This window comes from Canis lupus, chromosome 9, assembly GCF_003254725.2.
Source record: "Canis lupus dingo isolate Sandy chromosome 9, ASM325472v2, whole genome shotgun sequence".
In the NCBI taxonomy this organism is placed as follows: domain Eukaryota; kingdom Metazoa; phylum Chordata; class Mammalia; order Carnivora; family Canidae; genus Canis; species Canis lupus.
This window is the reverse complement of record NC_064251.1, coordinates 31,979,533-32,123,711: the sequence shown is the minus strand read 5'-3', so window position 1 is coordinate 32,123,711 and position 144,179 is coordinate 31,979,533. Positions and strand designations below refer to the sequence as shown.

Sequence of the window (144,179 nt, the reverse complement as noted above, 5' to 3'; positions counted from 1 at the left end):
CATTTGGAGCAGCAACCTAAGATCAATCACTATCCTTGTTCTTGCCAAGTTACAAGAAGAGTTTTTGTTTCCCATCTGCCTGTCAGAAGAATATGATTCTCTCCTTAAACCTGCCCTTGGTCTAACATGATTGAAATGGAGATCAATAGGAAAGGCAGGAAAAATTAACAAGAAGGTAGTGGAAAATACATTCCCAAAATCTTCAGCTTAGGATAGAGCACACTAAAGTAGGAGTTTTAGGTTCAATCCAGTCTGTTCTTTAATTACTACTTAGCTAGTGTGTGATTTTGGGATAATTACTTAATCTTCCTAAACCTCTGCTACTTTATTCACAAAGGGTTGGATGGGATTAAATGAGGTAATGCATGTTTCAAAATAAAAAGCACTGAACAGCATCTAAAAAGATGTTCAGTAAGTATATATTTTACAAACATCATAAATCATCAGGTTGCCAGGAGGAATTACCCCACTGTATCATGTTGCATTTGTGGCTTAAGTCAGGTTCCCTGGAAGCAGACTCTGAGACAAGATTTGTGTGCAAGTAAATGATAAATGAAGTGCCCCCGGGAGGAACCAGTAAGGGACCAAAGAGGCAGAACAGGAAAGAGGCCATGCCAGCATGGGGTTTTAGTCAAAGCCTCAGCCTCATGTCCCTGGAACATGAATTACAGTTCAGAGGATGCCCCAACTCTGGATAAGGTGTCTAGGCTTTATACTTTCTCATCTGTAGTCATGGGTTAAGGTGGCTCCAGGGACATGCACACACTTCCAGGTACTCTGGTTCTTGAAACCTGAGCAAAGCAGCTACTAGAGCCACTTTCCCAAAGAGAGTAAGAAGAGGCCTTCATAACCGAAGAACACATGAACCAGCAGAGTAGCACCTGGAAGCATAAGAGGGGTCTGAGATTGGTCACTATCTTGTCCGTAGCACTTTGAAAGGCACTTTTAAGTACCTTCTCATTCCTTGTCCAGTTGATCCTCACTGCATCCCCAGTAAGGGCTTCCCGGGGAATGACCTGAAATGGAGCAGCTTTGTGATGGACCTATAAGAAGATCCCTGCTGTCTGTCCCTGCCCTTGTGCTTGGATACGCTTGAGAATCAGCAATGACTGCAAGAGGGGGAAACGACCCCAAGCAAGCCTGACCCTGGGCTTAGAGCAAGGCTGAGGAGGCCTCAAAATCCCCACACCCAGGCTGCAGCCAGACCAATTAATGAGGACATCTGGGCTGAAACCTAGGTGTTGGGAATTATTAAAGTTCTGAGGGATGCCAGTGTGCCAACAAGCTTGAAAATCTCTGTGCTAAAGGAAGCTAACCAGTCAATGCATCCATAGCTGTAGTGTAAGGACCATGTAATTATACCAACAATGTAAGACAGATTTTGAGCTAATCACTTGTCCAATATTTGCTGAGCACCTTCTAAGAACAAGGCACTACGGTTACGTGTGCTCAGGAACATGAAAATAAAACTCCTCTGTTCTTCACCCTGTCTGTCTCAGTCTTGGGGGTGGGGAATGTTATGTAAAAAAATAACTGCAAATAACTGTGGTCCCCTCGGTTATGAGCTGCAGGAGGGATATATATATATATATATATATATATATATCTCCGATGTACCCACTATGGACAGAATGAGCTCTACTGCCAGTATTCGGGAAGGGAGGATATGTGCTTAGGAAAGCTTCACAGTAGGAGAGATACTAGAGCCAGGCTTAAAGAATGAGGTGGGGGTGGGGGTGGGGAATGTGAAGGTGACTGGTAAGGAAATAGCATGTGTATGGTTCAGAGCAAGAACAAAAGACACTGAGTGCCAGGATACATCAATGACACGGTATGGCAATTCCAGTATGTGGGAGCATAGAGGGACATGAGGATGAGGGATGGTGGAGCTGTGGCATAGTCTGTGCATTGGGACCCTTCAGCCCCAGAGAGGGTACATCTCTGAGAGCACCAAGAACCTGGGAACCCAGCCCTCCTCCTTCCCCCAGGCCTCCATTCTGAAAAGGGAGGCAAGAAGTGGATGGGTTTGTTCATTCAGGTCAGTATAGCTTTGTTTCCTACACACACACACATCCCCTTTTATTAATATCAGTCCCAACGTAACATCCAGTTTCAACTTTCTTCAAATTCCCCGGGATATGTATACTCAATGTTCATATCTGTGTCCAAATTCCTCTTTCTGCTGAAACCAAAATCTCATTTCATCTCAGCCCCCTAAGTTGTTCTTTTTCTTTGGATTGGTACCAGTATAGATAAGGATTTAAATTTCTACCAGAATCTTTCATGCCAGACATTTGTGTGTTTAGCAGACTCCTTGAAAACTGAGATGAGGAAAGGCATTTATATAACAGGAAAACAAGTTAAAAATGAAAATTTAGAGAGTTTGTTCTAAGAGTTCTAAAGCTGTGCCTCTATAGAGAATTTCTTGCTGGTCACATCTCTCTAAAAATTACAGCCTCCTGCACTGTACCTCCATGTCCACCCCCCCCACACACACACACACACTTTTATGCTCCTTTCATCTTAATTCCCTAACTTAATTATGCAGAACAGTTCAGCTGTTCTGAACTCTCCCACCCTCTATTGGATTCCAGGCTTATTTTTAAAAATACTGCCTATTAATGTGCCTGCAAAGCAAAGATTCATCCACCCTCGGACTTATCCTTTATCTGCACAGAAGAAATGGAAGAAGCTTTGAAGTTTCCATCTTTTCTCTCTCTTTCTCCCACGAGCATCTGTAACTGGAAGAGGAGAGTATAGAGACTCATTTCCCCTGCTGATAAAAGCTATGCTCCCCTACTTATTAGAAGGCAGAGTACCTACAGTTTTTGTTTTAAATGACTTCTTTTGGTTCCATCCGATATCAAATACCTTATTGTCCACAGTGACAGGTTCAGTGACTTGCCCGCAAGTCTAATGTGACAGAGGAATGGGAGCACACATTGACCACCTATCAAGAGCTAGGCAACCTATGTAGATTAATTTGTTCTATCCCATGAGTTATGCACTTTTAAAAATTCTTGTTATTATGGGGCATCTGGATGGCTCAATTGTTCAAGTGTCTGACTCTTGGCTTCCGCTGAGGTCATGCATGATCTCAGGGTCATAAGATCAGGCCCTGCATTGAGCTCTGTGCTAAGCAAGGAGTCTGCCTTAGATTCTTTCCCCATCCTTCTCCCTTCCACTCTGTTCCTCCACCTGTTCATGCTCATGTGAGCTCTCTCTCGCTAAAAATAAAATAAAATCTTTAAAAAAATACAAATGGTTATTAAATGAATGAGGAGACAAAGAAATTCAAATGACTTGCTCGGAGTTATCCAATTCCATGCTGTGAATACATGTTTTACACTGTTCAGTATTTTTTCTGATTCTTCATATGGAAGTTGAATGCAAATACCCTTTCTCATTTCCTCACTAGGCATTCAGCAAAGTTGCCAAGATAGCATAAAGAGTTCCTATATATGCCACATCCAATTTTCCCTATTTTTTAAAGCTTTATTTAAATTCCAGTCAGCTAACATACAGTTTAATATTAGTTTCAAGTGTACATTCGTGATTCAGCACTTCCATACATTACCCACTGCTTATCACAACCAGTGCACCCCTTAATCACCATCACCCATTTAAACCATCCCCCACCCACATCCCTTATGGTAATGATCAGTTTGTTCTTTACAGTTAAGAGTCTATTTCTTGGTTTGCCTCTTTTTGTCCCTTTGCTCATTTGTTTTGTTTCTTAAATCCCATATATGAGGTAAATCATATGGTATTTGTCTTTCTCCGACTTATTTCGCTTAGTAATACTCTCTGGCTCCATCTACATCATTGCAAATGGCAAGATTCCATTCTTTATATGGCTGAGTAATATTCTATTGCATATATATGCCACATCCTCTTTGCCCATTCATCAATCCATGAAAACTTAGGCTATTTCTATCATTTGGCTATTACTGACAATGCTGTTATAAATATTGGGAAGCATGTATCCATTTGAATTAGTATTTTTGTATTCTTTGGGTAATATCTAGTAGTACAATTGCTGGATCTTAGATAGTTCTATTTTTAACTTTTTGAGGAACCTCCATACTGTTTTCCAGAATGCTGTACCAGTTTGTATTCCCAAAACAGTGCAAGAGGGTTCCCCTTTCTCTACATCCTTGCCAATGCCTGTTGTTTCTGGTGTTGTTGGTTTTAGCCATTCTGACAGGTGTGAGGTGATATCTCATTGTAGTTTTGATTTGCATTTCCCTGATGATAAGTGATGAGCATTTTCCCATATCTCCATAATCTAGCTGTATGCCTTCTTTGGAAAAATACCTATTCATGTTTTCTGTCCATTTTTTAACTGGATTATTCATTTTGGGGTGTTGAAATGTATAAGTTCTTTATATATTTTGGATAATAACCCTTTGTCAGATATCTCATTTGCAAATATCTTCTCCCATTCTGTAGGTTACCTTTTAGATTTGTTGTTTTATTCACTGTGCAGAAGCTTTTTATTTTGATGTGGTCCCAATAGTTTACTTTTAATTTTGTTTCCCTTGCCTCAGGAGATACATCTAGAAAGAAGTTGCTACAGCTAATGTCAGAGAAGTTACTGCCTGTGTTCTATGAACTTGATGGTTTTCCGTCTCACATTTAGGTCTTTAGTCCATTTTGAATTTATTTTTGTGTATGGTGTAAGAAACTGGTCCAGTTTTTCTTTTGCATGGTGTTCTCCAGTTTTCCCAATACCATTTGTTGCAGAGACTGTCTTTTTTCCCTTTGGATATTTATTCTTGCTTTGTCAAAGATTAATTGATCATGTAATTGTGGGTCCATTTCTGGGTTTTCTATTCTGTTCTATTGATTTATATGTCTATTTTTGTGCCAGTACCATACTGTCTTGATTATTACATGTTTATAATATAACTTTAAGTCTGGAATTGTGATGTGCCAGTACCATGCTGTCTTGATTATTACATGTTTATAATATAATTTTAAGTCTGGAATTGTGATGCCTCCAGCTTTTTCTTTTTCAAGCTTGCTTTGGCTACTAGGGGTCTTCTGTGGCTCCATATAAATTTTAGGATTGTTTGTTCTAGCTCTGTAAAAAATGCCGTTGGTATTCTGATAGGGATTGTATTAAATGTGTAGGTTGCTTTGGATAGTAGAGTCATTCTAACAATATTTGTTCTTCCAATCCATAGCATGGAATGTCTTTCAATTTCTTTGTGTCATCTTCAATTTCTTTCATCAGTGTTTCATAATTTTCAGAGTACAGGTCTTTCATCTCTTTGGTCAGGTTTATTCCTAGCTATCTTATTGTCTTGGGTACAATTGTAATGGGATTTATAATTTAATTTCTCTTTCTGCTGCTTCATTATTGGTGTATAGAAATGCAACAGATTTCTGTATGTTGATTTTTATATTCTGCAACTTTCCTGAATTTGTTTATCAGTTCTAGCAGTTTTCTGGTGGATTTTTTTTGGTTTTCTATACATAGTATCATATAATCTGCAAATAATGAAAGTTTTACTTCTTCCTCAATTTTCCCTATTATTAACATCACACATCAAAATGAATATTCATTACAACTAATAAACCAATATTGATATATTCATAATAAAATCTATATTTTATAGAGATTTCCTTGGTTTTCACCCTAATATCCTTTTTTTTTGTCCCAAGATCCCAAACAGGATATATTACATTTAGACTTGGGTCTCTCTAGACTGTAACAGTTTCTCAAGCTTTTATTGTTTTTTAATAATCTTGAGAGTTTTGAGGACTCCTGATCAGGCATTTTGTAGAATGTCCTTCAGTTTGGGTTTGTTTGATGTTTTCCAGGGATTATGGATTTTTGGAAGCAATAACAGAGAAATAAAGTTCCATTCTCATTGTATTATATCAAGAGTACACAACTTATCAACAGAACTTATCACTGTTGATGATGTTAGCCTTGATCACCTGGCTGACATAGTGTTTTCATATTTTACACTGCCAAGTTACTACCCCCCCCCCTTTTACAACCTCTTCTTTTCATATTATATTCTTTGGAAATTCAAAGTAGTACATTGAAATGGGAACTATATCAAATGTAAAGAAATTATACATGGTGCTTCAAATGACTTCAGGTTCTAGATGGAGAGAAATCATACTGCACACACACACCACAATCTGCTTATATTTCAAGAAAAACTATTTAATGGATAGATGGTATGATACACTGAATCTTTCAATCACATCTCATATCACACCCAGCTCCTAGCATGTATAAACATGAACTTCTGGTCTGGTTGTAGAGAAAATGAAATTTATTCTAATAATCCTTTTGGGGGATATTTTGGTAGGATAGAAGGATATACTTTTGGTAACAGAGATTCCTTTAAGAAATGAACCTCCTTGATGTTTTGAGGTTGATCCAACAGACACATTTGGAGTGATTCACCTGTGAAGATACTATTCCAGGTGCTGGGAGAGGGACAATGAGAGGCATCATAAAGATTCTAATGCCTATCCAGAGCTTCTTATTTCATAGAGTAAAGATGTGTACAAACTGCTATAATATCAGAGACAGAAAGCTAGGAGACCCTAAAATAAAGCCAGTAATGCTCCTAGGGCTTGAGAAATAAGATATATAGTCCAACTGAGAGGAAAAGTTAAGAAATATTTCCAAGAGGAAGATGAGATTTGACCTGAGTCTTGAAAACTGCATATGATTTCATTTTTAAAAATTGGTTCAAGCTAAGGGAACAGCAGGAGCAAAGACCTAAGGCATTAAAACCATAGGAATGTTTCAGGAATAGAAAAAAAAAAAAAAACCCTGGAAAAGGTATGACACAGAATTAACCTGTATGTAGGCATTGGCAAGCATTAAGAGTAGAACATCTGTGGAGACCAGATGGCCAAAGGCCTTGAACTCCTTGACAGTAGGTCTAGACTTTATTCTGTAGGCTACAGGAAGCAAATCTAAGTATAGGAATGGTTTATAAGCTTTATGCTTAAGTAGTCTGGAGTGTGCTCTAAGGACAATGATGGTGTGGGGGAAGATATTAGCAAGAATATTTAGGATACCATCCACTGGTATGGGTAAGTGTTGGTAAATAGTAAAGGTAATACAAAAATTAAGTAAACAATAAGTCATTTACTTAAGTGAGTTCTTCTCTAAATCAATACATAGTATAATGAATTTTGGGTCATCCTAGCTTTCTAAAGTAAGAGTCATCATAATCCCTTATCTCTTTTGTTTTTTTTTTCTCCATAACAACCTCTCGAGGTAGATCTTACCCATCTGCATTTTCCAAATTGCAAAAAAAAAAAAAAGAAAAAAATGAAGCTCATAAAAGCTGAATGTCTTGTGCAAGACCACATGGCAAGCAAGTCATGGTGCCTGGGTTTGAACTGCCATCCAGAGTGACTCAAGAGTCTGACCTCTCAGGACATTCTGCGTCAGAGCTAAGTTTATAGACTGGTCTCATATGTCCATGTGTGAACCATCTATTTATGGATCACCCAGAGAAAATGTGTAATATCAAGCTGACTTCACCCTGCCACCCAGCACGTTCCTGGAGTACCTCCCAGCTGGTGTCTACTCAGGGAACAAAAGCTCACTTCAATATTAGCCCAAGTCAAATCTAATTAGAAAGGCAAATCCACTCCCAGCCTTCCCAGTCCCAAATTGGTGGTACATGCCAAGCAGTAACTTTCCTGTGTTTTCTGCTCCTTTGGTTTCTCAGTTCCAGTTCTGATCACCCTGGTGATGCCCTATCCAAAACTGACTCATTTTCCCATTCTGTTTCAAGATAAAAATTCTCCAGGTATTTTCAAATAATAATTATATCTTTAAACTTGCACTGGAGCTACCATATCAGGTAACTCTATGTATTAATTTAAAAGATATTTAGTGAATGCATAACTTGTCTCAAGCTACAGGGAATAAAGGTGATGAAGGCAAAGTGCTATGCTCAAGGAGGTACAATCTAGAAGATGACATATACTTTAAATAACTAAAAAACTTAGTTATCCTGATACTAATGAAGGCAGGCTTTCTGATATCAACTTTATGTTGTTTAAGTCTTGCCAAAGTGCCTGGTGTATACCAGGGTTTTACAACCTTGGCACCATTCACATTTTGAGTTGATAATTCTTTGTTGTAGAAGGCTATCCTGTGCATTGTAGGAGGTACAGTAGCATCCCTAACCTGTACCCAATGGATGCCAATAGTAGCTCACACATACACACCCAAGTTGTAATAACTCGAAATCTCCAGACATTGTACAATGTCTCCCAGGGGTTCCCCTGAGACCCATGATTTAGACTATGCAATTCCTACTCTCAATTTCTGTCCTCAGAGGATGCCTATAACCATCATTTTGGCTATCACTTACTCGATTGGTTAGCAAAACACCGTGCTAAGTGTTTTTCATGCATTTTCTCACCTTTTGGTAAACAGTGAGATAAGTATTATTTTGATAACCTTTTCTATGATGGGAGAAATTGTGGTTTAATGAGATTAAGAAACTTACTAAATCATACAGCTAGTATAAGGGACAGCCAGGATTTACAGCCAGGCTGAGATTCTCTAAAACCATTGTATGCGGCTGACCTCCCTACATACAACCAGTCATCCAACATATGGAAAGATTATTTAGTACAAACTGATGAGGGCTAGGCATACTGAAGCCAACTTTTCATATGTAATACCAAATTTAACCCTCATCATATTTAATTTTTTTAAGATTTTATATATTCATTTGAGAGAAGAGAGAGAGAGGGGGCTTGAGCAAACAAGTATGGGGGAGGGGCAAAGAGAGGCAGAGAAGCAGACTCCCTTCTGAGCAGGGAGCCTGACATGGGGCTCTATCCTAGGACCCCCGAGATCACGATCTGAGCCAAAGGCAGACGCCCAACTGACTGAGCCACCCAGGAGCCCCTTAATCCATATTTTAATACCGTAATTTTATGCCCATTTGATTGATTAGGAAACTGAGGTTAAGATAAATTAACTGACTTTCCCCCAAGGTTCCAATGCTCATAAGTGGTGGAATCTCTATTCAAACCTAACTCTGTCTGGCTCTAGAGAAAAGACAGATCCCTACTTCCCATAAGTCTCTCATCTACCACCCACACTAGGTACAACCTACAGTTTCATCCCAAGTAAACCTGCAAAATGGGTTCTTTGGGCCAAGTATCCATAGTGCTGCCATGGGCATCCTCCATCCCAGCCCTTGCCCCAGCTTTCTATGGCTCTTCCAGCCCATTGAAGGGGGTCAGTCCTCTGTTTCAATAGCCTCTTAGGTACTGCATACCCTATTCCAACCCAAATAAGTATGTGGGTGTTTGGTGAGTGTTTTTTCTCACTGGGAGGCCCCGCACATCAGAGTGTGGATTTTGGTTTCAAGTCTTTCCTACCTTTTGGCCAACTCTTCTCTCACCTACTGCACTGGGCAGTCCTGCCTCCCTACAGCTCACACTCTTTGCCAAACCCTGATTCTGGCTGGGAAACAGAAGGCTGCATGCTGCCCTCCTTGGATGTCGCCCTCTTTGGGTTCCATGAATAAGCCAGCAGGAATGCTTCAAGAAAGCAAAGCCATCATTTTTCCACCAGAGGGGAAAAATATACACAACACTTTCATGGTTGTGCCCGAGTGAAAACACCCCAGGCCTCCTGCGTGGTTGGTCCCTGGGCTCAAAATGTGCACCAAATAGGACTTCAGAGGTGAAATCATTCTATCTTTCAATTCCTCTGTGTTTACCACTGGGACATTGGGGGAGAATGCTAGCCTCAGATATAGGAGTGGTATTTGACCAACAGTCAATCACCCACATCAATGGGAATTAAATTCACATAAAAATGAATACAAAAGCTAGCAAATGGCCCTAGTTAAGAAAAGACAATATCCCACCACAATATCCTTGTCATTTAATTACAAATGAGAGTCCATTAGGGGCTGTGTATCCTCTCTGGGCCTGAGGTCTTGCTAAGAGGTCCAGGAAATCAGTTTGTGTGGCTGTCAGCACATCTCCTAAACCTTTGATTGATTCTTCAAGCATAAAAATTCACAAGGACAGCCTGGGGAATCTCTGAGCAGCCAAAAAGGAGAGGAGTGTCTGTGTGTGAATACTGGCTCTTTATCATGTTAGCAAACATCACATATACCACCATCAGAGTGGAATGGAAGAAGGGAGATGACCAGACTCGGGATAATTTGATTATTATTTGATAATTTGATAAAAGTACTTTAAAAGTACTTTTAAAGTCACTGAAGTACATATGAAATAAACATTATCCTAAGCTTTAAAAAGAGTTAAAAACAACTAAGGAGAATAATAAAACACTGACTTTAAAAATCCATAAAGCTGATTAGAATGCAGTGTTCACCAGTTGACTAAACAGTGGTCTAAATGAAGAAAGCAGCTATAAAAATTTTATTCAGAATAAAGGAGATTTTAAAATCCGTCCAACTTAAAACAGTCCTGATAGCGCCAAAATTTTATTCATTTTTGAAAGCACTAAAATTATGATGTTATAAGCATTTAAGCGAATCTTACCTGATGAATTTATGGTAGCTTAGCCCAAACAAAAGGGCCATTTTCTGAAAAAGATAAAACTAAACTGCAGAAGTACTTGTTATTTATCCAAGGCACTTAACCAAGTGGCAAATCTAAATCAAGGATTTGAACCTAGTTCTGTTTGACCTTTATTCTTTCCCCCACTGCCAGGTGACTTCCCACATGGAGTCTTCATTACCTTCCTGAACTGTAAGAGACTCCCCTGGTTGTGCTAGCTCCAGTACTACTGGAGTTTACTACTCAAATGAGAATGCTAAGCAGTATTTGGGGTTGGTATCCTTACCTGAATGCTCAAATAGTTTAATATAAACCTGAAATCACCCCTTCCTTTTCTTAATTCATCAGGAACAAAAAGAGATGGCATCATGCTAGAAGTTAATCTCTGTGTAGACTAGAAGCATCCCTTAACTTGGGATGAGAAGAACTAGGTCCAGTTGCTGACTCTGTCACTATCTACTGGGTGACCCCCAGACCCACAGCTCTTCACAGCTCCAAGGATGACATTCTCTTTCTGTTCCATGTCCTAGAACACAAATCCAGGCAGTGCCATTTGCATGAACTATGGATGAATGGTGCCCTTATTTGTGCAATCCAGAGGCCCTGGTAACATTGATCAAGTCGGGAAATCTTTCTGAGTCTGAATTTCCTCCTTAGAGACCGATAATAGTTGTGTCTACTTTTTAAGGATTAAATGAGATACCGAGTGTAAACTTCCAAGCATAGTCTGTTTACATCATACCTGATGAAGCACCTGGACTTCTGCTGCTTTATGAATATAAAGTTGATCTGAATTTTTTTTATATATTTTTTTAATATTTTATTTATTTATTTAGGATAGTCACAGAGAGAGAGAGAGAGAGAGGCAGAGACACAGGCAGAGGGAGAAGCAGGCTCGATGCACCGGGAGCCCGATGTGGGATTCGATCCTGGGTCTCCAGGATCGCACCCTGGGCCAAAGGCAGGCGCCAAACCGCTGCGCCACCCGGGGATCCCAAGTTGATCTGAATTGAATTGAAATAACACATTATCATTTTTTAATAATAATAAATTAGTCCAATATATAATCTCTCACTCTGGGTTCTTGAGATCAAGACAAATACGTACAAAGAATGGCATGGGTAGGGTGCTGCAGTGGTAACTTTGGAAGCCAAGGCACAGAAGGAGAGCTCTGTCCTTGTGGACAAAACGTAAGGGTGTAGCTGGCAAAGGTGGTAGGAAGTGCTGTCAGGTGGTCAGAATGGGGCCAAAAGACAAAGTCTGAATTCTTCTCAAAGCCTGCTCCAGAGCTTGAAAGAGAAGAAGCTTTATAGTGAGAACACTATCCTATTAGTCTTTTGTGAAGGCAAGACTTACTGCAAAGTTGGATCTCAAAGCTGGGATGAGTGGAGCTCTAGAGCTGATGGAAGGGTTTTCAAAGATAGAAAAAGGAAATTATTAACAAAGAATGCATTGTTTAAGGTAAGATTGCTCTCCTAAAGTGAACAGAGGGGTCTATCAGGCAAATTATCTCACTAGTGCTAACCAAGTAATTCCAGGCTGACTGGTTAAAGGTAACATTCTGGGGAGGGGTTCAAGCTGCAATTACAATAGGTATGATGTCTTGGTTGGCTGATGTGGGGCTTAGCACAAGTGACTCCACTTTGGACCCATTGTCTCTCTCTCTCTCTCTCTCTTTTTTTTTTTTTTAACAATACTCACATTCCTGGGTACCATGCTTGATCTTACTCAATACACAAGTTGACTGCTCCTTATAGAGTTAAGGAGCCTGCTAGGAAAGGTTACAGAGATGGTCTGTGATTAAGATGAATCTTTACAAAAGCAAAGCCTCTCATCTGGGGCTGGTAATTTGGGAGATGGCCCTTGGGGAAGACAATCCTGTTATAATCCAATTAGGCTGTAGAAATGAATGCTAAAGAGGAATAAAAGCAAGCAAGATGCCTTTTGTATCACAAGAGGAAGACAAGTGGGTTCTCCACTGGGTCATGATCAAAGGCTTCCATTAACCAGCCCATTAACTTGTGAAGAAGTCCCAGCCACCCAACTGCAGTAACCAGCACCCTTGAAGAAGCCTTGCTGAGACACAGTCCAGCCTGCTTTGTCCTACAGCATTTCCCCATCTTTCACTAAGCTCTCTAAAGTAAGTCATCTCACTTACTTTGGCTATTACCCTTGTTACTGCATTGTCTTCTATTAAACACCATTTGAGAACAATGGTTTTCACATGATGACTGAAGGAAGGCGAGAAGGAAAGCATCTAGAATCTGTTGCATTACTACTCTGTGCTAGGGACCTTATTGGAAGATTCACAGATGTCTTGTTGGACCCAAATGATTCCAGGTGGAGGTATCATTGTAGCTCCCATTTTAAAGATGCAGAAATTGGGATGTCTGGATAGCTCAGTGGTTGAGCATCTAGCTCAGGGTGTGATCCCGGAGTCCTGAGATCGAGTCTCACATCGGGCTCCCTGCATGGAGCCTGCTTCTTCTCCCTCTGCCTGTGTCTCTGCCTCTGTGTGTGTGTGTGTGTGTGTGTGTCTCTCATGAATAAATAAATACAATCTTTAAAAAACAATAATAAATAAAATAAAACATAAAGGTGAAGAAATTGAGGAACAAAGTTTAGTAAATTGTCCTGATTCACACAGCTTTTTAGAGGCACATTCTGGATTTGAATGTAGGTCTCCTTCCATTTCAGTTCACTGCCATCCTTCTGCAGTATTATTAAATCCTTCAGCAGCCCTATAACATAGGGTTTGTTAGCTTCATTTTCCATTTGGGAGAGCTGAGACCCCAAAAGTTCTCCAGGTCACATAGCAGGTAAGAAACCTAGGATTTGAATCCAGGTTTTCTGACCCCAACTACTATGCTTTTTTCATCAAACCACAGCTGTTCTGACATATCACAAGACACCATGGTGTGTGTGGAACAGAGAGTTGCCCAATATTGCCCCATGAATGCATGAGTGTACAGACCCCTCCCCCAACACACATATACACACAGAAAAAAATATGCCACATCGAGACACCCAGAAAAAAAAAAAAAAAACTACCAGTAAAACTGATAGCTAGGCTCCAAAATTCTTTGGAATCCTTTGAAATCATAGGTTAGCAAGGCCATTCCCGAAAATGAAGTCAAGCTGGTGGCAGGAAATGTGGAGCTCTTGTCCAATGTACTTATTTCATTCTCGTGAAATGCAGTGCTTTCCATTTAGGTCAGCAGCTTGCGCAACTAGCTGCAGGCAAAGGAAGACAGGCAGGGACCAGCCTCTTTGAGAGTGCCAGGATCCCAGCGATAAACTCAGCACACAGGGATCCCCCCTGGCTGTGCTGTTAGCAAGACAGCCAGGCAACAGGGGAGATGATTAGTGGCCACAAAACCCCCAGATGTCACTCTCCATATCATCACTCTCTGTAGGGCAGAGAGGAGAGTCCATTCTGGGCCGTAGTCTACCTCTTGGAGAAGCCATCTACCCATATTCTATAAGCCTACACACAGAGCTTCTTTAAAGGACAGAAGTAGTTTAAAGCCTATGGAGTAATCTGCATTCAAGAAAAAAGAAGAAGACCTTTGTTATTATAAAAAGCCTTGGTTTTGTTGTCAGAGAGACCTAAATTCAAATCCTATCTCTTTTTCTTCCTACTATTGTATACACATATAACTTTGGGCAAACAAATATACCTTTCCTAGTCATAGATACTTTTCTATAAAATTGAGATACGATTTCAGAATCTATAGAATAGTATGAAATTTTTTTGAAATAATATTTAAAGAAACAGGAAAAATAATAAGGGCTTATGACATTCTCCTTTGTGATTAATTCATGACAACTCTGCCAAATCGATACCATACACATTTTACAGATGAGAAAATTGAGGGCCAGAAGTAACTCCATAAGCAACTAACCAATAGTGAAAAATCTGTTAAGTTCTAGAGCCAGGATTAAAATTAGTTCAGTGTCAAGATACTGTTTACTTTAAAACTGGACCCTCAGAAAGTATCACCTAAAAGTCCACATGTGTGCACATGCTCATGAGAGATGATATGGGTGACAAGGCCACTGCAGGCAAAAGGAAGAAGTAAGTAAAAGCCTGAAAGAAAAATGACATAAAAGGTTTATTGGGAGTGGTCTACAGTCCCAATATCGGCCAGATGCAGGGCCTGTAAAGAAGAGTCATTATTGTTAGTATTTATTTAAAAGAATGATTTAAGACCAAATCTTAGTGTGAAAGAGACACAGACCAGGTGCTTGGAGATGGAGAGGAGTGAGGAAAGGAGGGCAAATATTCACTGAGCATTTACTATGTAAAACACTGTGCTAGGCACTTTAGGTTTATTATCATATTTAATTCTATAATAATTCTATATGGGTAATGAGACTACTAATTGTTCCCTCATTATTCATATTCTTCTAATACTTTTTAAAATAAAACTTTCCTGATTTTTAGCATGCCATCAAAATTTTCAGCTTCCCTCTCTAGTTTACTGTTGCCACATGACCAAGTTTCACCAGAAGAAATATGATAGCTGGTACCTGCAACTTCTGTATCACTCTCTTAAAAAGAAATCACTTCCTTTCTGCTTTCTCTCCTTCCTTCATTTCATGAAGTGGAATGTGAATAAAGTCTTGGTGCACCAGCTTTATTATATGAACGAAGACCATACCCTCAAGTAAAAGATCTCAACTAGGGGTGATTCCCACCATCCACTGCCCAGAGACACGGACCGTGTCTAGAGACACTTTTGTTTGTCACATCTGGGGAGAGGATGCTCCTGGCATCTAGTAATAGAGACCAGGGATGCTGCTGAACATCTTACAATACATGAGAACATCTTCCCATGCCACCCTGCCTTTTCTGCATAGTAGATCTGTTCTGTGTACAAATAGCACCTTCCCATCTGGAAACATTCTCTGCAGCCAGCTATCATAGGCTTGTCTTTCCCCTCATATTGAGGAGTTCTTAATAGGCAGCACTAATATACAATTTTCAGCCTGACAGTGACATGTATCATTGCCTTTAGAGAGACAGCATCAACCCACGGCTTCCTTTTCACCTCCTGTAACTTATACGTGATCACAGGAAATAGGATGATTAATGTTGGCCAGGGTAGGGTCCTCCCACTCAGTGGCTATAACCACTGGAGTCCCAGAGCAACATGAAACCTGCAGAATCACAAAACTCTTCACTGTTCTCATGATGCCAACCTGTATCACACAGCACAGTGTGGGTCTATAAATGATTTTACATGAGTCAGTTCTCACAAGGGTTTAGGTAAGTTCAGATCCACATAAAGCCACATCTTTCATGATCCTTTTCCCACAAGGCCCCATTCCCATTTTTGACAACTCATCTCCCAAAATAGGTAGGGGAATATTATCCATAGGACACACACACACACAAAATCCAGTCTATAAATGTATGTCCATTCAATCAGGAGTTTCATCCAGTGATCTGATCTTTATTAGGGCTCTTAGTATTTTGTGATATATGACACCTTCCATTAGCAGTGGAAAAGTGCCCAGATGGATAACTCTACCCACTATCTGAGCTCGAAAATATTTCTCAGATTTTTATCAGCCCTTCCCAAGCCCCAAACTAACATTACATATATCCTAAGAATCCAAATCAGAATGTTTAACTCAACCACAATAGGAATCAGCTAAATGCTCTAAAATAAAACATGAGAGCAAGATGCCACGGGGTGGCCAGTTAAGCAAGCTGAAGCCATAGTGTAAGGGAACCAAAGGAGGAATGAAAGCAAGCAAATTGTAGAGATGTCTCTAGCATGTGCTGGAGGCTTCACAGGCAGGTGATTTGATAGTGGCATTAGGAACAAAGGAAAAGAGACTACCATCTGTGATTTAGGGGAACCTATACCATACATGGAAAAAAATAGAGCCACAAGAATGTGTAATGCTAAGACTACTAATAGTTTATAATTTTATGGCTTATAACACACTTTCATATTCTTTATCTCAATTCATCTTGACAACAACCCTATGAGGAAGGTATTCTTGTGATCCCCATTTTTAATGGAGTAAGTGAGAAGCTAAATATTATCTGTTGGTCAGTTACTGGGTATCATTGGCATAGCCCACATTCAGCCACTCACACTGTCCAGGTCACCTGGACAAGGACAGTGTCCTGTGTCCCATGCAGTGTCTGCTCCTCTGTGCCACTCTTAACTCCAGTCTCAGCTACCCTGTTCTTGGGTCACCACCTGGAACTTCAGGAACTGCACCCTCTTTCTGTGATGCTCATAACTGTGTATCTAGTGGGAAAGAGGCAGAGATGACCGTAATCCATGGAGAGCAGGTTACCACTTCATGTCCTTTATTCTATACTCCACACAAGGATAGATGGAACTTACCTGGCTTTGCTGAAGGTTTGGGGAAATAGTAGTGCGTCCTGCACCATTGTTAATGATTATATGTGATATGAGGCATAGTTTTTCCTGAAAGTTCTTAAGCTCCCAGTTACTAAGTATTTCTCATTGGTAACCTTTCTCCACTACTTCAATGCTCCTGATGTATTGGCTGGTCTCTTTTTTATGTTCTTATCTCTGTACCACACTGGGGACAATACACATGGATACCTGAAAAACCTACTCACCAGCTATGGCAAGGTACCATAGCACAAAGAGTTCTCATGAGCATCACAGAGATGCAGAGATTAGAAGTCCCAGGAAATAAAGTTAATGGAAAAAGTGAATTGGAAAACCCACTGCTTGAAAACTATCCAAGAGAAATTAATGAATCCCATTGCTATATATAGTGTCACTCTTTTATCCCAACTCAGGTAAAAATATTAAAGTGATTGAGTCACTGAGAAATGAGAAAGCTTCTTGGGGAGAGAAGCCCATATAGACAGCCAGAATCCACACGCAATGAAAGGTCCCTCTTGTCCATCTCTCCTCTTTTCAGGATGCATTTTCTTTTCATGAGCATGTTTATACTGCTTTCTCAAGACCTTTTAAGACCCTTGGTAAATAAAACTGTTAGATCTTATTCCTCAGATACCATTTTGGCAAAAGAGAAAATTTTAACCAAAACCGTGAAAAACACCTACTCTTCCTGCTTTTGTTAAAGGAGGAAAAACATTATCAGTAAGTAAGAGGGAGTCAATTTAATGAGTCAGCAATAATGAGCCAGAATTTGAACTCAACTCTGTTTTATTCAAAATCCCATGCTCCTTTTCATGAATTTTTGTTTCTCTATTATACCATAAAACACTTTGTACCTCCTCTGGCACCTGAGGCATCTCTGTTATTGATTCAACTTGGCAAAAGATAAAGTAATTGCTATTAGGAATTGGAAGAAAAATATTGGGCCAAGCTAGGGCATATTCAAACCATTAGAAATTCAGTTTAAAAATTCTTATGATTTTGTGTTGGTTGATTTCTGGCAAAATGAAACTTGTGTTCTAAGACTAAAGATGTGTACATGCACCTTAAAGAATATCTCAGCCATCAAAATATTATTATCTGTTACACATAGATAAATTAGAAACACATAAAATCCATTTCTCTCTAAGTAGCAGGTGTAGGAAGCAGAATCAGAGCCTAGGCATCCCAAAGAGCAACTCTGTCCCCAGCCTTTTAGTTTTCTGGGAAGCTTGTTTGCCTAAATGCTTTCAAATCATTTTTCAGTGTTGAATTATTAGGATAAGTTCTCAAGTATTTGTTGATAGACCCATGGTGGGTAATTAATAAACACTGTTCGTGTTGTGGTTTGTTGATTCAATCACATCCACAAATGAAGTTGTTACTACCTCGCTGCCGAGGCTGACAACATATTAAACTGTGCCTTTCCAAAGCAAATTGTTTATATTTAACAACTCCTTTAAAATGTTAATGGCTATCATTTATTGAATATATATTATGTGCCAAATACTGTGTTAAACACATTATATAAATTCACACATTTCCATAACAACCACAAGAGTTAGCTATTATTTGTCTCATTTTAATGATGAGAAGGTAAAAGGGTAGCAACGTTGGATAATACCCTGCTAAACCATTACCTTCATGAGTTGAGAATTTTTAAGAAGGGCTGCTGTATTTCAAGTAATTTAGGGTAAGAACAGAGAATCAATACAAATCCAAAGGTACACTCTCATAATTTTCTGAGTGGCAGAAGAAGTTAACTTTTTTTATGGACTTCAGCAATTACATATTCTTTTTGTCACAGAGTCTTCATTTCAAATGACTGAATTAATATTCATGGAAATTGTGTTATCCTTGTGTTTGAATGTTTTCATTTGGTGGAAATGGTTTAGAAGACTATCCCTAGAGATAACCCAAATGAGTTACTGGTGAGAAATGTAAATACCACTTATTTCCTGAGGAACAAATCTCTTTCAAACAGAAGCATCTAACTTTCTACTTGACATCTCCCCTTAGGTGCCTAATTGGCATATCACCCTTAGTTTGTCCAAAATGAAATGTTTATTTCCCTCCAATGCTGGTCCTTTCCCTTTCTTTCTCAAACATGAGATGCCACCACTCAGGTGCTCAATCTAGAAACTTGCAGTTACCTTTAATCCCACTCCTGCCCTCATGTTCCCATGTCCAATCAGCATGTCATGTAGGTTTGAACCTCAAAATTATTTCAAAACTGTCCATTTTCTCCATCTTATCTCTTTCCAAGACAGTGCCATTATTCTTATGAACTATGAAGAGTCACCTACCTGGTCTCCTTCTGGCCATCCCGTCCATTTATCCCACATTGGCCAAGGGGATCTTCTAAAAATGCAAATCAGGGCAGCCCGGGTGGCTCAGGGGTTTAGCGCTGCCTTTGGCCCAGGGCGTGATACTGGGGACCCGGGATCGAGTCCTATGTCAGGCTCCCTGCATGGAGCCTGCTACTCCCTCTGCCTGTGCCTCTGGCTCTCTCTCTCTCTCTCTCTCTCTCTCTCTCTCTCTGTGTCTCTCATGATTAAATAAATAAAATCTTAAAAAAAAACTTAAAAAAATGCAAATCAAAGCTTCTGATTCAAAATAGAGGATTGAACATATACTGTTACCCCTTTACCTTTCTAAGGCCATTTTGCAGTAGAAAATTAGAGAAAACATTGATTTGCCTTCATAGAGACAGACAATTGGGGTAAAGTCATCAGTAATAGGATGTTTTAACATATATCTGTAGACTTAAAGTTGATAGAGGAATATTGTCTGGTGTAGCAGATTAAAAGAGAAAGCTGAGCAACAGCAGAATATCACATGGACTCTAGACTCAGAAACATCTGCTATAATGGCAATGGGGGCATGGCCATAAAGACAGTTGTGAATATTCGAACACAGAAGTTAACTCCCCCACTCTCTTCTCTATCTCTATGTCCACCAAGAAAATAGGTTTTATCTGCCATGGCAGGGAATGGGGGAGGGAGAATAAAGTTTATTTCTACATAAAACATTTTGAATAAAATACTGGTTGACAAGGGAGAGTCTCTCCATGTGACAACAGGACCCCTGCCTGTGAAGCTTAAAATGAAGCCTGTTAAGGAACAAGCTCCACTCTCAAATACTAAGCCAGTTTTTCTATCACTTAATTCTTAAACATAAATAAAAAGTCCAGCATCACTTGACAATTGAGAAAAGTTTCCAATATGAAAAACAAATACCAAGAAAGAAATCAATACCAGAGATGATCCTGAAGGAAGCAGATAATTCAGAAACTGAAGAGAAAAAGAAAATTAGATCTAACTACAATTCTTAATCAGATGCAAAAACAATTTTAACTATTAAAGCAATATGCAGACAGAAAGGCACAACAAAAGAATGAGTTTTTGAAACTTAAAAATATGATTAGAAGAAATAATAGAAGAAAGAACGGAGGATAAAAAAATTAAGGCCATCTCACAGAACATAGCACAAAAGTCAGTTGCAGAAAATTTGAGACTAGAGAGGTCTGCCACTTGACTCATAAGATTTCTAGAAAGAATAGAAGCAACAGAAGGAAAGGAACTATCAAGTAGATGAGAGATGTAAGGTTCAAAAGTTAAAGAATATGAATCTTCAAATTAAATGGATCCTCTGGTTCTCTAGCTTAGTAAATTATAAAAGGAAATACCTTGTCATCATTATGAAATAACAAAACACTTTGGATAAAAAAAGATAGTTCCAAGTACCTAGATAGAGAAAAAGAGCAAAAGGCAAAAGCCCTCAAACAAACAAACAAAAACAATAGGTCATCTATAATGTCAGAAAAGCCAAGGTGGACTCAGACTTCTCTGTAATGCTGCACACCAGAAGAAGACGGGACATGGTTCAATATGCTGAGGGAATTCCAAGTCCAACCAAACTACCAATCAAGTGTAAAGATGAAGTAAAAGCAAGTCTCAGAACATTAGTTCCAATGCATTTTTTTTCTTCCCATAGAAAGTTCCTTGAAGGTGTAAATGACTATGGGACATAGCCCTGGTGAAGAAGAAGGAATGAGATCCGTAGAATAGGGAGTCCAACCCAGGAGAGTAATGAAGAAAAGTCCCAACAGGACAGCTGCTCACAAACCTTAGAAAACAAACATTTGTGGGCTGAACAATAGAAGTCCAGAAGGGATGGAATGAGGACAAAGGGAGACTTTGAAGATTTGACGGAATCCTTGAGATAGAGGTCAAAGTACTTTAGGAACACAATAAAGGCACATAGCGCAAGGGGTGGGGAGAATTAGAAACAAGATGAATGCAAAAGGTTAGGGAAGGAAATGTGGTCATAGCACATTACTTGGCCCTTCAGCAAATATTTAGATGGCCACAACAATGAGAACACTGATGATTCAATTTTATAATCAATCTATGGACAAGATATAGAGGGATCATTATACTTAGAGAACAGAACATGAATATGATTACTTTGACATTTTAAATGTAAATTTAGAGAAGACAGAACATGGGATGTGGAAGTAAGTTATAATAGAATGTAGAGGGGAATGGAAAGAAAGGGTGTTAACGTTCCAATCTTATAAAATGAAGAATCTAAAGAAATTTCTATATTTGATAGAACAAAGAAGTAAATATATTATTGAAACTTAAAAGTTACCTACTAGAAGAACTTAAAAAAGTAGTTAACTATTTTAGAAATTGAGATGGCATTGGGGATAGTATGAGTATCATTTATCATTTATCATAGCAAGAGTTTAAAAGATGAAGTCTAAATTTAATAACTCAACACAATGCTATAGGCATATTATTTAAAGATAGAGGAGTAACTATCATGAGAGCTAAAAACAAAAAACAGAAGGAATAAAAAGTGTTGCCTTTGAAAAATTGTATTAGGGCTAAGAAGAATAAGTCAGAGGATTCTAGCTTTTCAATGGAAGCACTTCCATATTTGGGGAAGAGATAAATCCAGTAATTTGAGTCAGAAAAGGTAGATTAACACACCAGAAATGTGTGCCACAAATGAAATGAAACATGGATATGCTCCATAAGTAGTAAACAAACACTAGATGGGGTGCCCACTGGGAGTAGAAACTGAAACAGGAAGAAGCAAGAGTCTCTAGTTAGCTATAATTTAGAATCAGCAAGAAGAAGTTAGGTATAGAAACAAAGGTATGCTCCATCAGGGTCATATGGGACATAGCCCTGGTGAAGAACTTAGAAGAGTTGGTGAAAAAAAAACAAGGACAGTAAAGACGGTATGATGGAGTAAAGGGAAAGGTATGCCCTTATCAGATTATAGTTTTAATCTTCTCTCCATCTCTTACAGGTTCTGTGACCTTGGACAAACTACTTAACCTAATCTCCTTGGGCCTCAGTTTCTTCATCTCTAAAACAGTGATGACAGTGCACATTTCACAGGGGGTTATGAAGATTAATGAGGTAAACAACATAGAGAACCCAGTATAATTCCAACAGATGGAGAGTTATGAATGTGCCTATTCCTTTCTTTATGCACCCTTCTCATAAAAGATTGCTAGGCTTTTGTTAAACAATAAACTAGTTAAAATGTGTCTTGCAAACCAAATAGATCCAAAATATGAACCAAGGTGAATACAAAAGACCTATACCCAGATAATGCCAACAGGTTCAAAGGGTGATGGGGGGGGGGGGGATTGTAAATCAGTTCAAGATGGTCTGAAGTCAAAGGAAGGAGCTTAAAACCAGATAGAGATCAGAGAGCAGGGCCTACAGGGGTAGGACAAGTGCTGGAAAGAAATAAATAAAATCCTGAGTCCCTACACCTGGGAATAATACCAGGAACACCAGATTTTAGGAGGAAACTGGCACTCCTTCCAAACCACATAGCAAAGTTAACCCAAACCTACCTAAGACAGTTCTGCTACACAGCATGGAAATGATTGAGAAGAGGAAGAGGGGGAGAGCTGAGAGCCTCGGGATCTTTAAAATGTAAGGTTTTCACATGGATAAGCATCTAGATGCAGGACTTGGCAAAGAATCAGAGGCATCTGCTGCATTGACTGCAAGAGCCAAGGGGAGTATGCATCAACAGGGATATGCCATTGGACCCAAAATGAATGGATCATAGGGTCACAACAAAAGATGCTCACAAAATGCACTGTGATGCGTCTAGACCAGTGCACTCCAAAGGAGAGAAGGTGGTAAGTATGTTCATCAAAATGACCAGACAAGGGACGCCTGGGTGGCTCAATGGTTGAGTGTCTGCCTTTGGCTCAGGGCATGATCCCGGAGTCCTGGGATGGAGTCCCACATCAGGCTCCCTGCATAGAGCCTGCTTCTCCCTCTGCCTGTGTCTCTGCTCTCTGTCTCTCTGTGTCTCTCATGAATAAATAAATAAAATATTTAAAAAAATTATCAGACAAGTTATAGGGGAAAAGGAACTATGTATCAAATTTACATCCAACCGTGGTGTGAGAACACATATCATCTTGCTCCAATGTCATTATCATCACTACCCTGGATGAACTACAAAGGGAAATTGTGTCCTAGAGAGAGAATCAGGCTTCTGTTAAGGACGATAACCATTGTAGAGGCTGAGGATATAGAATAAATCTGAACCATGGAATGAAGATGACAAAGAGCACCATGGGAAAATTCAGGCTTATATTTCAATAAAAAAACAGGAATAATGGAAGGTTTACTCCATTTTCAAATGTTCCCTAGAAGATGGTAGGAGAATGAAGTTCAGAGGTAATAGAAGGAAGGGATGTATCTCATGGTAGGTTGCTGGCACACTGGGTATACTGTTATTTCTGAGGGCAGGATTGGAATTCTGATCTCACTGGAGTCAGGTGAGGTCTGGGCTATTTGGTACTTGCCAGGCTACAATAATCTTTTTAAAATTTTGTTCTCAGCTTCACATTCATAGGGAAACCAATCCCAATCTCACAATCTGGATAAGGTTTCCATCCCAGGAGAACATAAGAGACTCAAGGGAAGTCTCTGTATCAATAAAGCCAAGTGTTGAATTCTTTCTCCTCACGGGGCATTCGAAAATCAACCACAGAAGGCTCCAGACTCCCAACTGTCTCTGCAGACACAAAACTGTTCTCCTTTACTGAGAGAAAAAGAGATAGCCATGCAGATTTTCCACAAAAGATAGAAGAGATGGGAAACCTATAATTACTCTTCCCTGAAGGTGGAATATTTTGATCGTTAAATTATGCTGTCTGGGATATTTTTAAATTTTTCAGTTAAAATGCTTTCTTAGTTAACTGTGCCATTCTGGAAGGACATAGAGGTGAGGTCACAAATAAAAAAGACAGACAAGTCTTCTTCTCTGGGATTCATCAGGCGTCATGAAGGAGTTGACTCTAGTACTAGGCGAATATCCTGTTGCTAAGTAGGCCTTGGCCCCTTCATAATTAAGAAAGGGATATTATGCAGAGTTGATGATCCAGGAACGTGGCTGGGGCTAGAGCTGTATTTGTTTGTATGACTCAGTACACCAAACATGTCTTAGCTGGACCCATCCAAAAGAAGAAAAGAAACACAGAGACAGAGACACAGACAGACAGACACACACACACAGACACACACACACCACATATCCCTCTCAAGAGGCCACCCACAGGCAAAGCTGAATTTCCAAGACCCAAAGTAACTGTGTTGGAATTCAATTAAAATGTCTTTTCTTGCTAAAAAACTCGGGATGTGTGACTTGGGCGTCGCTCTGCTTCCCAGAGTTATTGAGAGAGGAGGATATCCCCAAGGGCTAAGGGTACTCAGCCAAGTCCGGAAAAGGTCCAGGGTGGACACTGAAATAAAAGCTGTGTTATTCAAAAGTGGCTGCTTCTTAATCAAACTGGGATGCTCCCTAGAACACTGGGGAATCAAGATGTATAAAGGATGTCAAAACGATAGAAGATATAGAAAAAAAATAAGGATATTGAAATTATTCACAAAATAATAATAGACAGTAATTACTGACTTCAAATATTTAGAAGTCTTATGGCAGTTGAATACTGAATTATATGGCAGAGGTTCAAGTCATGGTGGGATGCCCTAGACTAGAAGACTGAGATTAAGAGGTATCTTCAGAAAAAAAAAAAAAAAAAAGTTTCTTCAGTATTGGGCAAAGGTCAAGAGTCAAAATATAGAACTGCCAAGAATCTGTTACTTGAAGCTTATAGTAATGTAAAATCAAAAATGAAATCCAAATGATGAAGTCAGTACAAACTGCAGAAGATAGTCAGGAACTAAGGTATATTTGTATGGTGGCCATAAGTCCCAATTCCCCAGAGATAATCCCACTGTATACCTATTTTCCCAACTCAGTTTAGCATTCTTCTAGAGTTTTCACTTTTATTATTAATATTTGCATAAAAATAAGTTGGCATGGATTTGAAGAGCCACACTTTATACTTACAGCTTCTGTAAGGTTCTCATTTATTAATGTAAGAGAAGCATGAGCACCAAACATAGCTCTCAATTTAACCCAGGATTATGTATGAAAAGCAATAATAGCCCATTTCTCCTTCCCCAATATCTTTGGTTCCCGAAAAGGAGATCCTGAGAAAATGACTTGCATGCAAGTAGCTTAGTTTAGAGGTGAAGGAAAATGCAAGCAGAGGAGTAGGTATGTGAACCAAGATTGGGAAAGCCAAATAAAGGGTGCACAATCAAGCCAGCTTACCTCTAAAGGCAACTAAAGCATAATCAAGCTGCACAAACCCTGGGATTCAGTATAAAATACCTGTCTCTTGGGTTTCCCATGTACAGTATGAGATAGTTGAGATGTTTTTACCCTGACTTTGATCAGGAATTGGTTGAGGGCTTCTTCCAAGGAATATTAATTCCCTAGCATTTATGCACTACACTGCAGACAGCAAACCAAGCTGTGGTGATTAAAAATAAAAATATACACACACATGCACACCTTCAAAAAAAGAAATGCAGGTAAGTGCTGCTATACACCAAAGTGATCAACACAAAATGTTATGGATTGGGCACAATAGCACCTGGTGTAGTCCTCTTTTTGTACTATTCATATGCAATTGACATCATCCTCTTTTTCTTATACCATCTGTTCTAGATCCCCCTTATCCTAAACCAGAACTTCTACTAGTCTAGATTATTTGCCTGGTAGGGTAACTGGACCTTCATCCCTGAGACTACCTTTATATACCTTCAGATCATGATTGTTACAATACATAAGCATAGTTTCCACTGGACACAAAAGCAGTGACAGGTATCCCAGTGAATCCCTTGATTTCCAGATATTAGTCTTCCTGACTCCGTCATGTATGTAGCAGCAATCCAATATCCTCATTGTAATTAGGTTCAGTTATCTCTGGCAGTATAGCAGCTCATCATTTATTGGTCCACTGGCATCAAAACAGTCAAGTAGGAGCTGTGAGTTTAATATTAGTGAAATGTTTATTTATTGTGTCCCCTTGCAGAAGCATCCACCCCTGGAAACCAGAAGTATAGGCCAATAGAGTCTAAAATTGTTGGGTCAGGGAGCACAAATTACCCAAGTGAATCACTAGGAGTAATGGTGAGAGGGGTCACTCCTACTTTTACCCTTTGTTTTCCAGACCCAAATCTATAAATTGCTCAGCACCACAAAATGACAATGGGTTCTATGTATATACCACATCTTAAAGGAAAATATCCCAAATCTGATGCCTAGAGGAGAAAATTTCAATACTTTCTCAGAATACTCTGAATCATACAATTTACAATAGGTTCAGTGGATGCTATGATCATAGGCCTTTGGGGGTCTCCTAACAAGGTCTTGATCAAAGTAAAAATTTGACTTGAGATAGACTAGAGTGGCCCTTGGTCCTGTTTGCTCGTGGCCTATAAGCTGAGGATGTTGTTTTGTTTTGTTATAGCTTCTGGCTCTTCCCAAAAATCTTTGTCAACCCTTGAAATGAATCACTAATTGACAATCTTGTTTTTTTATAAAACAAAAAAGCAGAAAAATACTAATTTCTACTAAAAGAAATCTTCTAGGGAACCCAATCCAAATACAAACAAATAAGCAGAACTGCTCTGGTTAAAGGGGTGAGAGATTTTAGTGAGTAACTCAGAACCCGCTTCCCTCAGCTTCCCTTATTCTCCTAATGCCTAAGTACTTTTTCAGAATCATTGGGTTCCACAGAATGTGGCTGAAAACATTGAGTTTAGAAAGTCTCTAAACTCTTCCAGTGTTAATATTCTGATATTGTTTTTCATATTGGCCAATGCTGCTAAAGAACACTCTGGCCTCCCAAGAGCTGAATTTTGTTCAATAATATAGTCCAGTAATTATTAACATGTCCCAAGGGCATGAACAACCACAGAGCTCCAACAGTCACAGAACTGTGAGCAAAGCAATTAGATCTTTGCCCTCTTCCCTCAAGAGTTTCTACTAACTTCCTGAAAGTGTCAATTTCACCCCTAAAATCAGCCTTCCTGAAGCTGGAACTATCCCCAGATGGGATCACTAACCCCTTGTTAGAGGCAGAGCTGTCCCACCTGAGGCCTAGCTTTGGGCTGGTCTTTTCAGTTTGGAACGCTTGCCATTTTAATATGAGAAATACAGTTGTGCTCATACTTTTTCTGGAGAACCTCAAAACACAGAAATTAAGTCAAATGGGCAATTCTTCCTGGCTGTGTGACATTTTGTTCCTTGCCAAAACCAGAGACAAACATAAATTCCCCAGTTCACTGGGGCCCTCTTCTTTCATTCTAAGGGGATACATTGTGCAACCTCTGAGAGTCATACAAAGGTTTAGTTCAACTGTCTTTCTGGCACATTGTTCATGTAGAATGTGCCTCCGAGGTAATGGCCTATATCTCAAAGCCATAATCTGCCCAATGAGCCAAAGCCTCTTTCCTGGAATCCAGAGGGAATGGGGTGGAACTGATCCTTCTTTCCCATGCCTGTTCCATATCCTGGAGATTCTACTGCTCTCTCAAGATTTTCACAAATTCCCAAGGGACTTAGATTTTCCTGCCTACCTTCTTTGACTGCTACCTCTAGTCAACTCTCATTCTTTACTCTGCCATGGAGCGTTGTCAAAGACAATAGAGCAGTAATCCTGCAGTAAGTGCAGCAATCCTGCAATGAGTGCAGCTAAACACGGATTTCTCTATCTCTCCTTTCAGGTCTATCAGTGTCTGCTTTTTAAATGTATGTTGAAGCTCTTCTGTGGGGTACATGCTTATTTAGGGTTTTTGTATTTTCTTGGAGAATAGAACCCTTTATCATATTTAATGCTTTTCTTCCTTGTTCTGGATTCTATTTGCATGTTTTTTATATTACTAGAGTTATAGTTACTAGAGTTACTATCAACACTATATACTATAGTTACTACAGTTATTTCCATTCTCTTTTGTTAGCGTCAGTATGGTGTGTCTTTTCTAGCTCTATTTTCAAACTACTTATGTCTTTATACTTGAATTGGGTCACTTGTAGACAGCCTAGAGTTGAGTATTGTTTCTTATCCATTCTGACAATCTATTTTAATTTGTGTGCTTAGACCATTCACATTTAGTATAATATAAATATGATTAAGATTAAATCTACCATCTTGTTAGCACTTCTCACTTGATCTGTTTTGTTGCTGCTATTTCTCTATTTTTATAGCTTCTCTTGGGTTAGTTGAAAAATTTTTTTATTCAATTGTACCTCCTCTCTTGACTTACTGTTTATATGCTTTCACTCAAAGTTTTTATGGTGACTCTAGTGTTTTTCAATATGTAACTTTAACTAGTCCACCTTCAAATCATATGCCACTACCAGATATAGCTTAAGGAACACAGAATATTCTGTATTCTTTTCTTTCATTCTTGCTCTACGGATGTCGTAATTTAATGTTTACATGTGCTGTAAATAAATAAATCATTGCTTCTATTTTTAACTTTAATTTTTTTTTTAATTTTTATTTATTTATGGTAGTCAGAGAGAGAGAGAGGCAGAGACACAGGCAGAGGGAGAAGCAGGCTCCATGCACCGGGAGCCCGACGTGGGATTCGATCCTGGGTCTCCAGGATCACGCCCTGGGCCAAAGGCAGGCGCCAAACCACTGCGCCACCCAGGGATCCCTATTTTTAACTTTAAATAGTTAATTTTGATATACAAAGAGAAATCAATTTCATTTTATCTTCATTTATTCTATTTTCAAGGCTCTTCACTTCTTTGTGTTTATCCAAGTTTCTGTCTCATATCATATTTCTTTTGCTTGCCGAAGAACTTCCTCAGCATTTTTTGTACAGTCTGCTGGCAGTGAATTCTCCCAGTTTGTCTGGTTAAGTCTTTACTATTTGAAGTCATGGTTCTGACAAGTAGTCTATCGTAATTCTTATCTTTTTAAATCTGTATATAATGTGTGATTTTCCTTTGGCTGTTTTCAAGATTTTCTCTTTGACTTTGTGTTCAGTGGATTGAATATATGAATGAATAGGTGTGTGTGTGTGTGTGTGTGTGTGTGTGTGTGTGTGTGGTATTTACCCTTCTTTGGTTTCTGAGCTTCTTGGATTTAGAGTTTGATATTTGTCATTAAGTCTGGAGTGTTACAATTAGAAATGCTGAGTCTGATGTTGCTATGTTCACTCTCAGCAGACTACAGGCTTCAAGGCTTCAAATTCCTCTAGTGATATCTTCTGTTTAGGGTATGGGCTAGTTTGTGAAAGGGTTTGTCTCAGTGTCTGCTCTGCCATCAGTTTGCAGTCTTCTTTTTGCACCATGTCTCAGAGAACTCCACTCTTGGATTCTTCTTCTATTCTTCTCCAGCAGTATTCCATTATTACTTGTTACTGGACACTTGTTAGCCTGGTAGTGGTGGGAGAGGGGTATTCTCTGTTTTTCTGATTAAGCCCCTGTCTTTTAATAGGAACTATATCCCAGGGTCTCAGAGATGTGACCATGTCCTCCTCCTCTAGTTATAGCCTGGACCTCATACTATTCCTGCTTTTCCTTTTGGTGTAGAAGTTTTTCTTTTTGTTCTCTTCCCTCAGCTGCAGTGGATCTTCACCAATGCCTTAAGGGCAATGACATTTGTTGTACTTTCTCTCACATAGTTAGGCTTTTGGTCTGTAGTGAGAGAAAAGAGGAGGGTCTCAGTAGAGTCTTATGATCCTCCTTCACTGGCTGTTCTTCCCTTCCCCCATATCAGTACCATAAGGAACATTTCCATGGGACTTCCTCCAATCTTTCTGTGAACACCCATTTCTGAAAGAAATGCAGAATTTCATAGTTTCTGTAGCCCTACAGGAATTTCACAATCTCTCTTTGGTGTCCAGTTGCATCTTCCCTAGGTCAAGCAGTGCTAGCATACTTCTATCACTGCTGACATATGTGTTTCCTTACATTTTTTTGGGTCAATTAGTTGACCTGCAGCCTCAATGCCCCTAAGATGTCAAGAAGTGTCATGAATTTGTCTGGCTTTTTTCATGGTAAGTTTGAGAGTGATTCTCTTTTCAGCTCTCTAGATCCTCCAGTAAAAACGTGAAGTCAAGTATATTTAATGCTTATCTATAAATTAATTCTTTGAGGTACAGAATAAATAGTACCCATATTTTATAATTAAGGAAATGGGTGCAGAATAGTCTCATGTCTCCAAGAGTGGCAAAGAGGCAGATGACACATAGTAGAACTTAAAGTGATCTTATGGTTTGGGATGACACAACAGTGACCTGCTTGGATTCAGGACTGAAGGGCAATCACAATTATATCCTTCCTAGTAGAAACCAGTGTAGATAGTTGATGACCTAATTAATGAGATATTCCAAAACATCTTCCTAAGGCACCACACAAGTCACTAAAAAGCAGATGCACCCTGAAGAAAGGGAGGTTGGATGGGAATTGAATTGACTTGTTTTCTGTCTAGTGGTAGAATATGTAGGCTAACAAGAAACTGAATGATACAAAAGTAGATAAATTAGGGGATCCCTGGGTGGCTCAGCAGTTTAGCGCCACCTCAGCCCAGGGCCTGATCCTGGAGACCCAGGATCGAGTCCCACGTCGGGCTCTCTGCATGGAGCCTGCTTCTCCCTCTGCCTGTGTCTCTGCCTCTCTCTCTCTCTCTGTGTCTCTCATGAATAAATAAATACAATCTTTAAAAAAAAAAAAAGTAGATAAATTACAGTGCTTCCCAGCTGATTCTCTCAACCAAGATTCTTGCCTGGTCAATCTTTGCTTATTGTAGTTCAACTATGTTTCAGGCATCCAGCTAAGTATATTACATATGTTATCCTATTTAATACTCTCAACCCTATAAGAAACCTATTACCATCTTTAATTCAAGGATGAAGAAATCATGGCTTAGTAAGGTTAAAAGAGTTACAAAATTTACAGCTAGTAAGTGGCAGAGCTGTAACTCAACCTAGGCACAAAGCTCATACTCTTAATCAGTAGAACTCAGTAACTATATGGGGCTGAAGATAGGTATTCTTTTCTTTCTGAGATCTAAAGTACAAAAATGTGTTCCCTAAGATACTATATTTCCTTGTGTAATGTTCCAACTCCTCTGGTCTGCTTGGAAACAAAATCATTACTCCAAATAGTATCCCTTTAGATTAAATTATTGAATTACAAGTAAATGCTGTAAGGATATCTATAATACTTATCACTGAATATCATAGCTAAAAGGATTTTTTAGATCATCTCACTCAGAAGTCCTCTAGACCAATGGACTCAGCATCATCTGGGAAATGGACAGAAATACAAAGTCTCTGGCCTAACTCCAGGTCTACTGAGTTACCAACTCTAGAAGTGAAATCCATGATTCTGGTTTTAATAAGTCCTGTAACTGATTCTGATGTACAATAAAGTTTGAGAACTACTGTTTTAGCTCAACGTTCTGCTTACAACATTTGAGATCTTATTGTGCACCAGAATCTGTGTGTAGCAAGGGATGAATTTGAAAGATACATAAGAGCCAGAACAATTAAAGGATTTGAGCTGTAACCTATACATCAAGAAGGGAGGGCATAATTTAATCAGGGACAGGCATAATTTGGCATGTTATTATTCATTCAATATATTTATCCATTTATTCACCCACCAAATATTTTTTGAGTTCCTATAAGGTATGAGGGTCTGAGCTACAAACTTGGAATATCATTCTATCAATAGGGTTGAGTGAGCAAGTATAACAGCCTAAGAGGGTAATAAGAAGGTTATTGTAATAAGAATGCCATCTACAGTGAAAGATAACAGAAGCCTGAAGGACATGGCAGTAGGGTAGTAAACTGACTAGTAGGTGATACTTGGAACATTTACATGAGTTTCTCTAAAGCTTCTATTTGTATCCATTTTGGTACAAGAAGGTGGATTAAGACCAAAATGACCCCCAGATTACCAATTTAAGCCAATGGGTAGAGTATGATGATAGCATTAGCTAGACTGGAAATATAGAAAGAGGAACACATGGTGAGGTTACTAAATGCTATATAATATTAGAGTTTCATCAACCCAACTGCAATGGTATGATCTCTGATCTGGGGCCATATAGTGATTTAAGCCATTAGTGCAAAATGTAACTAAATCCATTGAAAATATTTTTAATGGCCAGAAAAAGTTACCCTTACAATGAATTGAAATACTGACTTTTTTTTTTAATATTAACTCTTTGTTGCTTCTGCTCACTGGTCTTATTTTGATCAGCAACTCAGAAGAAATCTAATTTGGAGAGTCCCTGTAGCTGAATTCCCAAAGAAATGTCTATAAACAAGTGTTTACATATTGAATCCTATTGACTGCAACTGTCATTTGTCTTCATTTCTGAGGGTTTGCAGTTTGCCAATGATTCTTCACACCCTAACTGTTCCTGTTTCCATTAAATTCTTCTTGACAATCTTAATGATTAACAAGTGAACATTTATATATATCAATAAAGCTTGCTGTTAAGGAATTCTAGAAACATTCTCTTTTTGAAAAGTCAGTCATAATTCCCCTTTATACCATTTTATAAACTTTTTTTTAAATCATGCTTAAAAGGAACACACAGAAACAAAACCCTTATGCTTACCCTCATTGAATTGTAAGCTGTTTCTTCATCCTTTGACGTCCTCACATACATTTCTCTTAGGTTTTTATTCGCACCCAGAGGTCTATGTCTTATTGACTCAAAAATAGCATTACCACAATTTTTTCTTACAAAACAGCACAGTGCAGACCTCAAGGCACCAATTATCCTTCTACCCCTAACATCATTTTTACTGTACTAGTCCTCCCTCGCCTAGAGGAAAATCAACAGTTAAAGGTCTGGCCTTCACTTTTGCAGAGATCTATGGGTTGTTCTAAGTTTAAAGGCCAATTTTTGCTGTCTCATTGTTTTGGAAGCTACGGATAACATTCAATAAAATACACATCTGAAAACACTTTACCTCTATTGTTTTTCTTTTTAAAACAAGTATTATTTTCTGATATTAATATTGACATATATTAATAGGAGAAAATTTATAAAATGAAGAAAAGCATAAAGAAAAATGTCAAGATTTCCCATAACCCCACGACAAAGAGAAACAACGATTACATTTTCTTACATTTCTTTCCTGAATTTCTTCAATGCATATATTTTTACATTTAAGACCAGACACCTTTTTATTGCCTGCTTTTAAACTTTATATGACACCATATTTTTGCATGTTACTTAAAATTCGTTTCCAATAGGGACATTTGGGTGGCTTAGTCGGTTAAGTGGCCCACTTGATTTCTGCTTAGGTTATGATCTCAGAGTCTTGAGATGGAGCTCTGCATCAGGCTCTGCTCAGCACAGTCTGCTTCAGATTATCTCTCCCTCTATCTCTCAAATAAATAAATAAATCATTTAAAAAATACTTTCACGAGATTATTTTTAATAGCCAAAAGTAATCCATCATATAAATACATCACATTATAGCTTTAACAATTCCTAAATTTTTGGTCACTTGGTTAGCTTCCAGTGTTTTGGCTATCATGAATAACTGTAGCAAAAATCTGGGTACATGAAACTTGTCTACTTTCGAATGGGAAAGTACAGATTCTTAGGTATGGAATTTCTCATCTAAAGGAAATACACTTTTTAAAGCATATAATAATTTCTGTCTCTTTATTTTCTACACATTTTTACAAAGTTGGGATCATGCTACACATATATGTACCTGTTTTGCATTTTTCATTTCATAATATACTGATATTTTTCTATTTTACTTACAAGTTCCCCAAATGTTGGACATTTCCTTTTAATGACATTTTTACGAAAATCCCTGTGCATAAATTTAGTTACATAAAGATGTAGATTATTTCTGTAAGATAAAAATAACAAGGGTAGAATCATTTAGAAAAGGGGCCTGAACTTATTACACATATTGCTGTACTGTATTCTCATCATTTTTAGTCTCATGATCACTGAAAAACTGGACATTTTTTCATGAGTTTTTGATGTATCTTCTCTCTTTCTGATTTGACTCACTTCAATTAAAACATGGTTCCTTGTCAGAGCACATTAGAACATACATATTCTTTTTAATAGCTATGTAGCTATATAACTCTTTGTATGGATACACTTGATTCAACCATGTTGCTCTAGGTTACCTTTTGTTACTCTTGAGTACTGCAGCAATGAAATTGATGTATCTGTGTGTGTGTGTGTGTTTGTGTGTGTGTGTGTATGTGTATTTTAACATTCCTGCTAATTAATGTTCCTGGAAGTGGAATGGTTTATCAGAAGCAATCAGAAAGCTTATGTATTTGTAATTTTGATACATAACTGGGAAGTTATCCTCTAAAAGTGCAATAAAATGCACTCTGACCAAGAGTCCTTGAGAGTACCTATTTCCCCCCACACTCACTAAAACAGAACATTATAATTTTTTTAAAAGCTTCCCATCTAGGGGCACCTGGGTGGCTCAGTGGTTGAGCACCTCCTTTGGCTCAGGTTGTGATCCTGGGGTCCTGGGATCAAGTCCTCATCAGGCTTCTGGCAAGGAGTCTGCTTCTCCCTCTGCCTATGTCTTTGCCTCTCTTTGTCTCTCATGAAAAAAATAAATAAAATATTTAAAAATAATAATAAAAATAAAAATTCCCATCTAATAATAAATCTAATAAAAATAACAAGGTAAAATCTCTACTTCTGTAATCACTGATTTTTTTTTCTTTTCCCATGTCCACTGTATTTTTACATTTCTTTATCTGTAAATGGCCTGATTATGATTTTTGTCTATTTCTTGTGGCTTGTTACTTTACATTGATTTTTAAGAGCTCTAAAATACACACACACACACAGTCCCCAGTTTGATTGATTGATTGATTGATTCATTCATTTATTTATTATTTTGGAGAGAGAGAGTGGGGGAGTGGGGCAGAGGGAGAGAGAGAGTCTCAAGCAGACTCTGCACTGACTATGGAGCCCAGCACGAGGCTTGATCTCATAACTCTGAGATCATGATCTGAGCCAAAATCAAGAGTTGGAAGCTCAACTGACTCTGGCACCCAGGTGTCCCAGTCTGTTGCTTTAAAAAAAAAAATGTTTATAATATTAGTTCTAAACTTTGATGCAGTCATATCTGTCCATTTTTACATTGAAAGTTTCTAGTTGTAAATCACACTTAGTAGAGATCTCCCCTTCTAAGGTTATACAACTATTCTTCTTTATTCTAGCACATGTATAGATGTAATTTTATGTTCATATATTTGGCATATATATTTGTGCATACATAGAGATCTAATTTTATTTTCTTCCAAATGGTTAGCCAACTATCTCCACATAATTTACTGAATAACCTATTTCCCCTCACTGTTTATTATGTCTATGTTTGCATATGTATTTGAATCTTGTAATGGGTTCTCACTTCATATCCACTAATCTGTCAACTGATCTTCAACAAAGCAGGAAAGAATATCCAATGGAAAGGACAGTCTTTTCAACAAATGGTGTGGGAAAACTGAACAGCTACATACAACAGAATAAAATTGGACCACTTTGTTATACCAAACACAAAAATAAATTCAAAATGGATGAAAAACCTAAAATGTGAGATAAGAAACCATCAAAATCCTGGAGGAGGGGCAGCCTGGGTGGCTCAGTGGTTTGGCGCCGCCTTCTGCCCAGGGCCTGATCCTGGAGTCCCGGGATTGAGTCCCACGTCGGGCTCCCTGCATGGGGCCTGCCTCTCCCTCTGCCTGTGTCTCTGCTACTCTCGCTCTCTCTCTGTGTGTCTCTCATGAATAAATAAATAAAATCTTAAAAAAAAATTCCTGGAGGAGAACACAGGCAGTAACCTCTTTGACATCAGCTGTAGCAACCTTTTACTAGATATGTCTCCTGAGACAAACGAAACAAAAGCAAAAAGAAACTATTGAGAGAAACTATCATCTATTGGGTAAGTTTTGATATATAAATATTACATTTCAACATGTTTTGCCTAGATGCTTACACTAGTAGGCACAAATTTAAGTGAAAATAGTATATCTACATAGTCTCTAAGTATCCCTTTCCGAAATATTTAGTAATCACAAGGGGACAATAGTAAATTGACAGAGGAGAATCTTGGCAGATAGCACTTACTCAAGTGATCAAAATTAGTATCACCAGCAATACATATCAATATCACATATATCCAGTAAGATGTACAGAATATGGCAAATCACCTCTGAGGTACCCTTTCCAGGAATGTACCACCTCAGTCAAATCATGAAAAAAATGATAGACCAGTGCAAATTGAGGAACATTCTAGAAAATAACCGACCTGCACTCTACAAAAGTGTCAAGATCACAAAGGATAAAGAAAGACTGAGGACCTATCACATGTTGAAGGAGACTGGTGGGAGATGACAACTAAATGCAGTATGGAATCCTGTAAAAGCTAAAGGACATTAGTGGAAAAAACTATTGAAATCTGAATATATTCTGAAAGTTTAGTTAATAGTATTAAAGCAAGGCTAATTTCTTAGTTTTGGTAATGGTTGTATGGCTATAAGTTTTAACATAAGAGGAAACTAGGTGAAGGCTATATGGGGACTCTACTATTTTTGCAACTTGTCTGTAAGTTTAAAATTATTTCAATATGAAAAAAATTTAAGTTCTTGCCCATTTAAATGCATGCATTCTTTCCAGTGAAATTTTACCATCTTTTGTCAAGCTTTTCCTCCCACCAATGCAAAATAAAAATGTAAATCTTGGCATTCTGATTATAATTGTTGAATGTGTATGTTAATTTAGGAATAATTGGCATCTTTGTAATGTTTAGGCTTCCTATTCAAAATAAGCATTTATGCCCTCCTTTATTCAGATATTTTGTTCTTTAGTTAAATTGTCTTCTTCATGCTTCTTTCACTCTTTTTAAAAATTTATGTTTATGGGTGTTATAATTTTGATTAAGTTGAATAATAGTGGGGAATGTAGGTATTTCTGTGTTATTCCTGACTTTAATGAGAATTCTTACAGCATTAAGCCATTAAATAAAAAGTTTATTTCTTATAGTGAGACATTATCCTGTATAGGAAGTTTCTATTTTTATTTTACTAAGAGTTTTGACAAGAATTAATACCATATTTTAATAATCAGCTTCTGTAATGAAGTATGGGAATAGATTTTCTGACACTGAGTCAACTTTGCAACTCTGGGATAAAGCGCAGTTAATCAACTTAATCATAATGTACTGTTCTTTTCACATTTTATTTAGGATTTTGGGAATATCATTTATATGTGATATATATGTGTGATACCATACTCTTGAATAAGATTATCAGCTTTCGAGAGCAGGAATAATATTTGGCAAATAGACTCTAAATGAAAGTTTTGTTAACTATTAAAGAGTGGTCCAGTTCATAATCTTTTAGTTCCAGACATGTATGTTTGCTAATGGACATTGGTTCCAGAAACTTATTTTCTCACTTCTCAAAACATAATCTCCATATTTTCCTTGATTCTCTTTTTCTGAAGATTCAAACTCTCTTAGCCCATGAGCTAATTCTGTCTTACTGATATGTTATATGGTCACGTGGTGTTTTGAAAATGTTTGATTTCACTGACAACATTTTAAAATAAGATTTTACATATAAATATAGATCTCTGGCTTCTCTTGAAAAAATGTAGATGTGGAATGGGAGATCACTAGATTCCCACTACTCAGGAAATCATAATCCAGCTGAAATATCTAAGTATCATACACAGGGACCCTTAGTGGTACCCAATCAATCGTAAAGGTTTTCAAAAAAGGGAGATTGTCCTGGATATGAGAGGTGAGACAAGATTTCACAAAAGAAGTTAAATTATGTAATGAAAGTGGGCATGAATATAACCTTGTGAATAAATAACTTCTTTGTCACATGGCTGAAGAAGGTAACACATCCTTGCCAAGCTACAAATAAGACTTCTGATAATTTATAAAATTTGTGATAGAATGACCTTTAATATATTGGATAATAGTAGAATGCCAGATTAATCTTTACTTTAGTTTTAAATATTTTTAAACCACAGGACAGGACAACCAATTGGTTGGCTCTTGTTCTTATGCCACTGTATCCATAAAGGCATAAAACTTTAAAATTAGAAAAGGTTTATCTTATTTCACTGATACCCATTCTTCCCCATTTCATAGATGAGGAAACTAAGGGTCAGACTGGTAGAGTGACTCACTTAAGTTCATGCAGTTTTTATGTAATAGAACAAGACTAGTGATTTTATTGTCACCTGGTCATTATCCCCTCCATTCACACCATCACTGCTCTACAATGAGGGGGTAAAGTAAGTAGATTTCTAAGGTCTCTTTCATTTTAAGATATGGAAGGAGAAAATCAACTGAAACTGTGAGCTCAAGGCTTTATTAAAATCTTCAACATGAGAACAATTTAAGAAGACTGTTCTCCAGAAAACACTGGGCTTAAGGAGGTTATAGGGAGATCAGGCAAAGTTAATGAATATTCATTTTTGTTTCAATGCTATTTTCAATGTTGAAACTGAGATTGTTTAATCCTGTGACAAGATGCATGGAAGGCAAGGCTAGGGATGTAGTTTAGCAGTCTTTGTGAGTCAGTTTGGGTTTAGCAATGATAAGCATTCAGGATTGTATTATATTATATAGTCATTTATTTTATCTCTCCCCTACTAAAATGCAAGTAGTATGAGAAAAGGGTGTATTAGTTTCCTAGGACTGCTATAACAAATCACCACAAACTTGGTGGTTAAAACAAAATCTTTTCCTCTCATAAGTCTGGAAGCCAGAATTCTGTAATCAAAGTGTCAGCAGGCTGCTTCCCTCTGAAGGCTCTGAGGGAAAACCTGGTCCATAGTGGTTGCCAGTAATCTTTGGTGTTCCTTGGCTTATAGACACATCAACTCAAACTCAGCCTCCACTTCGCCTATGCCCTCTTTTCTTTGTGTCTGTGTGTCTCTTTCTTCTCTTATAAGGACACTCATTGGATTTAGGGCTTACCCTTGCCTCTTATGATCACATCTCAATCCTTACCTTAATTACATCTGCAAAGACCCTATATCCAAAAAAGTTCACCTTCTGAGATTCTGGGTGGACATGAAATTTTGGGGGGACACTATTCAATTCAAGACACAGCTTTGGGGGGGGGTGGTTAAACATGTTAGTACCAGTATCTATGAAATGGTCTAGCAAGTACTTGCTAAATATTGAACAAAACTTAATTGGGGTTGAATACTGGCTGCTCCCTATACACAGCATCCTGTCTATGGACCTCCTTTGATGGCCCACATTACTTGTTCATGTCATCTGCTGAGCTCTACAGGCTTATGGGTTCAGGACCCCTGTTCATCATGTTTAAAGTACTGCTCACTTTTCCCCCCAGCGAAATAGGGATAGAGGATGAGAAACAGTAGAGAGGGGAAAAGTACATTCAAGTTCCTAAAAGTGGCAATGTAAACCACAGCCAGCCAGCCAACCTAGATTTGGATCCTGGCTCTGCCAATAACTCACTGTGGGTCCCACGTACTTCAGTGTTTCCATCTGTAAATGAAGATAATAATAGTGCCTGGTGCTTTGTTGTGAGGATTAAATAAGTTGATACACATAAAGTGGCGCACAGTCTAAAGGCACAGAGTAAAGTGCTACAAAAATGTCAGCTCTTGGGGCACCTGGGTGGCTCAGTGGTTGAGCATTTGCCTTTGGCTCAGGGCGTGATCTCAGAGTCCCGGGATGGAGTCCCACATCGAGCTCCTCACAGGGAGTTTGCTTCTTTCTCTGCCTGTGTCTCTGCCTCTCTGTGTCTCTCATGAATAAATAAAATCTTTAAAAAAAGTCACCTCTTATCCAAATATCTTGTTGCCTAAAGTCAAAGTTCTTAACACTCCCAACCTCCACAAATACAATAGATTTCGTTTTCTTATTAGAGTTTGGGATAATCTCACATGCTTCAGGCAACATTTATATTTTAAATGGGGACCATACCAGCCTGCTTCCTTGTAATCACCTCCAAATGAGAAACAAATTTTCCTTTTACACTAAATATTTAATCATATTATGATCATATTTAATTACTCCAGGGAAAAGTTTTTATATAAAGAAACCAAAAAGCAAATTGCTTGGATAATGTATTTGTATCTCTAGTTTGAAATTTTCTCCAATTAGATACTGTAGCATCTAACTTTTTTTTTGCCACTCAATCCCAATTTGCCCATTATTAGCCTCAGAAGCAATTTGGTGGGAGCTGAAAGGAAGGAGAAGAGAATAATATTTGAGTACCAGGCATTCTGTTAAACAGCTTGTTAACATTTTTCATTTGATGCTATAAAATATGTATTATTAATCTCAATTTATAAATGAATAAATTAGGATTTAAAGACGCTCTGAGAATTTGCCCAAAGTCCAAATATTATGTGATGAAGCTGTTCTTTGTTATAATCTGCATGACTCCAAAATCTCCTATATTTATTATACAATTCAATGTCCAGCAATTATGATATCATTTATAGGTGCAATTAAACACACACACACACATCCCAGCATGAACTTTTCCCTAGGACTTTGACACATTTGAATGCAACTTGTTAATTGTTTTTTGTTTTTTTTTAAGGTTTTATTTATTTGAGAGAGAGAGAGAAAGTGAGCAGGGTAGGAGCAGAGGAAGAGGGACAAGCAAGCTCTGTGCTGAGCATGGAGCTCAACATGGGGCTTGATCCCAGGACCCTAGGATCATGACATGACCTGAGCCAAAATCAAGAGTCAGACACCCAACAGACTGAGCCACCCAGGCACCCTGCAACTTGTTTTTAAGCTGATTTCAACCAGCTGCCTTATATTTAAATAAAGATAAGAAAACACAGGAAAGGTTAGAATGCTAGCTTTGACAATATTTATTTTGCAAAGAAGATCATGTTCCTTTGGGATTAGCACTGTTTCTCAAGGTAAAAATAAGCTATGCTCCACGTTCCAAAAGCCTTATCACGTAAGCTGATTAATTATAATAGGACATATGGCACATATTGTTTATTATTTCACAAATGTTTTGAATCACCACTTTAAAAGGAAACAATCTAATTGTCTTCTCTCTAGCCTTCTTTTTAACTTTCTCCATGCTGGAAATAAATGAACTAATACTGAATATATGAATGAATCAGACAGAATCGAAAACCTAGAACCATGTCTTTTCCACCTTCCAATTAGAAGAACCAAACTCTGGGACCAAACATAGACAAATAATAAAACCAATGTAAAATACTGAAGACTTACAAGTGATGGTATGGCTTGTCTGTAAATTATGCCCTATGGAAAAGTTACTTATATTTATTCCCTGAAGCCTGCCAATGGGGGCAAACTAGGGATACTAGTTGAGCTTTACTGAGATGCAGAGTTCTATGATTTATAAATGTATATTTATATTTGATGAAAATGCCTCTGGAATAAGACAGGCTGACTTAGGAAGTTGTCAATGTCCTGCCACAGAAAGTGTTCAAATAGGGGCTATACCACCTGGTTGTGAATGTCTTGATGAGGAAGCAAATACTCTATGAAGGTTATCCAAGACTGCAAAGATCTCTGAGATTTCTTCCTAAAGATTCTATAATTCACAAATCCTTTGGCAGACAGCTGTCTATGCCAGTTTTATTTTGTCACTTCATTTTCAACACCAGCCAATTGATCCCAATTGATTTGATTTCCACTACTAAACCTCTAGATCAGAGACCTACAAACTATAGCCCACATGCCAAATCTGGCCAGCCACCTGTTTTGGTATCATCTACTAGCTAACAGTGTTTTTTCCATTTTCAAATGGAAAGAAATTTTTTAAAAATGACTATTTTGAAAAAGAAAGAAAATGACTATTTTGTAACATGCCAAAAGTATATCACATTCAGCATCCAGTGTCCATAAACAAAGTTGTACTGGAATATAGCCATACTCATTTGCTTATGTACTGTCTATGGCCGCCTTCATGCTGTAACAACTGGATAGTTGTAAAGCCTACAAAGTTGAAAATATTAATTATCAGGCTCTTTATTAAAACATGTTTGCTGACTCCTACTTAAGAAAGTAAAATTCTGAGAGCAGGGCCTATGGTCTTTATTGTTATTGCTGTAGCCCCAATATGTGGCACAGAGTAGTTTTGGTGTTATGGCTCTTGCATGAATAAATGAATGCAGGATGATCATGGTTACAATTGATGAAAAAAATCATTAAACCTACCTATACTTAATTTCTTTTGCTGGAGACCAAAAGAGATTTCTTTTCCCTCCTCCCCAAAAAGCAGAACTATATCATATATGAATAAAAGACTCAACTAGGTTTAATATTGACGCATCATGTACCTGAATGGCATAATGCCTACCTTCCACTCTGATTGGTTTGGGCCATACCTCTCCAGTCATTAACAGTTTTGGAAAGCACACTGCAGGTTATTACCTTAAACACTTGGGCCTTATTCAGACTTTGCTGAATTCCCAAAATACCTTTGTCTTTTCTTGTCTTAATCATTTGGCAAATTCAATGCTCTCTGGAGGAATAATTGTAGGGAATCATTCTCTCCTTTCAACACAGAAAGAAAGCCAGCTCAGCAGTTCAATGACCTTTATTGTAGATTAGATGAATGTCATCACCTTGCTCCTCCCTCCACGCAAAGCTAACATTAATACACATTTTTGCTTTTGTTTTTAAATCTCCCAAATATTTCATCAAGCAACAGTTTTGGAAACCCGGCTGAGAGTGCTAAAGTTTGTTAAAGATGCTTACATTGGTTCTCATCCCCTCCCACATTTAAAAAAAACTATTACCACACAGTACTAATTATCCAGCTGGCACTTCTTGCAGCAGAGGGTTTCCAAGTTGCCCCCCCCCCCCCAATTTGAATGTGTCAGGAGAAAGCCTAAAGATTTGCATTTCCTCCTACAGCTCCATGCTCTAATTAAAGCAATAAATACAGTTCTCTCCAAGGGAGAAGGAAGCAGGGAGGAAAGATCTCTTCCAATCCATTAGTCCTACAATGTGGTTGTGGGATTTAAATTCCAATTCACATAGGACAGTGGAAGAATCTGAACAGACAGAAGGAAGAAAAAGAGGTGCTGAGGGGGGAGGAGAGAACAGCCCCAGTCACAGGAACAGAATAGAAAGTAAATGGGATGCCCCCTGAGGGACAGGACAGACATCTCCTGTGTTTCCTCACTTCTCAATAGTTGGAACTGGCCTCATCAATTTTAGAATTACAGAAATCTGAGCAATCTTTTGGGTCACAGTTGTGGAATGAGCCACACAATTTTATTTATGTATTTGTTTCATCATTGGTTTATTTTAGTTTTAAAGAACAAGGAAAATGGTTTAACTTCTTGGAAAGTTATCATATGATCATTGTAAATCATTTTAGCCTTAGAGAACAGTACAAAGAAGGAAGTTCCTATGTCACTTTAAATCTTCCACCAAGAAATAGCCATAATTATTAGGGGAATACCATTTCAGATATCATTTTTTATATGTACACAGAATAAACAATAGTTCTGAACCTTACAAAAACAGGATCATACTGTGATATTTTTGCATAAAAGAATTCACTTTAATTTTTATTTAAGAGAAGAGGGAAAAGTAAAAAATGACTTTCTTATTTTCTCAAAATATCTCTGTAAGGCTGATGAAAGGTACCATGAAAACTATTTAGTGGTTGGAGTCATTATATCTTTGAGTTTTTAAGACATTTCAGTTTTGACCCTATTAATTGACTGTATCAAAGAACAATCTCATACCTTCTACCTCTTCTGTTTCTTTGCTTTTTAAAGTAATCATATTATCTTTATCATTATTTTTATTATATTGTCATGTAAGCAATTCACAAGCATAATTGCTCGTGAGTCTTAGACTGGAAAAGACTCTGTATATAACACTAATATTTTTATTATGAATCCTTCTTTTCAGATTTAACTTTTTTTGCTTCATGCTTTTATTAACTGATTTTGTTACCAGTTGTATGTGTGTGTTTGTGATAAGAAGGGCTGTTGGATGCTAAAATGCTTCATGTTTGAGTATATCTAATTGTCTTCATATGTGAAATACATCCTGGCTTTATTCATTATTCTTAGTCACAACCTCAGAACTCTGAGGAAGACTTTTACAATTGAATGCTTCCACGAAAAAGAATACTGTCAATCTTATTTCCCCTTCTTGGTTTCTGTAGGCATCTGAGTTTATGACAGTTGATTTAAGACTAGTTCCTTCCTTACACAAAAAATAACTGAAGACAAATAATTTGTGATACAGATTCCCTCCAGCAGCATATGAAAATATTTAATCTTTGCCATTCTGATAAATAAAGTCATATAACACTATGGGTTTAACTTGCTGTCTTTGATTCCTAGGATGCACTGAACATCTTTTACTAGGTTAATTGATAACTGACTGCATTGGCTTTTAACAAAATCTTGGCCATTCACACATAGATCATATATGTAAATTAATATGGTAATAATGTAACAGGATTGATTTAATGAAGCAACTGCATGAAGGTTAGGGTGCTGGGTTAACATGATAAGATCATTCTGGCCCTTGCAGGGAGATTTTGGGTTTTGCTAATAATAGATATAGAGAATAATGGTATTTTAAAGTTAGAAGGACAACAGAATTCTGTAATTCAGTAGTTTTAAAACAGCAAGAATTCTTTTTTAAGTAAAACATTTTTATATTAAAACCTAAGAGGGACACCTGGGTGGTTCAGTGGTTGAGTGTCTGCCCTAGGCTCAGGGTGTGATCTAAAAGTCCCGGGATTGAGTCCCGCAGCGGGCTTCCCACAGGGAGCCTGCTTCTCCCTCTGCCTGTGTCTCTGCCTCTCTCTGTGTCTTTCATGAATAAATAAATAAAATCTTTCCAAAAAAACCTAATAAATAAAACAGACAAAATGGGTCTGCTCCAGGGAGCAAAGGGAACGTAGAATTCAGCTTGGTTTTTTCTCCTTCTGACTCCCAGGTAACTCCGAAAATCACAAGACTCTAGAGCTCACAGTTTGAAAACTAACAAAGATGGTATGGTAGTTTTATACTCTGAACTGGTCCTCTGCTTTCTTGGAACACAGAACAAGGATAGATAAATCATTCACAACATATTTTCTGACCACAGTGGAATGAAGCAAAAAATTAAAAACAAACAGATCACTAGAAAATTCCCCCTCTTTGAAAAATAAGCAATACATGTCTAAATAAACTGAATGTCAAAGAAGAAACAACAAAGAATATTAGAAAGCATTTTGAACTGAATAATGATGAAAGTACAGCCATCAAGCTGTGTGAAATGCAGCTAAAACCCTACTAAGGTGGAAATTTACTGCCTGAAAGTGCATATATTAGAAAATATAATAGGCTGAAAATCAGTTACCTAGTATCCAAATCCCAGAAGCGGAAGAAAAAATATGAACAACAAAATGAAGGAAAGAAAAATGGAAAAACATAATATAAAGAAATTAATGGAAAATAAATTTGTGGGGGATCCCTGGGAGGCTCAGCGATTTAGCGCCTGTCTTCGGCCTAAAGCATGATCCTGGAGTCCTGGGATTGAGTCCCGCATCAGGCTCCCTGAGTGGAGCCTGCTTCTTCCTCTGCCTGTGTCTCTGCCTCTCTCTCTGTGTGTCTCTCATGAATAAATACATAAAGTCTCTCTTTTTTAAAAGAAATTTGTTAATACAAAAAATAAAAAAATAAAAAAGCAGTTCTTAGAGAAGACTGATCAAATTAATAGACTTCTAGGAAAAGTGACTCAAAAAAAGAGGAGATGAGAAAAAAATCTAACATCAAACATTAAAAATGAAGACATCAAAAAAATAAATAAATAAATAAAAATGAAGACATCACTGTAGATGTTGCAAATATTAATAGATAATAAAAGGATACTTCCTGTGAATAAAGTTGAGAACTTCAAATTGACACATTTCTAGAAATCCCTATCAAAAATGAAATAAGAAGAAATAAAAAAATAAATAATCCCATATATATTAAATAAATTGAGCCTAAAATTTAAATCCAGGAGCGCCAGGGTGGCTCAGCTAGTTGGGCATCTGCCTTCAGCTCAGGTCATGATCCCCGGGTCCTGGGATTGGGCCCTACATTGGCCTCCATGCTCAGTGGGGAGCCTGCTTCTCCCTCTCCCTTTGCCACTCTCATGCTCTCTCTCTCTTTCTCAAATAAATAAATAAAATCTTAAAAAATAAAATAAAATAAAATTTAAATCCATTCCATTGTATGATCTCAAGACCTAAAAGTCTTTACCAGTGAATTCTTCCTAACGTTTAAGGAAGAAGTAACATTGGTTTCTCACACTCTTTTCCAAAGATTCAGGGGGAAATGTTTGGGAGTGGAAGTGGGTGGGAAAATTTTCATCTCAATTTAGGAATCCAGCCTAACTTGACAAGGGTATTATTCCAAAAAATAGACTTCAAAGGCCAACATTTTAAATGAATATAGGGTGCAAAATTTTTATCTAAATATTAGCAATTTGAATTCAGTGATACATAAAAGGATAATGTATTATTACAAGCTGGATGTTTACTCTAAGAATACGAGTATACCAGTTAATATTTTGCAATGACAATGTTGTTTGACAAAATACCCTAAAACTCAATGGCTCAAACAATAATCATTTGTTTAACCTACAAGTCTGCAAGTGGGTCTTTGTAGTCCTAGTCATGGCTAGCTTCCTCAAATGTCTCTAAAAACTTCTGGTGGAAATGTAGGTTGGTAAGAACATTGAAAAAAAACTCTTTGGAATTATCTACCAATGCTGAACATATGCATATTCTATGAACTAACAATTCCACACTTAAGCATATACTGGAAGGAAATGCATATATATGTTCTCAAAAAACATAGAAGATTACTCATAGCCATACCATCTGTAATAGCAACAACATGGTAATTATCAAAATACCATCAAAAGTAGGATTAATACATAAATTATGGCACATTCATATAAGAGAATTCTATTTAACAATAAAATAATTGCTGTAAGCAACTATACCTATGATTGAACAAAGAGGGCCAGATTTCCTTCCTCCTCCCACAAAAAGGGAGAAAAGGAAAAAGTATAATTTCATTTATATTAAGTTCCAAGACATAAAAACTACTCCCTGGATTTAGAAGTCAGGTCAGTGGTTATGCTTTAGAATGCTATGATTGGAAAGAGGATTGTGACTTAACAAAATATTCTGTTTCCTCATCTGGGGGGACTCATTAATGGATGTGTTCAGTGTGTGCAAATTTGAGTTGTATACTTACATGTGATTTTCTGCATATATGTTATGCTTAATTTTTGAAAAGTAATTTTATAAAGTTCAAAATATATAGAAAAAGTAGAATATAGAAATATATTTTGCAGAAAACATAGAAAGGTCATATAGAGAAAAAAAGATGCTACTACAGATTAAAAATGGCAAAAAGCACCAAGTGAGGGAAGACATTTTACATATATTAGATATATATTGGTGTTAAAGGATTTATACTTAAAATAATTTCCACAAATCAAAAGGAAAATACAGACAAGCTCTTTCTCAACTGGGCAAAGACTTGAACAGGCCCTTTACAAAGAGGAAATTCAAATCCCAATAAACATAAAACTAACATAAACATAAACATAAATATGTTTAATAAACATAAAACAGTCATCAGGAAAATACATATCAAAACCACCATGAGAGTCTACTACACACATACACTGGAATGGCTAAAATGAAAACAATTGTCAATACCAATACCAAATACCAAAAGGTGGTAGAGCAATAGGAACTTTTATGCATTGCTAGTAGGAGTGTAAATTGGTACAGAAAATTTGAAAAACTGTGTAGCACTATCTAGTAAAGTATGATATGTATGATATGTATGATATATACATATGCTATGACCAATAATTCTACTTGTAGACATATGTCAAATAAAATGTTCTCCAAAAACATGCACAAAACTATTCATAGGAAAACTATCTGGATTAACCAAAAACTAAAAAAAAAAAAAAAAAAAAGTGTTCATTAATAATAGTAAAGATAAATAACCTGTAGAATAGTCAAATAGTAAAACGTGGCTGTGAGAAGGAACTAAATATTGCCTCAAGCAAAATTACAGCTACATTTTGCTAGCATGATATTGAGCAAAAGAAGCCAAAGGAAAAGAACACATTCTGCATTATTCCATTTATATGAATATCAGAAAATAGAAACAACTAATTAAAAGTGTTAGAAGTGTGAATAGTAGTTACCTTTCAGGGAAGGGCATGACTGAGAGAGAGAAAAATATAGACTATGTCTCAACAAGTTTTTTTGAAAGGTAAATACTTATAAAGGACAAAAAAATCCAAACCAACCACAAACAAAGTTAAAAGATAGACTCTGAACTGAGAGATAATATTAATACATATAATTGACCACAGTTTAATATCCACAACATATGAAGAATTCATAAAAACCAATGAAAACAATAACTCTTCTAAAAACATGTCAAATATGTAAACAGCTAATTCACAGAAGGTAAAAGAAAGGGCCAAAAACGTGTTAAAAAATATTCAATCTCCTGGTTATCAAGGAAATGTAAATTAATACAATATTAGATATCCTTTTATAGTCATCAGATTGGCAACAATCTGATAATGCCAAGTGAATGCTGAATGAAGACATGGAACAATGAAGAGTTTCATAAGCTGCCATAAATGCTCAGCCCATAACAGCTGGTTGAAGAATAAACTGATACAACTGCTTAGAAAAGCAATTTAGCAACATCTAGCAAATTTGGAAATGTACAGACCTGTTTATTCATCCAGCAGTTCTATTCTTAGATGAATACTCTAGAGAAATACTCACACATGAATAAAAGAAAACATAAAATTATGTTAAATACACCAGGAATGAGTTATTGGAAACAATCAAAAATTCATCAGTATGAGAAACCTGGTAAGTTGACTGTGGTATAGTAAGATTCCTCTATAACACAATAAATAGAGTCCAAACATACAGCCAGGTAAAATGAGAAGCTAAGTTATGAGGTCTTGCAGTTTCTAAGATCCACTGTCCAGTTTGGTAATGCATGGTGGAGTTGTCTAATCCAGTTTAAATATCAATGAGAGTGATTCCATGCCCGTGTTTGGAGAGGAATTCCAGAAGAGTGCTCAGAATACTGAAATTTTCCCAGTTAGTAGTCACCTTTTATAAGGGCCATATTCAAGGAAATAAGGCTGGAAGGGTACTGGGGATAAGAACACACATTCTGGGATTTATCCAAAGATAAATCCCACTATATCTGAATTTCACACTTACTCCAGGGTTTCAGCATATATTAATTTGACAGCATCCTACACAATAATTAAAATGCATGAACTAGAGCTATAAATGTCAACATGGAAATATTGCAAAAATAAGAAATTGAGTGAAAAATATAAATTACAAAATAAGGGGATCCCTGGGTGGCTCAGCGGCTGCCTTTGGCCCAGGGTGTGCGCCTGCCTTTGGCCCAGGGTGTGCGATCCTGGAGTCCCGGGATCCAGTTCCGCGTCAGGCTCCCGGCATGGATCCTGCTTCTCCCTCTGCCTGTGTCTCTGCCTCTCTCTCTCTCTATGTCTATCATGAATAAATAAATAAATAAATAAAAATCTTTAAAAAAATTACAAAATAATATGTAGGGTTTGATACAGTTCAACTCAAATTCCTAAATGGATAGATAATATATTTTGTTCACTGATCGTAAGTAAAAAAGCATAAAACAATAACAGAAAGACAGACATCAGCTTCTGATTGTGGTTACTTTTGGAAGGGAGGGAAATGAAATCAGGGTAATGACTAAAGGAATTTTCAATTATAGTTTACTATAATGTTATTTATTTTTAAAAATGTGACTTGTTTTATAACATTGTTATAAATGTTACTTATTTTAAAAAATCGTAAGTTGATATGACAAAATGTTCAAGTTTGTTGATGCAGACGGCAAATATTGTGGGTTCATTATACCCTTTTGTATGCTTAAGATATTTTGCAATTAAAAACTTAAGTAAAGAAATCTATTTCTTTGATCCAACATTCCCCTTCATTTCATCATGAAGGAAACTGAGAACCATAGAAATATATAGTTTTCTCACAACTTGTATTTTATTTTCTGTCATTCTTTGAGGAGAGAGGTATGCAATATCATTGGTAAGATAAGTAACAGAAATTTGGACATATATGTTATGTCCCCATGTTAAAAAATAATATTAAGGCAGCAGAATGCAGTGGGATAAACATTTCAGTGTGAATGAACTTCCCATATCAGGATCCAATGTAACCAGCTAAGAGCTTGAGTGGGTCATTTCACAGATGACCTCTGTGATCCATTTAAACCAGCCTGAAAATTGTTTTAGAAAAATTCTAAAAGATCTTTACTTAACTTTGAAGTCATATGAGAAATGTTCTGAATATCCGGGAGAAAGGATTCATCCATAGCACTGATAAGATTCTCAAAGATGTCTACAGCTTAGTTAACAAGATCTTATGCCAAACAAACATTTATTACTCCATAATCAGATTTTTAAGAAAAAGTAAAAAATAGTGTCAAGAGCTCATTTAATATAGGATGTTTGCAGCTCCTTTCCCAAACCCCAGGTCATTTTCATAAGGTAGCAAAGTTTTTTCACATCAACAGTGGTTTGGATAGTTGAGGAGATATTGGTTTCCCAATCTGGTCAATCACTAGAATCACCTGGAAAGCTTTTCAAAATAACTTTTTTATGTAATTCTGAATCAGCAGGGTCAGAGACCCTGCATATTAAAAACAGCACGCATTAAAAAAACAACAACACTTCACTTTTCTAACCAGGTTGTAGAATGACTAAATTAGAATATGATGCTAATCAGACTAGCTTATGTTTTTGATTCACTATGGTCAATGAATTTCATACAGAGAAAAACCTCTGATCAATAGTAACAAATTGTATCCTAAAGCTTTTCTGCCAATAAATGCTTTATATATGCAGGAGAAAAATGGACTAAGTATGAAGGGAAAGCATGTGAGTATAATTCATTACTCCCACTGGAAAAGTGCTTTGGGCTTATGTCCCACGAATGATACATGACAGGATCACCATCCCTAAGAACCCCACAGGACTTACATATCTGTTAGGTCTTTGCATACATGCTAGAATGGGAATTTGTATGCAAAATATAACTGCAGTTTTTAAATCTTTCTTTCAGGGATTCTCATGCAAACTTTGTATATTTATATGAAAGCACAAATGGGGGCACCTGGGTGGCTCAGTGGTTGAGTGTCTGCCTTTGGTTCAGGGTGTGATCCTGGAGTCCTGGGATCGAGTCCTGCATTTGGGCTCCCCGCCAGGAGCCTGCTTCTCTCTCTGCCTATGTCTCTGCCTCTCTCTCTAAGTCTCTCATGAGTACATAAATAAAGTCTAAAAAAATTATAGAAATTAAAATAATAAAAGACTACAACATATAAATCTATGCCCATAAATCCAACAACGTGCATTATGAAGTAGACCAGTTCCATGAAATACCCAAACTATTAAAAATCATTCAAGAAGGGATGCCTGGGTGGCTCAGTGGTTGAACATCTTGCCTTTGGCTTGAGTCATGATCCTAGGGTCCAGGGATCGAGTCCTGCATTGGGCCCCTGCAGGGAGCCTGCTTCTCCCTCTGCCTATGTCTCTGCCTCTCATGAATAAATAAATAAAACCTTAAAAAAAAAAAACACTCAAGAAGACAGAGATAACTTGTATAGCCATCTATCAGGAAAATTTAATTTATAGTTAAAAACCCTCCAATGAAGAAAGCTCTACCCCCATACAATATCACAGACTCATTCTATCAAATATGTAAGGAAGAAATCATACAACTTCTATAAAATATCTTCCAAAAACAGAAGAGAATACTCCAAAATTTATTTAATGAGGTCAGAATTACCCTGATACCCAAATCAGACAAAGACACAAGAAAAGAACTTGTGTTAGAGATCATTAGTCCTTATCAACATGGACATGATTCTCAGGAAAATAGTAGTAAAGAATATCAAATCAAAATATTAGCCTAATTATGGTATAAGCCTCATATAGTTACTGTGTTTTTTTAAAGATTTATTAAAAAAAAAAAGATTTATTTCAGAGGGGCGTAGAATGTAAGCATAAGCAGGGGGAGGGGCAAGGGAGTGAGAAAATCCTCAAGCAGACTCTTCACTGAGCCTGGAGCCGTACATGGTGATCAGTCCCAGGCCCCTGAGATCATGACTTGAACTGAAATAAAGAGCCAACTGCTTAACCTACTGAGCCACCCAGGTGCCCCAAGCCTTATTATAGTTATCATTTTAGACAGTCAAATCTATTTTAAAGAAACAACAAAAATAAATAGTAGTATTCTATACTTATTCACTTATTTACCATTTTTTATACTTTTTAATCCCTCCTTTAGATCCAGGTTTCCAATTTGTTTCTTTTTACCTCTTCCTAAAAAACTTTCTTTGGCATGTCTGATAGTACATACCTGTTGACACTAAATTCTCTCAGCTTTTGAGAGTACATATCTGTTGACGCTAAACTTCTCTCATAAAATGTCTTTATTTTACTTTCATCTTTGAAATATACTTCCATTTATTATTGAATTCTAAACTGACAGTTGTTTTTCTTTTTCTTGTAGCATTTTGAAGATGTCACTCCATTATATTTTGGCTTGCATTGTTTCTGAGAAGAATTGGCTATTAATCTTATGTTCACCCATACGTGATAATTCTCCAGCATCCCCCACCCTCCCACCTCCAAATCATTTATAATTTTCTCTTTATTTTTCTTTAAGGGTTTTCCTGTTTATTTTTCAGTAGTTTAAATATTTGTGCATAAGTGTGGTTTGCAATATATTTATCCTGCTTGGAATTTTCTAACTTTTAATATTTATGGTTTGCTATTCTTCATTATCATTTTGCTATGGTTAGGAAATGTTATTCTATAATAAATCTCATATGCTAGTTTGTTTAGATATTATTCTGCCTCATTTTTTCTGGGACTGTGATTATATGCATATTATTGAGTTTGGTATTTTCTCATGGAGTAAAGATGTCCTATTCCACTTGAAGTATTTACCTCTGTACTCCATTTTGGACATCGTTTTTTAACTGAGTTGTCATCAAGTTCACTGATCCTTTCTTCTGTAGTATTCACTCTGATGTTTAGCCCATCCAATATATTTTATAGTTTAACATTTTATGTTTTGACTTATGATCTTTCTGAGGTAATTTCTGTAGAGGATGGAAGTTATTGTCACAGTTCTTGTTTTTTCACTATGTACGATTGTTTCAACACATCTGAATACCCCTCTGAATTACTCTTGCAACTTTATAAAAGAATCAGCAGGCCATATTTGTGTGAGTCTGTTTCTGAACTCTATTCTGTTCTATTGATCTATGTGTCTCTCCCTCCACCAAAACTGTATTGTCTTGATTACTATAACTATACAGTAATTCTTAAAATCAAATGGTGTGATTTCTCCAACTTTATTCTTCTTTGTCAAAATTGTTTTAGCAATTTAGTTCCTTTGCTATATCATATTCATTTTAAGGATTTATTTATTTATTAATTTGAGAGAGAGAGAGAGAGAGATAACAAATTAGGGGAGGGCCAGAGGGAGAGAATCCTAGAGTGGACTCCCTGCTGAGTATAGAACCCAATGCAGAGCTCAATTTCATGACCCATGAGATCACAACCTGAGCTGAAACCAAGAGTTTAATCTTAACCAACTGAGCCACCCAGGTGCCCCATATACTATATACATTTTAGAATCAGCTTCTCTAAGTCTCCAAATATCTTGCTGGAATTTTTACAGGAATTGAAGATACACTTAGAGAGAAGTGATACCCATGCTGTTTTTTCTATCCATAAACACAACATGTCTCTCCATTTATTTAGATTTTATTTTAGTTCTTCATTTAGCATTTTATCGTTTTTAGCATAACATGTAAATATTTTATTTGTTCATAGCTATTATAAATGCTATTGTTTTAAATTTTGTCTCATATTATTAATATTGAAATTTGTTTATCCTATACACTAACAACAAATTATCTGGAAAAAAAATCCAGAAAACAGTCCCATTTATAATAGCACAAAAAAAAAAAAAAAAAAAAAAACCTTGATGGGAGGCAGGGCAAGCTGGCGGAGGTGTAGGGTCCTCACCTCACCTGGCCCTACCAACTTATGTAGATAACTTTCATTTTTTTAAAGATTATAATTATTTATTTATGAGAGACAGAGAAAGAGAGAGAGGCAGAGACCTAGGCAGGGGGAGAAGCAGGCTCCTTGCAGGGAGCCCGATGTGGGACTCCATCCTGGGACTCCAGGATCACACCCTGAGCTGAGCCGAAGGCAGACACTTAACCTCTGAGCCACCCAGGCATCCCTGTAGATAACTTTCAAAACATCCTGAAAACCTATGAACTCGACCTGAGATTTAAAGAGAGAACAGGGGGATCCCTAGGTGGCGCAGCGGTTTGGCGCCTGCCTTTGGCCCAGGGCGCGATCCTGGAGACCCAGGATCGAATCCCACATCAGGCTCCCGGTGCATGGAGCCTGCTTCTCCCTCTGCCTGTGTCTCTGCCTCTCTCTCTCTCTCTCTGTATGACTATCATAAATAAAATAAAATTAAAAAAAAAAGTTAAAAAAAAAAAATAAAGAGAGAACAGGGATCCCTGGGTGGCGCAGCGGTTTGGCACCTGCCTTTGGCCCAGGGCGTGATCCCGGAGACCCGGGATTGAATCCCACATCGGGCTCCCGGTGCACGGAGCCTGCTTCTCCCTCTGCCTGTGTCTCTGCCTCCCTCTCTCTCTCTCTGTAACTATCATAAATAAATAAAAATTAAAAAAAATAAAAAAATAAAGAGAGAACAGCTGGAACGCTACAGAGAGAAGGGTTTTCGCTTCTAACAAGGTAGGAAGGCGGAAAAAAAAATAAATTAAAAAAGAATCAAGTGGAGGAGGGGCCCCCAAGGAGCCGGGTTAAGGCCTATTGAGAGCCTCCTGGACAGGAAAGCCCAGCCCCAGAAAAGTGGGAACTTTAATATTCTTTTTTTTTTTTTTAATTTTTATTTATTTATGATAGTCCCAGAGAGAGAGAGAGAGAGAGGCAGAGACACAGGCAGAGGGAGAAGCAGGCTCCATGCACCGGGAGCCTGATGTGGAATTCGATCCCGGGTGTCCAGGATCGCGCCCTGGGCCAAAGGCAGGCACTAAACCGCTGCGCCACCCAGGGATCCCAAAAGTGGGAACTTTAAAAATCCACACCAGGTTCTTCCCGGACAGAAAGGTGCTTAACAGGGAACTCGGGCAGGATTGCAGGAGGGGCAGTGGAGCCTCCAGTCTCCCAGAGACACTAATAGAGGAAGTGCAACCTGGGGGAGAGTGCGCCACACACCAGGGGCCGATCTCAAAGGGCTGGGGCATGTGCTCGGCAGGGCATTGGGTATAAGCCAGTTGGTCAGGCAGGGGCTCTGGATGGAGGGGTCTGTGCCCTGCTGCCTTTGGGAGCCACGGCCCGGGGAGCGGGATACCAGCAGCACAGGACCCGGATCCCAGGGCAACAGGCAGACACAGCCCAGGATCCTGCACTCCCCCCAGAAAGGGCGGAGGCGGGGAGTGCACAGGACAGCGAGGACTCTCCTGCCACGGGGCGCCCCCAAGCTGTGCAGATCAGCCCACCCGGCTGCCCTGGAGCACCTAGGCAAGTGCAGACTGGGAGACTGTGGTAGTTATTTTGGGGAGCTGACTCCAGAGCTGGAGTCCTGGCCACCGCCAGTGTTGTTCCTCATTTCATTCACCCTATGTCTGGGAGGGGTGGAGCCGCCAGGGAACAGGGGCCTCACGGGGTAAAGCTCCCACTGAGCCCGGCACACAGCAAGGGCAGGCAATCTCCCCCAGGTGCACACACCTGAGAATCAGTGCCCCTTCCCCAGAAGACCAGCTGGAAGAACAGGGGAAAAGCAAGTTCTTGACCAAGCAGCGCTGGAAAGCTCCAGGGGAAGTCAAGGGATTTACAGTATACAGAACTAGAGGGTAACCCTCCTATTTTTTTTCTTCCTTTATCCATGACAACTCATTTTTATATCAAGCTATAAATTTCCAATTTTTTTCTCTTTTCCCACCTTAACTACAATATTTTACCACCTCTTCATTTTTAAGTTTCTTCTTTTTTGACTTTCATATTTCTATAATTATAGGTCTTAGATATATTTTCCACTTCTAGATTCCCTTCAACATACTCAATTTAATTTGGGGAGATACACAAAACGTTTTTTTGTTTTGTTTTGTTTTGTTTTGTGTTTTTTGTTTTCTCTGCCTCATTTTGTTTTACAATGGCAGGAGTTAATACCTTCTAAAACATGACTAGCATGCACCCAGAACCAAGTGTTATACCATGCTGGTTCATTCTGTGAGATTCTTCTTTCCCATTGTGCCCCCACTTTTATCCCATTTATGTTTTGGTGGTCAATGTTGCGGCCCTCTACAAGTATTTCTGGTTTATATAAATTTGGGACTGAGCATCTTCTAACATACAAAACTTAATATACTCCAAACCAAGAGGATCACCCTCTAGAACCCCTCAGGTAGACTACATTCTCCCTCCACTACAACTTCATCACCACCACCATCTTCCAGTACCCCCTTTTTTCTTCTGTTTTTTTCTTTTTTCTTTTTTCCTCTTTTGCATTTTTCTTTTCTTTTTTTCCCTTCCCCTCCCCCCTTTTTTTCTTCTTCTTTGGGATTCTTGGCCTTTTATTTATTACTATTTTGTTTTAAAATTTGTTTTTCACTTTAGTGGTCCTTTTGCTTTATTTTGTTCTGATCTTTGTTTTCAATTTCTGGTCTCTGACCTCGTCAGAATCATCGAGGGTGAAATTTACTTAGGTCGTGGTTGATATTCTTGATTCAGCCCACTCATACAGCCACTCTGCACTGAGCAAAATGACTAGGAGGAAGAATCACCACAAAAGAAAGAATCAGCAACAGTATGCTCTGCCACAGAGTTACAGAATTTGGATTACAATTTGATGTCAAAAAGCCAATTCAGAAGGACAATTAATAAATAAAGCTACTGGTGGCTCTGGAAAAAAGCATAAAAGATTCAAGAGATTTCATGACTGCAGAATTTAGATTTAATCAGGCCAAAATTAAAAATCAATTAAATGAGATGCAATCCAAACTGGAGGTCCTAACGATGAGGGTTAATGAGGTAGAAGAAACAGTGAATGACATAGAAGACAAGTTGATAGTAAGAAAGGAAGCTGAGGAAAAAAGAGAAAAACAATGAAAAGACCATGAGGAAAGGCTAAGGGAAATAAATGATAGCCTCAGAAGGAAAAAAATCTACATATAATTGGGGTTCCATAGAGCACCGAGAGAGACAGAGGGCCAGAAAGTATATTTGAACAAATCATAGCTGAAAATTTCCCTAATTTGGGGAGAGAAACAGGCATTCAGATCCAGGAGATAGAGAGATCTTCCTCCCAAAATCAATAAAAACCATTCAACACCTCTACATTTAATAGTGAAACTTGCAAATTCCAAAGATAAAGAGAAAATCCTTAAAGCAGTAAGAGACAAGGGATCTCTAACTCATATGGGGAGAACTATTAGATTAACAGCAGACCTCTCCACAGAGACCTGGCAGGCCAGAAAGGGCTGGCAGGATATATTCAGGGTCCTAAATGAGAAGAACATGCAGCCAAGAATACTTTTTCCAGCAAGGCTCTCATTCAGAATAGAAAGAGAGATAAAGAGCTTCCAAGATAGGCAGGAACTGAAAGAATATGTGACCACCAAACCAGCTCTGCAAGAAATATTAAGGGGGACCCTGTAAAAAAAGGAGGAAACACAAAGAAATAATCCACAAAAAGAGAGACTGAATAGGTATTATGACACTAAATTCATATCTTTCAATAGTAACTCTGAACGTGAATGGCCTTAATGATACCATCAAAAGATGTAGGGTTTCAGACTGGATAAAAAAGCAAGACCCATCTATTTGTTGTCTACAAGAGACTCACTTAAGACCTAAGGACACCTCCAGCTCGAAAATGAAAGGTTGGAGAACCATTTACCATTCAAATGGTCCTCAAAAGAAAGCTCAGGTAGCAATCCTCATAGCAGATAAGTTTATCCCAAAGACTGTAGTAAGAGATGAAGAAGGACACTATATCATACTTAAAGGGTCTATCCAACAAGAAGACCTAACAATCATGAATATGTATGCCCCTAGTGTGGGAGTTGCCAAGCATGTCAATCAATTAATAACCAAAGTAAAGACATACTTAGATAATAATACACTAATACTGGGAGACTTCAACACAGCACTTTCTGCAAATGACAGATCTTCTAATCACAAAATCACCAAAGAAACAAGAGCTTTAAGTGATACACTGGACCAGATGGATTTCACAGATATACACAGAATTTTGCATCCAAACACAACTGAATATACATTCTCCTAAAGTGCACATGGAACTTTCTCCAGAACAGACAACATACTGGGTCACAAATCAGGTCTCAATTGATACCAAAAGACTGGGATTGTCCCCTGCATATTTTCAGACCTTAATGTTTTGAAACTAGAACTCAATCACAAGAAGAAATTTGGAAGAAACTCAAACATGTGGAAGTTAAAGAGCATACTGCTTAAAGATAAATGGGTCAACAAGTAAATTAGAGAAGAATTAAAAAGTTTCATGGAAACTAATGAAAATGAAGATACAACCGTTCAAAATCTTTGAGATACAGCAAAAGCAGTCCTAAGGGGGAAATACATCGCAATACAAGCATCCCTCAAAAAATTGGAAAGAATTCAAATACACAAGCTAACCTCGCACCTAAAGGAACTGGAGAAAGAACAGCAAATAAAACCTACACCCAGCAGAAGAAGAGAGTTAATAAAAATTCAAGCAGAACTCAATGAAATAGAGACCAGAAGAACTGTAGAACAGATCAACAAAACCAGAAGTTGGTTCTTGGAAAGAATTAATAAGACAGATAAACCATTAGCCGCCTTATTAAAAACAAAAGAGAAAAGACTCAAATTAATAAAATCACGAATGAAAAAGGAGTGATCACAACAAATACCAAGGAAATACAAATGATTTTAAAAACATATTATGAGCAGCTATATGCCAATAAATTAGACAATCTAGGAGAAATGGATGCATTTCTGGAAAACCACAAATTACCAAAACTGGAACAGGAAGAAATAGAAAGCTTGAACAGGCTGATAACCAGGGAGGAAATTGAAGTAGTCATCAAAAACCTCCCAAGACACAAAAGTCCAGGGCCAGATGGCTTCCCAGGGGAATTCTATCAAACGTTTAAAGAAGAAACAATGCCTCTACTAAAGCTGTTCCAAAAGATGGAAGGGACAGAATACTTCCAAACTCATTTTATGAGGCCACCATCACCTTATTCAAAGACCCCACCAAAAAAAAAAAAAAAAAAAAAAAAAAAAAAAAAAACAACAAAGACCCCACCAAAAAGGAAAATTATAGACCAATATCCCTGATGAACACAGATGCAAAAATTCTCAACAAGATACTAGCCAATAGGATCCATTAGTACATTAAGAAGACTATTCACCATGACCAAGTGGGATTTATCCCCGGGATGCAAGGTTGTTTCAACACTCATGAAACAATCAATGTGATAGATCATATCAACAAGAGAAAAAACAAGAACCATATAATCCTCTCAATAGACACAGAGAAAGCATTTGACAAAATACAGCATCCATTCCTGATCAACACTCTTCAGAGTGTAGGGATAGAGAGAACATTCCTCAGCATCTTAAAAACCATCTATGAAAAGCCCACAGCAAATATCATTCTCAATGGGGAAGCACTGGGAGCCTTTACCCTAAGATCAGGAACACGACAGGGATGTCCACTCTCACCACTGCTATCCAACATAGTACTAGAAGTCCTAGCCACAGCAATCACGCAACAAAAAGAAATAAAAGGCATTCAAAGTGGCAGAGAAGAAGTCAAACTCTCCCTCTTTGTAGATGACATGATACTGTACATAAAAAACCCAAAGACTCCACCCCAAGATTGCTAGAACTCATACAGCAATTTGGCAGTGTGGCAGGATACAAAATCAATGCCCAGAAGTCAGTGGTATTTCTATACACTAACAATGAGACTGAAGAAAGAGAAATTAAGGAGTCAATCCCATTTACAATTGCACCCAAAAGCATAAGATACCAAGGAATAAACCTAACCAAAGAAGTAAAGGATCTATACCCTAAAAACTACAGAACACTTCTGAAAGAAATTGAGGAAGACACAAAGAGATGGAAAAATATTCCATGCTCATGGATTGGAAGAATTAATATTGTGAAAATGTCAATGCTACCCAGGGCAATTTACACATTTAATGCAATCCCTATCAAAATACCATGGACTGGGCAGCCCAGGTTGGCTCAGCAGTTTAGTGCTGCCTTCAGCCCAGGGTGTGATCCTGGGGACCTGGGGTTGAGTCCCATGTTGGGCTCCCTGCATGGAGCCTGCTTCTTCCTCTGCCTGTGTCTCTGCCTCTCTGTCTCTCTGTCTCCTTCTCTCTCTGTCTCTCTCTCTCTCATGAATAAATAAATAAAATCTTAAAAAAAAAAAAAACACCCTGGACTTTCTTCAGAGAGTTGGAACAAATCATCTTAAGATTTGTGTGGAATCATAAAAGACCCCAAATAGCCAGGGAAATATTGAAAAAGAAAACCAGAGCCAGGGGCATCACAATGCCGGATTTCAGGTTGTACTACAAACCTATGATCATCAAGACAGTGTGGTACTGGCACAAATAAAGACACATAGATCAATGGAACAGAATAGAGAACCCAGAAATGAGCCCTCAACTCTCTGGTCAACTAATATTCAACAAAGCAAGAAAGACTATCCACTGGAAAAAGGACAGTCTCTTCAATAAATGGTGCTGGGAAAATTGGACAACCACATGCAGAAGAATGAAACTAGACCATTTCTTACACCTTACACAAAGATAAACTCAAAAAGCATAAAAGATCTAAATGTGAGACAAGAATCCATCTAAATCCTGGAGGAGAACACAGGCAACACCCTTTTTGAACTTGGCCACAGCAACTTCTTGCAAGATACATCTATGAAGGCAAGGGAAACAAAAGTAAAAATGAACTATTGGGACTTAATCAAGATAAAAGGCTTTTGCACAGCAAAGAAACAGTCAACAAAACTAAAAGACAACCTAGAGAATGGGAGAAGATATTGGCAAATGACATATCAGATAAAGGGCTAGAATCCAAGATCTATAAAGAACTTATTAAACTCAACAGCAAAGAAACAAACGATCCAATCATGAAATGGGCAAAAGACATGAACAGAAATTTCACCAAAGAAGACATACACATGGCCAACAACCACATGAGAAAATGCTCCACATCACTGGCCATCAGGGAAATACAAATCAAAACCACAATGAGATACCACCTCACACCAGTGAGAATGGGGAAAATTAACAAGACAGGAAACAACAAATGTTTGAGAGGATGTGGAGAAAGGGGAACCCTCCTGCACTGTTGGTGAGAATGTGAACTGGTGCAGCCACTCTGGAAAACTGTATGTAGGTTCCTCAAAGAGTTAAAAATAGAGCCGCCCTATGACCCAGCAATTGCACTGCTCGGGATTTACCAAAGATACAGATGCAGTGAAACGGCTGGACACCTGCACCCCAATGTTTATAGCAGCAATGTCCACAATAGCCAAACTGTGGAAGGAGACTTGGTTTCTGTTGAAATATGAATGGATAAAGAAGCTGTGGTCTACGTATACAATTGAATATTACTCAGCCATTAGAAACGACAAATACCCACCATTTGCTTTGACATGGATGGAACTGGAGGGTATTATGCTGAGTGAAGTAAGTCAGTCGGAGAAGGACAAACATTATATGGTCTCATTCATTTGCGGAATATAAAAAATAGTGAAAGGGATTAAAGGGGAAAGGAGAGAAAATGAGTGAAAATATCAGTGAGGGTGACAGAACATTGGAGACTCCTAACTCTGGGAAACGAACAAGGGGTAGTGGAAGGGGAGGTAGGCAGGGAATGGGGTGACTGGGGACGGGCACTGAGGGGAGCACTTGATGGGATGAGCACTGGGTGTTATGCTATATGTTGGTAAATTGAACTCCAATAAAAAAAATACAAAAAAAAAATAAACTACTTAAGAATAAAGTAAGTTAAAAGGTGAAAGATTTGTATACTAAACAATACAAAATATTTTGATGCAAAAAAAGAAGGCACAAACAAATGAAAAGATCCCATGTTTACGGACTAGAAAACTTAATATTGTTAAAATGTCCATACTGCTCAAAGTGATCTACAGAGTCAATGCCAATGGCAATTTACAGAATGTAGCATATTCACAGTAATCAAGATATGAAAAAAATCTTAATGTCCATCAAGAGATAAATTGATAAAGTACATGTGATATATATATTTATTTATATGGTAAAATAAAATAAAAATATGTATATATTTATATATATATAATGGAATATACTATTCAGTTTTTAAAGAAAATTCTGTAATATACAACAACATGCATGAACCTTAAGGACATTATACTGAAATAAGATGGTCACAGAAAGACAAATACTACATGAGTCCACCTATGAAAACTAAAATAGTCAAATTCACAGAATCAAAGAGGGGACGAGTGGTTGCCAGGGAATGAGGGAGGGGCAAATGGGTAGTTAATAATCAATGGGCATGAAGTTTCAGCTAAGCAAGATGAACAAATTCTAGAGATTTGTTGTAAAACATCTTATCCCTTAACAATACAATACTGTATGGTACACTTAAAAACTGTTTAGGGGGTAGATCTCAGATGAAGTGTTCTTACCACAATACAATAAAATTTTTAAAAAGCTAAATTGAGGGGTACCTCAATTAGTTGGTTAAGCATCTGCCTTCAGATCAGATCAAGATCTCCAGGACCTAGGATCAAGCTCCACGTCAGGCTTCTTGCTCAAAAGGGAGTCTGCTTCTGCCTCTCCCTCTGCCTCTCCCACTGTGTACTCACTCTCTTTCTTCCTCTCAAATAAATAAATAAATAAAATCTTTAATACAAACTAACAAAAGCTGGTTCATCTGTACATCAGTTTCCTTCCAAATTTTTAATGATGGATGTCATTATCTAGCTTCTTTACATGCCTCATACTATTCTATTGTATAAAATTGCATAGCACAGAGAATCACAGTGCAGATTGAATTATAGTCCTATTTTGTTTGGTTTATCCTGGAGAATGTGAACTCTTTCCTATGTGTGACAGTTAAAAGTTGAGAAAGTGATTGTTTACCTTTTACCACGGGATAAGCTGATCTGGAATTGATCCCCGGCAGTTAGAAACTGAACACATTTCTTGTTAGCTCAATTCCCAACTTCCAGCTCTGCTGCTATACGACCTGCTGATTAAGGGTTAGTCTCTTATCAATGTTTGATCCTAAAGCCAGACGGGGGTTTGACTACAGTATCACCTTGGGATTGAACTGTTTTAAAGTTCAGAAAAATGTGTGAGACTATACAAATTCTTTCTATTTTTTTGCCCTGCCTTCACCTTCACTGTCACTTTTACAGTAGTTAAAACTGGGGGGGAGGGGGATGACTTTTGGAGAGAATCATTTCGAGTAAATTATTAGTGCATGAAAGATGAAGGGTTAAAAGAAGAAACACACCTAGTTAAAAACACAGATAAGTGATAGATGACAATAGAAGAAAGAAGATTCATATTTGGTCTAATTACCATGCCAAGTTGGATCCTAATTGTTGATCAAAACTGACAGTTTCAAAGCCACATCTATGAGGGTGTTTAACAGAGAGAAGAACTAGAAAATGAGAACTATTTCCAAATGATTATAAGATTGTCCTTGTATGAGATGTTAGATTTATTCTTTGTTGTTCTGGAGAATCCACTTGGGCCAGTAAGCAAAAATTTACAGAGGTCTAAAGTAATCTCAATTAATTCATTCAACAAATGTGCTTTGAGAAGCTACTGTGGCAGGCACTGTTCTTGACACTTAAGATCTATGAATGAACAAAGAAGACAAAATTTCTGCCCTCACAGAATGTACCGTCTAGCAAGAGAAATCTAAGTAAGGGGAAATCAAAGAAGTCAGTGAGAGGAGAAAGTTGAATTGTCAAAAGTGGGAAGAGTGACTGAATTAAGTGACTGAATCCCCTGGCAGGATCTTGAAGATTATTCAGCATATTTCTGAGGCAATTCCTAAAGAAGAGAGCTGAATCAGATGACCTGTCAAGTTTCTTCTCACTATTGGATGTTATGAATTTTTAAAAATTTAAGTTATGTCCAATCATTATCGTGGAATTTGCTACTAGCATTCACTGACAATGAGAATGAGTTCATTTCTTCCTTGGATATCAAAAGATAGGATCATGGTTCCCATTTATGATCAGCCATTTTATGTCAATAATTTGGTTTGAACCTTAAGTTCTTATACATAGTGTGCCACTTCTACCTATATCCTATGTCTCAGCTAACAAATCACCTCCTCATTCCCTGGGCCCTAAATCTAAATTAGTATAAATTCTATTTTTATTTATTTATGATAGTCACAGAGAGAGAGAGAGAGGCAGAGACACAGGCCGAGGGAGAAGCAGGCTCCATGCACCGGGAGCCCTATGTGGGATTCGATCCCGGGTCTCCAGGATCGCGCCCTGGGCCAAAGGCAGGCGCCAAACCGCTGCGCCACCCAGGGATCCCTAAATTAGTATAAATTCTAAATGTATACTTTATCTTCCTTACCATTTGCTTTTCCTGCATGGTACTCATCTCAATTTGTAATTACCCTCTCTCTATATATGTGATTATTTGTTTAGCGTCCATATCTCCAATAGTCTGCAATCTTCATGAGAGTAGGGACTGTGTCTGTGTTCTTCACCATTTTATACAAAGGACCTAACTCAATCCCTGACACACGATAAGGTGTGTAATAAATGTTTATTTGGTGGTGAAAATGAGTTAGCAGAGTAGGATATCTGGAGAACAGAAATTGTTCACCTTCAAGTTATCAGGAGTGTTGACTGATTTTGTTGGGAGAAGCCACAAAGAAAGGAGGAATGTCCCAACGGTTGGATCTGTTCATAGATTTCTCTATATTCTTAAATACCTAGAACTCTGGAATGCCAGAGCTGGGAACTTATCTAATGCCTCATTTCACAGAGAAAAAAACCTTGAACCAAACCTAGAGGAACAAGCTATGAATATGCATGAATCCATGGATACACAGGGGGCATTTTTAAGAGCTACTTTCAGAAATATTTTGGAAAACACACACACAAACAAACAAAAATAACCCTCTCAAACTACCCAACTCAAGTTTGAAATTCATGCTCAGCTGTTGATCCAAAAGTGGCTGGAGATGGGAGAAGGTATGTGTGGGGAGGGGAGTGCAGAACCAGTGGTGTGGGGGGCCCAGCCCCCCACATGCCCAGGATCCACCCCGCCCTGGGCACAGGGCCCCCCACACGTGCATAGGGTCCCTGGGGGCCCGGGTGCTGAAGGAGCCTGCCGAGCCTGCCTGCACAGAGCTGAAATGCTGACAGCCCTCTGATTGCAATGGTCACCACAGTAACTTTCCGAAACCTCCCACGGCGGGGGTGGGGGAGGGGAAACCAAAAATCCCAAATATAATTTAATTTCCAGAGTAAACACTTTCATGTAAAACTGGCCAAGGCTTTCCTCGAGGCGAGGCTGCTTTCTTTGGCATTACCACACTGCCCCCTTGAGCATTCTGCAGAAACCCTCCACAGAGCTGGCTCCAACTATAGCAAACGTCAGAAGAAATTGTCCACAGAGCCAGGGACACAGATAGAGAAAGTTATGATTTAGAAGCGCAAATGAGAGGGAAGAGGCTAAAGGGGCTCCTCTTTCACAAGTGGGCCAAGTGCAAAAAACCCAAAGCATTAATTGTTAGGAATGTTCGATTAATCTTGAAAGACCTACGTGCAAAGGGCACTGTAAATGGTCAAAATCAGGGATACCCACTGGCAGATCTAAGAAAAGGGAACCTACTCCAAATACCTGCTGGGATCCTGCCCTGAGATTCTCAGCCTGGCACCGTGGGGGTAAAACTGTCCAGCATGTGTTAAGTGTTTGCGACAAGTCAGGGGCTATGCTCAGTTCATTATGTGTATTTTCTTATTTAGTCCTCATAACCGCGCTGTCAGTCAGGTGGAAGCTCCCATTTTCTGGATTTTACATAGAACATGACGGAGGAACTTTTCCATAACTCTGTGATCAGTAAATGGCTCGGCAGGCATGTGAGGCGAGGTCTGTGGAACTATGCTGTCACGTCAGGGAGAATCCAGATGGTGTTTCTGCCTCTGTCAGCTCTGTGATTTGGAACTGGTTACCTCCTGCCTCTATACTTTCGATTTCTCCTCTGCACAATGAAGGGACTGTGTTAGATCACTTCCAAGGGTTAAAACTCAAAGCCCTATGAAGCTATGGATTTGACAGCTTAACAAGAATTCATTGAAAAAAGATTAGCAAGGCAGTTAAAAGCCCTGAGAGGAGACACAAGGCAGGGAGCTTCTGGTCAACAGTGGTGTAGAGATAGAGATCCATTTGGCCCACGGTGTAGTTAGGGGGAATCCCAGAGCCTGGGAAATCAGCTGTGGGATGGAAGCCTAGAGGGAAGAGTCAGGTCCAGCTGTGTGTCCTATAATCACAGACTCCACTTGCTTCTTTAAAAAAAAAAAAGATTTTATTTATTTATTCATAAGAGACAGAGAGAGAGAGAGAGAGCGAGAGAGAGGCAGAGACACAGGCAGAGGGAGAAGCAGGCTCCATGCAGGGAGCCCTGATGTGGGACTCCATCCCGGACTCCAGGATCAGGCCCTGGGCTACAGGTGGCGCTAGACTGCTGAGCCACCTGGGCTGCCCTCCACTTGCTTCTTGATCTGGCCACAGCGTGACCTTGCATGGAGTCATTAGCTGGTCCATCTTAGATCAAGAGTAAAATATTCTACCGTGTTCCGATGAGATCAATTCTATTTATGGAACAATATTCATTCTGGTTAGAATTAATCTGAAGACAGTAGGGATGGAGTGTTTAAAAACTAGCTAAGTGAATGAAATTGGAAAGCCATTTAACCCTCCCCACTCAAATTTAACTGTCCCCTGCAGGGTTATGGAGAAGTCAGTAGTACCTATTAACTTCTCATAGTGAACTGCTGAACTTGGAAATTTCTTCTTCTAATAGTAATAATAATGACTTATTGAGCCCCACCTCTGTCACTAACACTAGTTTAATGACTGCAGGAAGTTGCCAGGTTTCCATTCCTTGCCTTATGGATATTGCAATATTTAAGACCTTCAATACTTCAATTTCACACACATATGCACATATATTGACCCACTGTGAACACTGGGTATAGTCCTATTCTAGAAGCTGAGGTAAGAGTTCATTTCAACTTGCTCTCCAATTCTTAGTCTGCTGTAAAAGAAAACAAAATGGGCAACTCTTACATTCCAAACTGGTAAGGGCCATGGCAGAGGTATGCCTGGGGTGCTGAGTCTAGAAACCCAATTTAGTTGAAGGATAAAGAAAGGCTGAGGAAACTATCAAGGGGAAGTGACAAATCAAGCCAAGTTGGTGAGAGTGGGAAGGATGTTCTAGGCAGAAAAAATTGTAGTGAGCCAAGATATTGCTACACAGAACGTGTGATTTATTCAGGAAATTGCATAAAATTGTTCTGACAGCTGGCCAGGAGGATGCCTGTGGGAGAGCAACAGAAGATAAGTTGGAGAGGTAGGCAGGGAACAGATCAAAAGGACTTCATTGTATCTTATATGCCATTTATTTAAAATTTGATCCTAAAGGAATTTGGATGCCTTTGAAGGATTTCATACAATGCAATCATCCTTAAATAAAATCAGAAAACATTTAAAAGACCTCAGTGTCCAAGACCTGAAAGAAACGTGACTGAGACTAAAATAGCAATGATAATAAGGACAATGAGAATTAATATAATGAGTAATCAGAATTTTTTTTAGGCTGTTGACAACTCGAGGTTTTATCATTGTTGAGTGGTACATGTAATAGAATCCGTACTTGATTTTTAATGTGTTTACAGGGTGATGATAGCATCTATGAATCAGCTTGTTGGATTTACAACACTGTCCTACAAAAAGCAAATAATTTTACCTCTCTTGTATCTCCCCCACTCTGGAAGGATGTGGTCACCCTACATGTGCTTTCCAGGGCCCTTCTTATTTACACTGTTTCCCCCTCTTTGCAGTGAGCTGGTCTATAATTGGAACGATTCTTCTCAGAATTGTAGACCAGGTGAGCCCTCTTCCACCCGTTCTATCTACAAAATTCCAGTATCATTCTCTGGATTTTGTTTGGAAAGAAAAACCACTAAAGCGTATCTTTGAGGAGTCTGAAATTCATAAAAAGGAAAGCAACATAAACTGAAAATAGAAGTGGAAAACTTATTTGTTCTTTCCCTGCGGCTCTTGTGCAGACCAGAAATTGTGATGCAACCTCACTAGTTGACCATAAATTGTCCAATTTCTTCATGCCTCCAAGCTGACGCCAACCTGCCATCAGAATCTGGTCTTGATCTTTCCAGTCTGGATCTTCACTTTTTAAACTGAAGCCTGGTTCTTTACAGTCTCTTTCTGATTAACTTAGGATCTGGCTTTCCTCAGTCAAACTTCCACCCATTCAAGAAATGATCTAACAATGCAGGGTTTCCTTAGACTTCCAACATCTCAGTGAAAAGCAGGCAATGGAAAAAACATGTAACTTAAACCAGACAGTTCACATTTGCTCAGAGATTTAGGAGCCACTCCTGGATAATACACACTTATACTATGTAAGTGTCACTTCACTGAGGATTTTCCTGATTATCTTATTTAAAAATTACAACCTATCCCACCTACCCATTTCACTTGCTCCACCCTAATTCTTATGTACCTTTTTGTTGTAAGTTTTCTATTTTAGTTATTGCTTATTGTATGTCCTCCCATATATGTTTATGTGTGTATAGGAGATGTTTAAAAGATGTATAAATGTATACTCACATCTATATTTCAATAAAAAGAATTAGCTAGATGGATAAACAGAAATGAAGACACAGGTAGATAGGAAGGTGGACAGGTGGTAGGCAGAGATACATTTGTGTTTATATGGGTATATTGAGAAATAGAAAACATTAAAAACAGCAGAGTGAGAATGCACCATGTGTATGCTTCTAGAAACAATGATTTCTGTACAAATAATAAGCATATCCAATCTAACAATTATTTTCAGAATCACAAAAAGGTTTGGAATTGGGACTCTTCCACGAAAGCCAAGTTGGTCTCTTGTGCTCATTATTTAGACTTCATCCAAAGTGATATGTCCCCCTCCTCACTTGAGATATCAGGCTGACTTTGCAAACCATCTATCCTTAGAGCAACATCCAAAACCACAGATCTCATCACCAGTCTTACTTGGAGGAGTAAAATAGGAAACCGGAGGGCTCTTCTCAGTGGCAGTACAAAGAGGTCTTTTAGAGGAGTTTAATCACACCCCCAACTCTAAGACTAATCTAGTAGAAATATAATCTAAGTGAAACCCACGATGAGACTTCAAATATTCTGGGATGTCTCCATGGTTATTCAGCCTCATCCCAATCTTCTTATCAGATGGCTACCCTATGCCTCTCCTCTATGTAAATTCTAGAACCACAATGCTCTTCTTCATTCCCTGAGTAATAATCCACAACATACAACATAGAGTTTTAATAATCAGTGTACTTTGGAAGCTTTAATACTGAAAGGAGATCACTATTTAAGTGGATTTCTCTCTAGAAATCTCCATATACTGTGATTTCTCTCTCTGTCTCTGTCTTACACACACACACACACATACACACACACATCATTCATGGATTATCTTTTTATGGTGCCTCAGTGAGTACATCATTCACTTCTGGTGGTTATGGATTCATTTGGAATAATTATCTACATGGATGCAGAGCCCTACTTATGCAACTGTAGGCTAGAGTTACACAAGCTTTCTTTTCTTTTTCAAGTAAAGGTGCACAAAGGTGCAGTTTATTCCATTTTCCCCCTAGGGAATCTACATATTCATGTTGTGTAGATATATAGCAACACACATTGTGTTGCTATGGTAATGATTATGGCTTTATAGTAAGTGGCAAGAAAATCAGCATCAAGAAAACTGGTTTTATTTACCAATCAGTCATGCTCCCCATCCTTCCCTTTGCAGTCCCTATACACAGAAGTTTGCCAGAATTCCTTGTTACAAGTATAATTTAGCTATGACCCTGATCTGGATGGCCACATGTGCAACTGGTGATGGTGCAAAATAAAATGTTCATTAAGTCACTGCTTCCATTCTTTATTTAAAGGGTTAAAATGACATATGATGAGAGAACAAACACAATCAATAGAGATCTAGTTTCTATTTGTGCTGTTATAGATGCTATATGTGAATTTACATGTTTTAATTTTTCTTACCTTAAGCCCTAGCTTCCTTCCCAGCAGGATGATAGTGTTAGATAAAATGTTTTCCAGATTCCCTCCAGCTTTAACATTCCACATTCTATAATTGAAAGAACACAACCTGCAGAAACATATAGACCTGGATTTTAATCTTGGATACATGCCATTTATAAGCTTTCTAATCTCTAGTAAACTTACTTCTCTAGGCTGATGTTTTCCCTATCTTTAAAATAAAAGAAAAATTACTACTTGTTTTCCAGATTGTGATAAAGTCTGGAATAATGTGTGTAAAGTGCCCAGTCCACACTAGATACTCCACAAAAACAACTCATTTAATATGTGTTTAGTTAGTCACTTTTCATTCAAATATCACTGAGGGTCTGTGAGACTTTGGGCTACAATGATGAGCAAAACACCAGTGCTAAGCCTCCCCTCATGGAGCTTGCAATCTAATGAGATAAAGACAAAATAATGAACTGAGACAAATGCAAAACTGCAACTGTGACAAACACTAATAAGGAGCTATAAGATATGACAGGAGGATTGACCTGGCCAGAGAAGTCAGAAGAGGCTCCCTGAGGAAGTGACCCTTGAAGAAGGAGATAAAGCAGAAATATAAATTAACTAAGTAGGGTAATAGGACAGAGTATTCCAAGCAGAGGAGAAAGCAGGAACAAATCCCCAGGGCAGGAGGGAATTTGATGCAGTCAGTAGACTCAGATAATTCCCTGTGACGAGTGGAGAGGAATGAAGCTGAGGAAAGACCAGACATTGAAGGGGCTGGAGACCATGTTAACAATTCTGTCTGGATCTTTAAAGCAAAGAAAGCTATTAAGATATGCTAAGCATGAAGGTGATATGACCAAATCTGCATTTTGAAAAGATCACTAGGGTGTGAAGATCAGATTGGAGGGGAATGGCAGAGTAAAGGCAAGCAGATGGGAGGAGAGGCAGTAGTACTCCTGGCAAGAGGTGATGGTGGCTTGGGCAGATGATGGTGACAGAGACGGAGAGATATGACAAATTGGAGGGAAAGTTCAGCGGTAAAATAAGCATCTTTAGTGAAGAATTTGAAATAGTATGGAAGGGAAAGAAAGAGAGAGAAAAAAGTTCATACATTCTGGATTGCAAAATCAAATGGATTTTGGTGCTATTTGCCAAGACATGCAACTCAGGTTTGTGGTTGTGTTGAAGGAGGTTAAGAGCATCGTGAGACAGTTTTTAGACATATTGAATTATAAGCCTCTAAGATATCCAAGGAGCGAATTTTACCAAAGACAAATACCATTATAGATGCCCGACAAGGGTAGGTGCTCTCTTAAGAAACAGAGCCACATGAATACACTCTTGAGTATTCTGCATCATTTTTGCCTCTCCACAATCCATTACGTACATTGAAACCAGAATAGCCTTTACTAATAAAAATCTATTTGGCTTGTTATTTGTTTAAAGTCTTGCTATTACCACCCACTGCTTGTAGTATCATGTCTAAAGTCATAAAAGATTAGCCTTTAGTGGCACTTGGAGCGTGGGGCAGGTGGCAGTTCAATAGGCATGAAAGGGCTACAGAATGCTGTGTTAATTTCTTAGAGCTGCCATAACAAAGTACTGCACACTAGGTGGCTTAAAACAATAGAAATATAATGTCTCAGGTTTCTGGAGGCCAGAAGTCTGAGATTAAGGTGTCAGCAGGGCCATGCTTCCTCTGAAGTCTCTAGGGAAGACTTGTCTCTTCCAGTTTCTGAGAGCTCCCAATGTTCCTTGGCTTATGGCAGCATAACTAGGATCTCTGCTTCCAACTTCATGTGGTTGTCTTCCCTCAGTGTCTCTATGTCCAAAATCCCCTCTTATAAGGATGCCAGTCATATTGGCTTAAGGACTGATGCTACCCCTGTATAATCTCATCTTACCTCAACCTAAGACATCTGAAATTATCTCATTCCCAAGTCACAGAAATTGGGACTTCCACATACCTTTTGGAAGGGTAATTCAACCCATAGCAAATATTGACCCTTAGAATTATAATTTGGGAAACTGACACTGTATCCTCCTATTTCATTTCTGTTTTCCATGCCCCCTCTACCCTTCAAAAGAACTCCTTCTGATGTCCTTCCAAGACAGGGTCCTCAAACTCTATTAGGGTAACTTCCTAGTCCATCCCTCTTCTCAGAAAACTATCCATCTACTATCCATACCATGAGAGGGGCTTCCAAATGCCATGTTCCCACACCCCTAACACATAGGTGATTGACTTCAGGTCAAGAGCTGATCCTATCTGGGCTGAAATCCCCATTATGAAACTTGGAATTGAGCCCAGGAGAGAGATTGAGACCAGGCACTTTCCTGGTGACTGGACTCATTCCATTTGAGAGCTGCAAACTGTAGCCGTTTTTGCCTATACAGACCAAGAAGTGAAGAAAGCCTGTTGAGCGAGAAGAGAGAATAAAACAGGCTCCTGAAGCAGAGCAGAGACAAGGGGTAAACAGGCTGCTGTGGACATTCCAGTGCCTGCTTCAAGTCAGCTCCTGAGATCTGCTTCCTCTCTGTCTTTGTATTCCATGAGACATTCCTCTTCCATTATGCTAAATTCTCCTCTTTTTTTAAAACCACTTATTTCAGTGGGTTTCCATCATAAATATGCTATAAGTACATTGTAGATACACTTTATCAAAATCTAATCTTAAGGAACTTTTTGATAGGGTTGCTCATACTGATATGTGAAGGATCTGAAGATTCAAAATGTTTTATACTCCAGGATAAGCTATACCTAGAAGTCTTAATCCACAGATATAAATCTAAAGAGTAGACGCTCCAGGCAACAGCAGGCAAAACGCAGGGCCTTTTGAAGGATGGAGGATATTCTCATTGCTCTTAAAATAAAATTGTATCAGGAGAGGCCAAAATTGCTCAGTGGTTCTCAAACTTGAATGTACATTAGAGTGACCTGGAAGGCTTGTAAAACTACAGAGAGCTGGGACCACCTCTAAGTTATGATTTGGTAGGTCTGGGGTGGGATGCAAGAATTTGCTTTTCTAACACTATCCCAGGTGATGTTGATGCTGCTGGTCAAGGGACCACACTTTGAGAACTACTAATTTTGAAGTCTGGCATTACTTAAGGAAACAGTGCCAGGTGGTGTATCAGAGTGGGGGGTCTTTAGGCAACTCAAAGAAAGATACTTCCCCTATGTGTATCAGCACTAGAGATCAATTGTTTATTTTTTAAAGACCATTTGGAAAAATTTAGAGGAGGTACGTAGAGGGCACAATTTAAGTTTCTTCTCTTATTGTTCCTATAGAAAGAAAAATCCCAGAGGCTCCTTATAGTATTCAAAAAAAGAGTACTGGCTTCCAAGTTTAAATGTGTATCTTTGGGTTTCAAGTTTCTTACCAATCAAGTAAAGGTGCTGTATTATTTTTTTTTAATTTTTATTTATTTATGATAGTCACAGAGAGAGAGAGAGAGGCAGAGACACAGGCAGAGGGAGAAGCAGGCTCCATGCACCGGGAGCCCGACGTGGGATTCGATCCCAGGTCTCCAGGATCGCGCCCTGGGCCAAAGGCAGGCGCCAAACCGCTGCGCCACCCAGGGATCCCTGCTGTATTATTTTTATCTCCTGGGTCTCTCTGGGCTCTAACATCCTCAGACCCATTATTTTGCTTAGCTTTTGTTCCTGAAACTCTCATGAGTGATTTTTCCTAAGAGAATATATTCAAAACCATCTCTAACTGCCTCAGCTTCCACCCTGCTAAGGGAAAGAATGGCAATCAGCATGAAGCATGCAGTACTGTGCAGTGATCCCTGGGGAGCACATGACAGAAAAGTAGAACAAGAGGAAATATTCCCAGAGGGGAACAACTGGTCTCTTCCAACTCCTGAACCACTTATACTGCATGTGATAACGCTGTTACAGCCATTTAAAGCCCCCAGAGTATTCAACTTATCAGTCGGTCCTGGTCAAAACATGTGAGCTCTTATAAATCATATTCCAGTGGCCCAGGCCAATCAGAACACAACAATAATTGATATCTAGCAAAATTTTGTCCACCAAACATATCAATCAACAGAATATTTCCCTGTGCCCAGACAGCTCAGACAAGACACAATTTGATACAAGCATGAATAACCCATAGTCTCAGCAATTATACACAGCAGTCCTCTAAGTCCTAGAGCATAATGCATTTATAAATTTAGAAACACACTCAGATTGAGTCCACAGTCATTCAGCCAGGTGGTCTCGCCTTTGGAAGAACTGTAGGCAAAGAGACAAAGCATATGTACTTGCAGGCAAGAGACTTAAGAACCGGGTTTGGGGTTGAGAGAACAATTTGCTATTTGTGTTCTTCATTCCAAGTCTTCCTGGATTAGAAGTTTCTGTTCCTCTTTTCCTCTTCAAATGTACTGAGGTGGTAATCATTTTAGAAGAGGAATGAATCTGGATGTTAAAAAAAAAACTTTTTAAAATTAATAGCAATAGTGTTCTTGTGCTGGGTAGTATCCTAAACACAAAGGAATCACAGATGATTAAGACACAATCCTTGCCCTCAAGGATCTCATACTGTCATTTGAGAGACACATTTAAAACTATAACTTCAATAGTATAAGAACAGAACCACTTCAGGGTGTGAGGCAGGAGAGAGAGCAACCCAATCCCACTGGGGTATTCCTGATTCGATAGCAAAATGTCTGATTAAAAAGGGTTAAAATACTCCTTTTGTAACTACAGTCATCCTGGAGACAGAGGGACTGCTGAAGTAGCTGGTCTCAGCATGAAGTTCCAGGTCACTGGAGAAGGGTTTCTAGGAAGACTGCCCTGTGCATGCACTGGACGTTTCATTCCAAGGCTCTGCAGTCACTCTGAGAGATGATGGCATATCAGCTGTACTAGAATCACCTAGAGTATCTGCCAATAATTTACAGTCTTGAGCCTCTCCTTCCATCCAAAGAATCAAAACGTCTAGGAGAATGAATCCTTATAAAGATGTGAAAGGCAGAAGGCGGAGCAGAAGGAACATGAAAATCTATCTCTATCAACCCCTTAACTGCACAATCTGTATCAAGAAGGTTGGATGCAAAGGTTGGAATCAGAATTTGTGATTTTTTTAAAGGATAAAGATTTTCCTCTTTTTTACCCTCTCAAAGATAATAAAGAAAAAAATACTGCTAGACTACAAAGAAAAACGTACTACTTTCCATTCTGAATTTTAATAGCATGAGTGTTTGAAATATGAACTGTATAGAAATAGCCAACATATGATATAAACCCCGGTATAGGTGGTTCAGTGGTGGAGTGTCTTCCTTCAGCTCAGGGCATGATCCTGGGGTCCTGGGATCAAATCCCTCACAGGGCTCCCCCTAGGGAGCCTACTTCTCCCTCTGCCTATGTCTCTGCCTCTATGTGTCTCTCATGAATAAATAAGCAAAATCTTAAAAACAAAACAAAACAAAAAAACCGATATGCAGTTAAAATTACTAAATTTGAAGCATACTAGGTAAAACAAGGTTTTTTATTATTATTGTTACCAGAAATCTTAGAACATTTAACAGGTTTGTATGTATCGTGAATACCCAAGAGGCTGTGTATCAGTCAAATTTGGCTGCAGATAACAAAATCATTCTTTTGTCATTTTAATTAGCAAGGGATTTGAAACAAGTAGTTGGGAGCTTACAGAACTGCTGGAAGGCTAGCAAGGCAAGCTCCATGCTGGGCTTGCAGGAATCACTTTCAGAACCACAGCAGAGAACTGGCTTGCTAAGGGAGCCTAACCACAAAGAGGAAGCCAGGCATTCAGGAAGTTGTCATAGGAACCATACCATGCCAATTAAATGGATGCCTCCCTGCCCACTTCCCTCAGTTCCAGATTCACATCTTGTACAAAGGCACTTTTACTTGGAGCCTAAGTCACATCTGGAACTCTAGTGCAAAGGGGGTTGGAAAATATAGTGTAAACTAGATTCTGTGGGAACAGGTGCTGAGTGAGGCAGGCCTGGTGCACAGCATCTCCTGAAGTTACATAAGGCCACAAAGCCGTTTTCGTAAGAAGCATCTTGAGAGACAGTGTTCCAGGGAACATGCTTTTGGAAAGGCTGACCCAGTTCTGCCTTCTCATTGATGAGGAAGGAAACTGATGCCCAGAGAAGCTGGCTGCTTGGCTGACATTGCAAATGAATTAGCAGCAGAGCAGGGATGGGGCCAGGTCTCCCTGTTCCCAGTTGCCTAGCTTTGCTGCTTGCACCACTCTGCAGCCCTTCTCTCCATCCCAGAAAGTTCCTGCCAAAAACGGGCCTTTTGGAAAATGGTCCTTTGGGATGAAAAGCAAAGAAAAGGCTCTGAAGGAAGCTTGAACTGAATGCCTGAATTATGCAACAATAGAGCAAACTAATTAGCTCTCCTGAACCTCCAATTAAGTACAAGGATAATTACACCCTGGAGTTAAGAAAGCATCTAAGATGAGAGTATTACAAGAACTGTCAGTAACTGAGTTGCTTTTTAAATCTGGTGTTTCATCCTTGCTTCTCCTGGATAGAAGGCAGAGAAGAAAGTCGTTCAGTCTCAACACTCTTCGGACAGCCTTTTGTACATTTAAATGCACTCCTCTCCTGTTTTGGCTGAAGAGCAGAAGACTGCTGCCCCTACAAACTGGGCTGGAAGAGAAGGCACACATCCCACAAGAAGGTTTTTCTGTTAAGAACACATCTGCCTTTGTACCTTCAGTTTTGACCTCAAACTTTTAGGCGCTCCTTCCCAAAGTCTGACTTTTCTCCTGCACGGCATTTCCACTGCCCCCTCAACAGCTGCCAGCCCTGAGCAGGCTCATCCATTCCTATGCATGTTTAAATCCTCTTCCAGAAACATTTCATCACTGGCAACCTCTGTCTACATGCTACCCTTCCCCTGCCCCGAATACTGATGTTCTTGGTCTTTCTCTGCTCAGTACTTGCAAATATTTTGCCGGGCTTTATTTATTCTGATTTAATAATATCATGTGCTATCCTATAGTGCAATTGTGGCCTTCCTGAGATACCTTAGTATATTAAAATATGAAAGCTATTCTTTCACTGGAGGAGTGGAAACCCTTGTTCAGATTCAAATCATGATGTTATTTTTCTCATCAGAGTTCGGAATCTCATCAGCCAACTTTCTTTTTTTTTCAAGATGACAGGTGCAATTTTATGTGTAAGCTGAAAATGATAAATTACTGATCAAACAGACAAAAAGAAAAGTAAAAACACACACACACACACACACATAACACTGACTAGCCAGAAAATCAAACCCAAATCTACATGTTTCTAGTCCACCAACAAAAATTGCACTGCAGGTAACAACTGTCAGAGGCAAACAGAAAAGGAAAGATGTAACATGGAAGTGGTCAGTCATTCAGGCTCCACAGCTGGGCTTTCCACCCAATGGCTCTCAACCCAACATCCTCTGCACCACATCAAAGAATCCCTGGGAGCTTTGAAAACCCCTGATGCCCAGGCTGAGGACCATGTCAGTTAAATCAGGACCTCTGGGGATGGGACCTAGACATCAGTATTATTAAAGCTTTCCAGAAGTATCCAATGTCCAGGGCAAGTTGCTGATCACAAATTATCACATAACAGTTCAAGTGATGTCAATACTTGCACCTAATCCAACACGTTACATCTATTTGGTATTATAAACACACAGACAGTAGGAGACATGCCTGAAGTATTTTACAAGTATAAGACACTTTACAAAATAAAAAGTAATTTCACATCTCATTTCATCTGCTCATTTACCCCATGACTCACGACCCTGTTTTGTAGATAAAGCTGAAGCTCAGAAAAGCTGAGTGCTCTGTCTGATACGATACAATCAAGACATGGAAAACTAAATGCCAAATACGCATTCGGGCCTCTGTAACAACCGTACCCCAAAACGTAGAGAGTTCTTCTGTAGTCTTGCAGAGGTTGTGTGTGTGTGTTAAATTATCAGCCAAAATATATAGATGGGGCATCTGAAACTCAGAGGTGGTGTAAGATTTGCTCCAGGTCACACAGTTTAGACTTGAATTCTGACATCTCCTATGCTGAACTGACTTAGCAGGAAAAATATAAGCATATAATACTTTCCCTCACTTACTGGCCATTAAAGCCCCTTTCCCCACCCCTTGATCATATCGTGGGCAAATCTCAGACCCGTATGTCCACTTAGGTTCACAAAGCCTGGTTCAGTCTGATGCAGTGAAACTTCAAGTAAATTTGGCCCTGCCTTTCTCCTCCATTCCCTCCAGTATAGCTCTTTCCAATGGCTCTAGGTTCCTTAGTGGGGAGTTGGGCTGTGGTCTGCTCCTTCATTCTGGGGATACATCCTCCTCTTCCTGTGTCTCTTCTACTCCAATATACAGGGACTGGGGAGAAAGATTCAGGGAAGGTGGTAAGGAGTCTTTTACTTGACTGGGGCCATGTGCTGCCCACTGTGGGCAGTTATGCCCATTGTGAAGTAAGAGTCCACACGCTGGTTTCATTACAGTGCATTTGTGCATGCTTTAAGAGGCTCTGACCTGCGGTGTGACCCTTTCCCACTGCCTACTTCAGCCCCTACACTTGGCATAAATCACCACAGTTCTTACACTGGGTTCCCCCGCCCAGCTGCCAACCCTTTTAAATATTGTTTGGGGTTGAATTGTGTGCCCCCCCACCCCAAAGTCCTAAGCCCTGATCCAGAATGTAACCTTATTTGGAAATAAAGTATTTGCAAATGTAATCAAGTCACAAGGAAGTCATTAGAGTGGGTCCTAATCCAATGACTGGTGACCTTAGAAGGGGAATTTGGAAACAGACACTAAGAGAGACCACCATATGAAGACACAGAAGGAAGATGGCCATGTGAAGATGAGAATCCGAGCTGGGAGACATGCTGCTACAAGCTAAAGAACATGTTGGGCTACCAAAAGCTGGGACGGGCAAGGAAGGAACCTTCCCTAGAAATTTCACGGGGAGCATAGCTGCCTTTCTGACATCTCGATTTTGGATGGTTAGCCTCCAGAAGTATGACACAATAAATTTCTATTGTTTTAGGCCATCTAGTTTGTGGTAAATTGTTACAGCAGCTCTAGGACTCTAACACAGACTCTGTACTAGCAAAATGGTCCAAGTCCAGCTACTAGTTCCTTTCTTCCATAGGAAACTCCTACCTGTCTGTCTCCCTAATGAGTTGTATAAAAAATCTAATACACCAATTGTATAATACACTAATTTTCTGTGACTGCCTACTATCACAGCCTGCTCCAAAAGGTCTCCTGCCTTCAAAATTTCCAAGTGAGAAATAAAAAAAGAGTGCATACTCACTTCTATCCTCAAATTTCCTGGCATAAAAATCAGTCTCCATGAAGAACGACCCCATTGTGCTTAGATAGCATCAGAGGGGTCCTATAAGATCTGCTTTTTAACAAACATCTACCTAGTGTCACTTAAGTCCTATGCTATATCCTGTCCAGCAAAATCAGTGTTTGCCCTCTATATGCCAAACAGATGGCTAATGCTATGCTTAGATCATCTTTGTTTTTCTTGCCATTTTAATCTCTGCAGAGAGTTGGTAACCTTCATCTTCATGAGACATTCAACTTTTTAAGATGGGGGAGTGGAAGGAAATGAAATAAGTCTCCCAGAGTCACTGTTTCTGGAAGATCTGCTCTAGGTATGGGCTTGTTTATGCATCTACAACTGCCAATCCTTTACACTCACCTACATCTGTCTTTCTTGGTATCTGTCCATGTGCCACAGGAGGCCTTGTGAAGCTATCCTTGGACTCATTCCCCTCTTGAGCAGAGAGAGCACCTTCCACCTACTCCACATCCAGTGACCCCATTGACACTGTTATCTCTGTGCTTACCAAGCCACAAAAAGCTCCTCAGACTATGAGACCAGACACACTGGGTTCAAATTCCACCTCTGCTGTGTGTGGCCAACTGTGTGACCTCTGGCCAGTTGCCTCTACCTTTCTGAAGCTCAGTTTCCTCCTCTTTCACATTGCGATGATCCCACCTTATGGGGTTATAGTAGGGCCACCATGACTGTAAAGCACCTCGTACAAGGTAGGGAATCAATTATGGTATTTCTCTTCTTCCTTCCTCACCACCATCCTGGTACCCTATGAGTGCAGCAGAGAGATAAGAACTAGGCCGGCAATTTTAAGTGATGCTCTGTGAAGAGACAAGGCTTATGGACAAACACAGGGAGAGGTGGAATAAAACGTGGTCTCTGAGATTGTGTGAACATGTGTTAGAAAAGGTGGTGTCATATATTTTTTAAAGCCCATTTTCATGTTTTCAAAGAAGTTTCATAAACAAAAGCAGAAATATTGTAGGCACAAAATTTTAGGATTTAATAAGAAGAAATGCATTGTTTTCACAGTTTGTAAAGAGTAGATTTAAATTTTATTTATTTATTTATTTATTTATTATTTATTTATTTATTTATTTATTTATTTTACTACCACCTTACTATACCAGCTTGCCATGTTACCTCAGTCCCAGAACCTGTGAGGTTGTATTAGGCTACAAGGTAATGCCACTGTCTTTATAGCACAAAGAGAAATCTTCACCTTCCCCTGGCAGCCAGGTGTTAAATCATCACTAGATGGCAGTAACATCTAACACTTAATTCTCTATGACCTCATCAAACCATTTCACCTTTGTTTTTTCCTCTTCCTTTTCTATAACTAGCGCTCATAATCTCAGCAGGAAATAAAAGCAGCCTTAAGCTTGGCTCATCCTTATTTTGCAATGATTTAAGAAAACCAGAGAATTTGTCAAAGAAGGGAATGGTCATTCCGCAAGTTACAGGCAACAGGATTCTCACTGGACTCTGAGAGCTCACATTTAACCCTGCCCTCCACATGGATGAAAAGGTAAGTATCTAATACTCTGTGTACTTGACTAGAGTCATCAACTTGGACAAATTTTTCTTTTTCTTAAACAAGAAAAAAAAAAGGACACTAAAAAATGTATGTACTTGTGAGAAGGTAGCCCGCTTTCCTGAGGTAAACACCATCTTGTTCTCTAAGCAAGCATCTTGTTCAATTGTTTTGCACTTTCTCTCCCAGATGCCTCTCTCTCTCACTTCCAAATTCAATTGTACACCCAAAGTGAGATTTTTTTCCCAAGGAAGCATTAGAGAGGAATGAAAGACAATGTAGAAATACTGATCATGGGCTGGCAGTAATAGGAAATCAAGTATTACTTTCAGTACAACAGGAATCTGGAGCAGCAGATGTCAGGATGAACCCCAGAGGGAATTTAATGGGGCCTTGAGTTAGTCTGAGAATTTTCACAGCATTCCTAGCTCCAACACTTTGACTTCCTTCAGGGAATTGGCATAAAGACAAAATCCAGATCTGCCTATCTCTACAATCAGGGACCAAATGACATTGAGAATGTCTAACAGCTCGTAAATGTTGACACCAAAAGCTTCCCTCTCTACCATGAAGTAACTCCCAGTATAGATTATTGCAGCTTGAAACTTGGACCTTAGGAACTTGTACTGATGCTTTATAGGACTGTCAGGTGAGCTGGGAATGGAGCAGGAGCTAGCCTGACAAATGACACTGAGATGAGACAAGGGATAGCTCCAGAGCTACTGGAGGTCCCATCATGCCCAGTGTCCATGGGGCTATACTTGCCTCCATCGTCATTTTCAAAATGGCTGTACCAGCAAGTTGCATCTAGTCAGCAAAGGCCAGAAGTAGACTGGTGGATACTGACAGGTCTAAATGTCAGTGGGCACACTCTCTAGGGTCTTATTCAAAGCAAGAGAACCAGATCTAAATAATGGGGTCACTAGAGCTAGGGTCTCCAGAATCTGGACTAGTGAACTACACAACTAAACTGACTGGACTAAGGAAAGGGCATCAAAACTGTAGTTCTAGTATGTGGACTGAGTGAATGAATATAGAGAAATAAGTTAGTGAAGGGGGCTATACTCCAGACTTACCTGATTCCTTGTGGCCATTAATATTGCCAGTAGATCTCAGATGTAATTAGTAAAGAGCAGTGTGGGAGGCCCTCAGTCACCTGGAGTCATTGAATCTTCAGTCTGAGCATAACATAATACCAGCCTGGGAGGGGAGTCATGCTGTATTATCCATTTCCATCAGGAATAGCTCACGGAGCTGAGCTTGAGGTTGGGGAGCATCAGCAGAACCAGCTGTGACCAGCTGGATCAACATGTCCACAACGGCTACCATACAGGAGCTCCCTTGATAACTGCCAGAATTGGAATCCACTAAAAAATAGCAATTCTGACCACAACGAATTAAAATATGACAGTGAAGTGCAGAAATGGAAGGAAGGGGAGACTGGAAACCATCCTTTTGTCTTGAAGCAAAAATCCAAGGCTACCGGTGACTTCTCTCATGAGCTCATTTATATTTTTACTTTCAAATTTTGCTTCCTCAGTGAATAAAAAATATCTGGTGATTAGAAGGCAACCAGAAAAAAAGCAGTATTTATGCAGAAAGCCTTAGCTCCATATTGTAAAAATTTCCCAGTCTCTATGTTTTAGTCACATAGTGGGGAGGGGCATTTTAAAGGACAGTTTTGTTGCTTGTTCCTTTTACAAAATTTAACATTGGGCATAATTCGTCACATTAATGTAAAGACAACATTTTCTATCTGAGATAATACTGAAAATCAATGTTAAAATTTATGATGAAAATGGAATAAATATTTGTAGTACTAGGGTAAAATATCCAGTGGGGTATCATAGCTATTTATGGGAAGGAAAATTAAATTATCCCTCTCTGTCCAACTCTGCAACTGACTTTTAAACTTTGGTAATTTAACATTATATTTCACAAACACTATGGTATTTTATCCATTAGGACGTGAAATCCAGGAGAGCAGGGAATTTCAACTGTTTTATTTACTACTGTCTTTCTAGTGCATAGAGTAAGTAGTAAATATTGTGAATCAACAAATTATTTCAGGGACTATGAGAAAAACTACTATGGAAACATTACATTCGCTTATCCACAGCCCTATCCCCATTTCGGTGTTTCAACAAGGGCTCAGCTGTTCCCAGGACTTCATCTGCACCTTCCTCTTCCTTCCAACCTATCATGTTGGGTTTACCAACAACCAAAGAAGTGCTCTCTGATTGTGCTCATTCCACATGGCTCTCCTCTGACTCTAAAGAATCCAGTGGAAAAGTCAAAAGATGAGAGTGAGGCCACAATATTCCTGGGAATACTTCAGAATGCACAGGACTAGGGGCTGTGAACGGTCACAGGGCACATTTCCCCTTCCAGCTTCTGCTCTTGATCACAAACAGCAGAATGAAAGGATATGCTGTTTCCCTTTAGGACCTGAGTTGTTACCTCAGTGATTTTCACTCTCTTTCTAAAAAACCTGCTAGCATAGCCATGCTCATGGTTAATACCCTCAGGAAATATTTCCATTGACAAGGGGTGCCATTGTGCTACTTCCCATAAAAGGGTAATCATGCCCGCGGCTTCTTTGGGACTTGGATCCTTGCAAGTTTTTCAGTCACCTTTGTCCAAGAAGAAAGGGCACAGTCAAGGTGTAGAGTCTGCCAAACTCAGTCAAATATCCTGAAATGTGTTCCAACATTTGGAATTTGACAAGATTCCCAAGGACATCTGGCTTTGGTCCCCCTTCTCCCTTAATTACTGAGCCCAAACAGAAAATGTAATCCATCTACTTCAGAGTCATTTTCCCAAAACTCATCCAAATTTTCCTTAGTAAGCCTATTAGATGTCTTTGTCTTCGTGGGCCTAACACCTTCCTTCTCACGTTTTATTTCTTGGAACTAGGAAGCAGACAGAGCCAAGGGCAACAGGGCTCCATTTCAAACACAAGACACAATCTATAAAATCAGGTGCTGGCGGTGGAGGGTCAAGAGTCTCACTCCCAGAATTACAGCTGTGACACCTCTGAGGGGGAACTAAGGGAGTCTCTAGGACAAATGTACCCTTGCAAGGACAGAGAACACAACTAAGGACAGATTCTCTCCAACCCATATTCAGTAGCACCTGGGGCCAACGCCTTACCACAGTTCACGGTGACAAACGCAGAAGCAGAGATTTCACTAACTCCTGCTGTTGGTGGTGGTCATATGGCGAACACTGGACTGAACACAAGAAAGCCTGCAAGATCCACCTAAGACCTTTTCATATGGCCCCGAATCTCAAAGTAAGACAAAAATGGGTCAAAGTCCTAACTCCTAATAAACCACTTACTAGTTTTGTGTCCTTGGGCAGGTTCCCTAATATCTCTGAACTCGTGTTTTCCTGCTGTAAATAAAGATTATAAAACCTTTCTTGCATTTTTATTATAACACTTAGGTAAATTTATAAAGCTTAGCACAGTGCCTGGCATTGGAAAGTACTCAGGACAGCTATTTGTTTTGTTATTTTTCATTTTTATAATACTTATATTGAGATAGAATTCACATACCGCACAATTTATGCATTGAAAGTATACACTTCAATAACTTTTCATATATTCACAAAGTTACACGACCATCACCAAAGTCAACGTTAGAACGTTTTATCACCACAAAAGTAAACTCCATTCCATTAGAAGTCATTCACAGTTCCCCTAAACCTAGGCAACCACTCATCTCTTCTTTTCCCTATGGATTTTCCTGTTCTGGACATTTCATACAAATGGAATGATATAATACATTATCCTTTGTGACTGACTTCTGTTACTTAACATAATGTTTTCCAGGTTCGTCCATGCTGTAGCACCTATAGTTCACTTCACTTTATTGTTGAATATATGCCATGATGCCACTGTGTGGATCTCTTCATCTCTTTTTATTGTTTAATATTATTATTCCATTGTGTCGATATACCATATTTTAATTATTCATTCATCACTTATCAAAAATGTGGATTGTTTCCTTTATTTGGTTATTATGAATAATGCTGCTATCAACATTCATGTACAAGATATGTGTGAACCTTCATACCTCTTGGTATGTGAACCTCTTGTGAACCTTCATACCTTCATACCTCTCCCTCTTGGGGAGATCTTATGGTAATGTTAACTCCATGTTTAACCTTTTGAGGAACTACAGATGTTCCCAAAGTGGATGCACCATTTTATTTTATTTTATTATTTATTTTATTTTATTTTATTTTATTTTATTATTTATTTTATTTTATTTTACTTTATTTTTTTATTTCTTTATTTTTTCCTGTTTCTCCAAAGATGTGAACCTTCAGGCCACATGCTTCTTTTTTTTTTTTTAATTTATTTTTTATTGGTGTTCAACTTACCAACATACAGAATAACCCCCAGTGCCCGTCACCCATTCACTCCCACCCCCCGTCCTCCTCCCCTTCTACCACCACTAGTTCGTTTCCCAGAGGATGCACCATTTTAAAGTCCCTTGACAGGATATGAAAATCGGATTTCTTTCCATCCTACCAATACTTGTAATCGTCTTTTTCATTATAGCCATTCTAGTGGTCTTCAGGTGGTACTTCACTGTGGTTTCGATTTGCATTTTCCCAATGGCTAATGATGTTCAGCTTCTTTTATGTGCTAATTGGATATTTGTATATCTTTCTGGGTAAATGTCTATTCAGATCAATTTCTATTTTTAATTGGTTTTTATGTATTTTTATTAGTGAGTTGGAGATATTCTTTATATTTTTTAGATATAATCTCCTATCATATATATGACTTGCAAACACTCCTTCCCATTCTATGGGTTATCTTTTCACTTTCTTGATGGTGTCCTTTGAAGCAGAAAATGTATTGTTTTGATGAAGTCTAGTTTATCTATTTTTCCTTCTTTTGCTTATGCTTCTGATGTCAAATGCAACGTTATGAAGATTTTCCCTATATTGTCTTCTAAGCATTGTATAGTTTTAGCTCCTACATTTAAGTCTTGGATCTATTTTGAAATAATTTTTATATATGTTGTGACACTGGAGTAGTCCAACTTCATTCTTTTGTATGTGGATAGCCAGTTGTTCCAGCACCATTTGTTGATAAGGTCATACCTCCCCCATTGAATTTTTTGGTACTACTTATGGAAAATAAGTTGATCATAAATGAGTTTTATTTCTGATTCTTGATACTAATCCACTGATCTACATGTTAATCTCATGCCAGTACCACACTGTCTTGATCAATGTTGATTTGTAGTAAGTTTTGAAATCAGAAACTATGAATCTTCCAACCTTTTCCTTCTGTTTCAAGATTGTTTTTCCATAAATAAGATCACATCACCTGCAAATAAAGACAGTTTTATGTCTTCCTTTCCAAACTGGATGCCCTCTATTTCTTTTTCTTACCTAACTGCCCTGACCAGAACCTCCAGTACAATTTCTCAATAGAGGCAGCAAGAGCAGACAAACTTGTCTTAGGCTGGATCTTAGAGGAAAAGCTTTTAGCCCTTCATCATTAAGAATGATGTTCACTATGGGTTGTTCATGGATGCTCTCTTTCAGGTTGAGGAAGTCTCCTATTCTAGTTTGTTGAATGTTTTTATCATAAAGGTTGTTATTGTTATTGCACAAAAATGCAGCTGTTCTCTCCTTTCCCTTTTTTCCTCTCTTCTTTCCCTCTTTTGATTTCTTTCCAGAGCCTGGTAGGACACCAGGATGACATCAGGGAAGCGGAAACCATAGGCTGCTGTGCATCCATTCCCCGAAGTGCTCTATGAGCAAGCATCTGCCACCTCCTCCCTCCTGTCTGCACTCGTGACCTAGATAGGTGCCCTTGTTGTTCTGGCACAAGTTGCTTCCCTTCCACTTTGGCCTGCTTTGCTGGCCCACTGCATTCTGATTCTAGGTGACTGGCTTCCTGTCACTCTTCTTCAGGGTTCAGATCCCTGTCTACCTCGTTACAGGTGTCCTAGACTACTTTGGCAGCCAATGGTATTTGGAAAGCTAAAGGCTGTTTTCCAGGCAGTAGAATTTCGCTTTTATTCCATACCAGTTTGATTCCATGAATATATCATGAGAACTTTTTAATGCCAAGTATTGAGCTCGTTTGATCCTAATATTAATAATAACTCCATCATGTTGTTTTTACTTTGGTCCCATTTTACAGAACAGAAAGCTGAGGCTCCATGTGGCCGGCCAATTTGTCTGAGGTTACATACATAGTAAGTGGCAGAGCCAGAATTTGATGACATTTCTGTCTGGGTGGAGCAAAAGAGAGGAACATGCATCTAGTTGTAATGGCTAAGACAAAACTCAGGGCATTAGTTGCCATATTGGAATAGCTAGGAACTAGGAAAGTGGTACACCTCATTCCAAATACAAGGCTTCTGTTGCTCCTGTGTGCCAACTTGTCCAGACTTATCTTGCAAAAACATATGCCCACCCATCCAAGACACGCTGAACCACATCATGCTATCTCTACTGCTGTACCTTCCATATGCTGTTATCTCTGCCTCAAAAACACTCTCTTCTACTCAACTGCCAACTTTTAGATGCCTGACTAATTTCTATTCATACTTCAAGACCCAATACAAGAATCACTTTCCCTGGGAATTCCTTCTGATCCACACCAGACTGTGTTTTGTTATATCCCATACATACCTTTGCTATAGACTCACCACTTTTGCTCTCTCCCCCTCAACAAATTACCAGTAAACCATGAGCACCTTCAAGGTGGGGCCATGGTTAGTTCTCTTCTGTCTCCCAGTAGAGTTCCTGGCCCTAAGTTTTTTCAAATAACTAACTGAATCTTAAGGATGAGCCCCTATAAACAGATGCCATCTCTGGTAGAAGGTTTAAAGCATCTCTCGGTAAACCAACCCAAATAAATGAATATTTGGGACTTTTTGTTCTCTTCTATTATGGAGAATCTGATTCTTAAAACAAGGGTTCAGGCCTATGAAATTTGAACCTAAAACAGTAAAACCACCTTCCCACTTTGCAAAATGCAACTCACAGTCACCAGATCACCAAGAGGAAGACCTCAGAAAAGAGGATAATAGAGGAGGATATAAAGGTTCTCACTTTAAGAACAGAACAAGATCACTCTCGTGTTCTTAGGCACTTCTCAATACCTAGGGATCCACTGTCAGAGCCAGAGAATACTTTCAGATTAAATGGTACAAGCCGTCCATTTCTTCAGCTTCTAAACAAAATGAGAATTTTATTTCTGACTCAAGTCATCTCAGGGAAAAGATGCCAGCTACAAGGTGTTTAGGGGGTCTCTCTGTGGCAACTCTGAGAGCAAAGCTTTAATGTGCCACCTTTTACTTTCTCCTCTAAGAGAAAACTGTGAGGTCAGGCCCAAGATGACAATGCCAAACAGCTCCCAAAAGGCTCTTGATATTATTCCTTGCCAAATTCCCCTCAAGCCCTGGCACATCTTGGGCTAAAGGCACACATGTTATTTTCATTTAGGCATGAATGCTGAAGCATGGGGTATTTTTTTTTTTCTGGGCTTTCTGTTAACTGTCTACAAAATGTGGTTTTAAGATATATTACCCCTGGTCATTTATCTAACAGACCATACTGCGATCTGTAAGCTCCATCCCTCTTGCAGCTTTCACATTCTATTAAAATGGGATCTTTTACCAGGAAATTTACTTAGACAGGGGAGTTCATTTGAGGTTGAAACTGTAAAGTGGCCAATTATCTCTCCGCCATTGGGTGCATACGATCTTTACCCCAAGCTTTGGAAATAAAGACAACATTTAGCAAACGTTCTGCTCCAAAGCTAATGTTTTGGAAAGAATAACAGCATGTTGGGAATAAATTACATGGTCTTTAGTGCATTTTAGTGTTATTGCCTGTTAACACACAGTGTGGTGTGCCAACTCATGAGAGAACTCCAGTCTTCTAAGGAATCGATTTCTGAATTGTTGAGTTTATGGTGTCCGAGTGATATCGTTGAACAGACTGGGAGTGCAGGAGACCATGTCTGTGCAATCTGACCTAGGGGAAGCTATGAATCATAGGTTGTCCTTCCGTCTGATAATATCCAGACCATCAGCACACTCTGGGTAATGACATTTGAGGCTTTTCATCCAGGACTATCCAGTTTCCTACTTCATGGGTTATACTGATCCTAGGACCAGGTAATCTAATATACCTAATATAAGTAACAATTTAACTTTACTCAAAGTCATACTAGGTAGAAGGTCTTTGCCAGCCTCTGTGGAAGAACAGCAGGATGCTTAACTAGATCTTTGATTCCATTTATATGTAATGTTCTGGATAGGCAAACTCAGAGAGGCAAAAAGTACACTCCTGGTTTCCCAGAGCTGGGAGGAAGGGGCCTTGGGGAAAGCTGGCTTAAAGGATGTGGGGTTTCTTTCTAGAGGTACTGAAAAAATTAATTGTGCAAGGGTTGCCCAAATCTGGGAATATACTAAAAACCTGTGAACTGTACACTTTAAATGGGCAAATTGTATGGTATTTGAATGATACCTTTAAAGCTGTTACAATAAAACAAACAAACAAACAACACTTGCCCTCACAAAAAGAAGAAAGACATTAATACCAGTTAGGAAACTAAAGACAGGTGCCACAGAATGCTAACGAAGATCCAAAACTGCTTACTTTCTTCCACCTTTGGAGGATTTTCCTTTTCCAGGGACCATCACAATCTCTCTTGGTGCATGTTTAGGTTCAGGGGGTAGGAGAGAAGGCCTTAGAGGAGAAGAGAGCTTCTGATAAATGAACAGAAATGAAACCCATGAAAGCACAGCAAAAGATGTCCTGGCCACAGAAATATCAGTCTTGGGCCTCTCAGTGGAGTCCCTGTGCAACTCACTACCCCCCTCACAGCTGATCACAAGCAAGGTATTTTATTTAAAGGGGAAAAGAGAGAAGGCTGATTTTATGTCAGGCTGAGAGGTAGCTCCTGTTACTTGAGGCCTCTCCATTCTAAAGACAACTTCTAGAAGAGCACTATCCCCAACCCCATTTAGCTTCCCATGTTCCTGGGGCAAAGGGCTCTGGCATCAGGGCTGTGCACAAAGTAGATCAACCAGAACTAGTCCTGTAGTGACTTGTAAGCTAAAATATTGCTCCATGAACAGATGAACAAACCTATTTTCCAGGCCATGCAAGCGATCATGGAAGAAGAAGACAGAAGAAGAAAGTATATTTCATGCTACATGATTTACCTTTTATTGGAGTAAGCTTACTGTATTGAAAAAGAGCCATCACCACCCTCACCTTCACTGAAGTGGCTGGCCCCTCTCTGCCACCATTTTTTCTTTGTTTGTTTATTCCCCTGATTTTCAATATTTACTAAAAAGCAAATCGGTCAGGTATATTTAACATACATAATTCCAAGCATTTTTAAAGGTGATCCTTTTTAAACTTTTAAATTAACTGAAATATTCTAAATGACAAACTGCTTTCATAGGTCACATTAAACTGCCAAGCAACATGGCATGTGAGTACTTTAAAGAAACATTCATCAAGAGATTTTTCTACAGGAGTGTGGACGTGCATTCCACGTTTGGGTTCCTCACTAACCAGGGACCGCTGCTTCCTCACTCTGACAATAAAGACCTGTCACCATTTCTTGCTGTTCTTGGTCTCTACCTTTCTTGTAGCTGGAACAAAGACTGGGCTGAGGGTGGAGTTCAAGAGATGGTGCACCACGGGCAGAGAACTCATTCTTTCCTCTCCTCTGGGAAGGGCCTGCAACTGGGTAATGGTCCTGTCAGTTCCGTACTGGAGTTCTTCAAAGCTTGTGGGGCAAACTCAGCTGCGTGGTGTGTTGCCACCCTTGCTCTTCGGATCCCCATTTCCCTGGAAGAACCAAGGAGAGAGAGCTCTCTTTTCCAGTGCAGGCCACCAGCCTCCTTCCATGACAACACAAGCATTGGCTTTGGGAAGTTGCCAACTTTCTCATGTGGGACTTGAACCCTTGGCCTCCCACCCCAAAGTAATGATGCTACCAGCCGAGTGACACAGGACTATTTCCTGAGTCAATGGACTGAACAGGTCCAAAGGTATGCAAGGCATTTCTCTCCCCCTGGCCTCACCCAGCCTTGGCATGGCTGCTGGCATCGCCAGAGCTGTCCTCCCCCGTGAGCAGTTGCTGGGCCACCGCCAAGCTTCCACAGAGCTGTTTGTCAGCTCATTAGTGCATTTCTTTGCTTTCAGATTTCCTAACTTGAAAATAACTAGAATAAAAACTCACTTTAATGAATGGTTTTGAGCCTTTTTCCCTTCTCCCCTCTTCTCCTACCTAACAGCTGTTTTACTTTTAATGGGACCCATAACTCCATGGCAGGGCAAACAACTTAACATTTCCCTTGATTTTCAGGCCTTCATCCTCTAGAAAAGTTGTGAATCCGCTCACACTCTAGAATGGAGATAAAAATATCAGGATATCAATGAAAAGAAGACAGGAAAATAGGCTTTTGTCCTGCACCCACTGAGTTAGCTTCTGATAACTGTTTTTAAGAAATATGGGACAACATGGAGAAACACTCTCTTCTACCATTACAGTCACATAAAAATGGACGATATATGTGGAAAGACTAACAAGGAATAGAAAGACATAAAGCAGAATATCAATATTCTTCTGTTGTTGTTTTATTATTGTTTAGATAATGTGTATTTATTATTTATTTGTTTAATTTATTTTTAAGCAGTCTCCTTGGCCAGCATGGAGCCCAAGCAGGGCTTGAACTCACAACCCTGAGTTCAAGACCTGAGCTGAGATCAAGAGTTGAACATTTAACCAATTGTGCCACCCTTGTGCCCCATGTCTTTTATTTTTAATGAAGGGGAAAGGAAAGCAGCATAACAAGTAATACAGACACACGAAGTAACCTTGCTCCTTTAGTCTGGTGTATTAATAACTGGATATAAAACTAATCCTCAATCTGCCATTTCTCTTCTTTCAATCCCTTTCTCCCTTGCCAGGCATAACTCTGTTTTCAATCACTCTGGTAGTAGTTACTGCTCCCAGATTCAGTGGCTACCTATTCCTCTCATGCAAAGAAGTGATAACTCCCATGGCTGCAAAGGACACATGACTGACTCTCTTCCAGAAGAGGTGTCTGAGAGCTCTTACTAACCAAAGGTCCATCTCATATCTCAGTGACAGAGGTGTGGATCCCAAAAGCCTTGGCAAGGCATCTACATCTCATTCCCAGTTTACTCCTAATAATGTGGAGTGAGAACTTACTGACACAGGTAACTGGCTTGGGCGTCTGAAACTGCAGGCCAGGTAAGATCGCACCTCATTATCTCCATTGTTTGCCTCGTGGTCTGTCTGCAATTTTCCTAAACCACCTTTAAAACATGGAGGTAAGAGTTGTTAATTGCAACTTTGGTTGAATGGAGTCCATTGGCAATGTTATCAGTCTGACCTATTTTTTTTTTAAAGACTTTATTTATTTATTTGTGAGAGACAGACAGAGAGAGAGAGAGAGAGAGAGGCAGAGGGAGAAGTAGGCTCCATCCAGGGAGCCTGACATGGGACTCGATCCTGGTCTCCAGGATCAGGCCCTGGGCTGAAGGCAGCACTAAACCGCTGAGCCACCCGGCTGCCCCTATTTTTTTTTTTTTTTTTTTTTTTTGAGTGCTCATCTCATACTTTCTCGTGAAAATCCTGGGCAGGGGCAGAATCCAACCCACTATTCCTATGTTGTACATTTATGTGTAGCTATTATAACAAGCTATAGAGACAAATGCCTAGGCTCAAATCTTAGTGCTATCATTTTTTAATCTGGACTAATGATTTAACATCTTGAGCATCTTCCTCCTTCTCTGTAACGTGGGGGAAATACTGGTGTCTACTTCATAGGATCGTCATGAGGATGAAATGAAATGGTGCTTGTAAAGTGTTCCCATGGTGCCTACCCCACAGTGAGAACTCAATAAATGTTAGTAGTGATGGCTATTAGTATCATCTTTATTATACTCACCCTCTATTCTTCACTTTATTCACCTCAAAGTGAGCTAGAAGTACCTCAATGTAGCAGCAAGAGCACAGACACTGGAGATCCACAGAAAATAGATCTCTTCCATTCTACTCAATGAGTAATGACCTTTGACAAGTTACTTTGCACATCTGAATCTGCTGCCACATCTGTAAATTCAGATAGTGACACTCACCCCCCCAGGGCTACTGGGAAGATTCAATGTAATAAGATACAGGAAATATTGTGATGCATACTAAGTGCCCAGTAAATAATGGCTGAATCAGGACTTAGGTTTAGGTCACTTACCCTGCTTAGCCCTTTTTAGCTTAGGTTTGCAACTAAAGAAGGCATCCCACTCTCCTCAATGCCGCTTCCAGCAAAGAGCAGGACAGGGAGCCAAAGCATTAGCAAACTTTTGGCAGGCACTGGACAAGGAGTGTGATCACAAGACCACCGTGCAGAACTTTGACAACTGAATGTGCAAATTATGCTATTCAAGCTGGAATATCACCCAAGTGTGTTTTGGAACCACAGTGACCACATCCCAGCTGGACTGGGGAAGTGAAGCTGTCCAGCCAAGGACTTTATTATTTTTATTTAAAAGTGTGAATCATCAGAAAAGCAACCCTCTCCAGCCAGGTGCTGTATTCAGATTCCATATAACATCTACTTCTTTGGCAGCTGGGCAAGAAAAAGTGCCTATGAGAATTGTTCTGGGAAGGTTTCAGAGGTCAACATCTTAATGGTTCAACCGGGGTAACTTTGGAAATATCAGTTAAACTCTCTAGGACTCAGTTTCCTCATGTGTAAAATAAGATAACAGGACTAAATAAGATGTGTGAAAAATGCTTAAAAGGGAGCATCGTACATAGTTTAAGTGACAGACATGTATTTGCTATAATGATAATGATTATTGAACTAAAGCATTTGGGACTTTCCAAAGGCATCACATTCTCACCTCTGCTTCATAAGCTTATATTTTTTTTGTAGAAAAGACTTTGTATATGACAAATGAAATGATAATACGGAGCTGTCTGAATATATGATAAACTGAACAAGATCCCTATTGTCTGGGTGGCTGGGAATAATTCTGTGTTGGAGAAAAGCTTAGAGCTGAGCCTTGCAGAAAATTTATGGATCAAAGTCATGGACAGGAGGGAAAGAGCATTATATGAAGGGCAAATAGCTTCATAAAAACTGTCCAGCTTTCCCTGATGTCTTCAAAGAACTCTGGCAGCTTGGATGTAACTCCTCCCACAAAAAGGAAAGATCCATAGTCTTCAGTTTGCTTAAACTTGATTTCACCCACTTCATGCATCAGCCCTTGCTTTCACTCTCCTGACTTCTCAGCTACTAACTGCCATAGCCTAGCTACTGTTGTAACCTGGTATTGACTGTTAGGGCAAAACATGGTTTGGTCATTAAGTTTTTTACTCCAATTTCCCTCCTGACTATGGTTTCCTCTAGCAGACTCAGGGAATAATTTCTGCAGGTGGCTCCATGTGTCTGGAATCCAAATATTATATCCACAGGAAGCCCCTCTCATAAGCAGATTGTGGGTAAAGCTGTCATGCTTGAGGGACAATAAGTAGATCAAACCCACTCCTGCAATCAACTTAGTAAAAGGTAATAAACGTTTGTTAGAGTTCTATTCAATGAAGGAACTTCCTAGAAGCACAGATCATTCAATATTGCCCCCCTACCCTTCCCTCACCCTCTACAGCCCACTACCCCCTGTTGTGACAGTGGATGTGAAACCAGAGCTCTGGATTTCACAGATGAGTAGATTGTCACATATTCCCAGAGCTCTTCCCTGATAGCTCTCAGGTAAGTTCTACCATTGGTTTGTACAGTGGTTCCAGCACTTAACTACGACTTTGGTTTCCACTTCGGGTAGTGTCATCTCTTTGCTAACTGGAAGGTAAATTTCTAGGTAGCAACGGTTTCATTGTTTTTTGTTTTTATGCTTCTAGAAAGCTAAACTCTGCACTTGGTGTATATGGGGAAACACACACACACACACACACACACACACACACACACTACAAGAACAATAAAACCGAAACCAAAAACACTCTGAAGTTCTCTGATTTAAAAAAATAGCATGAACTCAAAAGTGGTAGGTTCTAGCTCTGGCTGCACAGCCTGCTAGCTAAGACATCACGGTATATTACACAGTTTTCTAAACTTCTTTCCACATCTACCAAATAGAGATTATAAGACTAGTCTTGTTTACCCTAAGGAGAATCAGAGTACCAAGAGGTAACAGATATAAAATACCTAAAGAATCTTTTCAAATAAAGGAAAAATAAGACTGAACTCAATCTCAATTTATAAAAAGTTCAGTTTTGTTTGTTTAAGGTAAAAGAAAAAAGAATTTTATGGGAGGAGGAGGGGGAAAACATGAAAAGGATAGCCACTGTTTCGAGGACTAAAAGAGAAGAATTCTACTGTTATTTTTTTCATGTCAGAATTCTATTTTCTTATTTAGAGATAGAAAAGGAAAGAAGGTAGAATATTATTTTGTAGTGTTTTTAACCCAAGATTAAAGGAGAATAGTGATGCAGCATTCAGAGTTGGCTGGGGTTCTGCTCCTTTTGTATCACCTAGATGTTTCTTAGACACTGCTGCTCATCAGGTACTGAAGGGAAATATGTTGGAGCAGTTGCCTGATATTGAATTGGCTGAAGTCCATTACTTCTAGCTGACTTCTTAGAAACTATACATTAAATGTGCCAGAGGAAAATGTGCACTCCTTTGTTCTCTCTGATGAAGTGTAAGCTTTGGCTCCTTCTAAGACTGACCTATCAGGTTCTTTGTTTATTCCTTCTCTTCAGACATCTCCTTTAGGACATTTTATTCCCCATTACTGGTGGCAGAACTAAGGTCCAGTGCAATGCTGATGAAAGCTTTGGACAGAGAGAAAAGATTGCAATTTGCTGGCTAACATGAGTGATTTGGAATAATGTGCTGATATCCAAAGTCTGTGAGTCTTGAGTTAACACGATTCTCTAACTGTCATTTGTACTCCTCATAATTAGGATAGGGCATAAGGAGTCTAGTGGCCAGTGCAGAAAAATGAACCACAACCCAGTGAGTGCCTGTTTCTCATCAGACTTTTCTAGGCCTTCAAGGTTAAGCCACTTGATTTTTGCAACAATGCCTAAGACACATATTGTTACCTCCTTTTTTTAGGATGAGTAAACTCATGTTAAATAATTTGCTTAGGGGATCCCTGGGTGGCGCAGCGGTTTGGTGCCTGCCTTTGGCCCAGGGCGCGATCCTGGAGACCAGGGATCAAATCCCACGTCGGGCTCCTGGTGCATGGAGCCTGCTTCTCCCTCTGCCTGTGTCTCTGCCTCTCTCTCTCTCTGTGTGACTATCATGAATGAATAAAAATTTAAAAAAATAATAATAATTTGCTTAAAACCACATGGCTGGTAAGTGGTAGGGAGTGCTTCTCAGAGGTGAGGTTAATCCAAATTCCCATAGAAGTGAGATGCATCACCTAAGGAGTAGGAAGGGCATTTTATGTGTGAGATTTGGCAATACCTAGGTGAAAGAGCTTGCACCAGAAGACAAAAGACTTAAATTCCAAAATGTGTTCTAACACTTACTGGCTGTGTAACCTTGAACACTCACTTCACAACTAGGTTTTTAGTTCTTTACCTCATACTAGAACATAGGAAATTCTAATAAATTATAGTTACCATCATCATCTTCATCATCATCAAAAACATTATTCTTACCAATACTAGAATTATCATTATCACTAATATCTACTTACTCTTAGCATTTTAGGAGGATATAAAATAGTAGTTGTAAAAATATCTTGTACAAATAAAACTAGAAACAAGTTAAAAGTGTTAGAATTTATTTTAAATCTGAGGAAACTGAAAAAATATAATTTTCAAATATAGTAAATTAAATGCAAGGTAATTGCTGTGCACTTCACAACTGTCTTGATTCTAGTATTTTTTTTTAAGATTTTTATTTATTTATTCATGAGAGAGAGAGGAGGCAGAGACATAGGCAGAGGGAGAGGCAGGCTCCCTGCGGGCAGCTTGATGTGGGACTCGATCCCAGGACCCAGGATCATGACCCGAGCCAAAGGCAGACACTCAACCACTGAGCCACCCAGGTGCCCCCTGGTTCTAGTCTTAGCCAGAGTCTTAATTCTTAACAATGCTGAAAGATTTAAAATGAAAAAACAAATACATTTCACGAATCTCTCCAGGCCATCATATTTGCATTTATAAAGGTCAGTAATATATCTATTCTTCAGTTCACTGTTAACTTCATGTGGAAGTTTTAACAGGTTCAGTTAAATTTCCTATAGGGCATTTCATTTAAAAAAGGAGGTTTTCTTAAATGTATGATTAGGGAGAAAAACAATAAGGATCCAAGGATACTTTCTATGGCCAGAGGAGATGGGAGGGGAAGAAGACAGCCCATCTCCAACCAAAATTGTCCATATGTTTCTGATACATATCACTCTTGCCAAGCCCCATGTGAAAAAGGCATAGAAGCTAAGACACCCAAAATGCTGATGACCAGTTCCTGCCAATAGAAATCTGTGAATTGTATTAGTTCTATAAATATTTCTGAGTGTTTAGGCATTGATGAACAATTAACAGCTGCTGTTAAACTTGGTGGTTTCTAAGTAGCAACCATGGTGGTGATGCTGATGATAAAAAATCACCATAACCCATCAGCATGATTTTATCACTTTAGGATTACACTATTGTTCAGCACTCATTTTTGTAGACTCCATTATGGCCTAACTCCTATATCAAAGGAAAACTCTGGAAATCAAGAGGAGACTGCCACCATCAAAATTACTATCCCCCTCATAGCTATTTTTCACATGTTCTGATATACTTTGTTTTCTTATAGATGTATATAAATTTCATAGAATTGATAAGTAAATTGGAACTCATGTCATCTCATTTCTATCCTTCTCTACCAGATGACATACAGATAGTATAAATTGTGCCACCAGATAAACTGCTAAGAGAAATCTAAGTATTTCACTTCTCTGTTTAAAAATCTATAGAAGTCTCCTCTTGCTTACAAAGTAAAATAATAGCTCACTGGTTGAGTGTATAACCCAATTCTAATGGAAAATTTCATACTTATTTCCCCTTATTGACACAAGTACTCTAATCTTTCATGGTAACACATCTACCTTATTCTTGCATTCTGAAAGTCTCTCCTGTTTTCTTTGTTCATGCTATTACTTCTTTCTAAAATTCCCTCTCCTATTTACCATCTGCTTGTTTAACTCCTACTTATTCTTATCCTTTCTTAAACTTCTCTGGGCAGAATTAGTTCCTCCTTCGTCTGGATCTCCAAAATGCTTTTTAAAAATCTTTAACAGAACACACAGCACTTTTCGTTAATATGCTTTTGTTTACACATATGTCTGGGAGAGCATTCCAAGCAATAACTATGCCCTCACTCAATGTATAAGGCTTAGCAGGTGCTTAATTAATAAATGTTAAAAGAATAAATACAGTAGGCAACCTCCCTTTCTTTTTGGAAAGTTTGATTATTTCCCTTTAGTCATTAATTAAACAAATACATTTTTAAAAACATCTATTATGTGTTAGTCATTGAGCAACAACCATGACAGAAATCTGCCAAAGCATCACACTGTATCTAAAGCAACAGGAACCAAGTGAGAACCACTTTAAGTAGCTTTTATGCAAACATTTTAACCTGTCATGCTCCCTTCCATGGATGAGGGAACTATAAACGAAGTATTTGGCTCTCAGAGTTATGGCACAATTCTTGGCTCACTTTGATAAATATTGATCTTGTATAAATTACTCAGGAGAGGCAGTCGATGGTTCTCTGAGCAACACACACAACCCCCACTCCCCTTTATGCAAAGACATAAATCATTTATGAATAGAGCCCCACATGCTCTATGAATAAGTCCCTTGGATTCCAAGATGACTGATACTCAAGTATTTTTCTCATTTGAGTGGAGACCTAAATTTAAGCAAGCAGTCAGACTACATGAAGTTACAATGCCCTTTTGTTCACTGTAAGGTGAGAGATGCATAATAGGCTTTCAAGGGTAAACATCATATGTTTTAAAATAAACACCATTAAATGCAACTGCACATTTGTGCCTCTAATAAAGCTGATTGTGAGGGGATAGCTCTTTAGAAATATCTCATGTTACGTTCATTCAATTTTAAGTTTTAGTCACTGGTGGAAAGAGGAGGTTTAGTGCATGTATGTGTGTGGAATTGTAGAGAATTCGTTTTGACTACAGCTGAATCCAAGCCTTTGGTTTCATCTGGAAAGTTGTGAATAGCACAATAAGGGGTCTGTGTGTGGTGAGGAGTCATTAAAGTAAAGAACCAAAGGGCAGCAAACATTGGTTTTCAGGGATTCTTGTGGTAAGATTAATAATGAGAGTGTTTAACCTCGAGGGACTTCATCATTAAAGGGACAGGAGAGAGGATAAAGAGACATACTGACAAATAGCTTCTGGTCTCTTGGCAGGAGCTAGAATTTGTCATCAGAGCTCACACAATGGGTCAAAATGCTGAAACATCTCCAGAACAATAAAGAAATGTGACTTATGTCTTTTGGTACCTTTATTTGTGTGACTTTCCCCACCTTGAATGTTTTTCCCCTCCAAATCTAGCTTTTACACATTCTATGCATTGCTGTTAGTTTCTCTCACAATTTAAACTGCAGATAACCTAAGACACAAGAGATCCCATTTTAAGCAATTGATGGACAGAAAATCTTTAATGAGGACTCAGAAACATATATTCAAGAAAGATTATTGCAGAACTGTTTACAGGGGAGAATATGGAAAGTCATCTAAGTAAGTGCCAACAGAAGAAGATTGGTTAAAAAAACTATGAAACATTCCTACAAAAGAATGACATGCAGCAGTTACAAATGCAGGAGGTGAATATAAATGTACTGGATACCAGGTTGCCCAAGTTGTACTGAAGTTAAAAAAAAAAAAAAAGAAAGGAAAGGAGTATGCGTAACAGTGTTTACTGTTTACAGTGTGATTGCTTTCAAACAAATAAAACCACCATTATATATATATATATATATATATGCTTTCAAACAAATAAAACCACTATATATATATATATATATATATATATATATATATATATATATATATACATACACACACAGAGAGAGATATGGTTTATGATGGTTATGTCCTGGGAATGTAATTAGAGTAAGAAAGGGTGAATTTTTGCTTCTTATGTTAAATATATCTATATTAGTTGAATTAATTAAAATGTGGGGATCCCTGGGTGGCTCAGCGGTTTAACACCTGCCTTCAACCCAGGGCGTGGTCCTGGAGACCCGAAATTGAGTCCCGCATGGGGCTCCCTGCATGGAGCCTGCTTCTCCCTCTGCCTGTATCTCTGCCTCTCTCTCTCTCTCTCTCTCTCTCTCTCTCGGTCTCTCATGAATAAATAAATTTAAAAAAAAATCTTTAAAATGCATAAGGGTTATTCTTTGGTTTGGTTTTGATAATAACATACTTTTTTAAAAAATTAGTTGTCTTTCAAATCTAAGCTCAAGTATCAACTTATCTAGGAGTTAATTCTACCATTTCTGCAATGCAGTAGGATTTTGTACCAAATTTGTGACATTTGCTGCACACTTTGCAGCATTATGGATAGTATACTTAATTTGATAGCAGAGGTTTAAATCAATTGTGCTACTTTCTAGTGGTAGTGTAATCTTGGGAAATCATGTAACTTCCAAGCCTAAATTTTCCTTTCTGCACAGTGAAAAAAACAATAGTATGCCCACAGGAATCTCTAGGAGTTGCAAAATAAGAGGCATTAATATACTATACACTGCATATTTTATTAATATACAACAAGAGACATTGTGTGCTAATTTTGTGCATCTATGTCAACTCCAATAAGAACTGGGACCACTATGTCCATTGGTTAACATAATACATACACAATGAGAAACTATTGTGTGTCAAACACTGTGCTAAGCTCTAGGAATACAACTAGAAAGACGGTATCTCCTCCCATGAAATGTAGTTAAGAAATCACACAAATAATCAGACAATCACCAGACAGTGCAACAAATGTTATGATAGGCGATTCAAGAAACTCTTTCTGCAGGAAGTAGTATTGTCGACTGATATCTGGAGGATGACTAAGCTTAGCAGTCAGAAAGGGTGGAGAGGATCTGAAGAGTGTGTCCAGTAGAGAGGGCAGAGAAGTGAGAACATGAGCTATGTTCCACAAGCTGGCACTTAAAGGGTGAAAAGAGAGGAATATATATGAGATGCAGTCTCACACACACCTGACATGCCTCCTTGCCTTCTGGGAGTGCTCCTCACTCTCCAGAATACTCAGTGAGGGCAAACTATTTCTGAATTTAGAAGTTAAATATCTTCAAAAGCAAGTAACTCGGCAGCTGCAGGAGGATACAGGATCTGAGACTCAAAAGAACCAGCATAATCTCAGTACTTACCCAGAAACTAGGCAGACTCCTCCAGAAGACATGAATCTAATCAACCTTCTTCAAAGCGACATCACAGGACTGAAGAAATATTCTAAAGTATAGGTAATCTGGGAGATGCAGGGGATGGTAGGGTGAAAGGGATGGGGAAATGAATGTTTATTTATTTGGGGTGGAGATAATCAGGGACTGGTTAGATATATCAATTCAGCATACCCTTGGTGCAATTAAGGGTAGCGTCATAGAGAGGGGATGTATAAGACTCCAAATCCTAGGTGCTTAAAAATTAAGAGCTTCTGCCTACACAGAAAGCACTGGCATTAAGACAAATACCTGAAATAAAAAAGTATACTGTATGAAGACAAAGAATCATAGGATTTCAGGGCTCAAACAGGCTTCTGAAGCGACCTGGCTATCTCTCTTATTTCATAGAAATAAACTGAGACCCAGGGATGATGAATTCTAGTCATTCATCCATGTAGGCACCCATGAATGATCTCTCAAAAGCGCCTAAAGAGTGCACCCAGTCTTACAGGCAGGGAACTGAAAGATGGAAGAGCTGTGTTTCTCTGGCTACATAACCATTAATAGTAAGCTCTTTAAGATAGTTTGAAAAATGACATGATACAGTAGAAACATCAAGAGTAAAGGACACAGTACTGAACTTGTTCTTAAAGGAAGTATAGGGCTTTCACAGGTTTGAATGGGAAGATACTGCAGACAGAGCAATCAGGACACACAGACAGTAACATAAACATACTAAGTCGAGACAGGAATTGACAACAAAGCATTTACAAAACAGCAGCAATTTCAGGCCACCTGGTCAGGATATGAATGGCAGGCACTTCCTTAACATCAATCCCATACCTGAACAAGAAGGAAAGTGAAGGTGATGGATACATTCAAATCTCCTGATCCCATATTTGCTAACCCAAAGCATCCAGTAATGCGTTATGGATTTGAGTTACGAGAAATTTTATTTTCCAAAGGGCAAAGGAAGAAAAAAGCATGGATGGGTATTAACTACTTAATTCAGATTTGTAAGGAAGGAAATAATGGTATGTGCAAGGTAGATAAGTGAAAGACGTGGTAGAAATGGGGCAGGATGCATCTTAAATATGCTGAGTGTTTATGGACATAATTTTAGTTCGTTTTCACAACAGCAAGGGGTGTGAACATGATTAACTCCATTTTAGGGATGAGAAAAATCAAGGCTCAGTGACATTAAGAGACTTGCTGGGGGCACAAAGCCAATAGGTGCTGCATTCGGTTTGAGTCCTACCTAGTCCGTCACCAATGCAAGTCTTCTTTCTATTACATGATAACTTCTCCCAAGAGCCCTGGGGGGGAAAGGCTGTGGTGTCCTGAATTATGTAAAAAGTAAAGCAATGTAAAGAATTTTAACAAACAATTAATTTTTACAATTCCATGGCTGAAGACAATAAAAGAAATAGAGCTTGTGAAGGATACGCAAGTTTTCCTTCAACAATTTATCATGGGGATCCCTGGGTGGCACAGCGGTTTGGCGCCTGCCTTTGGCCCAGGGGGGGATCCTGGAGACCGGGGATCGAATCCCACGTCGGGCAAAACAAATAAACAAACAAACAAACAAAAAAACAATTTATCATGAAAATTTTCAAACATACAGAAAAGTTCTAAGTGAAACTCATCAGACCACCACCTAGATTCTGCAAATAATACTACACCATTTTTGCTTTATCAAGATTCGTTTTTTTTAAAGAAGTCAAAGTTTGGCTATATAATCACTGGCAATTATAATAATAAGTCTACAAATGATTATAAAACCATGGTCAAGAACCATGTTTCTTCATTTAACTCAGAATAACAAAGCTTGGCTCTTGGCACAGAGCCGGCCCTTTATAAATCTTTAATGAATAAAGGGATATCATAATTCCAGTGAGTAAAAACGGGCTTCAGTTAAAGAAGCTAGTTTATTTACTTATTTTATTTTTTTAAGAAGCTAGTTTAGAATGCTCTCAGATAAATGAATAATGGAGGAGAAAATGTTCTATAGATGGAAGGAGTCACTATTCACTGGGCTTCAATATATATATCAAAGGAGTATCATTTGGTAAAGGCAAGAATAGGTTGAAGCTAGTTTGCTGTGTCTCCCAACACACACTGCAACAGGATGTGGAGCTTAAAACTAACAGGGTAAAACTCATGAGAGAGAAGTGTGAAGCCTTTCATTTTGGCGGAGGATCAATTACACAAGTAGAGGCTGGGGCAACTGCTGCTTGACACAGGTGATATATTACAATTTGAGAGGGTGGAAAGGGAACTGATTATTATGAGCCAATAGTGTAAATATGGGGTACAAGAGAAAAAAGGTCTCCCAGACTTAGACGGCATGGGAGGAAGCACAGAACATAAAAAGTAATAGTTTCACTTTACTCTGAATATTCTACTCAACACTGGGAGCCACTGGAGTGCATTCAGTCAACAGGTCTATAGGAATAGAGGCGGTGGTTTTGGTGAGAAGGGGGTCAGAAAATTATTATAGAATCATTAAAGGAATCAGGGATATAAAGTACAGCATGGTATCCATAGTTAACACCGCTGTATGTCATATAGCGGGTTGTTAAAGGAGTGGATCCTGGGAGTTCTAATCCCAAAGACAAATGCTTTTCTTTTCTCTTTATTGTGCCTACATAGATGATGGATGTTGGCTGAGCCTGTCGTGGTGGTCATTTGGAAGCCTATGTAAATCGAGCCATCACACTGTATACCTGAAACTTGTATGGTGATGTATATCCATTGTTTCCCCAAAAAGCTGAGGGAAAAAAGAACTTGGGATATCTAGACTAAGGAGGACAGAATAAGGGAGAATATGATCATGATCTTTAAGCAGAGCCAACAGAAAAGGGAGTAGAGCTAATGGTCTCAGATGGCAGCTAAGCTGACTGACTACATATATTCACACATTTATGGATATAAAATATACATAGTTATAGTTTATATTTTTATTTTATTTTATTTAAGATTTCACCCATTTATTCACGACACACAAACACACACACAGAGAGAGAGAGAGAGAGAGAGGCTGAAAAACAGGCATAGGGAGAAGCAGGCTCCATGCAGGGAGCCAGATGTGGGACTCGATCTCAGGACTCCAGGATCACACCCTGGACCAAAGGCAGGTGCTAAACTGCTGAGTCACCCAGGGATCCCCTATCTTTTTAAATACATAAAACATACATGCAGAAATACAAACATCAGAATTAAAACATAACGATTCAAACATAAGGATTATTATATCTCATCGTCCAAAACAAAGAGAAAACAGAAGAGATAAAATGCAAAGAAAGCTGGAGATCAGGACTCATAGGAAGAAAGCATGTCAAGGATAGGGACACAATAGGATATCCCACATTCAGAGGTAATCTACCTCTGATATTTCCCATGACAACAGGAGAGCAGCCAGGCAGATTAACCACCATCTACCCCCCCACCCTCTATACACCCACACCCAGAAACGGAGAAATCTGCCTCAAGATTCAATGGTGGGAGCTTAAGACAGACACACAACATAGCTCCCAGGTACTGCTGCTGCAGGAGACCATGTTATGTCATCACAGGTCTTACCACTCTCATTGGAAACTGGGTAGAGAGAGGGCCAATAGCTACGGATCACACACTGCCTCTCCAGCAAGCAGAAAGCTGAATTTGCAATCTCAACTACAAAGAGGAACATAAAATAAAGAAACACTAAATATCCATGAAAAGTTTAGAGCATAAAAGGAGGCAATAAATTCATAAAATAAAACTTACACCTGATGGGATGCCTGGGTGGCTCAGTGGTTGAAAGTCAACCTTCGGCTCCAGGAGTGATCCTGGGTCCTCCCATATCCAGCTCCCTGAGAGGAGTCTGCCTCTCCCTCTGTCTATGTCTCTGCCTCTCTCTGTGTGTCTCTCATGAATAAATAAATAAAATCTTAAAAAAATAAAATAAAATGAAAAATAAAACTTACACCTCAAGAACAGAGTTAATGGGGGCAATTAGAACTGGCTTATGGAGGAAGACTAGATAAGCTCTTCATTATTTCCAGGAGGAAAGCTAAGGCCAGTAGATGAAACTACCAGGAAGTTGGACTTCAGCAGAGTGTGAAATAAGAACTTCTCAAAAAAGTATGTTAATCCAACAATGAACCTCAATAAAGCACACACTGCTTTCACCCTGACTCCATCCTATATTGCATGTTTTTCACATGCTTAAAGGCACAGAAAAATGCCTTATCAAAACAGAGCAACTTAGCTTAAAAAAATGTAGACTAGGGATCCCTGGGTGGCACAGCGGTTTGGTGCCTGCCTTTGGCCCAGGGCACGATCCTGGAGACCTTGGATTGAATCCCACATCAGGCTCCCGGTGCATGGAGCCTGCTTCTTCCTCTGCTTATGTCTCTGCCTCTCTCTCTCTCTCTCTCACTGTGACTATCATAAAAAAAAAAAAAATGTAGACTAAAATTAACTGGCCCCACTTCCAGAGAACAGGAATAAATAATCTATAATCACTGGGCCTGGCAAATAGTCGCCTACAATAAATATTTGTTGAATAAATGTAAGCACTATCAAGACAAATACATGTCCATCTTCTTCAAACAGGAACAAGAGGGGTATTGCCTGAATTTTCATTCTACCAGAAAGTCAACAAATAAATAAATACATAATGTAAATGTTAAGTGGTCATAACTTCCATGAATAAATATACAAATGCATGAGGGGACAAAGAATTAAGTGTGATTAATATTGTTTCACTTGTTTTGTTTTGCAGCTGAGAGACTACTTTAAGAAGGAGACACTTGAGCAGAGGCCTACAAAGAGTGAAGCAGTGTATTAGAATTATCTGTTGCATGTAACAAATTACCCCAGAACTAACTGCCTTAAAATGAAACCTTTGCTGTCTCAATGTTTGAGGTGCCTGCACCGGTGCATGGGTTCAGCTGGTTCCAGTGTCCCTGGCTCAGCATCTCCTGCCAGGCTGCAAACAGGATGTCCTCTGGGACTGCAGTCATTGCAAAGCCCAACAGGGAAGGATCGGCTTCCAGTCTCACTCAGATGGTTGTTGGCAGGATTCAGTGGCTCCTCGGTTGTTGGAATGACTGTCTCAGTTCAGACTGGCTGTTGGCCAAGAGTCCACCTTCAGTTCTTTGTCACACCAGTCTCACCATAGGCCAGCTCACACATGGCAACTTGCTTCATTGGAACAAGTACGCCAGGAGAGCCAGAGAGAATTAAGCAAGGATGAGGTCACAGTCTTTTATAACCTAATGTCTATATGACTCCCATCACTGCTGTTACTCTTCAGAGAAAGCCTCTTCTATTCTAGTCCATTCTTTAGAAGCTAGTCATTAGGTCCAGCTCACATATGGGGAGGGGGTAGGACTACATAAAGGTGTTACTATCAGGAGTTGGGGGCCGCTGAGAGCCATGTCAGAAAGCTGCCTACCATTGGCAGAGCACTGTATACAAATCTGGGGGGATAGCATTCCAGATGTTGGGAATAGCAATGCAAAGACCATAGCAATTTTGAGGTGCAGAAATGGGGCTGGAATGAAATCAGGAAAAGGAAGCGGAGCTTGAAAAGTAGGCAGGGGCCCGATCCTGGGTCACTTGGAACTGTTCAGGTCCTGGTAGTTTGGATTTGATTAGGAGCAGTGAAGACAATTCCTTGGAAGGATTTGAGCAGAAGAGGCTAAACTAACCTTTCTTTTATGAAACTGGAATGATAGTAAATGGCACAGTCTATTCATTTACTTGGTTTCATCTACTTTTAATGACCTTCCTAAGGGGAAGCTGGCAATTAAATCCGTGTCAGTTGTTCTCTATATTAAAAAGTTTTATTGGTTCCTACCACCCTGAATCTGACAAGCTAGTGATCTATAAGGAAGTGATGCAAAATGATAGATTTGTTAGCATGTGGGTCCCCTATGTTGCATTTGGGGAAGAAGGCCCACTAATTTATTATTATTATTATCATTATCATTTATTATGATTTTGCCATCATTCACTGCAATCAAATGAGCTTGTCTCATCACAACCTCAAGCAAAAGTCCGGGAACCACAGGGATTTGGACGGAAGTGAAGGTGATCCTGACTGTGTATGTGGAGCCACCAGCGAAGTTCATCCATAGCCCAGGGATGTGCAGGGAATGGAGGGGCTACTTCCTCCCAGAGAACCAACACACTTAAATTGCTAAATCCTTCTCCCTAGGCATCTGGGTCAGTTAATCCCAGCCCAGGGCCACCAGCTGAGCTCTTCCCTAGCCAAGCTGCCCTGCTTTGAAATTCTCCCCCAGGCCACCTCGCCCAATGATGTCAGCAGGGGTGAGCGCCCTGCCGGCCCTCCCCTCTCACAAGATGATGTGCAAGGGGAAACGGACTCTGTCTGTGCTCAGGAAACATCTGGTCGATCCGCTAGTCCTCAAGCGGGTCTCTGGCTGTTCTGTAAATTAGGGGAACAGAATAGGATGGGAAGACATGGAGCTTCAGTGATTAGCCAACCTCGACAGCAAGTTACAAGCTGAAAGGAGATGTGAGGAAACGGCCTCCCTGGCAGGCCCTCTCCAGGGACCCGGCACCACTGCCACATGGTCACATTTCCCAGCTTGTAATGGAAAACAAAGGCTGTTTACAAGAGCTTAAAGTAGCTGGAATGGGAACAGGAGCCAAGCGGTATAGTGGAGGCTGAGCTTCTACTTGGAAGCTTTCAGCAGTCCAGTAATTATTCAGTACCAGGCCTGAAGGGCAGGCTCCTGATGAGGACTATTACTCTCTCTCCCGTGGAAAATGAAACACCACATTCACTGGTAAGCAGAATCCATGACCACGTAAAAACAGATCCAGCCCCTCGTTAAGTGTTTGACATAAAACAAAACTTGCTGTATGTCCTCCCTGAGCTCTAAGTACCCTTTTTGTCCTGCTTGGTATCCACTGGCTTTTTCTCGGTTTATGAACCACTAGAGACAAATCAGGTAAGATAGATAGGAGAAAATGGACTTGGTGTGCTGCCCTCTCCCCCACCCACCTCCCTACCTGTCCCTGGGGGAATACAGGTTTTCTGAACCGTCAGGATTCTGGCCTGCAAATGAAAAGCTCTTCTCTTCTCCTTCTGCTTTGCCTGCTGCCTCTCTCCCCTCCTCCAGTTAAATCAATAAGACCTTTCCCGTCTGGGTTTTCAGATAGTCGGTGTAAGTCTTCAAGAGAGTCGAGTCAAAATGCATAGCAAAAAAGGAATTTTTTTAATTTCTAAGTACAAAGGCAAAACCAAGAAACCCTGAAAGACAAAGTAATTCTAGCTTTAAAACATTTCTAAAACTTCATTTGTTCTCAAAGTTCACTCTTCGGTGAGAATTAGGTGGAACACAGGATCGAGCATACCCTTTTTTGGTGCCCATCTTTCTGACATAGCGCTCAAACTGAGGTCATGGGGCTTTAGGATTGTAGCTCTACCATGGAGTCATCCGTTCCTTCAGAAGATGGTTTTAATAGTTTTTGTGTTCTATATATGGAGAATATAGTTAGGAGCAAGACAAGGTTCCATGCTCTCTCAGTCTTCATACATGAACAACGAGGAAATGACCTGATGTGTGCAAAGTGCTAAGCTTGTGCCTGACATTTCATAAGTGGCCGATAAATGCTGGCTATTCTTGGTTATTACCCCCAATTTCCCCTATCTGTCTGTTTCTCTCTCCAGCAGTGCTTTGCCTCAGAATATCCCGTCTGTCTGTGAAGACAATCCTTCCTAATTTCTGTCCAAATTCAAGATTTATCATAAGAAACTGGCTCACAGGATTATATGGGCTGAGATGTCCCAAGAACATTTGAGAGACTACTTTAAAGTAGACCTATCATAAAATACAGTTATTGAGGAAAAGCTCATTTATAAACTTTTGTCTTACATATATCTTAATTTACTTGGCCATAATAATTATACTTAGATTACTCAGAAAACTTCTAGAGACATTAAATAGCTGGCCATCTAAAATTGCCTTCTGACAAATTCTGTCACAGAATTTGATGTGAATGAAACATAAGCTTATTTGACTTCTGGTAAACTGAGGAAGAATAAAAGTATTATATTTAATACTGGGAACTCTCAAGATCTCCCTGTTTCAATTAAACCAATAAACCTAAATTAGCTTTTATTTACTGAGGACTATCCTAGATCATGTGAACTTGCCAAATATTTGGGTTAGTTTCTGTATTTATCAGAGTATATTTATATAATGCTTATTTGTCTTTTAGCCAGTATATAGAACACTTCATCGATTAACTTGACAGGTTAAAAATACAACCACCCTACAGTCCAGCAATTACACTACTAGGTAATTACCCAAAGGGATACATGCACCCTGATGTTTGTAGCACCGTTATCTACAATCGCCAAATTATGGAAATAGCCCAAGTGTCCCCAACTAATGAATGGATAAAGAAGATGTGATGTCTATATTTTAAATGGAATACTATTCAGCCATAAAAAGGAATGAAATTTTCCCATTTGCAATGACATGGATAGGGCTACAGAGTATCATGCTAAGCAAAATAAATCATAGAAAGAGAAGTATTTCACTCATCTGTGGAATTTAAGAAACAAATTGAGCAGAGGGGAGAAAAAGAGAGGCAAGCTAAAAAACAGACTCAGCTATAGAGGACAAACTAATGGTTACCAGATGAGGAGGGATGTGGGGTGATGGGGAACTTGGTGATGGGGATGGAGGAGCACACTGGTTGTGATGAGCACTGGGTGTCCTGTGGAGGTGTCGGATCACTGTACTGTATACCTGAAGCTAACATTACACTGCATGTTAATAGGAATTTAAATAAAAATTTCAAGAAAACTAATTTTGGAAATACTAGTCAAAGGTAGAGAGAAAAAACCCCAATGTATCTAGAGCATACATATATTACTATACCTAAATATACAAACAGTTTGAACAGATCTCACAGCTTTCATTTTAAAATTTTAGTTATGAGGGGTGGCCTGGGTGGCTCCGATGGTTATGCTCTCCGCTCAGTTCCTGAACCTGGAGTCCCAGGATCCAATGTGTTTACTGGTAGATGGAATAAATTTACCTACTCAGATACCTTTTAAGGTTTGTGAAAGAGACTTTAAAGATTTTTCATAGACATATTGTGCAAAATATCCTTTTCTTTTTTCCTCTCCTTGTAAGAATTACCTTGGTTCCTGGGAAAGGCTACCTAAAATACTTACATCACAATAGGCACAGAGACAAATCCAAGTTCCATGGAGAAGAACTCCTGTTCCCTCAGTCCAGATCTTAGATACCCTCTGCAAGCCTTCCAGATGAATAGAGGTTTGGGGACTGGTAAACCACATGGAAGGACTTTGAATAGTTTTCAGACCACATTTCTGTTCTTTTAAAGATTCGATTTATAAGGTATGCACAACTGCTTCTAATTCCTCAAAGAATTGAGCTGCAACCCCAAAAGATATGGAGACCACTCCTCCCATCCAACTACCTTATCCTCAGTTTGCATCTTCATAGCAGGGAAAGGAACTTCACTAAGGTGAAAGTCAAAAGATTCCTGTGTTCTAGATTCAGAGCTGTGTGTCTTTGGAATGTTTTAGTAAATCCTTCCACAAAAGTTCCAGAACGTTTGTCTCTCTTTTTTGGGTCCACAGTATCATTTAGCTTAGGGAGAAAGCCTAGGACAAATTTCCTGTCAGGCGCTGAATATCAGCTTCCACTTTGGCCAAGGTCTGACCATAGAACTTCTTAAGAAAGAAGATAAGTAAAAAAGAAATCCTTTTGAGTATCTTGTCAAGTTTCAGCCTCGGACAGGCAGTAAATATTCCCAGCAGTAATGAGCAACCCCATAGGGACAAGGGGCAAAGATACTACCCCACTCCCCAAGATCCACTCCCAAAAGAAAGACATTTGCAACTTCCCTGACGTTGGAAACAGTCGCTAGGATGCCAGGCAGAAACGGAGAACCACCTACATTTCTGCACAGCGATATGTGGGAGCCAACCCGGCCGTTGCCAAGCCAGGTTCTCAGGACACAGAATGAGACAACCAAGAAGGCCAAAGATATCCCTGGGAGGGGAAGGGACTGACCACCCAGGAGCACCCAAGAGCACCTTCACCAGTCACAATTCAAAGACCCTATCCTTACAAACATTTTGCCTACTCATCTGAATCTAGAAAAGTGGGGTACATGAAATCCTGCCCTTTTCTCTCAACCAGGCACCACACACACAGACGAAAATGGGAGCCCTACCTTTGGTAAGACTTGTTAGCTCCAGAGGCTTGTGCTAGTTCTCGCAGGATGCCATCCGCAGGCTCTGGGGTGAGTGGGGTGTCCCAGCGGGTCTCCTGCTGGCCACCAGGAATCTTACATGGAGGAAAAGTCGTTTCCCTCCACCCCTTATGGTGAGTGCTTGGCCCAGGGCTCCGGGTAAGTGGATGAGCTTCGGAGGGTGAAGAGCTCTCGGGGAGGCCGCAGCAGCTCAGCCTGGCCTGCGGGAAGGCGGCCGCTCGGTCGGCCTCGCACATCTCACGTCGGCCTCAGCGCAGGCCTCACCCTGGCCCGGGTCTTGCCGCCCTCTCGGGTTTCTAGGCCCGACCCAGGGCGCGCCCTCGGTTACTAAACTGCACCCGGTCGCCCCACCAGCACCTGGTCGGTTCTAAACGGAACCAGCCCGTCCCTGTCGGGTCGGGCTTCTAGGCCAGACCCCGGCTCCAGCCCTGGCTGGTTTCCGAGGCGGACCCAGAACCGTTCCGGTTCCAAGAGGGACAGAGGCCAGCGCTCGCCCGCTCCGCCCTACGTGCCCACCTTCTCAGCCCCGACCTCCCTGCGGTCCCTGCTAGTTTCTAAGTCAGGCCCAGGCTGACTCCGGCCGGCATCTGGACTCCATCTGGACAGAGAAATGCCCGAGTCGAGTCTGAAAGCGCCTCCCACGAAGCTGCAGAGCCAGGATCCCAGCGCGACTCCCACCCCAGAGGCAGCAGGAAAGCTGCGGGCTCAGGGGGCGCCCCAGGTCGGTGCACCCCAGGTCGGTGCCCCGGTGGCCCCCTGCCCCTGGCGGCTGCGGAGGCTCTCCCTTCCTTTCCTCTTGGGACACCTAGACTCTCACGAGATACACTGAGGCATATTAAAGCATTTGAGAACTCGCTTCAACAAAACTCGATTCAACTTGGGCAGCATCCAATCCAACAGGTAGAAGGGAGCTCTGAGGAGCTGTGCAAGATCAAAGACATTGGCAGTGACCGGACAACAAAACGGGTTGGTTATTGCAAGGTCGCTTTGCTTTAGGGATGGCAGGCGTCTATCAGGCAAGTGAGGTATCATGTGCTGATCGGGTGATTCCTGGCTGGAGAGGTTTAAGTTCATTTCCCAGAAGTGTGTGATTAAGTCAATTTTGTTGTTGTTGTTGTTTGTTTGTTTTGTTTTGTTTTTTTGGTGAGTGGGGTTGAGCATTAGCAATTCCATTGGGACGTTTTGTCTTAACAGCGATTTGCCAAAAAGCTCCTGAAATACTACAGATTTTCCTTTCCTACACAGGTGATCACATCGTCCACTTACCGTGAACTGTGCATGTATGGGATGCCCTCTCTGGACTAATTCCCTAGTGGAAGAAACTGTTCTACCTTTGTGAACTCTGCTGCGTAGCACTGAACCTGACTTCTGTTAATGCCACTTAGTTGTTCCATCATTATATCCCATGAAATGGACTACATACAATGTGTATCCATGCTGACACCTATGAAAATATGCATAAAAAATATGCAATATAAATAATTTTTCTGAAGCCCTTCGTTCTTGTTAGTTCTAAATTCTAAGAACCTAAACAATATTTCCGTCTTTTCAAGACAAAAATAAGTTTCTTTGTAGTTGGGGAAGAATGTGGAAAAAGCAACTTTGGGAAAGCATACCCGCTTACATTTTTTGTGCCTTTCCTTATTCTCTCCCACTTCTGGATCCTGAAATGGTTCTGCTCCTGTGGGCTGCATGACGCAGCCCATTGGAGGGTATGTTGTACACCAGCAGGCGATGTGCATGCATATTCCCTGCTTTTTTTCTGTTTAGACTTCAAAGGTTGATACTCCATTTGGAAACTAGATTGGAGTGTGGGCTACTCTGCCAGTTACCTAATGGTGAAGAGGATTCCAACTGACAAGGCTGGACCCCGTGGAGGTACTCTTCATTCACCATGGAGAGAACCCATGATGGTGTTGGACTGTTAGAGATGGTGAAAGAAGAGCCATGAGGGGAAAATGAGCAGCTGGTGAGAAGGAAAAAACTCATCAAGTCACTGCTGATTTTAGGTCAGCCTAATATCCTACAAAGCTTATTGGTGATCTGAGTATAAAGTCTAAAATCATAGCTCTCACCATCCCCCGTGGCCTGACTGCCTACTTCTTCAGCCACATGTGAGCTGTTTCTCCTTCCAGCCCATTGCTTCAGCCATACTGGCTTTGGTAGTTCCTCACAGGTGACTGGTTCTCCTGCTGGAGGAGCTTAAGGCAAATAGTTCCTTCCATGCAGAACAGTTTTCTTCTCCAACCTTCTCGCAGCCAACTACAACATGTGCTTCCCTGACCCCTCAAACTTGGTTAGTGCCCCCATTTTTACATCTGGCACCCTTTACTTGCCCTTTGTCAAAACTCAGTCTTTCAACAGCCTGCCCACCGCTTCTTCACTAGACCATAAGCTGACACTAAATCTATGTCATTCATTGCAGGAATATCATTCATTGCGGTCTGTCCCCTTGCCAGGTGGACAACAGACCCAAGATATATTCATTAGTGAATGCATGTCTCAAAGCTTTTAAGGATAATTCCCTCAGCTGAATGGTTGGTGCTACCAGAAACATGAGAATTGAATGGGTTCTTTTGGTTTTGTCTCTTCCAGATCCATATGGGAAGCAAGAGGTTTGAAGGGCAGCATTGTAGACGGGGACTCTGGGTGAGGAATTTCAGCCAGGGTGCCAGGGGTAGGCCAGGACTCTCAGTGTGAAATAGGAACATTTTCAAGGGAAGCAACTCTTTGCTGGAATCCTTCAATTCCAATAATGGTCAATAACTTTTCATTGTTATGCCGTGTGAATAACTCACCTGTGGAAAAAATGTAACTCCAACAGTAGTGCTACTTTTTTCATTAAAATCCTGAAATCCTGGGGCGCCTAGGTAGCTCAGTTGGTTAAGTGCCCAACTATTGATTTTGGCTCAGGTCATGATCTCAGGGTCCTAAGATGGAGCCCTGTATCAGGCTCTGCACTGGGCGTGGAGCCTACTTAAGATTCTCTCTCTCCTCCCTTTGCCCCTCCCTCCTGCTCACATGCCTTCTCGGAGGGCGGGGGGGGAAGAATAATAAAAAATAAAATAAAATATTGAAATCCTGACTAATCTCAACTGAACTCAGTCCAGACTATGCCATTTCTATAACATCAAAACATAACCCAGAAATACACCAGATATGCCATCCCTTAACAAACAGAGGACTAATGAGAACCATCTAGAACCCTTCTTCCCCCAAAAAATGATGATTTGGGAAATAATTTGGCCTGAATTAAATTACTAAATAGTACTAGTTATCATTTAATGTAATCAAATTAAACCTCCATACCAGGATGGGTTTTACCTTCTGGTGTCATTTGGTCCATCTTCTCTAAATTATTGAGTACCTACTATTGAGTACATTCCTTTGAGTACCTACTATATAGTCCCCTAGTAATCAAAGGAAAATAACTCTTCCAATCCACAGAGATCTTAGTATGTGAAGAGACAGACATGGAAAAAAATAAGTGTTAACCAAAGTGCTACAGGAAGGACGTTTACAACTTTCAAATTCCAAATGACACCCCTAGCCTTTGTGGAGAGGCATACACTGAGGAATCAGGTGCACCCTCTAAAGCACCAGTTCTACATATTCTGCACCTCTGACATTTACCAATTGGCTCACGGGTTTTGTTTCCCACATAACCTTGTATTTTAATGCTGTGTAGATGATTGTCTTCTCCAAATTAGCACAGAGAAATGCCAAAGAGTCAAAACTCTACTAATTATTGCAAACTTTCTGACTTTTTCTGTAACTATTTTGCCTAGAAACTCTGCAAAAGTAGTGACTTCAGAGTTCTTAGCAAATTATCAAAGGCTGTTGAAAGATATGGGATGCATGACACCAACTGAATTTGATTCTCTACTGAAAAACTGTAATTGTAGTGCTGTGTTTCAGTGACTCTATACTTAAATTTTCAACTTGATCCTCTATTACAAGACACATTTAGATTTCATTTATCTAAAATTAAATGCCAGCTACATTACCAATAATGATATTTTAATGGTAAATTTATGAGGCATTCACTTATTTGCCTAAGTCTATCCATAAGACCACAATGACTGAGGAAGGGACTGACACATCGTTGAGAGAAAAGTCATAGGATGGTTATAGGATCTACTGGAAAGAAATGTTGTCTTCTTTGACTCAGCATGAGTCTGGAAAGGTATAGGTCTACCTTTTGCTGTCAGCAGTAATCCGGTCACCAGACACAGCCCAGCATCAAAGATAACCTGAAAAAGAATATACCCAAATTCTAATGTCAGTTTGAGCACCTGTATCAACCCTAACGTGAGGCCACTCTATACCTGGTCTTGCATATAAATGCACCTAAAATCCTTTTTTATACTCCAGGTCATTAGTCAGGTTGGATGTGCCTTGCAAATGTTGACACCTAACTGATTCAACCTCACAAAAGGAACATGGTAGAAAGAAAGCTGCAAACAAGAGAAATATAAGTCACTCGGTATTTATTGGTATCAATCTATTTTCCCAGAGAGCAAACATACAGTCTGAGATCTCCCATTTTAATAAATCCTCTGCTTCTGTTTTCACATCCTGAATTTCTATGACCTCTAATCAAGGTTCAGTACCATAATACTGTGGTTAAAATGTTTCCCTGAGATCATGAAGGCTGTGCCTTTAGCCACGGAACATCCTGGTTTACCAAAATTCAGGAGAAAACAAGGAATTGGAAGTCTTTTGGTGGTCAAAGAGGCAGGCAACTTAGGTTGTATTCCTGAGGAAAAGGTGGAGAGTTGATCAATCCACTAGTATTTCCTTGGCTGTGAACTCTATCTGTTCAGTATCTCTAAACGTTCTAGAAGGTAATTCATTTTATTGCATAGAAGGACACTTTATCACAGTGCTGTGTGCAGAGCATCTTGCCTTTTGCTAACTTCCAGAGCCATCGTGATGCCTCAGTTTCCAATAAAATGCAGAATAAGCAAGGTATGCGCAGCCTCTCCCCTGGGGCATGTGGGAAACAGAAATCTAGACATGGATGATGAGAAAAAAAGTGGTTATCACATTAAGTGCTTAGGCCTCTACTGTTTTTCAGAATGGTTTGAAATCAAAACAGGTCATGATCTTCCACAAGTAGGAACGGGAGAGAGACTTACTGCATTATCACCTCACACTGCAGCCAAATCAATACACTAAAGCATAAGGCAAATGGACTTCAGTCCATATCATCCAGTCTTGTTGCCCTGAGACTCCACTCTGAAGGGGATGGGGCTCGCAGCAGCCCCTCCTGAGCTGCAAGAAGTCACATTCTGGGAAGGAGCCAGCTCCCCGGGATCAGTTGCTCCTGCATTGTTGTCGTTCCTCCACCCACCCATCCCGCTGAAATGGCACAATGGAATGATTGTGTTCTCTACTGAGGACTTCCCTTTTTAAAAATAAACAAGCAAGAGTTTCCCTATTCTGACCCATATTCAACAGTGGAAGAAGGCAGCCAGTCCCGGGGTGGGGAGACTGGGAAAGGAAGCCCGGTGTCAGGCAAACACACTCAGGGAGGAAATACTGGATAGCTTGCAGGTCTCCGAAAATGGAAAGTAAAAGGAAAGCAGAGCTTCAGGTGGCTTTAGCACTTCCAGAGAAATCATTCCATGAACATACAATCCCCATTCTTAGGTTCTCCTCTTGTACCTCTGACAGGCATTGGCCATGTCATTCAAGAAGACAGGAACACTACCCTGCAAAGCAAAGGAGAACTGTTACTTCTATGTCCTCATAGACATTACTCTTGATTCCTTGGGATAGGGCAGAGGTAAACAAAGAAGGTTTTGAGAATTATAAATATGACAATAGGGCCCCTGTACAATTTCTACAGAAATGGCCACAGACAATGTCAAAAGGTTGAAGGCACAGGTGAGACTAGATAGCAGCGGATCTGTTGTATATCTTGGCTTTGCTAGTAAAAACCAAAGATTCTTCTGAGACACTATTTTTTGAAAAGAAAAAACACAGGAAATGGGATTGGGTTGGGTTGTGGGATTCTAACCCAGATATCAGAGAAAGGACTTCTTCTACACAATTAGGAAACAGTGAGGATGTGGGGCAAAGGACAGACTAGTTATTCCTTAGTGCTGAGCACTGTGCACGACTTTCCCCAGACACTGCATTATTTTCACTATTCTACAGGGTCAGTAATACTCTCATTTAGAGAAAGGAAGAAATCAACAGCTTCCCTAAAATATACAGACAGAAGCAGGGCCAGGATTCAAAGTCACATGGGTTTGACTCAAAGCCTGTGTGCTCTGCACTCTCCCAGGGAATGTGCCCAGACCTCCCACCAGTATACAGGACTCCTACAAAGCACTGAATGGTTCTCATAGAGCCATTCAGAGCCATAGAGAGGTTCTCCGGCAGGACAGTCTCTAACGATCAGGCCAGCACTGTGGTTCTCTCTCCTTACAGAGAAACAACAGTGACAAAACTGGAGACTTCAGGCTTGGACATGTCTGGTGGTCTCTCGAGCCAGGCTGGCCCGTCCTACTCTATAAGCAGATGCAGGGCTCAAAGGCACCATTTTTCCTACAAGGATCAGGCTATTGTCTGGAGGATCCAGAGACTGATCCTGTCAGGGTCTTACTACCAAGCAGTGTCTGACATTCCAGCTAAGGATTCTTCTTTTGTCCCAGCCCCCACATCCTGGGTGTTGGCAACCTCAGTCCTAACTGTAGTCACTCAACCAAGCTGCTTCATAAAAGAGCCTCATTAGGCCTGAGACATGGCATCTCCTCAGCCTGACAGCCCTGTGGGCTAAGTCAACATTTGTCAAACACACTTCCCCCATCTGCCTCCTGGGATCTCACCTTGGCGACCCAGTTAATGAGCCAGGACGGAATTAGGCCACCCGGGTTATCGAAGTAATACATGAAAACTAGAGGGGAAAGAAAGGACAATTCAAGAGAAGGAAAAATGTTAGAAAAACAACTACAAACTCTACAAACGTCCCAGCCCCGCACCTTCCTTCATCAGGCCGAAAGCAAGAAGGGATTCCAGAGGATTCTTGTGTCTTCCCTTCCAGAATATAAATGTTTATATATAAATATTTATGAAAACATAGCCACAGGCACATTTTTCTGATACTTATTCAATGCCCGGCAAGTGCTAGACATTGGATATAAATTCTCATTTAATTATTTTTCACTAATTATCTTAGTCCAAAGGATTTGGTAAAATTAAACCCCCACTTATAAATGACAACATGGAGACTCAGAGCAGTTAGGTGGCATGTCCAAGGTGACAGATCTGAGAAGCATCAGAATTATGGTTCAGATTTTGCCTCACATGCAAGTCAAGGCCACACTGATTCCAGTACAGCAAGTGGCTGTGTGCCACTGCTCTGTTAAGCTTTTCTCTGTGCGGGCTGGAACTCAAGGCAGGCAGGAGCTTCATCCTCAGAGTCAGTCCTGCCAGCCCTCTTGCCCACCGCTATGCCCAAGGCCCTATGTATGTATCTCAAGTACTAGCCTGTACTGGATTTCTAAACCTTCTGGTTTGATTTCCTCTGGACAATGCAAGAGCCAAGAATGGGTTGAGTCAGATTTCAATACCCATCATGCATTCAAGTAAGTTTTGGGGGGTTAACTGAGTCTCTCCCCAGGTTTTGCTCTCTTGTTTGTTTTATACCCATGCCCATTATCTGACCTCAGGTAATAAGCATCATGTATTTTACAAGCCACACAATCAGCATGGCCTTCATAGAGTGGCCCTGCCCAGTATGCCATCATGGACCCCGCCTTTACCTTTGCTCCCCTTCTTGCCATCACTCTCGATTGCCAGGCTCTGCTTGTACTGATTCACCCGGACCACACCAGACCTCTCAGCAATCTGAGGTACAGAGGTGCTCTGAGCCAGGATCACGTGGATCTTCCACCCGTTCAAGTCCAGGTCTCGCCGCTGTTGGATATACACGTACTATACTGCCAGTCAAGGCATGATATCAATGCCAGCATTTCAGATGGGTGGAATGAAACCTCTCAAGCCAGAAGCAATGTGAGATAATTCTATTCCTCCCCCCTGGCATTTGCCCCCTTATACTGTTCCTTTACTTCCCTGTCCTGTCTCCCTGGGTGCATACCAAGATTGTGCCCCGTACTACTTGATATGCTCATTTGACAGCATGCATTATCTACTTATAAATGATTCCTTGACGTTTTCAATTATACAACGAAAGGACTCTTCCCTTCTCTGAGAAGGCACTATGAGATAGAGGATGGATCGCTCATCAGTGGTGTGATTCTGCATTAGTTACTCAACATTTCTGAAGCTAGGTTTCCCTCTGTGGGAAAAGGGAATCAAGTTGCCCAGCAGGCAGGTTTGCTCAGAGCACTGGAGAAAGACTGGGGCAGAATAAGTACTCCATAAGCACTGGGGTCATTCCACTCTGTCCTGTCCTCCCCAAAGCACTAGTTAGTGATGCCTATGCACGTAGGATCTTCAAGCAATGTTACTTATACCTAGTGGTCAGAGGAAGAGTAATGAATACCTGAATATTTAGTACCCAGATGTCCTCACTCTGGGTTAACACTAGTCAACCACCAAGAATAACAAAGCCGTTTCATCTCTGTAAACACTCACAGAACACTCACTATGTCTAAGGTACTATTCTAGGGAAGATAATGTAATCCTAATAAACAGTGAAAGCTACCAATTTTTAAGCCCTTCCCATGAGCCTTACATATAGCATCACTTTTGATCCTGAAAAGGTCCCTGTGAGTTTGGTGCCATTATCCCCAGCCTACAGATGACAATTTTGAGACTCAGAAGTAAAGGAACTTGCCAAAGATCCCATAGCTCAACTGGAACCTGACTGCAAACTCAGATCTGTCTCCAAAACCTATTAGACTTTCACAGCTGCTCAGGCATCAACAGAATTTTAGGTTTCACACTGAAGTAATTCAAAGCCTAAACAAACAAAAAAATCTCTAAGTATAAGGTAATATACTCATTGTAACAGCAACAACCATAGCCCCATGCCACCTCAGAGTTTCTACAGCACCCACAAGGGTCCCAGCCATCATTCAGGCACTCTGTAGGATGGGCTACTGTCCCCATGCTCTATGGACTGACAAGTAAAGTTCTTAAATGTTTTGGTGTGGAGAAATTATGCTGCTTTGGCTCTGGCTTTCCTCCCCCAAGCCTTTTACTTTTTCCTCACAGCAGAAATTGTCCCACTGTCTCCTAAAACTTGCTCATCTCATGTGATAGATTGTCACCTGACATTCCATTGAGGAAAAATCAACCTGATACGTTGATTAAAACTTGGAAGAGGTCTTCAAAGGGTTGGAAGGTCCAGTGTGCCATAGAGCCTATGATCAGAGAACCACTAGTTCACTGAGGCCCAGAGAAGTGACGGGACTTTTCCAAAGATACACAATAAATGAGAGTATGAGCTCACATTCAATCTCGGATCTCTGGCTCCAAATGAAAGGTCTTTTCTACTACACTATTCTCTGTTCTCAAAAATTTAACCCGTAATGGAGAGACATGCATATAGAAAGATTAAGAAACTCATTATGTGCTTGCGTGGTATTGGAAAACCAATTAAATAGAACTTCAAGTACCCCAAGTGTCTATTCCTAGGACCTATCCCACAATGTCACAGTGAGGTTAGAGAGATGGAATTATGCCCTGGTCAAGGTCAACATCTCTGGAAACAGATGGACCTGGGTCCTGAACCTGCCCCTACCAGCCACTAGTGTGTGAACCAGAACAAAGTTCTGGACTCCTCTTTGCCTCAGTTTCCTTGACTGTGAAATGAGGATGATGGTACTTACTTTGCACAGCTGCTGGAAGGATCGGGGAAAACCATATAAAATCTAAGTGATTATGTAATCCACAATATGTTGAAGCACATACCATATGTGTACAAACTACCTAGCAGTATGTGAAGCAAGAAATAAACCCTTATGGAGTTTTTTATTATCTGAGGCCAAAGAAAGCACATAGACACAAAAACACACACAAACAATATACATAAAATATAGCCACATGTCCTTCATTTTCTAGAGAATAATTATTTAGGAACATACAGATTTATACAATGTTAAAGATAGAAAAGATCCCGGTGACCATTCAATTCAGTGGTTCCCCAAAATATTTTTTTAAATTGACAAGACCATTTGTTGACAGTATCTTCTATGGACATTCGGTGTGTAACACACTCAGGTACTGTGACTGAAGAGGACAGTGAAGGGGTGGAAATCTCACCTGTCAGTCATCCTGCCCCCATCCTGCCTGTCCTCAAATTTCTATGCCCCTTCCTAGGATAGTCCTAAAAGTGCTTCTTAGAACCTTTGAGGCACAGCTAACTCCCCCTGCCCCGTATCCCATTCAACTGCTTTAATGATAAAGGAGGCAAATGAGGTGAAGAAACATGCACCCACATTCACATACAACAGTCAAGGAGGGATCACTATAGGGTCAATAAAATGGGAAGGGATATAGGGAGCGGTGGAAAGTGGGGGCCTGAATTCCAGTCCCCACTCTGCCTCTAATCATCTGTACATATGCCTTCATCATTTTACCTCTTAGAGCTGACTTCCATTCTAGACTGAGGGAATGTATCAAACACTCTTTATAAAAAGTTCTTTCCTAGTTCCCTATCCTATGGCCCAATAATTTCAAGCCTTAGAAAATTTCTCAGGAATCTCTGAGCTGCCCTCCAATGACCACAATCACAAGGCTCCACATGGTCAGGTGCAGACATCACACTCTGAGGTCTCCAAAAGCCACACAAGAAGCAACAGGCTTCTTGATCCTGAGACCCAGGATCGAATCCCACATCGGGCTCCCTGCATGGAGCCTACTTCTCCTTCTGCCTGGGTCTCTGCCTCTCTTTCTCTCTCTCTGTCTCATGAATAAATAATCTTAAAAAAAAAAAAAAAGAAGCAACTGTTTTAGCAAATGCTTCCACAAGAATCAAGGACAACTGTCCACACAGGCTGGGCATACCACCATTGAGTGATGGCCAAGGGGCACAGAAACGCTAAGAAAACCAAGTAGAAAGGATACGTCTCGGTTGTACATGGGAAAAGGGTACTTCACTTGCCAGTAGACCACGGTATCTCCATTGTATTCCAATTGGTAGAGTTCTAGAGAGAACAAAAGAAGTTAATGTATCTGGAAGCTTCCGGGCCACCAATTGACAAGAAGCCTCAGTCTGATGACCTCTAAGGACATGATAAACCACTAGCTCATAAGGCAAAGATTAAAAAAAAAAAAAAAATCATACAGATTTATTAATGTTGAAAGCTTGTTCCCCAGGACACACTCTGGTAGACATAAAAACATGGTGAAATATAAACTAACTCAACAAAACATGTGTATTGTGTAGCACAAGCAAGATTCTCAAGTAGAACACAATGAAACAAAATCAGGTTCCAAAAATAAATGTTCAGGTTTTTAAATCAGGGCAACCACCAGATGTCACTAGAGTACCAAATGTTTTGAGACCTCTCTGGATTTCTTGACCTATTACAGCTTGCCTGGGACTCAATCACCCAGTCTAGTGTGTTCAGCTGAGAAATGAATTCTATTCCATCATTCTTAATATTCATATTCTCTGGCTGGATAAAGCAAAGGAATTCGATGACATGCACACCTTGTGACACTGAGCTGCGCAGTACCCTCCGTACTAACCATTTAGAGAAGGAGCCATGCCAAGGCTGCTGATGTAACCACGAGAGCCCCTTGAGGAGATGCTTAATGTATTATTTAATGTATGTAATGTAAGGGAAAATGTATTATTTAATTCAGCTTTGGAAACAAAACCTATTAAAAGCAGACTACTGGATTAAAGAGCTTGCCAACACATGGTGCCATGAGAGGCTAAAGATAGCCCTTGAGAGTAAGGGAAGAAGTGGACATGTTACCTTTTCATGCCCAACATCACCTCCCCCTTCCTGGACCAACAATCTCAATTCTCCTTCAGGGTATCATCCTTCCCCTGCTCCTTGACTATGTGGTTTAAGCATGACTGACTCAGCATTGATTTCAGGGCTGGCAAAAATGAGCAAGACATGGCCTCAGTGATTTGTTCAGGGATGGTTCATCGGGACAGGGTCTTACCTGTCACTCTAACACATTCAGGCCAAAAATGGTGGAGTAAAGACTCTCAGGTATATCAGATATATCACAGAATATCTAGAAGGACCAGGGCACCTGTGTAGCTCATTTGAGCATCTGACTCTTGATTTCATCTTGATCTTGGAGTCAGGGGACTACGCCCCATGTTAGGATCCAAACTCAGTGCAGAACCTGCTTGAGATTCTCTCCCCTTCCTTTTCCCTCCCTCCCTAATCCTCTCCCAATTGTGCACACTCTCGCTCTCTCACTAAAATAAAATTAAAATCCTAAAAAAAAAAAGAGCATCTAGAAGCACCAGAGTTAGACTTAGAACCTCAGAATTGTTCCAGAGAAGCAAACTACTGCTGCTACAGGACTAGACACTATAGTGTGAATGGCTGATGCCACGTACCAAACATCAGAGGTTCTGCAACTGTCTCTCCCATAGTCAGATACCTTAGCCCTATCATCACCAGAAAACTGATTGTGCATGCTGCCTGCTTGCTCATGGTGTTCTCTCTCAAACTGAAGCTGTACGTTGTCTTACTGGCAACGTCTATATTGCATCACTGAACTATGGCTGCTAAAGAGACTGAGGCAGAGAACCTTCTCCCTTGCATGGGTGAGCATCACAATTCACTCTAGATAGAAAGGGCATTTAGAAACACTGAGAGACCAAACCATGACAAACATCCATAAGGTGCCATGACAGCAAACTGTGGGACTCCTGCTGCCATGACTAGGAAAGTAGAATGCTCATTCCTGTTCCTGTGGGGTTATTTACATGGCTAGACTAGAAGCCTGGATCTTCTGGTGGCCGCCCCCCCATGACATAAGATTCTGCCTCATAATTAGGTCAACTCAGAAGAAAACTGAGTCAAGATGGAGAAAGTAAGCATTAGATGCAGCTGTCCTGGAAGTCAGAAACCCCTGGACTTTTCAATGCCATGAACCAATGAACTCTTTTTCCTTTTCTTCACACTGGCGTTTGTTAACTTCTTACTGTATGCGGCCAAGAGTCCTGACTCTAGCAAAAGTCTTTCAGAGTTTACATGTGCCTTGGCTAGCTCTGCAGTTCTAGTGCACTGTAACTGAGTGGCAGAGGCCACTCCCAGTTCTAAGTGACAGGAGGATCACCTATTTCATGCCTTTCATAGCTGTCCACTGTTTTTAGGGTAAAATCTAAGCACTGTAGCCTGGTGCTAGGCTGGATGTAGGGATCTGGACATACCCCCATCCCTAGCTCTAGAGTCTGCTACACCGACAAGCCAATAAAACAAAATCGCTCAGTTTTTGAACATGCCATGCTGTTTCATGCCTTCCTTGCTTTACTCATGCTGTTTTCTGGGCTCAGATGGCCTCAAACAACTCACCCCCTCACCCTCCCACTCTCTCACCCATATACATTCTTATGTATTTTTGTGTTTTCCATTCTTGTTGTTTATAAAACTTGATTCAACTTCCAAAACACAACTTGGATCAGAACAAGATTTTCATTTTAAAATATAATTTATGAACTGTTAAAAGATGATGTCCATGGGCACCTGTCCAGCTTCTACCATGCAGCACTATCCTCAGACAGCCACCATGCCAAGGACCAACAAGGTTGCCTCACTATCCAGAATTTATAGGTTAATTCCTGCCCCAAAAGACACTTGTGGATGAGTGCCCACATTTTCCATTTGAGGAGATGTTGACTTTTTCTGCCCCACTGGCTCTTGGGCTGTTGCCCCAAGTGTACTACTTTTATTTTTTATCCCTTTTTGCACAAAGGTGATAAAAACTTTTTTTGAATGTAGCAGGATATTGGAAGGTAACCAGTGATATTTAAATTTGTTGGCACATAAGTGATTGAACTTTCGATGAGAATACCCCATGGGCACTCTTCAACTCTGATTCCACGAGAAGACAGAGGGTAAAGGAACTCAAAGAAATCCGAGGTCCCTCCAGTTATAAGACAGCCAGTTCCCAGACAGATTTCATAATGCTGGGGTTTCTGGTACAGGTAAGGCCTTCGTTTAATTCTGCTCTGAAGCCAGTGCTGGTTACAGGTCAGATACGTCCTCCAGAAAACCCTCTATGATAGATATATGGGATGATGACAAACTTACAGTGAGAACAAAGTAGCCCCTGGAGCAAATTGGAGAGTGGCATCTGAAAGCACGCAAAGAACCACAAGCGCATGTTTCAGCCCAGCACTTATGACTTCCATACAAAGTTAAAAATAAAACATAATATAGTAGAGATTAAACCCCTTGTTTTCTATGCGCTAGATAAATAAGAATATGTATTATTTTCTAGAGATGATTAAAAGGTGATTAATAATATCTGTCACTCACCTTCAATATATTCATCCCATTGTTTTCTGTAGTCTAAGTCCATATAGACATCTGCAAGTACATCCGGCAGACAATTGTCCAGAACACCATAGACCTTATACTCACAAAGTCCAGTCTGCTATAAAAACAGAACAGGCAGAAACAACCTATTGATTGTCAAATTGAGGGACAGCTGGATCACACAGCATATGAAAAAACAGCTATTCATGCAATACCATTATTCACTACCATATTAACACAATGATGAAAAAACAGATGAGGCCCCTGCTCTCATGAGTCTTATATTCACTTATAGACATTGGTGGTGATAATGGCTATAAATGCTACCTAGGTAATTTGAATAAGATATATAAGGAAAGTTTTATAATTAGTAGTGCCTAGTTTGAAGGAGAGGGATTCCTATATAATCAGGTGGTCAGAAAAGGCCTGTATGAGGGATAACCTTTATCAGAACATCCTATTCTAAATATCAGAATGAGCTGATCATGAGAAGATAAGGAAAACTCATTCCCGTAGAGGAAAGACCCTCAGGGTGATGAACTGGCATGCTCAAAGAACAGATTGTCATGGGTCCAGAGAACTGTGGATGGGGAGAGTGGTATGGGCTGAAATCAGAGAGGTAGTGGGGGCCAAATTCCAAAGGGCTTTATAAACCAGGGTAAGGGATAAGAATTTTGACTACTATGGAAAACCCAAGAGTGACTTTAAATAAGGAAATAATAAATAAAATGATGATTCTTGCTGCTTGATAGAGAGTAGTTCATAAGGGAACAAGGAGATGGGCTTGAAAACCAATGCAGTAGTCCAGATAAGAGATGACAGGGATTTAAACAAGGAGGTGACAGTAGTGATGGAGAGAAGTCCAGTGATTTAAGGATATATTTAGCAGTAATGTCAACAGGAAGTGCTGACAGATTGCCTGTGGGTAAAGAGAAACCAAAGAATTGCCTCTTAGAACCTCTGCTTGAACAACTAGGTAAATGAGAGCTTCATACCTAAGACAGAGGAATGTTGGGAAGAGGTGATTGTGGGTTGTAGGAAAGTTAGGAGTTCTCCTTTTGAGTTTGAGATGCTTATACACATCCAAGTGGGAGAATTCAGGGGACAGGTTGCTATTTTAGATACCCACAGGGGATAATGAAATCCAACATACTTTTTTATCAATTCCAACACAGAATTTTGCAACAACTACTTCTTTTAACTTAAGATCCAGTATGTAAGGGAAGAGACAGCACCTTCAAATCACATTAGTCCCCATTATTCATAAAAAAAGACCATTTCCAGATTCCGAAGAACAAGAGATTTCCCTCTTTTTTCTTTTTCCCCACATGAGTCCATATCCTTGTTTTTGTGAGGGTTCTGGGCTGGAGTTGGCGATGCTACACATTTTATTTTCTGTATAATGGCAACTAAAAATTCCCTTCCCTTACTAAAGGCTCTACTATTAAGATTAAACCAAAGGTGGGTCACCTGGGTTCTCTGGCAATTGGGCATCTGCCTTAGGTTCTGGTCATGATAGCTAGGTTCTAGGATCCTGTCCCAGGTCAGGCTCCCTGCTCAATAGGGAACCTGCTTCTTCCTCTCCCTTCCTCACTTGTGCATGCGCTCTCTTTCTCACAGATAAATAAATAAAATCTCTAAAAAAAATAGTTTTTAAATAAAAAAAATTAAACCAAAGGCTTTTAGCTTAATTTCCTGCAAGAGTGAACAAACAAAACAAAACAATGCCTTCAGATTGACACATTATTCTATGTGCTAAAGCAATGTTACTGGCTAATCGAACATGAACAAAGTTATCCTTTTAAACTCCATGCCAAGGACTTATGTGAAGTCAAGAAGTAAACATGGTGATACTTTCTAGAGACCTTGAGGCTGCAAGACCTAGATTCCTGGTTCAGAGAGCATAACCCAGAGAAAAACACATCTTAGTTTAAGAATCTCATATGTATGTTAAAGCACCTGGTAAGAAATGGAAGATGAAACTGAAACTGAATTCATAAAGTTCTTCCAGGGCTAAAAAGTATGTGACTTTATACCAAGGGTTTCTAACCAGCAAATGACAAACTAGTAGATCTGAACCCGTCTCGAGCTGTGCCGTGGATACCCCAAAGGAAGGGCAGACTGTCAGGAGAAACATCTACCTTGTATCCCCTCCCCTCACACATATGGGAAGATAGTGAGGGTTTATACATACCCATTCATTTACTAATCAACTGTGGAAGAGAGACTCTTAGTTCCTTGTTCAAACATATTGGGGCCCCATTTTCTGTAAACACTGACTGAGCAAGAGGGATAATTATGCATTGAGATAATGATTCAGCTTACATGATGTAACTTTGGTTATCTGGATAAATTAAGACAAACTGCTTCCTTAAACTGGTTCCCTTTCCCTTCTGAATTTAGTTACTGCCCTTAGTGACCTCAGGCCTATACATATCACAGAAAAGAAAAACAGAAAGCCCCCTTAGGAAGAGAAAAATAGAATGATGTGATTTACGTGAATACAGAAGAATGAACTATTGTTACAACTTCCTTCAAACACTCCCTTCATGGCAGAACTGAGAAATGCCAAGACTCCAGAGGAACAAAATGCTTGGTAACACATCCCTCATCTATCAATAAAATGTTCAAGTCATCAACAGCCTGCCCAAATTCTGGGATCAAGGCACTTTTATACCCATTATTTCTTTGCATTATTTCTCTCTAAAAAGAATCTCAACAAACATATTTTTGTCTTTTTAAAAATAAAGTTAATTTATTTATAATTGTAGAAACAATATTCATAATAGGACAAATGGAAAATGCCAAAAAAAAGATTAAGATAAATGAAAATGGCACATAACTTCATAATCCACAAGGACCTATTTTAATATTTGATATATTTAAGTACATAAATACTTCTATATGTTACAAAATGGGAATAGCATGGCTTAAACAACTTGTATTCTTATTTTTAACAAGATATAAAGAGGTCACACCTAGTTTAATTCTAGTTCTAGTTTAATTCCTAGTTTAATTTAAGTTACACATTTCCAATATTTTAAAAATATAAATATTGCTGGAATAATCTATTATTTCATATGGACCAAGTTGGTCCATAATTCTCATTCTTTCATTATGAAAGCTTCCTTAGAGATAAATTTTAGGGTACAGGGTATTACCATTTTAAGATTCTTTATGCTTTTTATAAGACCTTAAGAAGTTAACACCAATTTATACTCTTGCCAGTAGCACAGGAGCAGCTCATCAAGATTGGGTACCATTGTTTCTAGAAACTATTTGATAGGAAAAAGCATGAAACTTAACTTGATTGGGGAGAATTTTTTATTACTGATGTGTAAGATCTCTTTAAAATCAGAAATATAAACTCTCTGTATATGTTTCTAAAATTACTAGTACTTCAATAAATGATTCTAAATAGGTGATGATTGGCTCAAGAGGGGATTGGCTCCCTAAAGCTCCTCCAGAAAACTATTTCTAACAATGCCTCCATTTCTTTATATGCTGTAAAACATGGTGTGTACTTTTCTAAAGCTCCACTTGAAAATAAAGTAAAAAATTATCAGTAGTAGAGAATGAGTAAATATCTTGTATAGAATACAATGACCAGGAGAAACAAAGATTTGGTATAGCATACAGTACCTTCTTTCTTGCTAAGAGAACCTCTGTAGCAATGTACACAGTGAACTTTGCTGGTCTCCTAGGCAGTTTGAATATGGATGTTTGGAGCTGCAGCAGCTATTTTGTGACAAACATGAGGAGAAAGAGTAAAAAGACCCAAGCCTTTTACCAGCATCATTCATTATCTGCTATACCTCTGCCAGCAACTACTGACCTCTGCCCTACTTGTTAAGTGAGAAAAATAAACTTGTCTTTGAGTCACTGTTAGTACAGTTTCCTATTACTTGTCCCTAAAAGCAATCTTAATTGATACTTAATCATTCCCAACAGTGATTTTACTTGAGTCCTATGATGTGGGAAAATAGTGAAAATTCAAAAACTCCCTTCTCCTTTGTGCTCTAGAAAAGAGATTCTTGCAAAGAACCACCATTCCCCATGTGACTTAGAGTTAAGACTCACAAATGCTGCCCTTGTTTACCTGTGACAAAGACACAGACCCTCCGAATTTCCCTTTCAGTGCCTCATAAATGATCAGCTGCATGACTTGTCCCACAGATCAACTGCAACAAAATGCTTGCAAACCAAACTGATTGAGCTTCTCTCCTACTTTCAGGCCCCTAAACGTTGGCCCACCATTGGCCTGAGCCACCATCCAGCCCCTCCTGAAAACACACTGGCCTCAGGGTAAAATATTCTCTGACCTACTATCCAGTCATGCCACCTTTCATCTCAATTGCCCATACTGTCTCTCGCCTTGTTTACTTGTCTCTAAAAAAGAAAAACTCTTTTTTGCCTAATTCCTGAGACACTCACAGATCTTATGGTCCAAGTGTTCTCCTTATCACAATAATCTCCCCCCTCACTCTGCAATATTCCTTTTGAATAAAAGTCTCTCCTTACTAAGTCCAGACTTGTTTTTATTTGGCACTCTTACTCAAAAGTAGAATAGCAGACTGCCAGAAGAGTGCCGGTAAGACTTAGGAGCAAGTAAATGCATTAAACCAGTAGAGAAGTGCAGAAGCATTGCTAAAATGCACTGTCAGGGAAGAGAGGTAAGAGATAATAGCCACGTTAAATGGAAGTATATTTAATTTTGCATATTTACAACTCCATGTATTCTGTTACAGAAAGTGCTACCTCCTTCCCCAAGTCAGAAAAAATTATAATTACCAAAAATCATCATAAATTGTATTACAAAAACTTATAAACTTGCTAGGACCCACTGTATCCTTGGCCTCCAGAAGAAATCAGATGTAGACCTATTCTTGACTTTTCAGCTTAAAACAGGCTTCCCTTGGTGATCTGGCAGTGGTCGCTGCACAGCTGTGTATTCAGTACTTGAAATTTTCCAATCACTTTGACCTGCTATAAATTATTTTATTAATACTAGTAATTGTTCAGCTTCCAGTTTTATATTCATTACCTCATGTAATCTTAACACAGCCCTGTGATAGAGATGGAGATGTTAGTTTTACCTCCATCTTTATGGGAAGAAATGATGCTCACACAGGCTAAATTACTTGCCTGAGTCCCATAGCCAGAAAGAGGGTGACATGGGCCCTTCTACTTCCCACAAAGTCTCCTTTTGGCTCTACCTTTGCAGATTTTCCCCACACCACTGTTCTAAACCATAATCAAATGACTAAGGTAAGAAGACCCAAAACATAGGATCCTAGGGCCAGAAGGGGCCTTAGACCTTTATGTAAAAGATATCAGTGACTTGCCAAAAGCCCCACTGATGACACTGTTGGTGGCAAAGCCTGGATAGGAACCTGTTTCTTCTGGTCCCCAAGCCAGTGCCCCTATCCTGCATCATCAGGATGGACCTTCCACTCAGATGCTCCCCTAAGGTCCTAAGCTTGGTGTGTTTGTCCAACAGGCCTCCAACTAACCAGAGGAGGTATGTTTTAGAGGCCACTTCTGTAGGGATTCAGATCCAGAGCAGAGGAAAGGCAGAAATGGAAAAGGATGAATAATACAACTTCCAATGATTAGTGCTTTGCTGTCTTTCCATACAGTATTCCAAAGAATCATCTCACAAACCAGAAAATACCTCCTGGAGGTTACAGCATGGGCTCAAAGTCACAACCCAGTAGGGTCTAAGCTCTTCTACCTGCTAGCCTTGCTTTCCACAGCTGCAAAGTGGGTTGAATAAGAGTGTGTACTTAAGGGGATGATTGTGAGGAGTAAATGAGATCATCCACCATGGTGCCAATCAGATATTAGATATCACTTTCATTAATAAGGTAGGTATGATGATCCTCTTTTTCCAGATAAAGAACTGAGGATCAGAACTGTAACATAACGTACATTTTTTAAGAGAAACTAACATCTATGGAGTACCTGACATAAACCAGGGACTATGCTTAGTGATTAATAACTTGCAATAATCCTGTGAAGTTAGCATATCATTATCTCCACATTTTTATAAATGAAGAAATGGAGGGTGGAGGCATGATTGGGCAATTTCCTACTGATACCACTAATTTTCAAGATGTTCTATTGTACTGGCTCACTTGTCTAAACATCAGATTGTTATATTTCTCAGCAAAGTTGATTCAAATGCACAAAAGAACTTGACATGGTATTTTCAATTGCATTCACAGGGCTAACATATTTTGAGAAACACTACTGCCAATAGAACACCTACTAGGTCCTATATAAGATAAATTCTGTAAGAGCTCATGTGTTTATATGTAAGAAATGTCAACATGTCATCATGTTTGCATTTGACAGTTGCAGCACCCCCAGAAGACTAATCCTTTACCTGTCCCTGGGAGACATCCTATAACTGTCCCCGGCAGGATTTGGAGAAAGGCATCACTTAGTCTCTGCAATTGATGATGTCATCTTCACTGACATCACTAACTATAACAGCCTTGATGAATCATATTTGTCTACTCCTGCAATGTACCTTTCAGTGTGTGCTGAATTTTCTCAGCCTCTCACATAACAGCTCATTCCTATTCCTCAGTGGGGACAAGAAGCCTCCTGAATCTATGACTGTGGAAGCTGACCAACTCCAGCCTTTCTATGGCAAGTGACAGACTCCAATGGTATGAAATGTAAGCATCTTTAACCCAAAGGCATCAACTCTAATGACAGAATTAAAGCTACAGCTGCCACTGGGAATAGTTACCAAGATGGAATGACAAAAGGCAGTTGAATAATATCTTATATTACTCTCAGAAAACATAGCAGGTTTAATGCCTAATGATTACAGATAGCTAGATAAAATAATAACGATAGTTAAAACTTGCTGAGTGCTTACTGAATACCAAACACTGGGCTAATATTAGATTACCCCACATAATCCACACAATGATAATATGACATATAGAGCATCAGTGAACCCATTTTTCAGACAAGGAAACACACAAAGGAGTTCTGAGGAATCTCTGGAAAAGGCAAGTCAACAGACAGGAAGAAGATTTGTGGATGTTTGGGACTGAGAATAGAAACAGGGAACAACTGTAAATAGCCAAGAAGTTTCTTTTGGGTGTATCACCAATGTTCTAAAATTAGACTGCATGAAGTTTGCACAACTCCATAAATTTATAAAATTTATGAATGGTACACTTATGATATGCAAATATTATGCTATACAAATGCTACCTCAATAAAGCAGTTAAAATAAAAAATAAGCTGTGAAACTCACCTAAAGTCATGTAGCTCATGATCACAGAACCTGGCCTTGAAGCCAGTAATCTGTGGCCTGCCTCCAAAATGTCGCTGACCTCTCCAAACATCATTGGATAAATAAAAACCTGTTGAAGTGCATATAGTTATAGTGAGGGTAAGCATATAATTTATCATTCCAGCCAGAACACTTTTGAGAGTGAAAGGGATGTGATAAGAATTTTCACCAGGACAACAGGTAGAAACCAGGCCCCTTGTGGGTATACTGGATGGGATATATATACTCAACTATGGCTCACAACAAAAACCATTTTCTTTACTGAGTGCTGCAAATTGTATCCTCTCATTGGATCCTCATGCAAATTTGTCAGGACAGGAATTATCTCCAGTTTGTAGATGAGGAAACAGAAAACCCAGCTAGGGTCTCCGGCTCAAAAGTCCTAAAATCACAGAGCAGCTAGGCATCAAAAAGATACTTTAGACTGGGAGTCGCCAGATTTGTCACACTGGTTATCTTTGAACAGTCCATAGGCTAAGGATTGTTTTTACTTTTCTAAGTGGTTCTATAAGCACCACATAGTATCTTCCATTTTGAAACTTGGCCCACAAAGAGTCAAATATTTACTAGTTGGCCCTTTAGAGAAACAGTCTGGTGATTCCCGCTTGAGACCACTGCCACCACCACTTCCAAAACATACCACATAGGGCAATTCTGAATTGCTACAGAAACTTATTGCAATGACACATGAGAGAGGAAGCTTTGTGTCATGGGATTCATATTTATATCCCTTCTTCAGTCATGTGCTGTTTACCATATAGGCTCAGCTCACCCTTCATTTTTTTTTAAGATTTTATTTATTTATTTATGAGAGACACAGAGAGAGAGAAGCAGAAACATAGGCAGAGGGAGAAGCAGGTTCCCTGCAGGAAGCCTGATACGGGACTTGATCCCAAAGCCCTGGGATCACGACCTGAGCCAAAGGCAGACACTCAATCACTAAGCCATCCAGGGACCCTTCAGACCACCCTTCAAAGTAAATCTGCCAATCTGAAGCACACCATACCAATAAATACCAAAAGCCTTAAATGTATCCTATTCAAACTCAGAAAAGAAAAAGAGACAATCGACCTCTAGAGTAACATATGTGGATTACACCAGGCATCTCATTAGAAACAATTCATACGAAGAGAGAGTGGAGTAAAATATATAGTATGTTGAAAGAAAAAAGCCACCAACCAGGAATTCCATATCCAGTGAAACTATCCTTCAAAAGGGAAGGAGAAATAATAGTTTTTCAGGCAAATAAAAACTGAAGAAATTCATCAGCAGAGACCTAAGCTCTGGAAGAAATGTTAAAAGATGTTCAAACAGAGAAAAAAATGATATAGGTCAGGGAGATCTACATAACATAAAAAGGGCTGTTTTATTGTCTTAAAGCTTCTCAAAGGTATGATCCCTGTCTTATTCATTAGGTATCACCAGGGCTTACATAGTGACAGGCACACGATAAGTCCTAAAGACTGCGTGAATGAGTACATGAACAAATATTTTGCAGTTTTCTTTCCATTAACCCAAAGGTAGCTATAGAAAGGTGTCTTTCCTAAAGTAAATGGCAAGATGAGGTTGTTAGGTCTACCTCTAAGCTTTTCTGGGTCTTAAACGCACATTAAAAGGCACAGGCTAACATTCAAAGATTCAGAGTTGCACAGACTCTCCTTTTCTTACAAGAATATATTCATTTGAAGGATGAAACAGCCTCACAAAATAATGTCAGGGGACAGTGAGCTTGGGAAGTAACACACTATTCCCATTGGAGGGTCCACTAGAATTCTCTTTCCACACAGAGGTGGTAGGCACTGATGTCAACAGCAGGTTGGAAGACCACACAGGACCCATATTCCACTCAGCATTGTTTCAAGTGCAGCCCCTGGTTCACCCTGGTAATGTTATGGTATTGTATCCAAGAATCTCAAATGCCCAATCCTTGCTGACAAGTCATTTATCCTCTCAAAGGGCCCCCTAGCCCAATGAAAATTGGGGTTTTGCTTTATTAATAGTCACCTCCCGTGATCCCCATGTAGGAATTCAGTAGAGACAGAGTGAGGGCATGAAGCATGGCTTATACCTAGAGACAGAAGTGGAGACTCCTACTCACCCCTCTCACCTCATTCACCCCAACTTAATTCTTGGAACCAACATTCCATCCAGCCTCACAACACATGCATATCCTGAGAGAGAAGAGAGGAGGAGAAGACCTGAGGCTCTAATGTATCCATCCAGTTGTGTGCTCAGGAAGATGGAAAAGGAGCAACAGAGAGCATGAGCTAGACAGCATAAGAGCTGGCCTCCTGTCTGTAGAAGGTAGAAGGGTGCCATACATGGGTGCTCAGGATTCAGATGTAGTGGCCCTGACCACTAGTAAAACATGGCTTGATAAGTGCCCCAGGTTCAATAATTGTTCTATCACTCATGTTGGTAACTACCCCTCCCTCAGGAGAGAGGCAGAAGGATGAGAGAAGGGGGCAGAACAGTCCTGTATCTAAGTGAAGACACTGATGATGCAAATCGGATTATGATCTCACCTGTGGGATTGCTACTGGAACTATTCATCCACTGAGGTACATCTGTTTTTGTGTGAGTTAAATCTCTGTCTCCCTCCTAAAACGAAACTTCCTCTTTCCTCAGCCTGGCAAAAGTGCAATTTCTTACAAGTGCAATACTTTTGCATTTCAGTAGGTGCACAGCATTGAAAAGAACAGTCCCTAAGAAGAACTGCCTGCTCCTCACCAAGCTCAATGATTACAAGACCCTATTACAAGACAAAGGCACAATACAGGCAGTCCCTTCTCACAGTGCCAGACATTCATTTTAAAATGTTATGAAAAAAAAAAAATTAAAAAAAAAATAAATAAAATAAAATGTTATGAGCTCAAGGCAAACCAGATAATCTCAGACTACTATTTACCTAGTCTAAATGAGGATAGTTCCCCAATGACCCTAATGAACTTGGGCTTTGAAAACCCTCTCTGGTACATTCCTCCTCCAGAAACTTGCATGATGCCACCTTGCACTTCATTTCTATCTCCGCTCAAATGTTCTCTCTGCAGAGGGGCTCTCCAGCTTCCCTTATCTAAAACATACCACATCACCCCTGGCCACCACTGCCATTCCCTTTCTCTATCCCTTCATCCCACTTTACTTTCTTCAGAGCATTTTTCACCCAACATCTCATTATATACTATGGATTATTCTCATCAGGGAATGTCATTCATTCTTCAAGAACTCATTCACTTTTGAAACAGTAGGTGCATCTGCATCTTCCTGTTCACGGCTTATCCCGAGTGCCTGTGAGGGTGACAGCACATGGGAGGCATTTGATGAATATTCCCTGGATGAAAAAATGAATGACAGTGGACAGAATGGAGATTTTAATCCAGGACTATGTGCCTCCAAAATCCAAGTTCTCGCCATACCAGTGGCAGCTCTGGGCTAGTTTTCCTTACTCTCCAGAAAGAGAAAGTAGTTCTTGCCTTGAAGCAAGCTGTATATTTGGTGCTGAGCTTATCGAAGCTAGTTCATGTATAGTTACTAGTTATGAGGTTTTGTGTGGCTCACTTCACAAGTCTGGGTCATAGTTCCATCTGAAAAATAGGAAAATAATCTTGTCCCTACCCATCTTCCAGACTGGTTTACAGGCATAAAAGAAACTGATATTGGACAGCATTTTGTAAGTTAAATTATCATGTAAAGGTAAGTTATTAACATTACTACCTTCAGAGGAAAAAGAGAAGAGAGAATGGAAACAGAGCAGGCAAAGGGAGTAAAAAGAAGCGAACAGAAAAGATGATGGTATTGGCCAGAATGGTTTCAGAGACACTTTCAAAGTCCAAAAATTCTGTGATTTCATAGGAAAAAGGAAATTAAAAAGTATCAAAATACTGTATATTAAAAGTGGCAATCTGTCAAGAACATGATTCAGGATTATTTATCTACTAAAAAAAAGTTGACAATATTTTTCAAATTTTAAAATGTAATTTGTTACAGTGGAGAACTCAAATTCCTCTATACTTACTTCAACCTATTCAAAACAGGCAATAGATCATCATCAGAGCTCATGATGGACCAACATAAATGACTATATAAATCCAGATGTTGGGGCAGCTCCAGTGGCTCAGTGGTTTAGCACCACCTTCAGCCCAGGAGACCTGGGCACCTGGGATCGAGTCCATGTTGGGCTCCGTGGAGCCTGCCTCTCCCTCTGCCTGTGTCTCTGTCTCTCTCTGTCTCTCTCTCTCTCTCTATGTCTCTCATGAAAAAATAAATAAAATCTTTTAAATCAATCAATCAATCAATCAATCAATGTAGATCTTGGACTGGCTTTATAATAATAGGGATATTCACCTAGAAAATATGCTCCTTACCCAAGTCATGGTAAAGACTCTGATAGAGGTTCCCTTTCAGGATGCCTGGGTGGGTCAGTGGCTGAGCATCTGCCTTTGGCTCAGGTCATGATCCCAGGGTCCTGAGATTGAGTCCTGCATTGGGCTCCCTGCAGGGAGCCTCCTTCTCCTTCTGTCTATGTCTCTGCCTCTCTGTGTGTGTCATGAATAAATAAATAAAATCTTTACAAAAAAAAAAAAAAAAAAGAGAGGTCCCTTTCATAGGGGCACTACATGTAAACTTACTGCTGCAAAGTTCAAGCAATCCAGGAAGACTTACCAAATAACCTGTCTCAGTTTCCTTGTGGGTCTTACAGATGCCAAGAAAAATCAGAGGTGGGGACTCATCTCAATACAGAGGAAATCTTTACATGGTATTAAGAAATAGGATGAATGAAGCAGATGTTGATAGGCTTAAGGCAAAAGCCTTAATGCAGCACCTTTGAAAGTTACATGGATCAATGGGACCTTCCAGTGGCCCTTCAACAGGAAAGGGTCCACTCTGATTACACCAGTTGTTGGAGTTTCAAAAGCCAGAAAGCAAAGACTGCAAAGACCGCTCACCTAGACTCACCAGCAGCAATGGTCAGGTAGGTTATCAAGATGAACATTTTCAGAGGGGCCATTGTCTTCTGGTCTGACCCTCAGTTGGGGACCTGGGGACCCAAGGCCATATGCACTCGTGGGTAAAGGGTTTGGGAGCGTGGAAGAAAAGATACATAACGGTCACATGCAGGGTGAATTGAACACCACTGGCCCACAAAACAGATCAAGGGCTTTGAGGCAGATAGGTGCAGGTCTACTCAGAGAGTGGGACAAGGTGAGTTCACTTTTGATAAGGTGTGGTATTCAGATGAAAAGATTTACTAACTAGAAATTTGAGGGACCTCTCTTCCAGGAGGAAGGTAAAACATGGGAGTCAACCTGGAAAGAAAATGAGGCTTCAACAAATAATGCTGGAAATAAAGCTGGAAAAAGCTAGAACCCAATAAGAGTTCTAAGAAAGGGTTCATACCCTGACCCAATAGGGCCTCTTGACATTTTAATACAGATGAACGTCAAAGGGGCTATGGATGGTCCTGCATCCTAGCTGCTGAGGCTCAAGGGTACACCTACTGGAATCCCATGGCCTTTTAAACTTAGAGAGGTTATCTGGGAGCACCTGTAATTTACATCAGTGTACCATGACTGCCTTCCTCCCTACGACAGGTTGAAATAAGACAATAGTGTGGTTAGTACGGGTGGAAACTATTCTGAAGACCACTCATGTCCTCCCCAGCAGAGGGAAATGGGCCTGCTACATAACACTACACGATGGAAACAATACTCAGTACAAAGCCAGTCACTGTCTCAGCTCACAGGCACAGAGCACAAAAGCACAGGCCCACTGGAGAGGTACAGGGTAGAGTGGTCCGGCTTGGCTAGAGGACAGGACAGGGGTACGCAGAGGAGTCGTGGGAGATAAAGCTAGAAATGGAAGTTGGGACCAAACCAGTTCAGCACACAGGATAAACAACTTATGACAATACAACTTATAATTTTTCAACCTTACAAAGGCACAAAATCAACAGGTATTCAGTAGAAACTGTACTTTGAATTTTGATCTTTCCTGGGCTAGTGATACGTGGTACAGTATGTTCCCCTGATGCTGGGCAGGGCAGGGAGCCACAGGGCAAATAACTGACACACTTATTACTATTCTGCACCCAAATGATCATTCTCTTTTTCATTTTTAGTTCACCACCCAATAAATTACATGATGTTCAACATGTTAGTATTAAACGCATAGTGTTAGATGATTTTGCCCAACTGTCAGCTTATGAAACCATTCTGAGCGCAGTGAAGATCAGGGAGGCTAAGCTATGACGTTCAGTAAGTGAGGTGTATTAAAGGCATTTGTGACTTATGATATTTTCAACTTATGATGGGGTTATCAGGATATAAACCAACCATAAGTTGGGAAACATCTGTAGCCTGCCCAGCAGCATCTGCCTTCCTTCAGAGAGGGAATGCAGGAGCCTACTGCTGGCACAGGTCTGGAAGAGCACAGGGGAGCTCTGATCCCAATTCAAACCTTCAGCAATCAACTTAACCTTTCCCCATACTCACTTTCGTATGGGTAAAAAGGTGCTAATTACAGTATCTTACATTAAGACTGACATGAGACTACTAGATATTTACCCGAAGGATAAAAAAGTGCTGACTGGAAGGGGCACATCCAGCCCCATATTCCTAGCAGCATAATCCACAATAGCCAAAATATGGAAAGAGTCCAAATGTCCATCGACTGATGAATGGACAAAAATGATGTGGGGTGTGTGTGTGTGTGTGTGTGTGTGTGTGTGTGTATACGGACTATTACTCAGGCATCAAAAAAGAATGAAATCTTGCCATTTGCAACAATGTGGATGGAACTAGAGGGTATTATGCTAAGCAAAATAAGTCAGAGAAAGACCTATATCATGATTTCACTCATGCAGAATTTAAGACACAAGACAGATGAACAAAGGGGAGGGAAAGAAAAAATTAGATAAAAACAGAGGGAGGCAAACCATAAGAGATTCTATAATTGAGAGAACAAACTGAAGTTTGTTAAAGGGGTTAGTAGGGGTGGAAACTATTCTGAAGACCACTGTGTGTGGGGATGGGCTTAATAACTGACGGGTATTGAGGAGGGCACTTGGGAAGAGCACTGGGTGTCCTATGAGTGATGAAGCACTACTCCTAAAACCAACACTACACTATGTGTTACCAACTTGAATTTATTTATTTACTTATTATTATTCATTCATTCATTCATTCTTGAATTTAAATAAAATAAAATATAAAAAACAAGACTGGCATGAGGGTTGAGTAAATCAGCGCCTGTGAAGCACTTGAACAGTGCCTGGCATATAAGGCATGCAATGTGTGCGCTATGACCCTAGTTATTCTTAGCATTAATCTGCAACCGACAGTGCCACTGAAAGGAGAGGGTAAGACCAAAGCCTCCCGTTCAGGTGTTTGATCAGACTGCAACATGTAGAAAGGAAGGGCTCAGAGAGATGGAAGGCCAGGAGGCCAGTTAAAGAGGTCACTGCCATTCTAGGTGAGAGGTGCCACCCAAAGTAACAACCAACTAACAAAACTTGGCCAACGCCTGATGTGGCCGGTAAGGAAAAATGGAACAGTCAGAGAGAAGAATAAAGGATTTTGTCTGAAATAATGTCCATTCTTGCACAGAGACAACATTTGAAACCTCACTCAGAAATTATTTCTGCCTCTTCTGGGCTGTGAGCTTCCTGGTCATCTTGTCACACTCAGGGGCCCTGCTACACACAGGTTCTGAGTGCCTCCCTACTCTACAGTATAATACTCTGGTCCTCTGCCAGGAAACCCCGATTTCACTTACTGTGCCTAATGGTGACCTTTTAACCTGTGTGCCATGCAGCTGCTATCACACAGTGTAGATGATGACAGACCTTAGGGGCAACGCAATCCGTCCACTTGGGTAGCTACCTGGTTCCAGGAGCACCTGGAGACTTGCTAATAACTTAGAGGGCGGGGGGAGGAATGGAGTTGGTTATCTTTCTGCCTAAAGCTTTGGACTAAATTAGTAAGTAAATTACAAAGGGGGCAGCCTGGAAAAGAAGCCCAAGCCTGAGATGATAGTAGCTCCCTTCTCAGGCTCACCACTCCACACTCACGCTATCATCCTGCACCCCTAGTCTCTGAAAAGTCCAGTCTCTTTTCCACTTGTATGCAAATCCTAAGGTTCTCCCCACCCCACCAACACACACACACATACAAGTGGCACCCACCGGGAGGGGGATCTACGTCCCTTGCAGGCATAGGGCCAAGACTCAGCCTACCCAAGTTTTAACCCTATTCTTAACTGCCAACAAACCACTGCCACTAGGGGCCTCAGACCTGAAGCTGTATTCCAATTGCTTCTCAAAGCATGGGCTAAGTCAGCTGCAGGCACTGCTCCTGTCTTGCTTCTCCCAGCTCCACAAGGCCAACTCTGACCCAACTACCAAGGCCACAGCCCAGCATTCCCCTAGGGAGTTTGGCCCTGTTGAGTATCAGCCCCAGGTCTTCCAGCCATACAGCTGCTACCTCATCCAGGCGCCTGTAGACGCAGATGCCTTGGGCCTCCACCATCAGCTCCCAGTTGGCCCCGACCAGCTGGAACCGCTGCAGCTCCATGCAGACCTCCCAGAACTGGTCATCGGAGAAGCTACCACCAGCCGCACCCTCCATCCTTCCACAGCCACCACACTTCTGCCTGGGGAGGAGGCAGCCCCCTCCGTGAGTTTGAGGGCGGGCCTAGAGGGTGTCCAGCGTGATTGGCAGGGAACTGAGGAGTGATAGGGCCCTAAAGGACTAATGGAAGGCGTGGCTACGGGGGGTGGGGCCCAGAGACATAGGCGGGGCTGAGCAAGAGAAGGCGGGGATAGAAATAAATAAAACCAGAAAAAAACTGGACTTGATCTGGGGGAAGATGGAGGGACAGGGAAACTGAGGAGGCATCTAGACAGAAGGAAAATGTTAAAAACTAATACGATCTCAGAAACCTCTCTGTAGCCCATCTCATACTCCTCCCCACCCCCATATCTTCCAAACCTGCTTGGGTGTCCCTCCTTTACCATCTCTACAGAATGCTGGAGAAAACTCTGAGGCCAGGGGTCCTCTTGGTAGGAGAGATGGACAGCACAGGTATGCTTGATAATCTCAGGAGTCAGATACTAGAAGTGAAAGCTATTCCAGTGCCATTTCTATTCTCTTATGAGTTTAAAAATATTGTTCCAAGAGGCCCCTGGGTGGTTCGGTGGTTGAACATCTGCCTTCAGCTTAGGTTGTGATCCCAGGGTCCTGGGATAGTCCCACAACAGGTTCCCTGCAGGGAGCTTTTCCCTCTGCCTATGTCTTTGCCTCTTTGTGTGTGTCTCTCATGAATGAATAAATAAGATCTTTTAAAAAAATTATTGCAAGAAGGGGTCTATGGCACAAAAAGGATTAAATAACCTAATCCATAATGCATCTATAAGGTAATTTACCACACTGGAGGGTGAAGGATGAACTGAATGGGTCATGATTTCTACCCAGGATTTCTGCATTTTGCATAATTTAGATCTCTGAGTAACTCGAAGTTCATCTGGTTCCCGCAGGTCCTTTGGGTATTACTTTCTGTCCTACCAGCACACTATCTTTGGTTTTGAATAAAGTAGGTAGTTTATTTTTTTTTAATTTTTTTATTTATTTATGATAGTCACAGAGAGAGAGAGAGAGAGAGGCAGAGACACAGGCAGAGGGAGAAGCAGGCTCCATGCACCGGGAGCCCGACATGGGATTCGATCCTGGGTCTCCAGGATCGCGCCCTGGGCCAAAGGCAGGCGCCAAACCGCTGCGCCACCCAGGGATCCCCAAGTAGGTAGTTTAAACAATGTAACACTACATGGGTGCCAATAAACTGCGAAATCTCGTATTTCCTAGTCTGTAAAATGGGCTAAACATCGTGCAACCAGTTAGAATTGAGGAAGT

General features: G+C 39.8%; 1 protein-coding gene across 8 annotated transcripts; it reads right to left on the bottom strand.

The window, feature by feature from the left end:
• Nucleotides 1–85,254: 85,254 nt before the first annotated feature.
• Nucleotides 85,255–142,979, bottom strand: LOC112655455 (phosphatidylcholine transfer protein-like). 8 transcript variants are annotated; one of them, XR_007412945.1, is made up of 12 exons: nucleotides 142,755–142,978; nucleotides 126,957–127,074; nucleotides 123,565–123,644; nucleotides 120,294–120,465; nucleotides 119,358–119,425; nucleotides 118,189–118,235; nucleotides 117,427–117,531; nucleotides 116,717–116,771; nucleotides 92,994–93,100; nucleotides 91,394–92,162; nucleotides 90,398–90,507; nucleotides 85,255–87,101 (listed from the first exon to the last, which is right to left on the bottom strand). XR_007412945.1 is itself a non-coding variant. In XM_049114107.1 (7 exons), the coding sequence occupies exons 1-7, from the start codon at nucleotides 142,896–142,898 to the stop codon at nucleotides 116,741–116,743; spliced, it is 660 nt and encodes a 219-aa protein (XP_048970064.1). In that variant the 5' UTR covers nucleotides 142,899–142,979; the 3' UTR covers nucleotides 116,541–116,740. The 8 variants fall into 8 exon arrangements, 4 of the variants coding, with proteins under 4 accessions (XP_048970064.1, XP_025296357.1, XP_035576433.1 ...); XR_007412947.1 differs by lacking the exon at nucleotides 90,398–90,507; XR_007412946.1 differs by lacking the exons at nucleotides 85,255–87,101; nucleotides 90,398–90,507 and having other exon boundaries at nucleotides 90,947–92,162.
• Between the last annotated feature and the right edge of the window lie 1,200 nt (nucleotides 142,980–144,179).

Coding starts and splice junctions, on each gene's coding strand:
- LOC112655455 (XM_025440572.3), bottom strand. CDS start 142,898: ATGGAGGGTGCGGCTGGTGGTAGCTTCTCCGATGACCAGTTCTGGGAG. Junction 119,426..120,293: donor TGGCAAGAAGGGGAGCAAAG/GTAAAGGCGGGG, acceptor TTTCCCCTCTAG/TTTTCATGTATTACTTCGAT. Junction 117,532..118,188: donor ATGGCCAATGCCTGTCAGAG/GTACAAGAGGAG, acceptor ATCCATGTCTAG/ATTTCTGTTTCCCACATGCC.